The sequence below is a fragment of the Dendrobates tinctorius genome, unplaced genomic scaffold (genome assembly GCF_039654945.1).
Source record: "Dendrobates tinctorius isolate UK_male_01 unplaced genomic scaffold, ASM3965494v1 ptg000029l, whole genome shotgun sequence".
NCBI classification, from domain to species: domain Eukaryota; kingdom Metazoa; phylum Chordata; class Amphibia; order Anura; family Dendrobatidae; genus Dendrobates; species Dendrobates tinctorius.
Genome location: NW_027361697.1, coordinates 41,736,210 through 41,880,388, shown reverse-complemented (window position 1 = coordinate 41,880,388; position 144,179 = coordinate 41,736,210). Strand labels below are relative to the sequence as shown.

Genomic DNA, 144,179 nt, shown 5'->3' with positions numbered 1-144,179 from the left:
CAGTTAGAGTGATCAATGAGTGGAACAGGCTGCCACGAGAAGTGGTGAGTTCTCCTTCAATGGAAGTCTTCAAACAGAGGCTGGACAGACATCTGACTGGGATGATTTAGCGAATCCTGCTTTGAGCAGGGGGTTGGACCAGATGGCCCAGGAGGTCCCTTCCAACTCTACGATTCTATGATTCTATGATTCTATGATTCCTTTAGACCTTGAGTGACAACTGCTGATGCCTGGTTCGTCAACTGTATTCAAATCTTTATTCAAATTTCACATCTTTACTACTATTTAGTCAAAATATTCACTCCTAATCAAATACTTAGATATTACTATCAACCAATTGTTATATAAAATCTGTCCTATTGCTATCAACATTTTTATAAGGCACATTATATAATACTTCACATTAAGACATCAATAATTCTTGAAAGTGCTGGACATCGCTCCCAGCCGGGATTTCTTGCAGTGTCCTTGGGTTGGAGCTATGCTCCACATTGAGGTAGTTCTTATCTTCAAAAGACTTATGTAAAACCAAGTGAAGGCACCTTAAAAGGCGCAACTATTTACAAAACAGTTTGTGGATCACTCATTGTCCATGATCTCTGCAGTTCAGTGAGAATGCTGCCAACACAACTAGGCAAAAACTAGAATCAAAAAGAAAAACGTAATAAATGAGAAGGCACAACGTTGCTAATACCCTCCTGGGTAACAGTTAATGATTTGGGGAATGTTCTTTAGTAGTCGTCTCCTCCTGGGGTGGTGGAAGCTGGTTTCTTTTGCCGCTTCCAGGGGAGAACTTCTGATTTTCCTCTTCCTGTTGATGGTCTACAAATTGCAGATATTCTTTCTCCCAAGGAGTTAGGTTAGTGGCTGCCCGTGCAAGTGGGGTGGCAGCTGATGGAACTGCTGCCTGTGGTACAGCAGGGGTGGCAACTTGTACCATTGGATGTTGTGCCTCAGCTTCAGGTGGTATCTCTGCTGCCTTGGCTTTTGGTCTGACCGCTGGTGAAACTTTTGCCTGTGGCCGCTTGTAGGGTGAAACGCGGGGATCATGATTCTCTGGAAGGGGGAACCCATGATGCATAGTAACACCCAGCAGCTGCTCAGACTCCTCTGCTGAGATCAGAAGATGTCGAATGGGACTCGCCTGCTCCAGCCTTACTCTTTTCAGCAGGGACTTCTTCCATTTCCCCATCGCAGTCAGCTTAGTGCTTTTAAATTGAGAACACAGCTCTTCCATTTGTCCCATGCGGGGTACCGGCCCGTTGCACGCGGTGTACGGGAACTCAGAAGGCGACCCGGTTGCAGGGGCGGCGGTCATACCTGGAGCTTCCCGGTGGTGTTTGTGTCGGCTCCGGTTCTGGCATCGGGTGGCAGCCGGTGGCAGTGGTGGTGACTTGAGCTGCCTGGTCAGAGGCAGGAGATGGTGGTGGAGCGGATGGCGTCTCCAAGTCCGCAACGGCCTCGGTGGGACCTGCGCAGCCACGCTAGGTCCAGGCAGGAGTTCAGCTTCTTCCTGCTCAGCTCCCGGGCCCTCCGGTAACTCCTCCGGGAAGGCAGCGCTCAGCGGTGGTTGCAGCGAGGAGATGGTGACAGGCGCTGCTGATGGCATCGCAGCGGCTGCAGGTTCCACAGATGCTGCCCAAGGGAGAACCAGGGCATCGGCGGTGGGTACCGGTGGTGAAGGTACTGCGGGCGTAGGCCCCTCTTGGGCGCGCTGCCAGTTCAGAGTACAGAGAGCCTCCTGTCTAGGCCGTAGACGGTGTGTCAGCTGGGCAATCTCGTCCTCCATCTGCCGGCGGTTCATTGTGGAAGCAGGGTCGGAGCCTTCAGCCATTGCACCCGGGGAAGTTCAGCTCAACCTCCTCGCGCTCTTCGGGCCTCCTTCCTTCTTCCAATATGGAGTCCTGGCATTCTCTCTCCTTCCCGGGCTCCTTTCCTGCCACAGGGCTTCGCTCCTCCCTCTGGGGACGGCATCTTCTTCCTACTCCTCCATACCAGGCCAGTATACGAACCCCTCTGGGGGTGGGCCATGTTGCTGTAGCATAGAAGTTTAGGAAGGGGAGGCCCAGAACAGGTTGCGCTCTTTTCTTAGGACCACCCATGTTGTCACGCCCTTCTTTACCGCACCGGCGGCCATTTTGAGAGTCCATTTTACAGTCTATAATTTTGGTTATTTTGCACATTCTCAGCAATTAAGTCCAATAAATCTTCGGCACACAGAACCCAGTGGCACCGGGCATCGTCATCCTGTTCGTGACGCCAAAAATGGATCGCCCTTACCCAGGGCGGCGGGGTACTCGGTACCGGGCCCGTGGAGTTCAATGGGAGATGTCACGGTAGCTGTGACCCGGTCCGTGGCCCCGGGCGTCCATTGTAATAGGGGAATGTTGAGTGAGTGGATGATGATTAAAGCCTACAACTACTAATCATTTCTGGGTTTCCTATAAGATTAATTTATTTTATCCCCAATTTTTCTTTTTAAATGAGGAGAGCACACGTATGTCTTTGTAGGATCTAGAATGTTACAGAGACCCGAACATCTAACCAACATACTGATGAGGGACCAGATCCAAATTTTGCACTGGGTTCTTGGACTCTAGTTTCGCAACTGATGAGCAGTTACCTTGTTTCACCCCAACCCATGCTCTCCTAATTTTATATATATTTTTGTATTATTGGATGCAAATAATACCAATGTGAGAAGGCGGACAGGGTCCATCTTTTTACAAAGGCATGTGGCTCACAACATTTTTTGTGAGGGTACTTTGCATCATTACCCTGTGAGTCATACCAGCTTGGTAAAAACCATAACAATTAGCACTAAAATAAAAGATCATATCTCTGGAACAAAAAAAAAAAATCAGAATACCAACATGTCCTCTTTAAATTTGTTCGTCATTATATAAGGTAGTGTATTGCTAAAAGACTGAGTCACAGAGATGTGGGCAGACAAAAAAGTCTGAAGTGTAGGAGTCGCTTCATGCAACATAATTCAGCGAGCAAGGGAGGTTTTTAGATATTTTCGCTTGTTATAAATAATGTGATGGGACAGTCCCTTAGATTTTATTCTTTTAGATAGCTAATACAATTAATCTCTTCTAGCGGGATAGCCGTGAAGCACAGTCAGTGTTACTGAAACTGCTTATCGTTTCACCAAACTGATGGGTATCTACACAATTTGTAGTAATGGAGTCTGGTATGAAATTAGGAGAGATCTCTCTTTTTGAGGACTGATCAAGAACTGTATGGTTGTTACAGACACCAGAATGGGTAGGCTAAAGGGCATGTCACACTAAGAGATATCGCTAGCAATATCGCTATAACTTGTGACGTTATAGCGATATTGCTAGCGATATCGCTGTGTCTGATACTTACGTACGACCCGCTCCCCCGCTGGTTATCGCTGATCGCGTGAGAACGTCCTGGACCGTTTCTCGTCGTCAGCTTCCTGCGGCGCTTCCTGCTGTGACGACGAGCAACGTGTGGAGCCGGGCGGGAGGACGCAGGATCGCCTGGTGTGACAGGTAAGTAGCGACCCCTGTCCGGCAGCTCACTAGTGACCACTTAGCGATGTACCAGCGATCCTGACGGCGTCATATCGCTGGTCGGGATCGCTGGTACATCGCTAAGTGTGACAGTACCTTAAGTCTGTAGTCCTGCTTTTACTGACCTAACAAAGGTTAGAATGTACCATTTTACATAAAAGTTGTCCATGTCTGGAGTGTTGTCCCCAAAATGACTCACAGGTCTAAGGGCTCTACACACTGCGTTCTGTCTCCCTTTCAGTGGCTCTGACGGGACTTACATCAGAAACCCAGGCAATACGGCATTTAGGCATGTACACCATTGCCTATAAAGGTGCAGACGGACTCACCGTGTGCTCTGTCACACATCATTTACAGCCACATACATCTACTGGAGATGGACAGCTAGATGCAGTAGTCTATGTCTTGGTGTCCACCTCCAATTGACGTATAAATGATGCGCGACAGAGCATGTATTTTCTTCCTCAGGGGCGCTATGAAAGGGATATCATAGTGGTTGAGAACACTTACTGGCTCCAGTAGAGGCAAAATTAAGATGTAAATGCTGCAATACATGTTTCTTCCCCTGTCTTTAAAAGCATGGAGGTACAGCATACCGTTTAGTGATTGCATCAATGAGCCTTGAGCCAACTTACTTTGCTGAATTTTTTGAAGGAGTGTGCCAAGTTAGGTTATTTGCTCTAGGGCCCAATGATTTCTATGTACACCCCTGTGCCTAACCCACCCATGGCTACTGAAAAGTAAAGGACATTTCCATGGGATGGTATATTATTCTTTGCAAGTAGTAGAATATGGTGCCATTTAGAGGAAAATTAGGTTCACAGAAATTACACTACATTAAACATTAATTTTATTAATTGCTCAAAACAACTAAAAAAAAAGTAGTAGTGATAATATAATTGATTGATGTCCCCAAATTGATAAACGATATCTGGTAGAGTGAAAAATACTTCTTGTATGGATAGTCAGTATCAATCAACAAGAAGGGAGAGAGTGGGCACCACTGGGTATTACAAAAGGGCAGAGGCCCTGTTATCACACCATGTGTCATCCCGGCCTCACTGCACAGGTTGGCACCCTAAAAATTGCAAATGGCTCCCCTGCTCTTATCTCACAAATAATAAAATAATCAGGGAATTTCAGCTATTTCATTTTAGACTTAACTTGATGCTGTTGTTTTTAAGAACAGATAAGGCATGGCGTGCAGCATTGACCACCGGCTTATTCTATACAAGCTGTGTGGTTTCGGCTGACATATATATTTTTTTTATTATAAAACATTCTGTAATTTCCTGCCATGTGGTTTCTCAATATGCAAATTTAAAGAATCTAAAACATTCAATAAATTACTTGTTGTTTTACTATGGCATTTACTTTTTAGGAAGAAAAAATCTTGCTAAGAAGCATGTGTATCTTACAGTCCGGAGGCAACTTCCCATGATAGAGGAGAACACAGCATCCTTCACGATCACCGAGAGAACTGTTCACACTTCTCATGGCCAACACCGATCTATCTGGTTAGGTGGATTCATAACTGGTTCAGTGATCGTACTCAGAGTGGTAATAAATGGTTGCACATCCAATTGGAAGAGTGTTTCAAGTGGGACCTTAAAAAGCCATGGAAACCAATCATATGGCACATCACATGGTGATCAACGACCAATGAACAACGGCGATGTTGGCGCATGCGCAATGCGCTCACTCGGCCCCAGACGTGGAGAGCAAAAGGCATCAAGCGTCACTGCCGTTTAGGTGCTGAGCCCTCTTTGGGCCCCGTCATTGGCAGCTTTCCATCTATGACCTCTAGAAGGTCGAAAAATCTTGGTGACTTATTAGTCAGGAGTCACTATATTCCTGAGAGTGAATCCATTTGGCACCAGTGGTCATTGGTCGTTGATCACCATGTGATGTGCCATCATGTGATTAGTTTTCATGGCTTTTTATGGTCCTGTTCTGACATGTCTTTACATTCCCTTGAGAAAGAGACACATGTGGACGTGAAACGCGTGTTGCGACTTTTATCATCTGGCTGTGGGGATTGTGCAATTATTTGGTAAGCGGTCTTTTTATTTGCCTACTTTGTTTTGAGGCAATTATGTGTATATGCCACTTGGCTTTACTTAAGCTTGCCATTTTACCTTTTACTTAGCCCTTGTGTTTATCATAGTTGATCTTTGGGCTGTATTTACTGTGAATATTTCTGCACATTTCTCCCACTGTTTTGGATACTTGTCTTGTATTTAGTGTCTGGTCATTGTATTGTCTATGAAGTAATGATGTTCTAATAAACTTTATATATTTTTACTTATGTCATTCGATACTCCAATTATTCTCCTACTTACATACTCATTTATGGAGTTTGAGATATATGCCGATGGTGGGTTACTATTTTAGTAACACCAACTTTTTGCATTTAAAATGCTGCTGGGTCTTATTGTGTATGCAGTGATTTGCTCTGTGTTTTTCACAGCTCTTCCCAGTGTCCTTATGGACTTCCGTGCACGTGATCGCACATGGCGTGCACAGATTAATGATGCTTTCCAAGATGGTACTCATGGGGGTACGGATGGTCTAAATAGGGATTTGCAAGAGGCCATTTTCACTTTAAGGATTTACTTAAGAGAGGGACACGTATCTGGTGGAACTATGAGTTCCTGGATAAGTACATCCAAAAAGACCTCATTCCACGTGGTCTACGGATCCAAGTGTTTCCCTCCTTTCCTATAAATGATGATGAGTTTAAGGATAAATGGGAGTCTCTTACAAACACCTGTTCCAGGAGATTCCTGGAACTCCTTAAAACAATGAGCCAAAATTCATTAGCATCCCTTGAATCAGAAATTGAGGCCCTCCAGACTAGGTTACAGAAAGATATGACGGGTGACGCACTCAGAAAACTCAATGAGAAATTGGATATGGAACTCCAGCAATGGGCAAACGAGATTCAAGCCACAAAAAAAACAAAAAATTCAAAAGAGATGTCCAGGATGAAATATCCTCAAGAATTTATAGATGGTGTAACCCTTATTATCGCGCTTGTCAGCAACATAGGAATTTTTCACATTCCAGGTCAAGATCCCCTCAATCTGGGGGCCATCATAGTACCGATCCAGGTACAAAGCGAATTACTAGTCGGCAGTCTGTTAAGAACAAAACTTCTGATGGGAAGTCTGCCTCTGGTGGTGCCCAGGGAGGGCTTCAGGTACTTAACCTCTGCTCCCATGTCCTGTTTGATACACACATACAGGTCCTTAGTAGGGGTTTGACCTTCTCTCCAATGAATTCGTTCAATTATTTTTCAGCCCTGAAAGACCTCCATCTCTTCTCTCGTAAGCTGATATTGAGAAAACTACACAGTAAAAATGAAGCTAGTGAGCCATTGAGTGACATGGAGAGTGAGGCACTCCGCAATTTGGAGGACCTCCTTGGCGAATACTCTTCACCATCACGGGGTAAGTTTCCCACCTCCATATTGCCCAGATCGATGAGGTTCCCTCCCTTGTCACTAAGTCCAGCTATTGAAGTCTTCACTCGACTTGTAAGTGAGGACTTAAAGAAGCTATCTACAAGGCTATTAGAGAATTACAGCAGCTCCCTGGTGTACAGCTCCCTGATGTTCAACAGGTGTCTAAGGAGGGACTATGATAGAGTGAGGAGAACCCCTTGTGACAACTTGAATTATCCACGTCAGAGGTCCAATACTAGGAAAAGAGGTGGGGAGAAGATACGGTTTATTGCTACTTTCAACCATGAATGGGACCATATGAGAGAGATTTTCTCTGAACATTGGGCCATTCTAGGTGATGAGCCCTCTTTGGGCCCCGTCCTTGGTAGCTTTCCATCTATAACCTCTAGAAGGTCGAAAAATCTTGGTGACTTAGAAGTCAGGAGTCACTATATTCCTGAGAGAGTGAATCTGTTAAGCACCAGTGGTCCGGTACCAGGTTCTTTTCCATGCGGCCACGGTCTTGCCTGTCTAAATGTCCTGCGCCGTTCAATTTTCTCATCATCTGATGGTCTTAAACAATTCCAAATTAGACAACGTATATCTTGTGGGAGCTCCAATGTGGTTTATTATGCCACATGTGGGTGCTCCCTGATATACGTTGGTCTAACAATCAGAGAACTAAGTATTCGTGTACGTGAGCATGTGCGGGACATTTGTGCAGCCAAGAGAGTGGCCAACCCCTCAGACCTCAAAACTATCCCCCGTCACTTTTGGATGCATCATGTATGTGACGCTACGTCACTTAAGGTGAGAGGGATTGATATTATTCATTTGGGAATTGGGGGGGCTAACTGCAAAAGACTTTTAGCCCAACTTGAGATGAAGTGGATCGTGACCTTGGATACTATGACCCCAAAGGGTCTCAATGAGTCCCTTAGTTTTGCCTCTTTCCTATGAACTATCTTTCTGTAGAACACTATTCTCTCCCATCCAATGTGTTTCCCCTTTTTTCAGATGTTGCTTTTAATTTTTCAATTTTTATTTTTTATTGTACAGTGCCTATTTGCCTTTGGGAACCATTTATGTCTTATTCTGTGATGTCCGTCCTGCCATCAATTACAGTCTCAAGCTACGATGCACTTGCCTTGGCCAACATTGGTACAACAGGATGGATACAGCTTTTATACTCGTCAAGATAACATCACTTATGATTATTATCGTCATTTATGTATTATTTGTATTAATCTCGTCCTAGTTGTATGCTATGATGTGCATTCTATTATGGCTTAGTACTAATACGGCTGTGCGCATGCGCGGTGTGTCGCCCTTGTGTCCCACGTGAGGCCGGGCGTCTTTCCACCTCCTGCGCATGTCCGAGGACTTCATCTCCCTGGGCCTGCGCAGTGACGCTTGACGCCTTGTGCTCTCCACATCTGGGGCCGAGAGAGCGCATTGCGTATGCGCCAACAATGCCGTCATTCATTGGTCATTGATCGCCATGTGATTGATTTCCATGGCTTTTTAAGGTCCTGTTCTGACTTGTTTTAACATTCCCTTGAGAAATCGACCCGTTTGGACGCGGAACGCACGTCGGGACTTTTATCATCTGGCTGTGGGGGTTGGGCAATTATTTGGTAAGCGGTCTTTTTATTTGCCTACTTGGCTTTACTTAAGCTTGCCATTTTACCTTTTACTTAGACCTTATGTTTATTGTATCACAGTTCATCTTTGTGCTGTACTTACTGTGAATATTGTTGCACATTTCTCCCACTGTTTTGGGTACTTGTCTTGTATTTAGTGTCTGGTCATTGTATTGTCTATGAAGTGATGATGTTCTAATAAAATTTATAGATTTTTACTTATGTCATTCGATACTCCAATTGTTCTCCTACTTACATACTCATTTATAGAGTTTGAGATATATGCTGTTGGTGGGTTACTACTTTAGTAACACCAACTTTTTGCATTTAAAATGCTGCTGGATCTTTTTGTGTATGCAGGATGGTGAGCGGACCGCAAATGTATGTCCTAGGAGGAACAGTTAAAGCAGGGATGTCAAACTCAAATACACGGAGGGCCAAAATTAAAAGCTTTCAAAGTCGCAAACCAACCTTAAAAAGATGTTTTACAATTGGGGAATTTTTTTCAAAATCAGTTATAACTATTAACATTTTCATATGGAAACAAAATTAAAGTGGGTCTTCCCACAAACAAAGTGCATTTTAATGAATAGATCTTAAAAATAAAATTTTGAAATAATAAAATATATTATGTAAGAGCAGTAAAAAGCATATGGCCCAATGGCCTAATTTAAATATATAATAAAGGATAAAAGAAAACCTTGAATAATACAATAGTGACCCCACCACAATAGGATTCTCCAGCTGTAATCCCCGCACAACGCTCCATACAGATTAATAACTACAAAAAGTGCTCCATACAGTATAACGGGCACTGCATTGCCTTACATCTACGTATATACAGTCATATGAAAAAGTTTGGGCACCCCTATTAATGTTAACCTTTTTTCTTTATAACAATTTTGGTTTTTGCAACAGGTATTTCAGTTTCATATATCTAATAACTGATGGACTCAGTTATATTTCTGGATTCAAATGAGGTTTATTGTACTAACAGAAAATGTGCAATCTGCATTTAAACAAAATTTGACCGGTGCAAAAGTATGGGCACCCTTATCATTTTCTTGATTTGAACACTCCTAACCACTTTTTACTGACTTCCTGAAGCACTAAATTGGTTTTGTAACCTCATTGAGCTTTGAACTTCATAGCCAGGTGTATCAAATCATGAGAAAAGGTATTTAAGGTGGCCACTTGCAAGTAGTTCTCCTATTTGATTCTCCTATGAAGAGTGACATCATGGGCTCCTCAAAACAACTCTCAAATGATCTGAAAACAAAGATTATTCAACATAGCTTTTCAGGGGAAGGATACAAAAAGTTGTCTCAGAGATTTAACCAGTCAGTTTCCACTGTGAGGAACATAGTAAGGAAATGGAAGAACACAGGTACAGTTCTTGTTAAGCCCAGAAGTGGCAGGCCAAGAAAAATATCAGAAAGGCAGAGAAGAAGAATGGTGAGAACAGTCAAGGACAATCCACAGACCACCTCCAAAGACCTGCAGCATCATCTTGCTGCAGATGGTGTCACTGTGCATCGGTCAACAATACAGCGCACTTTGCACAAGGAGAAGCTGTATGGGAGAGTGATGCGAAAGAAGCCGTTTCTGCAAGCACGCCACAAACAGAGTCACCTGAGGTATGCAAAAGCACATTTGGACAAGCCAGTTACATTTTGGAAGAAGGTCCTGTGGACTGATGAAACAAAGATTGAGTTGTTTGGTCATACAAAAAGGCGTTATGCATGCGCTGTATTGTTGACCGAAGCACAGTGACACCATCTGCAGCAAGATGATGCTGCAGGTCTTTGGAGGTGGTCTGTGGATTGTCCTTGACTGTTCTCACCATTCTTCTTCTCTGCCTTTCTGATATTTTTCTTGGCCTGCCACTTCTGGGCTTAACAAGAGCTGTACCTGTGTTCTTCCATTTCCTTACTATGTTCCTCACAGTGGAAACTGACTGGTTAAATCTCTGAGACAACTTTTTGTATCATTCCCCTGAAAAGCTATGTTGAATAATCTTTGTTTTCAGATCATTTGAGAGTTGTTTTGAGGAGCCCATGATGCCACTCTTCATAGGAGAATCAAATAGGAGAACTACTTGCAAGTGGCCACCTTAAATACCTTTTCTCATGATTTGATACACCTGGCTATGAAGTTCAAAGCTCAATGAGGTTACAAAACCAATTTAGTGCTTCAGGAAGTCAGTAAAAAGTAGTTAGGAGTGTTCAAATCAAGAAAATGATAAGGGTGCCCATACTTTTGCACCGGTCAAATTTTGTTTAAATGCCGATTGCACATTTTCTGTTAGTACAATAAACCTCATTTGAATCCAGAAATATAACTGAGTCCATCAGTTATTAGATATATGAAACTGAAATACCTGTTGCAGAAACCAAAATTGTTATAAAGAAAAAAGGTTAACATTAATAGGGGTGCCCAAACTTTTACATATGACTGTATATAATTGCCTTAAATTGTCTGTCATCCACTTCCTTCTAGATGTCCCCGAAACACGTTCATAATCATGTAGAAACAACAATACTAATGCTTTAACTCAGGAAGAGTTCAGAAATCAATATTTTGTTTAATAACCATTATTTTTAATCACAGCTTTCATGCGTCTTGGCATGCTTGCCACCAGTCTTTCACACTGCTCCTGGTGCAAAAATATAAGCAGTTCTTTGCTGGCTTATGACTATCCGTCATCCTCGATTACATTCCAGAGGTTTTCAATGGGGTATATATATATATACACTGCTCAAAAAAAATAAAAGTTAACACTTAAGCAATGCAATGTAACTCCAAGTCAATCACACTTCTGTGCAATCAACCTGTCCAGTTCTGAAGCAACACTGATTGTGAATAAATTTCTCCTGCTGCTGTGCAAATGGAACAGACAGCAGGTAGAAATAATAGGCAATTAGCAAGACAACTGCTATAAAGAGTGGCTCTGTAGGGGTGACCCCAGACCATTTCTCTGTTCTCATCCTTCTTGACTGTTATTTTGGTCACTTTTGCATTTTATCATTGCTCTCACCTCTAGAGGTAGTTTCATGAGATGGTGTTTACAACCCACAGAAGTTGCTCAGGTAGTGCAGCACATCTAGGATGGCACATCATTGTGAGAGGTAGCAAGAAGGGTAGCTGTGTCTGTCAGCACAGTGTCCATAGAAAGGAGAAGATACCAGAAGACAGGCCACGACACTAGGAGTCGTGGAGGGGGGCCACAGGAGGGCAACAACCCAGCAGCAGGACTGCTACCTCCTCTTTTGGGCAAAGAGGAACAGGAGGAGCAGTGCCAGAGACCTGCAAAATGAAATCCAGCAGGCCACTAACATCCATGTGTCTGTTCAAACTGTCAGAAACAGACTCCATGAGGGTGATATGAGGGCCCAACATCCACAAGTTTGTGTTGTGCTTACAGCTCAACACTGTGTAGGGAGATTGGCATTTGCCAGAGAACACCAAGATTGGCAGCTTCGACATTGGCGCCCTGTGCTCTTCACGGATGAGAGCAGGTCCACACTGAGCAGATGTGACGCCGTGGAGAACGTTCTGCTGCCTACATTCTCCTGTATGACCAGTTTGGCAGTGGGTCAGTAATGGTGTGAGGAGGCATTTCTTTTGAGGGCTGCACTGCCCTGCATGTGCAAGCCAGAGGTACCCTCACTGCCATTAGGTACCGGGATGAGATCCTTAGATCCATTATGAGACCATATGCAGGTGCACTGGTCCATAGGTTCCTTCTGATACTTGACAATTCTAGGCCTCATGTGGCTGAAGTGTGTCAGCAGTTCCTGCATGATAAAGGCATTGATGCTATGGACTGACCTGCCTATTCCCCAGATCTGGTTCCAATCGACCACATCTGGGACATCATGTCCTATTCCATCCCATCCTGTTCCATCCCATCCACCAACGCCATGTTGCACCACAGACTGTCCAGGAGTTGACTGATGCTTTAATCCAGGTGTGGGAGGAGATCCCTAAGGAGAATATCCACTGCCTCCTCAGCAGCATGCACAGGAGTTGTAGGGAGGTCATACAGGCACATGAAGGCCACACACACTGCTGAGCATCATTTCCTTGACTTCTGACATTTCCACTGAAGTTGGATCAGCCTGTCATTTGATTTTCCACTTTGATCTTGAGTATCATTTGAAGTCCCTGACGAAGGGACGAAACGCACGTTGGGGCGCTTTGGGGAAACCACACACAGCAGACCACCATTAATGTAAGTGCCATTCTAGTTTTTTCTACTTTATAATAGCCCAAGTAGGCCACTGCTGGTACTGGATATAGGAGATTTCAAGTGGCTATAAAGAAGGATTTCATAATGCACTGTTTACATAGGCTGGAGGTCGGGCTTATGGTGGTTCCCTCCCCTATTGTGGTTGAGTAGTGACCTTGATTCTTTATTAGGAATAACTTTGGATTATTTGTATATGAATTACTTTGAGCAAGTTAAAATAAAGGTTGTACATTTTAATATTGGCACGTAATACTGGACTTTTTCTTTGTGTTGATACGTGTGTATATACTTTTTATTACAACTTTATTATATACATTTCTATTGCAAATTAGGTTTCTTGTCAAACTTACAAATTTTCTGCTTTTTTTTTTTTTTTTTTAAATGAACCAATCATAAAGGAACCATTTTTATAACAAGTGGTTTCTACAAATTTAACACAAAATGCTACTATTATTATTTTAAGCTTAGAATAATCCCCGCTTGAGGATAAGCATATTAGTAGAGCCCCTCTGGCTGTTATGACCTGCTAGCAAACACGATACAAAATCAGACAGCAGCTTCAGGAGGAATCTTAGACTATAGTCACATTATCAGTATTCGGTCAGTATTTTACCTCAGTATTTGGTCAGTATTTTACCTCAGTATTTGTAATCCAAAACCAGGAGTGGAACAGTCAGAGGAAAGTATAATAGAAACACGTCACCACTTCTGTATTTATCACCCACTCCTGGTTTTGACTTACCGATACTAATATCAAATACTGAACAAATACAGATAGAGTGACCATAGCCTTAGTCCATTTCTCATGGGTAATGGCTTCCATTTATTAATAGTGGCTAATGTTCACACAACACCTTTTCAGGTGGTTTCTGTTGCCTGCAAACCTGTTAAAAAAATGTTCAAAAGAATAAACATAAGCATGTCTATGGAAAATCTACATGATGTACATATGTTCATTCTTTTGTTAATTTTTAACCTCTTCATGTTTCTAAAAACACCAAGCAGTTAAAAGAAGTGACGTCCGTTCTTCTGCCGTTTTCTGCTCAGAAGGCGCTCTGTACTTTACAGTACAAGTAATGGAAAAACTGAAAGATGCCTGGAAAATGACTGCACATTTTTTGGAGCTTTTTGTTATAGTTTTTTGATTTAAAAAACTTACAGTGGTTTCTTCGCTATTCAATGGAGTGAAAAAAATGACCGGAAAACAGCAAAAAAAGAAAAAGCTGTCACAAAAACCATGAGAAAACCCTCCAGAAAAACACTGGCTGAAAAGAAAGAGTCTGAAAAATGCTTAGGAAGTGATTGAAAAAAAACAAAAAAACAAAAGGCACTTCAGAAAAAAATTCTAGAGTTTCCTGAAGAGTCTTCTGCTTAAGAACTCGTCAGGTTTGCCGGAGGTTAGGAGACGCTGTGTGCACATAGCCAGTCTCAGGTTTGCGCAGTCTTCAAATCCTGCCAAAGGGGACTTCTGAAACCAAGCCTTGGTGAACTTTGAGGTATACCTGGGACCATGGTCCAGGTGGAAGGTCCAATTACTTTTTTGCTTAAGCCAGCACAAACTATTGGTAAAAAATATATATATACACCGTAGAGTTTTTAAAAAAATGTATACAGTTATAGATGGACATATTGCATACTTTACATTTACTATGTATGTCAAAACATAGGTAGACTTAAAGGAGTTAATCAGTGAAAACAAATGATCACCTATGCACTGGCTAGGTAGTAATAACTTACTGATCGGTGGGAGTCCGACTGCTGGGACACATTTATCAGAAGAATGAGGAATTTTTATCTCTATTAAAATGGAGCACCAGTGCACACGTTTGACCGCTGCTCCATTAATTCCCCATGGGGCTGCTGGAAAATGAGCACAACGCATGGTGGCGCCAAAGGGAATGAAATGAGCCAACGGTCGGGAAGTGATTTTTGCATATGAGAAAATGACTGATTAAACAGTGATGAAAACTTGATTTAAAATACTGATAAAAAAAAAAAGTAACAGAGAAGTATTTTTTTTTTGTACAAGATCCTGACTATTGAATAACACAGTCTGACATACGTTGGCTGTTAGAAATGTTCTCATGGTGCTCAAGCTGATGTCAGATAGGTGAAGTGAGTTCATTGGCTGTAAACTCCCAGGATCTGACGGCACCACGAGCAGGAGAACTTCCTCACGCTCGTGGTGATGTCAGACAACTTATAGGAGCTCACCATGAGACACTGAGCAGCGGTAGCAGAAGCAGATTGGTGTCTCTGCAGCATGGCAGGCTGTATGGTCGCATCATGCAAACATGCAGCATGCCATCTAGATGTAGCAGAGCTAGGCACATCGCGGGAGAAATGGATTATCATCTTCTCTGCGGAAAGGTGAGGAATATTGTTGTTTGTTATTTTAATTCTCTGGCAGAGGACAATGGCGTCACTGGAATGGGCGATGACGGGAGTATGGTTCAATTAAGATTTATTAAAGGAATCTGTGTCATTCTTCCAATTAAAGGATTTTATTCTGGTTGCGATCAGGGCATGTGGGAAGAGCGATGCTAAGTGCCAGAATTGGCACATTTTATAGGTGTGCCTTTATTGGGGTGGCTGAGAGCTGAGGTTTTTAGGCTGGGGGGGCAAAATCCATGGCCCCTTCAAGGCTGCGGTTATCCTGGTTGCTTGTGTACCTTTTTCTTTCACGCTCTTCCCTTCCATTCAACTTTCCATTAATATGCTTGGATACAGCACTCTGTGAACAGCCAGCCAGCTTCTTTAGCAATGACCTTTTGTGGCTTCCCCTCCTTGCGGAGTGTGTCATTGACTGCCTTCTGGACATCTGTCAAGTCAGCAGTTTTCCCCATGATTGTGGAGCTACTGAAACAGACTAAGGGACCATTTTAAACACTTAGGAAGCCTTTGCAGGTGTTTTTTGTTAATTACTCTGTTTCACTTTTTGTATTGAAGAACTGAAGTAAACTAACTTTTTGATGATATTCTAATTTAGTGAGAAGCACTTGAATCCTTGAAAATCAGACAGCATATGGTGTGTCTTTTTTTCTAAAACCCATTGGACTTGCATTGCTGAGTCTCGTTCAATATATGTGGCCATTCACAGCATGCTGCAATTTTTTTTTCAGCCAGATTCCAGCTGAGAAAAAAAAATTGCAGATGAGCACTAAATCAGTGAATAACAATACTTAGAATGCAATCCGATTTTTTTATGGGATTGCACTCCCCCGATTTATATGGAGATGAGTATGAGCACGTACACTGACAAAGCCTTATAGACAATGCTCCTGGTATTGTGTGGCATGGTGAATACAGGGTTCCGTGGCTCAGGGCGTCAGCACCTGGGCAAGTGCTGGGGCCCTGAGCAGATGGGGGGTCCACTTGCCGTTGGGGACACCGGCACGCTATAGTGGCCCAGTGTCTGTGCCAGTGCCCACGAGTGGGCCTCCCAGCTTGCTCAGGGTTCCGCACTAGCGATACTTTCCTCTCACCACTGCGCCGTCTTCTGTGACATTTAGGTCAGAGGACGCGATATCACGTCTGTGCGTCCTCTGCCTGAACAGTCACAGTGCAGAGAGTCGGAAGACTGCGATGCTGAGAAGTCTGGAGCAGAGCAGTGGCCTACGACGAGAGGCAAGTATTTCATTTTTCTTATGTTTGGAGCATTATATATGGTGACTAGAGTTGAGCGATACCAGCCGATACTTGAAAATATCGGATCGGAATGGATCGGCCGATCTTAAAAAAAAAAGTATCGGTATCGCCGATTCCGATACCGGGAACCAATGCAAGTCAATGGGGCCAAAATATCGGAATTAAAAAAAACCCTTTCTTTCCTTGTAGGTTAATTCTACATGAAGAAAAACAACTAAGAATAATGTAGAATGTATTGTGGGAGGTGGAGGAGACATTAAAGCCATAGATGTTTAGCCCAATCAAATGGAATAGCAGGAATTAAACTTTTTTTTTAAAGACGTTAGGAGTTACAAAGATATTGACTATGTTAGCCTCATTTATATTTTGCCAGACATGTATGTCGTCTTCTTCTTCTTCTTCTTCTATTATTATTCTACATATTCAACTTCTTCATCTTCTTCCTATTCTTCTTCATCATATTCTTGTTTGTGTCAGGCATTCCTGTAGTTGTTATCTAGAAAAGTTAGAAGTTTACACCTTCCGTTCTGCCTGTCACAAAAGATTTACAACAGGATTTGTCCGCGTTCAGTTTGGCCTGCAGCAGCAGGCCTTTTCCAGGGGCACCACGAGGAGGAACGGACTCACCCCCATACACTGCTTAGTCTTCTTCTGCTTATAAATAAGATAATATCATTTGCTCAGAGTATTAGTCTTATGCTTAATGTTCTTCTGCTTTGTTTTTTTATGCTTCTTTGTCTTCTCTCTCTTGTTGTTCTGCATCTTGGTGGTTGTCTTCCTGTTCTTTGTCCTCTTGAACCAGCTGACGGTACTGGCACCCGGAGGGGCAGCAGAAGGAATAAGAGCCAATGGCACAACCGAGGACCAGCTGACGGTGCTGGAACCCGGTTACTAAGCAGGAGGTACCTGTGCTACAAAGCACTACCAAGGACCAGCAGACGTTGCCGGAACTCGGATACCGAGATGGAGGCACCTAGGCCAAAGGCTCTGACGAGAACCAGCTGACGGTGCTGGAACCCGGAGGGGTAGCATAAGCTGCAAGAGCAAATGGAAATAGCGAGGACCAGCTGACAGTGCTGGCACCCGGAGGGGCAGCAGAAGGAATAAGAGCCAATGGCACAACCGAGGACCAGCTGACGGTGCTGGAACCCGGTTACTAAGCAGGAGGTACCTGTGCTACAAAGCACTACCAAGGACCAGCAGATGTTGCCGGAACTCGGATACCGAGATGGAGGCACCTAGGCCAAAGGCTCTGACGAGAACCAGCTGACGGTGCTGGAACCCGGAGGGGCAGCTGAAGTTACCCCTGAAAAGCAAAGTTGGCATGCCGCAAGCTGGCCGCAGTTACCGAATCACACAGTCCTACAGGAGGTGCTTGTCCTACTGGCACTACGGAACAAGCCTTTCTTACCAGAACCCGCAGTCCACATAGGAAGCACCTAAACTGCTGGCACCCTAGCCTCGGCTAACCCAACCGCAACATGACATGGCAACTTGGGGTGGCAAACTGACATTGACACTTCCCGGAAACAGCAGGCAGGGCTGGAACCAAGCTGGGCAGGAGGGAGTACCCGTGCCAAAGTCAGTTATGAGCAGCAACTGGCGATGTTGGAGCCCAGGGACAAGCACTTAGCAGGCTGAGGCCTGATGTGCTGTCAATTGGGAGGCAGCAGGACAGATTGCCATCAAAACAGCAGGGGAACAGCTGACGTTACTGAACCCCACAAACACAGGAGCTAGTGTTTTACTCTGTGTAGACGGCACTTCCGAGCAACAACTGGCTGTGTTGAAGCCCAGGGACAAGCACGGAGCAGGCTGAGGCTGCATTGAAGAAATTTTAAGATCGGTTGTAGACTTCTACTAATTTTAACCAAGCTCCACTTAGGCCTGTGGCTTCACTGATATTCGTATTTCCCCTGTCCTCCAACCCCGCCAGTTACAGCTCCGAAGTGGCGTCTGCACAATCCACACTTGTTCCTGTGTTACAGGTGTTCAGTCCGGTCAGTTAATCCCCTGATGTGTGTCCGGCAATGTCGCCTGCTCTGTCCACATTCCCATAACTAGTTATGGGAATGTGGACAGAGCAGGCGACATTGCCAGACACACATCAGGGGATTAACTGACCGGACTGAACACCTGTAACACAGGAACAAGTGTGGATTGTGCAGACGCCACTTCGGAGCTGTAACTGGCAGGGTTGGAGGACAGGGGAAATATGAGAGACAGTGGAGCCACAGGCCTAATTGGAGCATGGTTAAAAATCAGTAGTAGTACGACTGTGTAGGCAGCAGGAGACTTTGCCATCCACACAGCAGGGGATCAGCTGACGTTACTGAACCCCACTGAGACACGGGAGCAAGTGTCTCTTTCCGTGTGGACGGCACTTCCGAGCTACAACTGGCTGTGTTGAAGCCCAGGAAATAGGAGGGTGTAGGCAGAGGCCTACTGTATTTGGAATGTGGTGACAGCAGGAGAGACTGCCATCCACACAGCAGGGGATCAGCTAACGTTACTGAACCCCACTGAGACACGGGAGCAAGTGTCTCTTTCCGTGTGGACGGCACTTCCGAGCTACAACTGGCTGTGTTGAAGCCCAGGAAATAGGAGGGTGTAGGCAGAGGCCTACTGTCTTTGGAATGTGGTGACAGCAGGAGAGACTGCCATCCACACAGCAGGGGATCAGCTGACGTTACTGAACCCCACTGAGACACGGGAGCAAGTGTCTCTTTCCGTGTGGACGGCACTTCCGAGCTACAACTGGCTGTGTTGAAGCCCAGGAAATAGGAGGGTGTAGGCAGAGGCCTACTGTATTTGGAATGTGGTGACAGCAGGAGAGACTGCCATCCACACAGCAGGGGATCAGCTGACGTTACTGAACCCCACTGAGACACGGGAGCAAGTGTCTCCGTGTGGACGGCACTTCCGAGCTACAACTGGCTGTGTTGAAGCCCAGGAAATAGGAGGGTGTAGGCAGAGGCCTACTGTATTTGGAATGTGGTGACAGCAGGAGAGACTGCCATCCACACAGCAGGGGATCAGCTGACGTTACTGAACCCCACTGAGACACGGGAGCAAGTGTCTCTTTCCGTGTGGACGGCACTTCCGAGCTACAACTGGCTGTGTTGAAGCCCAGGAAATAGGAGGGTGTAGGCAGAGGCCTACTGTATTTGGAATGTGGTGACAGCAGGAGAGACTGCCATCCACACAGCAGGGGATCAGCTGACGTTACTGAACCCCACTGAGACACGGGAGCAAGTGTCTCTTTCCGTGTGGACGGCACTTCCGAGCTACAACTGGCTGTGTTGAAGCCCAGGAAATAGGAGGGTGTAGGCAGAGGCCTACTGTATTAGGAATGTGGTGACAGCAGGAGAGACTGCCATCCACACAGCAGGGGATCAGCTGACGTTACTGAACCCCACTGAGACACGGGAGCAAGTGTCTCTTTCCGTGTGGACGGCACTTCCGAGCTACAACTGGCTGTGTTGAACCCCAGGAAATAGGAGGGTGTAGGCAGAGGCCTACTGTATTTGGAATGTGGTGACAGCAGGAGAGACTGCCATCCACACAGCAGGTGATCAGCTGACGTTACTGAACCCCACTGAGACACGGGAGCAAGTGTCTCTTTCCGTGTGGACGGCACTTCCGAGCTACAACTGGCTGTGTTGAAGCCCAGGAAATAGGAGGGTGTAGGCAGAGGCCTACTGTATTTGGAATGTGGTGACAGCAGGAGAGACTGCCATCCACACAGCAGGTGATCAGCTGACGTTACTGAACCCCACTGAGACACGGGAGCAAGTGTCTCTTTCCGTGTGGACGGCACTTCCGAGCTACAACTGGCTGTGTTGAAGCCCAGGAAATAGGAGGGTGTAGGCAGAGGCCTACTGTATTTGGAATGTGGTGACAGCAGGAGAGACTGCCATCCACACAGCAGGGGATCAGCTGACGTTACTGAACCCCACTGAGACACGGGAGCAAGTGTCTCTTTCCGTGTGGACGGCACTTCCGAGCTACAACTGGCTGTGTTGAAGCCCAGGAAATAGGAGGGTGTAGGCAGAGGCCTACTGTCTTTGGAATGCGGAGACAGCAGGAGAGACTGCCATCTCCACAGCAGGGGAACAGCTGTCAGTGCTGAACCCCACTAACACTTGAACGAATGTGTTTGGCTCTGTGGAGACGACACTTCTGAACTCCAACTGACGCTGTTGGAGCCCAGGATTAGGCGAGGAGCAGGCTGGGGCCTGTTGCTTTTGGCAGGTGAAGGCAGCAGGAGACTTGCCATCTCCACAGCAGGGGAACAGCTGGCAGTGCTGAACCCCACTAACACTTGAACGAATGTGTTTGGCTCTGTGGAGACGACACTTCTGAACACCAACTGACGCTGTTGGAGCCCAGGATTAGGCGAGGAGCAGGCTGGGGCCTGTTGCTTTTGGCAGGTGAAGGCAGCAGGAGACTTGCCATCTCCACAGCAGGGGAACAGCTGGCAGTGCTGAACCCCACTAACACTTGAACGAATGTGTTTGGCTCTGTGGAGACGACACTTCTGAACACCAACTGACACTGTTGGAGCCCAGGATTACGCATGCCGCATGCAGAGGCCAATGGGCAGCGGTTTTTATGGAGGTTGTTGACTACTACTGATTCTAACCATGCTCCACTTAGGCCTCTGGCTCCACTGTCTCTACTATTTACCCTGGCCTCCAACCCCGCCAGCTATATCTCTGAAGTGGCGTCAGCACAATCTACACTTGTTCCTGTGTTACTGGTGCTCTGTCCCATCAGTTGATCCCCTGATGTTTGTCCGGCAAGTTCGCCAGCTCTGTCCTCATTCCCACTACTGGTTATGGGAATGTGGACAGAGCAGGAGACCTTGCCGGACACACATCAGGGGATAAACTGATGGGACTGAGCCACAGGAACAAGTGTAGATTGTGCTGACGCCACTTCAGAGATGTAGATGGCGGGGTTGGAGGCCAGGGGAAATAGTAGAGACAGTGGAGCCAGAGACCTAAGTTGGGTACGGTTAAAAATCAGTAGTGGTTTGAATGTTGATGGAGCTGGTGACTTTGCCGTCCACACAGCAGGGGATCAGCTGGCGTTACTGAACCCCACTAACACAGGAGCTAGTGTGTTTCTCTGTGCAGACGACACATCTGAGCGACAACTGGCTGTGTTGAAGCACAGGGATTATAGTTCAGGTGGTAGAAAAATGAACACACCAGCAGACCTGGATACAGTTGACAACCACTAATTTAGTCTGTAAGAGGAATGGCAAAGTCTTTGGAGATCCAGGCCTTGTTCATTTTCAGAAAAGTCTGCCGGTCAACATTATCGGAAGATAGTCGCGTGCGACGGTCTGTTAGTACACCACCTGCGGCACTAAAGACACGTTCCGATAATACACTGGCAGCAGGGCAAGCCAGCACCTCCAATGCATACTGGCTAAGCTCTGGCCATGTATCCAGCTTAGAGACCCAAAACTTGAAGGGGGAAGAGCCATCTGGGAGTACAGTGACAGGGCAAGACATGTAGTCTGACACCATCTGACGGAAGCATTGCCTCCTGCTGACTCGAGGGGTCGCTGATGGTGTAGACAATTGTGGTGGACACACAAAACTTTGCCACATTTGGGCCATAGTGGTCTTGCCTTGTGCTGCGGCGCTGCCTCTGCTCCCTCTTTGTGCAGAGTTTCCTCCACTGCCTCGACGCACAGAGCTGCTTTGTAAAGCACTAGCAACAATGCTGTCGGGTGGAATGGAAAACATTATGGACTGCACCAGTGACTCTTCCTACTCCCGCAGTTTACGCTCCCGGTTCAACGTTGGTATGAGCCTTTGTACGCTGTCCCGGTAGCGAGGATCTAGGAGGGTGTACACCCAATAATCAGCCGAGACGAGAATGTGGGCGATGCGGCGGTCGTTTCTCAGGCACTGCAGCATGAAATCAACCATGTGCTGCAGACTCCCAACTGCCAAAGAACCGCTGTCCCCTGTTTGAGGCGTGACCTCGGCCTGCTCTGCATCACCCCACCCTCGCTGTACATACTGAGTAGAGGTTTGTGTACCTCCCTCCTCTGGAGAGATCTCTTCCTCCTCCATCGACTCCTCCTCATCCTCCTCACAAAGTGTCCCCTGCCTAGGCCTTTGTGAGGAAACACGTAGCGCAGACTGTCCAGAAGCAGATGGCATTTGGGACTCCTCATCCTCCACCTCTTCCGAAACCTCATCCCTTAGTGCTTGCAGTGTTTGTTGAAGCAGGCAGATAAGGGGGACAGTCATGCTGACTAGTGCATCATCTGCACTCGCCATCCGCGTGGATTCATCGAAGGCACGCAAAACGAGGCAGATGTCCTTCATAGAGGCCCACTCAATGGTGCTGAAGTGTGAACGGCGCACAGTGCGACTTGTTTGCGCCTGATGCAGCTGGTACGCCATGACTGCTGCCTGCTGCTCACACAACCGCTCCAACATATGTAACGTTGAATTCCACCGGGTGGGTAGGTCACATATGATGCGATGTTCTGGAAGGCCAAATCGTCGCTGCAGAGCAGCGAGGCGCGATCTTGCCGTGCTGGAACGCCGCAAGTGAGCGCACTCTATGCGGACCTTGTGCAACAGTGCATCAAGATCCGGATAGTCCCTCAGAAAGCTCTGCACGACCAAGTTAAGCACATGTGCCAGACATGGGATGTGTGTGAGGTTGCCTAGGCCAAGAGCTGCCACCAGATTTCGGCCATTGTCACACACTACCAAGCCCGGCTGGAGATTCGCTGGCCCAAACCACACATCGCTCTCCTGCTTGATAGCATTCCAGAGCTCCTGCGCTGTGTGGCTTCGATTCCCCAAAGAAATTAATTTGAGTACAGCCTGTTGACGTTTTGGCCACGGCTGTGCTCATATCGGTCGTAACAGGCTCCTGCTCTGCTGTTTCTGAGGAACTTGAGTAGGAGGAGGAGTCTATGTGTACAGACTGGAGTCCTGCAATCCGTGGAGTTGGAAGAACACATACAGCGCCACTCTCCAGATCTGTACCCGGCTCCACAACATTGACCCAGTGGGCAGTGAGGGAAAGGTATCGTCCCTGTCCATGGTTACTGGTCCACGCATCGGTGGTCAGGTGGACCTTGCTACTAACGGCGTTTAGTAGCGCATGTTTTATTTTGCCCTCAACATGTTTCTGCAGGGCAGGGACGGCTCGCCTGCTGAAAAAAAAGCGGCTGGGCACGTTGTATTGGGGGACTGCCAATGCCATTAAGTCCCGGAAGGTGTCAGTGTCCACCAGCCTGAATGACAGCATTTCAACTGCCAGAAGTTTGGCAATGCCAGCATTCAGAGACTGTGCTCGGGGATGGTTTGCCGAGTAAGGGCGCCTTTTATCCCATGCCTGTGCTACCGATGGCTGTGATGGATGGGAACGTGCTGCTATGGGTGGAATCTGACAGGGTCTCCGGACAACAGTGGCAGAGGTTCTTCCTTGGCGATCCTGTGAGGAAGCCGAACCAGCAGTGTGTGAGCTGGAGGAAGAGGCCCCAACACGAACTGAAGAGGTGGTAGGTGGTGCTGTACGTTGGCCTACGTCTTCAGGGTGTCTCTGCAACTCCAACTCGTGCTTGGTGCGCACATGTTTCCACATATTTGTGGTATTGAGGTTGCTGACATTTCTCCCTCTTTTGACTATCTGATGACACAGCTTGCATTTGACAAAGCAAATGTCATCTGCAACTGTGTCAAAAAAGGACCACGCACTGCAAGTCTTGGGAGCGCCCGTTTTGCCTTTGGAATGAGGAATGCTCCTAACGGGTGCTGAAGTGGAGGGTACAGGCAACCAAGTCTTCCCCCTCCCTGTGCCTCCTGTTTTGGCCGGTAGGGGAATCTCTTCCTCCGAGCTGCTCCCACCACCTTCCTGTTCCTCACGCCATGATGGGTCAAGGACCTCATCATCTTCCCTCCCCTCTTCAAACAGCTGCTTCTCCGGGGTTGTCTCGCCAGCACCGTACGCACCAGAAAGTGGCAACTGAGTCTCGTCATCATCTGATGCGTACTGAGGTGTGCGGACCATAGGCACTGGCCCACTCGCCTCTTCAGATTCAGAGGGACAAAGAAGTTGCGCATCACTGCATACTCCCTCTTCTTCACATTCAGGAATGCTGCTTGGCTGGCCCCCTCTTTCCAAGCCAACAGATTCCGAGAACAGAAGTAGAGACTGTGATGGCTCCTGTCCATGTCTCTCTGACTGCCTGGGCACTTTGGCAGGTGGTGAAGAGACAGATGGTTGCTCTTCGGTGCTCTGGTCCTGAGAGGCTGTGGAAGTAATTGAAGTCGATGCGTTAGCTGCCATCCATCCGACAACGGCTTCAATTTGTTCCTCCCGCAGCAGTGGGGTACGTTGAGGTCCTACAAAGCTGCGCATAAAGGACTGTTGCCTGCTAAAACTGGGGGATGCTGATCCACTGGTGCCTGCAGCAGGCCCAGAATCCCCACGTCCTCTACCTGCAGAATCCCCACGTCCTCTCCCTGCAGAATCCCCACGTCCTCTCCCTGCTGAATCTCCACGCCCACGCGCCTTACTCCCTGCCTTCTTCATCTTGCCAGACTGCTTAAGATAGGTAGAAAAGTACAAAGGGGGGCCTTAGTGTGCTTATTCCTGAACAGCTGGTTACAGGTACAAGAAACACTAATTTTATGAAGTGTGTGTGTGGACTACACTTTAATAGGAGCTGATGTGGCCTACACAAGTTCCAAATGTAGTGTTTGGTGAACTTTTTTTGTGGTTTCTTTGTTGGAAACAAACTCAAAGTATGTGAACAAAGAATTGACACTGATAGTATCACCAACTTTTTGGAGCTATTACAATGCAGGCAGGTAACCTACAATGCAAAAGATGAGGCTCCAAAAAAATTGGGTAATACTAATCTGGCTGCGCCGGCAGGGCACAAGCCAGAAAAAAAGGCTCCTCTATCTACTCCTATATAGTGTTTGCAACCAATGTTGATGGATACGGATGGATGCACACTAATAGAAGAAAAAATGAGCTGCACTCAAAGACAAATATGTGTGAGGCAGTGACGCACGTTGAGCGTCCTACAACCAGACGTAGCTGCAGGACACTCTACTCTGCGTGAGCTGCACTCACACACAGTCAGAGACCTCTCAGACAGCCGTGAACAGTGCAGCTAAGTGGGCACTGGCACTGACAGGCTGCAGAAAGGCTCCGCTGTGTACTCCTATATAGTGTTTGCAACCACCGTAGATGGAGACGGATGGATGCACACTAATAGAAGAAAAAATGAGCTGCAATAAAAGAAAAATGTGTGAGGCAGTGACACGCTGAGCGTCCTACAACCAGACGTAGCTGCAGGACACACTACTCAGCGTGAGCTGCACTCACACACAGTCAGAGACCTCTCAGACAGCCGTGAACAGTGCAGCAAAGTGGACACTAGCACTGAAAGGCTCCAGAAAGGCTCCGCTGTTTACTACTAGTGTTTGCAACAAACGTATATGGATACGGATGGAAGCACACTAGATTGAAATTATGTAAAAAATGCAGCTCAAAAATTAAAAGATGTATGAGGCAGCAGTGAGGCACGCTGGGCAGCCTACAACCTGACGTGGCTGCAGGACCCACTCCACAGCGTGAGCTGCACTCACACAGCCCTTGCAGACAGCTGTGAACACTGCTGCTAGGGCAAAGAAGGCTACAGTGGTGGTTTATGTAGCCTGGGTAAAGCACTAGATGTTTGGTGGAATCGCTATTTCTAACTGTCCCTCACAGTCTTCTACAGCAGCCTGTCCCTAACTGAATTCACAGCAGAGTGAACCAGAAATGGCGGCTGCGGTGGCTTTTATAGTGCATCATGACATCATTTCGGCAGCCAATCACAGCCATGCCAATAGTTAACATGCCTACATGCCTAACAGGATGTGCCCACACTTCGGAGGATTCCCATTGGCTTAATCAAAGCAAGCAGGCTCATAGCATGATGGGAACTTCCGATTCCGATTCCGGTATCCGATATGACAAAAGTATCGGAAGTCAGTATCGGAATTCCGATACCGCTAATATCGGCTGATACCCGATACTTGCGGTATCGGAATGCTCAACACTAATGGTGACCATCATACACTGAAGCATTATATATGGGGTCCATTATACACAGGAGCATCACACAGCTCTGGCAAAAATTAAGAGACAGTTTTACTAAAATCAGCTTCTGTACATGTCTGACAGCCATTCCATTCCAGTGTCAGTTGAATTCCAACCAGAGTACACCTCATTCTATTTAATGTGCTTCTGATTAGGTGATCAGTCCTAAACCAAATCTGGATGGCAAAACAAGTGCTAGTAATATCCCAAAAGTAATAGGAATAAAAAAAATAACTTTTTGCCATGCCAAAGGAGTTGAAAAGTCTTGAGTGAGGAAAAGAAGGGCTCAATTCTGGCTTTACTAACACAGGGATACAGTGAGCGTCATGTTGCCTCCATCCTTAACATTTCTGAGAGGACAGTCCATTACAACAAGGTCAAGCAGCAGACATTGGGAACAGCAAAGTTACAGAGCGGCAAAGGGAGAAAACAACTCTCCACTGACCGGGATAACTGTCATCTTATTCAAATGTCACTCAGCAACCGCAGGATAACATCAAGTGACCTACAAAAGGAATGGCAAATGGCAGCTGGGGTGAAGTGCACGGCAAGTTTGTAACAGGCTCCGTGAGGCAGGGTTCAAGTCATGTAAAGGTAGAAAAAAGCCTTTCATTAATGAGAAGCAAAAGGAGAGCCAGGCCGAAGTTTGCCAAAGACCATAAGGATTGGACCATAGAGGACTGGAGTAAGGTAATCTTCTCTGATGAGTCTAATTTTCAGCTTTGCCCAACACCTGGTCATCTAATAGTTAGACGGAGACCTGGAGAGGCTTACAAGCCACAGTGTTTTGCACCCACTGTCAAATTTGGTGGAGGATCAGTGATAATCTGGGGATGCTTCAGGAAGGCTGAAATTGGGCAGGTTAATCTTTGTCAATGTGTGAATGAAGGACCACTACATCAAATAACTGTCAGGGCCAGCCCAATCTCCAGATCTGAACCCCATTGAAAACCTCTGGAATGTAATCAAGAGGAAGATGGATAGTCACAAGCCATCAAACAAAGAAAAACTGCTTAAACTTTTGTACCAGGAGTGGCATAAAGTCACCCAAAAGCAGTGTGAAAGACTGGTGGAAAGCAAGCCAAGACGCATGAAAGCTGTGATTAAAAAATCATGGTAATTCCACAAAATTTTGATTTCTGAACTCTTCCTGAGTTAAAACATTAGTATTGCTGTTTCTAAACGATTATGAACTTGTTTTCTTAGCATTATTTGAGGTCAGCAAGCACTGCATTTTTTTGTTATTTTAACCATTTCTCATTTTCTGAAAATAAATACAAAATTTAGTGCTTGGAAATTCGAAGACATGTTGTCAGTAGTTTATAAAATAAAAGAGCACTTTACATTTTACTCAAAAATATATCTATAGAGAAAATCAGACAAAATGAAAATTTTGCAGGGGTCTCTTAATTTTTGCTAAAGCTGTATATACTGTATCATATGGGGACTATTTTGTATGAAGCATTATATGGGGCCCATCATATACTGTATGGAGCCTTACATGGGATTCATACTGTATGGCGCATTATATGGCACTCAATGTATGCAATATATGGGGCTCATTCTATGGGGCCCATCCTATACTGTATGGTGCATTATATGCGGCCCATCATATACTGGAGCAGTATGTGGAGTTCATCATATACTGTATGGAACATTATATGGGGCTCATTGTTCTTTATGGAGCATTATATTGGGCCCATTATATAGTACGGATCGATATGTAGGGCTCATTATACTGTATGGAATATTATATGGGGTCCATTATTTTGTATGGAGTATTATATGGGGTTCATTATTCTATATGGAGCAATATACGGTGCCCATAATACTGTATGGAGCAATATACAGTGCCTTGCAAAAGTATTCGGCCCCCTGGAACTTTTCAACCTTTTCCCACACATCATGCTTCAAACAAAGATACCAAATGTAAATTTTTGGTGAAAAATCAACAAGTGGGACACAATTGTGAAGTTGAACGAAATTTATTGGTTATTTTAAATTTTTGTGGAAATTCAAAAACTGAAAAGTGGGGCGTGCAATATTATTCGGCCCCTTTAACTTAATACTTTGTTGCGCCACCGTTTGCAGCGATTACAGCTGCAAGTCACTTGGGGTATGTCTCTATCAGTTTTGTACATCGAGAGACTGAAATTCTTGCCCATTCTTCCTTGGCAAACAGCTCAAGCTCAGTGAGGTTTGATGGAGATCGTTTGTGAACAGCAGTTTTCAGCTCTTTCCACAGATTCTCGCTTGGATTCTGGTCTGGACTTTGACTTGGCCATTCTAACACCTGGATACGTTTATTTGTGAACCATTCCATTGTAGATTTTGCTTTATGTTTGGGATCATTGTCTTGTTGGAAGACAAATCTCTGTCCCAGCCTCAGGTCTTTTGCAGACTCCAACAGGTTTTCTTCAAGAATGGTCCTGTATTTGGCTCCATCCATCTTCCCATCAATGTTAAACCATCTTCCTTGTCCTTGCTGAAGAAAAGCAGACCCAAACCATGTTGCTGCCACCACCACGTTTGACAATGGGGATGGTGTCTTCAGGGTGATGTGCTGTGTTGCCTTTACGCCAAACATATCATTTTGCATTGTTGCCAAAAAGTTTGATTTTGGTTTCATTTGACCCGAGCACCTTCTTTCACATGTTTGGTGTGTCTCCCAGGTGGCTTGTTGCAAACTTTAAACAACAGATTTTATGGATATCTTTGAGAAATGGTTTTCTTCTTGCCACTCTTCCATAAAGGCCAGATTTGTGCAGTGTACGACTGATTGTTGTCCTATGGACAGACTGTCCCACCTCAGCTGTAGATCTCTGCAGTTCATCCAGAGTGATCATGGGCCTCTTGGCTGCATCGCTGATCAGTCTTTTCCTTGTTTGAGACGAAAGTATAGAGGGACGGCCGGGTCTTGGCAGATTTGCAGTGGTATGATACTCCTTCCATTTCAATATGATCGCTTGCACAGTGCTCCTTGGGATGTTTAAAGTTTTGGAAATCATTTTGTATCCAAATCCAGCTTTAAACTTCTCCACAACAGTATCACGGATCTGCCTGTTGTGTTCCTTGGTCTTCATGATGCTCTCTGTGCTTCAAACAGAACCCTGAGACTATCGCAGAGCAGGTGCATTTATACGGAGACTTGATTACACACAGGTGGATTATATTTATCATCATTAGTCATTTGGGACAACATTGGATCAGTCAGAGATTTGCATTGAACTTCTGGAGTGAGTTTGATGCAGTGAAAGTAAAGGGGCCGAATAATATTGCACGCCACACTTTTCAATTTTTGAATTTTCACAAAAATTTAAAATAACCAATACATTTCGTTCAACTTCACAATTGTGTCCCACTTGTTGATTTTTCACCAAAAATTCCAGGTGGCCGAATACTTTCACAAGGCACTGTATGTGGCTCGTTATACTGTATGGAACATTATATGGGGTCCATTATTCTGTATAGAGCAATATATGGGGCTCATTATTCTGTATGGAGCATTATATGGGGCCATTATTCTGAACGGAGCACTATGTGGTGCCCATAATACTGTATGGAGGACTATACTGTCCGGTTTCTGACCTATTGTAGAATTTTAAAATGGATATCACATGTAATGTAAGAACTAAGTGAAATCTTTGGCATTGTACTATACCTATATTTCTCTGCTGCATCTGTGCATCATGAATCGTGGTATGTGTTAAAGGGGCCCACAGACTCCTGGAGCCGTCCCTGCAATAGCTGACAGACCTGGAGGTCATCATAATGATCATCAGCCCGCGATGACATCGCTGTGGTGCCGATTGGATGGGAGGCAGCCTCCTCCCTTTCTTAGCCCTCTAAATGCTGTGATTGCAGCATTTAGGGGGTTAAATGGCCTGGTGTGGTGCTGACACCACTCCTCGCTGTGACAGCAGGAACTCAGCTATCACTTAGGCAGAGCTCCCAGCGGAGATCATGCAAGCACTGCACCTGTCCCCGCGTAATCGCCATGACGTAAATTTACGTCATTTTGTGGGAACCCCTTTCCAATCATGGTATAATGTTACATCAAATTATGTGAAGAGGTTAAAGTGTTTGAAGCTTTCTACGCAGATTTCAGGGCGGGACTGTGGGTAGGGTCTCCCACTGCAGCCGCTCCACCTGACTCTGGTGTTTCCATGACAGATCACTGATTGATGAGGCACCTGCCTCCTGTCTGAATTTTCATACGACCGCAGTTGTGGGCGTCACGTGTTTTTTCGATTAAAATTCCATTCACCTGTGTTTATCTTCCCCATGTTCAGGCTATGTTAGTTCCTGTCTTTTCACATGTAATTTTTTGGGGGAGGTTGCTCTACCACTGCTTTTGGCACTTATCCGAGCTGTCCAGTGTCTGAAAACCACGTACAGTGGGGAAAAAAAGTATTTAGTCAGTCAGCAATAGTGCAAGTTCCACCACTTAAAAAGATGAGAGGCGTCTGTAATTTACATCATAGGTAGACCTCAACTATGGGAGACAAACTGAGAAAAAAAAATTCAGAAAATCACATTGTCTGTTTTTTTTCATTTTATTTGCATATTATGGTGGAAAATAAGTATTTGGTCAGAAACAAGCAATCAAGATTTCTGGCTCTCACAGACCTGTAACTTCTTCTTTAAGAGTCTCCTCTTTCCTCCACTCATTACCTGTAGTAATGGCACCTGTTTAAACTTGTTATCAGTATAAAAAGACACCTGTGCACACCCTCAAACAGTCTGACTCCAAACTCCACTATGGTGAAGACCAAAGACCTGTCAAAGGACACCAGAAACAAAATTGTAGCCCTGCACCAGGCTGGGAAGACTTAATCTGCCATAGCCAACCAGCTTGGAGTGAAGAAATCAACTGTGGGAGCAATAATTAGAAAATGGAAGACATACAAGACCACTGATAATCTCCCTCGATCTGGTGCTCCACGCAAAATCCCACCCCGTGGGGTCAGAATGATCACAAGAACGGTGAGCAAAAATCCCAGAACCACGCGGGGGGGGACCTAGTGAATGAACTGCAGAGAGCTGGGACCAATGTAACAAGGCCTACCATAAGTAACACACTACGCCACCATGGACTCAGATCCTGCAGTGCCAGACGTGTCCCACTGCTTAAGCCTGTACATGTCCGGGCCCGTCTGAAGTTTGCTAGAGAGCATTTGGATGATCCAGAGGAGTTTTGGGAGAATGTCCTATGGTCTGATGAAACCAAACTGGAACTGTTTGGTAGAAACACAACTTGTCGTGTTTGGAGGAAAAAGAATACGGAGTTGCATCCATCAAACACCATACCTACTGTAAAGCATGGTGGTGGAAACATCATGCTTTGGGGCTGTTTCTCTGCAAAGGGGCCAGGACGACTGATCCGGGTACATGAAAGAATGAATGGGGCCATGTATCGTGAGATTTTGAGTGCAAACCTCCTTCCATCAGCAAGGGCATTGAAGATGAAACGTGGCTGGGTCTTTCAACATGACAATGATCCAAAGCACACCGCCAGGGCAACGAAGGAGTGGCTTCGTAAGAACCATTTCAAGGTCCTGGAGTGGCCTAGCCAGTCTCCAGATCTCAACCCTATAGAAAACCTTTGGAGGGAGTTGAAAGTCCGTGTTGCCAAGTGAAAAGCCAAAAACCATCACTGCTCTAGAGGAGATCTGCATGGAGGAATGGGCCAACATACCAACAACAGTGTGTGGCAACCTTGTGAAGACTTACAGAAAACGTTTGACCTCTGTCATTGCCAACAAAGGATATATCACAAAGTATTGAGATGAAATTTTGTTTCTGACCAAATACTTATTTTCCACCATAATATGCAAATAAAATGAAAAAAAAAACAGACAATGTGATTTTCTGGATTTTTTTTTCTCAGTTTGTCTCCCATAGTTGAGGTACCTATGATGTAAATTACAGACGCCTCTCATCTTTTTAAGTGGTGGAACTTGCACTATTGCTGACTGACGAAATACTTTTTTTCCCCACTGTATAGCCCACTAGCAAAGTCAACATTTGTTTTTTTTTCTACCTTGTATCAAACATCCTGACAGGACGTAGATCCATCGTCTTGTGTTCCCAGTTTATTATCCACCTTAGACCTCCCAGAATCTATTACAATAGAGATCTGAAGCTTTAGGCTCTCCACTGATCAACCCACCATAAGAAAATTATTCAAGTATGGGATAATTATAATTTCTTCCTCACGCTATAACATTTGTAAAAATTCTTTGGACTTGACATATGCCAAATGGAAGAGATTGCTACTACATTTCTGGAACAATCTGTGCAGACAGACTCCATTTGAAATGTTTAGGTCAGGGGTCATTATATTTAGAATTGAATGAATGGAGACCTTGGACTTTTTGACTAGGAATAGATTTGAGTAAGAGGCCCCTCTGCATGAGAGACCAAAGCAAACATGCCTTTTAAGTAGACGAAGAAAACTCTCAATGCAGAGATGAGTATTTCATTTAATTTGAGCTTACGTCGGCTACTATAAATTTTCAAAAGGAAAGGAGATTAATTGGTATGAGATGGACTTATCGCTTGACTTCCATGGCCAGAGAGAGGATATGGCTGAGAGTGTCCCAAAACCGTTCCATGGCCAGAGAGTGCATCAATGCCCAGAGAGCGTCCCAAAACAGTTCAGCTTTGGAAGTCAGGACACCTCTCTGAAGAATATAAAATAAAGCTGCTGGTACGAGAGGAAATCTAAAACTGGAATAATGATTCAGATTTCATAATGAAAGTGTATTAGTAAGATCAAATAAAAAGGTATTTAAAGCTTTTGCAAATGGAATTTTTTTTCCCTGACAAACCCTTGACTTGCACAGCCCTGGACATGGTCATTCACATACTAATAGACTTCATTTAAACATTAGAAATTATTGTTATCAGTATGCAATATAAGCAAATAGAAGATCCTAAGTTCACATCGGGTGTGCCTCAATTGGAAAGAAAAACTCCACACGCTCAGATGTAAAACTTATATCCAGCAATTTATTTCATTATGAAGCCAAAGACATACAGTTGATCTCACTCCACAAACTATTGTATTGTAGAGGGCTCTGTATTGGCTTGGATCTTAGTTTTGTGATAAAATACCTAATACTTCCAGATTGATCTGTTGATGTGAGATGTTTATGGTTAGCTACCAGATACCTGCCGGCATCAGCTCTTAGGTGACCTTTAGAATGCCATGTGGTTATTTAAATGCCAATTTCCATTCTCCCACCAAGTAATGCATCAAATGTGCCTGACGCCGTTTCCTTTCCTCCTGTATAATAATGAATACGTTCTATACAGTATATGTGTGTACATGTTACCAGTGATTGGGGTGGTCATTGGGCACACTTCTATGTGAAACATTTAATCCGACAACTGGGGTCTATAAAGACTTTAAATGGTTATTTTCATTAAAATGGGTCAAAACAAGCAACTTTGAAATCTTCAAGTTATTAAACATATCCATTCTAGAGAAACAAGAGATTTTCTACTTCTATAATCTAATGCTTCTTGCCTCCGAGGTGAGGAGCCCAGCCTTCGCAAGAAGTTTGTAAGAGATGATAAAAGCATCACTGAAGATAACCGGCTGGCTAACACCAGCTCTAAGGCCTCTGCACTCCTACAATGCTGCATGGGCACAGATACCTCATATAGTGGGTACGGAAAGTATTCAGACCCCTTTAAATTTTTCACTCTGTTTCATTGCAGCCATTTGGTAAATTCAAAAAAGTTCAATTTTTTGCTCATTAAAATGTACACTCTGCACCCATCTTGACTGAAGAAAAAAAAGGGTAGAAATTTTTGCAAATTTATTACAAAAGAAAAAAAAAAAAAAAATCACATGGTCGTAAGTATTCAGACCCTTTGCTCAGTATTGAGTAGAAGCACCCTTTTGAGCTAGTACAGCCGTAAGTCTTCTTGGGAATGATGCAACAAGTTTTTCAGACCTGGATTTGGGGATCCTCTGCCATTCTTCCTTGCAGATCCTCTCCAGTTCCGTCCGGTTGGATGGTGAACGTTGGTGATCAGCCATTTTCAGGTCTCTCCAGAGATGCTCAATTGGGTTTAGGTCAGGGCCCTGGCTGGGCCAGTGAATAATGGTCAGAGTTGTTCTGAAGCCACTCCTTTGTTATTTTAGCTGTGTGCTTAGGGTCATTGTCTTGTTGGAAGGTGAACCTTCGGCCAAGTCTGTGGTCCAGAGCACTCTGGAAGAGGTTTTCATCCAGGATATCTCTGTACTTGGCCGCATTCATGTTTCCTTCAATTTCAACCAGTCGTCCAATCCCTGCAGCTGAAAAACACCCCCCATAGCATGATGCTGCCACCACCATGTTTCACTGTTGGGATTGTATTGGGCAGATGATGAGCAGTGCCTGGTTTTCCCTACTCATACCACTTAGAATTATCACCAAAAAGTTCTATCTTCGTCTCATCAGACCAGAGAATCTCATAGTCTGGGAGTCCTTCATGTGTTGTTTAGCAAACTCTATGTGTGCTTCTTTCATATGTCTTGCACTGAGGAGAGGCTTCCGTCCAGCCACTCTGCCAGAAAGGCCTGACTTGTGGAGGGCTGCAGTGATAGTTGACTTAGTGGAACTTTCTCCCATCTCCCTACTGCATCTGTGGAGTTCAGCCACAGTGATCTTGGGGTTCTTCTTTACCTCTCTCACCAAGGCTCTTCTCCCACGATTGCTCAGTTTGGCTGGACGGCCAGGTGTAGGAAGACTGCTAGTGGTCCCAAACTTCTTCCATTTAAGGATTATGGAGGCCACTGTGCTCTTAGGAATCTTGAGTACTGTAGAAATTCTTTTGTAACCTTGGCAAGATCTGTGCCTTGCCACAATTCTGTCTCTGAGCTCCTTGGCCAGTTCCTTTGACCTCCTGATTCTCATTTGGTCTGACATGCACTGTGAGCTCTTATATAGACAGGTGTGTGCCTTTACGATCACAAGGAAATGGACAGCATGTGACTTAACATGAGTGTCTGAGCAATGGGTCTGAATATTTATGGCCATGTGATATTTCAGTTTTTCCTTTTTTAACAAATTTGCAAAAATGTCTACATTTCTGTTTTTTCCCGTCAAGATGGGGTGCAGAGTGTACATTAATGAGAAAAAAATGAGCAATAACATAATTGTAGGGCAGACAGTGTGGGCCAGTGGCAGAGCCAGATCACTGGTCTAAAGGTCAAGGCGCTTGTGTTTAGATAATTATGTCAAAGTTGTCTCACCCTTTTAAGGACACAAAATCACCACTGACAGATGTCACAAATATTCAGAATTTTAGAGCAGCGTTTCTCAGCTCCAGTCCTTAAGTATCAACAACAAGTCAGGATTTATTTAGCATTGTAAAATTACTGTAGGTGCCAGATATAGGTACTGGTGTTCACTAAATGGCACGTGTGCACATCTTGCTGTCCTTGATGTCATTCTGTGCAACCGACAGCCCCAAATTTATGATTCCTCACAGTTCAGTACTCTAGAGAAGTAGATGGTTGTACTTGGCCTCCTCAACACCTCTTCTCTGAAGTACACAACAGAGGCATAAATAAGTGGAAGTTCAGATATTTCTGACATATACTAGAAAGATGGCTCAGATGGAAGCACCCCTTTAAGTTCTGATGCGTCTTTAGTCGTGATGAGCGAATGTGCTCGGATATCATCCGAGTGTTTTAAGCGTGCTCGGATATTATGTTCGGCTGCATGATTCACCTCTGTTAGACATTCGCAACACATGTGGGGATTGCCCACATTTGTTGCGGATGTCTAATAGCTGTGAGACATGCAAACGAAGGGATTTAACCCCTTCACGACATGTGGCGTGCATGTACATCACGTCATGTCCCTCCCTTTGATGTGGGCTCCATGACCGTGGGTCGGCCGATGTGTTGGCATGACAACCTGGGGTCTGCAGGAGACCCCTGTGGTTGTTACTGCTGGTTTGCTATGAGCACCGCCCAGCGGTTGGCGCTCATAGCAAGTGAGCATTTCTGCTACACACAGGGGATCCGATCATCGCCTGTGTGTAGCAGAGGTGATCGGGTTATAACAGCTTCTAGTCTCCCATGGAGACTACTGAAGCAAGTGAAAAGTAAAAATGTTTTTAAAAATATTAAAAAAATAAAATTTAAAAGTTCAAATCACCCCCCATTCGCCCCATTCAAAATAAAGTAATTAAAAAAAAAAAAAACACATTTGGTATCACCGTGTTCAGAACTGCTCGATCTATCAATATATAAAAAGAAATAATCCAATCAGTAAACAATGTAACGAAAAAAAATCAAAACTCCAAAATTACATTTTTTTGGTCGCCGCAACCTTGCATTAAAACGCAATAACGGGTGAACAAAAGATCATATCCACACCAAAATGGTATCAATAAAAACACCAGCTCAGCACACAAAAAATAAGCCTTCACTCAGCCCCAGATCACAAAAAATGGAGGTGCTGCGGGTCTTGGAAAATAATGCAATTTTTAACAAATTTTGGATTTTTTTCACCATTTAAATAAAAAACAACCTAGACATGTTTGGTATCTACAAACTCATAATGACCTGGAGAATCATAATGGCAGGTAAGGTTTAGCATTTGGTGAACATAGGAAAAGTAAATCCAAAAAACAGTTTTGCAATTGCACTTTTTTTTGCAATTTCACCACACTTAGAATTTTTTTCCCCGTTTTCGAGTACGATATGGTAAAACCAATGGTGTTGTTCAAAATAAAACTCTTCTGGCAAAAACAAGCCCTCACATGGCCATATTCACAGAAAAATAAAAAAAATTATGGCTCTGGGAAGAAAGGGAGCGAAAAACAAACGCAAAAACGAAAAAGGGCTGCGGTGTGAAGGGGTAAAACATCCGAGTATGCCCAAGATACTCGGATAATACTAGAGCATATTCCGATAACATGTTATCCGAGTACATTTGCTCATCACTATTCATTAGGAGTGGAATAATCTAAAAATGTACATTTCAGTTCTATGGGAGCCTTCTAATCATGACCAGCTGGGAATAAGGAGGACTGTCTTTTTCTTTTGTAAACACCAGTTTTAAAAGAGCTGAATATGATTGCAATTCTGCACCCTTCATTTCAACTACACGTCCTGTTCGGATCGCTGGTACTGTGCACCCATATTGCTATCACATGAAATTAGACTTCGAGCCTTCTACTTTCCTTCAGTATTTTTAGCTAAAGGAAAGAAACTCCAATAGGAAAGGTTTTACTTCCTCTACATACAATGTATTATTTAGATTAAAAAAAAAAAAAAGGGAACGTGAAAATCACATGTTCCTGTAAAGCAAGCCCTTAGTATCGACAGATCAGAACACTTTTCGAGGCAAGTTTTCAGTCTACTACGTATGGATTGCCGAGTCCTAAAATGAAAAAAGGGGAAAATATGGCACGTTCAAGACCACCATTTTTTTTTTTTTTTAACAAGTGGATCGGTGTTTTTCTCCAGCTCACAGTCAAACACAGAGCGCTGCAGCACCACTGATGATAATGGAGCTTCAACCTAGTGTAAACCATAGATTGACTACAGGTAAACGCTTATGTCTTTACTTATTAGGAAATATCCATACATCTTTAAAAATCCTTCAAAGTAAGAAAATGGTTAAAAAAAGAATAACCGTAGTGGATGAAAGCAAAATGCATTTGCACCTATGTATATTCAGGGTCCAGAACATATTCTCTAGCCCTTGTGTAATACGTATTCCTCCGTGGAGGTTGCTGGATGCTCTGGAATGAGACGAATACACTCATCCCATGTTCTGAACTTCATTGATTTTCACAATGTTTCATAAAAAGCATGTAGAAGAGTCTGTGCAAGATGAAGAGCTGGACGTGACGTACTGAACGATAGCAGCACTGGAGGTGGACGTTCAGTCATTTTGCATTATGTCGTTTTTTTCACAACCATGTTCCAAGTGAGATATGCAGGACAGTAAGTCACGGGCAAGGCGACATTAATGGCACAGGTGGAGTGGTCTCACCCCCTTGTGCTGTGGGATATTAGTTTCCCAACTTTATAGTTGGGGGAAGGCACTTGGGTAATAATTCTATCCAGTTTTCCATCTGGGAGGAGGGCAGCTATAACTAGGTCGTCCAGGTTCTCCTTCCTCGCTGGTATTATCGCTTAGTTCAGCTACTCTTAACACTGCTCACAGATTTCTACATGTAACCCAAGAAAAAGAAAAATCTTGTGTCTCATTTTGCAGAATTCAAGAGTATAGGTTGTAAAACGGAGGGGCTGCAAGTGATTACTAGGCATCTCCTGCCATGCCGTGGGCAGCAGCCTCTGAGTTTATATGAAGGACGTCCAGACTAAAATCATTCGTACCTGGACACTAGGTGTTAAATAAATGCTAACGCTGCCCTCGGGTCCACATATGGTTTCACAGTACTAGTAGATCCAGAGTCGATACACCTAAGGTGCTCGCACGTTAGATGGTACGGCGGGTGAATGATAGGACGGTACTACAATGCAAGAGAAGCCCAAAGAAGGCAACAGGGATCCTGGACAGTGACCCAACAAGATGCGAAAAGAAGGCAACGTCTGACATGCCGTCCATATTCTGTATAAAATGTAGACTTGAATTTGAAGGAATTGTGGCACAAGTGGGAGACCCATCTCCAAACATGATCATGTGGAGATGCTTGGCCCCAATGGGTGCATCCCTGCAGTGGCTTTTTATTTTTAGGTCCTAGTGCTCACGTTGGTGCTTTGGTCCGAGAGATGAGGTCAGACGAAGGTTTACATGGCCGCTGTATCTATCTGTACATACAGCTGCCTGACGCCAGCCTAAGAAAGAAAAAAATAAAGAGAAGACAAGAAAAAAAGAAAAGTATGCTTTAGATGGGGTCTCTGATAGAAAATCACATTACCTAAAATATAACAGGAAATGACAAAAAAAAGTCAGGAACTAGAAAGCCCCAAAATGTAGTGTTAATAGATACTCCAGTTATTTTAACTTTCTCTTAGGAAGGGAGTCTCAGACCACCAGGTCATAGACACACACAATGTACGTCTTTACATTTAACCACTGTTGAACCCATCTTTGATCTGTGTTTCTAAGGGGCATAACATGGGTACAGTCCCTGTGGACAACTCCGCAATTGCCAGCTATCGCCACCACTGTCCCATAATGTGGCCAAATAGTTTTCTAGAAAGTAAACTTCATGTTCTAGTCTCCCCCTTTGGAGAGAGTGCCTGGTTGGATGGTAGAATGAGAAGCGGCATTAGGCTGTGACATTTTGTCATACAGTATTAGAAGCCAAGTGCTGTGAGCCTGAGATCACAGCATATAATACACGCTGGGGAATAAGGACTGAAATTAGTGCTAACATGCAAAGATCCATGTCAAAGCCCCCATACCTGTGTGAAAATATTATGAGTCTGGCTGAGAATCCAGCGGGCGTCTGCCTCAGGTCCCACCACCAGTTTTAGGGTCCCAATGTAAACATCCGTACAGAGAGTCCAGAAATGTGGGTCGTGTAGATGATAAACGCCCTGGAGCTGCTGCACCTGGAGAAAAAGAAAAAACAAAAATGAATACATGACCATCGAAATGCATATCAAGCCTGAGTAGCAGACATAGCGACATCCAGCAAGTTGGCGAGGCTTCATGTACTATGCCCCCTCCTAATGCCACATCAGACCCAAGTAGCAGATATGGTGCTATCCGCCCCCTGTTTCTAATTCCATCTACAGTATATTATCACTTATGACTTTCCATAGACTTAAGTTTTCATGGACTGTAACAAATGGACTGTAGTGCTTTGCCGAGACAGGACACAGTTAGGGGAAGCAACAATGGGCCAAAGATGAACCCATTCTGACTGCACCTTGCTACCAGGTAATGGTAGACATTACAAATTTTACAATTCTAATGCTAGAACTATAGGTGAGATTAATTTAGGATCCTGGGGTGGGAAATTGGGCAAAGTCCTTGCTCAATGTGAGATCAGGTGGATCTATCGGCTGGGTACTTTGAGTCTAAATGGTCTGAATGAAACCTTAGGGTTTTCAGCCTTTCTTTAATGGTCATATATGGAGGCATTTTTTATGGGGTTGGGTATGTGAGGGGGGTTCTTAATAAATAAATTTTATTTATATGGTTTTATTCTGTTATATTAATTTGTGTATATTATGTTTAGAGTTGGCATTTACCGTGAACTGATGGGAGGAAGATTGGGGTATAAACCGTATTGAAGAAGAGAAAAATAACTTCAGAAAATCAAAATTAATGAATACCGATAACAATGGAAAGAAGAAGCATTAGTAAGCATTGATTCACTTTATAATGGATTTTTTTATGGTTATTTAACCATATTATTTATAGTATATAATTTTTTGGATAAATTGATAAATTATATATACTGATGAGTATATATAATAGACATTAATTTTTTCCATAAAAAAATAAATTAAATTTTGTAGGTTAAATATTTATCATATGCACTTTATAGTTATTAGTTTAAGATATGCATTTATTAACTTGTATAATGCACTTTTTTATATTCACTATGTGTATTATGGTATATTCACTATATATTGATAATATATTCTATAGGGATTTATATAGATTATGTATGTTATGGATAAAATAGTGGGAATCCATTAACGTGGCACTGGTCACTTTCATTGCCCGCTTTTAGCATTATTATTTTATCAGCACTTGTTTTTTCTTTTCATGTTCACATTAAATCATCACTGACACTTAGCATCTTTTGTTAATATTCTTTTTTTCTTTCTTTCATTCCTTTAATGCTCCTCTTCCATTGAATTAGTTTGTTTCCTGTAGCTCCACAGGATGGTGCGCACGCGTATTGTGGTCAGCTCTCCGCTTACTTCCGGCAGCGCTACCATGGTGTCCAGCATGCGTCTCATCATGCGGTCCACCGAGCGGATGCCAGAAAGTATATTTGAAGAACCCGGAAGAGCCTGACTGGCGCATGCGCCATTGAATCCCGGCGTGAGAGCCGGATAATGACCTTTCTCTAATCCTATTGGTTTCAGGTCAAATAAATACACCTCCCCAACCTCTCTTGGCACGCCCCCGGAAGAAGCAAGCGGGCGAAATGCGCGTCGGGGCGCAGGGGTTCACTTCTCCTTATCTAAGTAAGTAACTTTGCTGTGATTTTTCACATTGATTCTAGTGGGGATTTCTATATTCCTCCACTATCTGCTGGGCATTACAGGTGGCAAATAGATTGGATCATGGTTTAGGGACATTATTTATGTGGGAATATGGAGTGTATTGGAGATGTTTTTGGGCACTAATTGAACTATAAAAACTGCTCTTGCTCCCCACATTGAATCTTGGATTCCCTAAATGTGATGGTTTAACAATTTTTTCCTGTCTAATTTATACTTATATGTGCAGCTTTACTTTTTGTTCCCCACTTACTAATTAGATTGTACCAGTGGTTGGTGTCCCCTTTTGGGGTATATTTATTGTGATCATGCTGAAGTAGCATTTTATGAATTTTTTAACATTTGAATAAAAAAAATAATTTTAAGAGTTTATGGTGAGTTCTCCTTCAATGGAAGTCTTCAAACAGAGGCTGGACAGACATCTGACTGGGATGATTTAGCGAATCCTGCTTTGAGCAGGGGGTTGGACCAGATGGCCCAGGAGGTCCCTTCCAACTCTACGATTCTATGATTCTTCTTCTTAGTGATGGTTTTTACAGCTGTCCTGTGGATTTATATACCAGGTAACGGTGGACGGTGCTCTGTGGAGACTGGACACAGTCAGGGGAAGTAACAATGGGCCAAAGATGAACACAATCTGACTGCAGCTTGCTACCAAGTGAAGGTGGACGGTGCTCTGCGGAGATGGGACACAATCAGGGGGGGAGTAACAATGGGCCAAAGATCAGCAAAATCTGTCTGCACACTGCTACCGGCGACGGTGGACAGTGCTCTGCAGAGTTCACAGCCCTGTATAGCAATCGTGAAGGCCACTGTTCACAGATCTGAACCAGATCTAGTGCTCATAAAGCAGTATGATGAGAAGAGGACGGCACAATGCTTTATACACTTACACCACAAAGTAGACATGTTAGCTGGAGAAGGAGGAGTATACTAACCCGCTGGTAACATTCAGGAAGCAAATTATCCAAGGCTGGGGGAGTTCTCTGCATGAGGATCCCAATTGACTGCTTAAGTAAAGGAATAACACTGGAGGGAAAAAATATTCTCAGATTAATCAAACTTCTGAAGTGATGTAGAATCATTTGTCATATTCCTTGCACCCTCCATAAAGAACACAGTCTGCAGTAATGTATCCTATAGCAGCCACCAGCAGATGACCCCAGGAGCTTCCCCACGTATACAATACGCCTGCAGTGTGGCATGTTGGAGTCTCCCTGCAGAGGTCTACATCTGGACATACTGCAGACCTGTACCTCCAACAAAAGGCAAAAAACGATTTGTGGACAAAGGTGTACAACAGCAGTATCTGTGGCTACATCTTACTCACAATAGTAATGCTAGGTACCAGAATGCACATTGTTGTGGTTATCAAAACCCCAGGGGGATTATAAACCACTAAAAAAAATATATAATTCACTTTATCCCCACGCCATAGTTCTACAGTGAGCTTTTATCTTACAGTCAACTCTGACCTGATCCTCACATCTGTCCCACACTACACACAGAAAATTCCCAGCAAAATAAAAGGCTTCACAGCACTTCTATCAGCTCATTTATGTCTCATTTTACAACTAAAAGTAAGGAATATATAAATATATGATCACATGAGTTCAGCTAGTGGACGCACACCTCCTCAGCTTGTGTGTGGACGTCTGACTACTACCTGCAGCAACCGGTCTACAGCAGGACAGATCACTAAGGCACACCCCCTTGGCTAATGGGGCAGGACATCAGTGGATCACTGGTCAAATATGGGACTGATCAGTGGGAGTCTCTGCAGAATTTCTACCAGAAAGAGTTTTAGAATTATTCAGAGCATCACAGGAGCATCATTCTGGCACTGCACAGCATTGTTGTATGCATGGACCCGAATTTTAATAAAAAGTTTAACAAAATGATACCTACCTTCTAGTAGCATAGACAATGTTTACGACAAAAAAAACAAACGAAAAACCCCCAAAATGTCAGCTGCTGCAGAACATTTTTTAAAGAGATGGTCGCATTTTCTAAAGTGGCATTTGCCGTCATTGCGGTGTGGAGAGGAGTGTGGCGGCTGAGCTCCTGTCTACCTGGCACAGAACGGTGCTGCGGTTCCTCTGCACAGCTGGGGGGGGGGGGGGGTCACAGCTCCTCTGCGTAAGGTGAAACACTGGAGGGTTCCAGTGCCAATCCTATACTGCGCCTCTTCTTCTCCTCAGGATCCTGGGGATCACAGGCAGAACATGGACCCACATGAATCATAAGGTGATGCCATATTTTAGGGAATGGTCATCGCTTTGAGAGATGGGAAAGACCAAGAAGGAAATGTGTCCACCATTGATGGATATGAAGTACCCCAATAAGGTTCAAGGAATAGTTCTGCAGCATCTGAGGAGTGTTGCAGGAGCAAGGACACACTGATCGTTACAAAGAATACCACAGGACGCCGCAGGAGAAGAAAATTACGCTCATCAGTCGGATTATTCCGATTCCGGGTTGTGGTGCCTTCACCATTTTCCCCTGGGCAGAGGCTCCCGGATATTCAGGACCTGCAGCCGGTCAGATTCACCAAACTGAACCAGAGTTTCTGTTCTCCTATGGATCGATTGGTGAAGGGCTGCAGTGACTGAAGGGGCATGCTCGACCCTAAGACCCTATCACTTGTGCAATCAATTACTGCAGGTACAGAGGGACTAGGCAGGAGACATTACACATGGAAGCTTAGTTCTAATTCAAGGTGGATCTGCCTTCCCTTGGCACAGAGAAGACATGCAAGTGTTGGTAAAACTCTCCCCAGTCGTGCAGAATGGGGGATTAGAAAGTACATTACATCCAAAGAAGAAGGAACTGAGAGCAACAAAACTGTGACTGTACGTCGACTGGCAGCACTTTCTGTTTGTCAAGAAGCCACATGATCCAATCCTGCCAATTCCATATATTATACATACATTATACATGCCACATATGTCAGGTTACTTATCTACAGATTGCAAGATCCCTTTAATGCATAAATGAGAACAAATAGGTGTTGTTTGACTAAAAATCAAATTACAAGTATTAAACTTGAATTTAAAATCCCGATCCCTGATTTTTCAGGCAGGCAGGGATAGAAGAGCGAGCACAGATATCCCGACTTTCTGGATTATCCCATGTATCTGTCTTGCTAGATTAGCAGTTTGATAACATGTCTGTAGCAGTGGGCGGTGTAAAGACCGTGCTATAGCCTCTGACAATAGCTAGAGAGACACTCACCTGACGAAGATGAGCAAAGCGATAAGCATGGAGCATATAGGGTCCGCAATCATCCATCCATACCGCTGCATCAGGATAGTGGAGATGATCACACCGACACTCCCCAGCGTGTCCGCCACAATGTGCAAAAATACTCCTTTAAGAAAAGAATGAATGGGGGTCCTTCACAACGTAAACCAGAGGGTCTTGACCTATATTCTTACAAATATCTACAATGTGAATACTCCATGTGTCTAAGAGAGGCATTTTCAGGGACCGGATTAATGAAGAGGATAATGTAGGATGGACACGGCAGGTCAGCATTTGTAGACCACCTTGTTCCATCTTGTAGCTCTCCAGCCCCAAATGTCTACACGTGGCCCCATTCCTGAAGATGCCAAAAGTTGCGCCGAAATTTTGTAATCTCGTCAAAACTTTTACAACAGAATTCAGGAGTGAAAGCTTCGATGAATCGGACCCATAGCGGGAACAGGGTCAGATGTGACAAAGTTGGGATAAATACCATAAATAATAAAAAAAAAACCACTAAATATTATGAGCATTTACGTAAACATTTACAAAAAAATACAAAGCTGCAGGCGTTCATGTGTCAGGGCTGAGAATCCCTACTTTTTTAGCAAAATTCAACAGAGAAGCCAAAGTAGCTTGTACACTAGTGCTCTGCTGCCCTCTGCTGGACATCTGAGGTTACACAATACATTTTTCATTCCCAACTCACATGACTGCTTTCCTTATTCAACAGAAATTGTCAAAAAATTCTCTCATAGTAGCTTTTTTACTGCTAGTAACATTATAGGACGAAATTGGAGTTATTTGAGCTAAATGTATGAAATGGTGCATGACGACTCATAAATTCGGTCCATTTTGATCTCTACTAGTGATGAGCAAACGTGGTCGGATAAGTTGTGTCCCCGTGGCTGCAGGTCTCGCTGTTCTTACATGTGTTGTGTCTGTCGAACAGAGACATGTAGCAGCTGACATGTGCCGCTAACAGCCAATGGTGGAATTGCGATCCACCCACGGCTGTTAACCCGTTAAATGTCGCAGTCAAACTGACAGCGGCATTTAACCCGCACTTCCGGTAAGCGCGCCGGAAATCCCGCCCAACGGTGACCGCGTCACGTGATCGCGGGTCACTGATGGGTTAGCATGACAACCAGAGGTCTCCCAGTAGTCCTCTATGGTGGTCACTGCCGGATTGCTATGAGCACCACATGGTGGTCGGCGCACATAACAAGTCAGCCATTCTGCTACATACAGGCAATCTGATCATCACCTCTATATAGCAGAGCCGATCGGGTTATGGCAGCTTCTAGTCTCCCATGGAGACTATTGAAGAATGCCAAAAGTAAAAAAAAAAAAAAGGTTTTTAAAAATAATGAAAAAATATATAAAAGTTCAAATCACCCCCCTTTCGCCCAATTCAAAATAAAACAATAGAAAAAAAAAAAAAATCAAAACACACACATATTTGGTATTGCCGCATTCAGAATCGCCCGAACTATCAATATAAAATAAGAATTAACCCAATTGCTAAATGACGTAACAAGAAAAAAAGTCGACTTAAAACACCAGAATTACGTTTTTTTTTGTGGTCACTGCAACATTAAAATGGAATAATGGGCGATCAAAAGATCGCATATACACCAAAATGGTATCATTAAAAACGTCAGCTCGGCGCGCAAAAAATAAGCCCTCACCCAACCAGAGATCACGAAAAATGGAGACGCTACAGGTATCACAAAATGTTGCAATTTTTTTTTTTTTTTTTTTTTTACTAACTTTGGAATTTTTTTTTGACCACTTAAAATAAAAAAAGAACCTAGACATGTTTAGTATCTATGAACTTGTAATGACCTGGAGAATCATAATGACTGGTCAGTTTTAGCATTTAGTGAACCTAGCAAAAAAAGCCAAACAAAAAACAAGTGTGGGATTGCACTTTTTTACAATTTCACTGCACTTGGAATTTTATTCCCGTTTTCCATTATATGACATGGTAAAATCAATGGTGTCGTTCAAAAGTACAACTCGACCCGCAAAAAACAAGCCCTCACATGGCGATTTTGACCAAAAAAATAAAAAAAAGTTATGGCTCTGGGAAGAAGGAGAGCAAAAAAACAAAACTGTAAAACCAAAAATACCTCTGGTCATTAAGAGGTTAAAAGGGTCTTCCCACAAAGTACATTATAATCAATCGAACGTCTGTGGAGAAAATCCAATCTACCCGAAGATTTCATCCATTATAAGTTTATGCTTAAAACATATAACACTGCCCTTCATCTCTCAAAACAAACCTATTTCAGCACCCTCATCACCTCACTGTCCAATAACCCGAAACGTCTCTTTGACACTTTTCATTCCCTACTTAACCCAAGGATACAGGCCCCAACCACGGATCTCCATGCTGACGATCTGGCTAATTATTTCAAAGAAAAAATTGACCATATCCCACTGGAAATTATCTCCCAATCCCCTCATAGCATGCACTGTCCTCCCTTCCCCACTGCATGTAGCTCACTCTCTGATTTTGAACCAGTCACAGAAGTAATCAGGCTCCTTGCATCTTCGCGCCCTACCACTTGCACCAGTGACCCCATTCCATCACATCTCCTCCAGTCCCTTTCCACTGCTGTCACCACTCACCTACCTAAAATATTTAACCTCTCTCTCTCTCTTCCAACATCTTTCCTTCCTCAATTATGCATGCCATCATGCATCCACTACTTAAAAAACCATCCCTCGACCGAAACTGTGCTGCTAACTATAGACCAGCCTCTAATCTTCCCTTCATCTCTAAACTCCTGGAACGCCTGGTCCACACCAGTCTTATCCGCTATCTCTCCGATAACTCTCTCCTCGACCCTCTACAATCCGGTTTCTGCTCTCTACACTCTACTGAAACTGCCCTCACTAAAGTCTCAAATGATCTTCTAACAGCTAAATCTAATGGTCACTACTCCATGCTAATTCTCTTTGATCTCTGCACAGCATTCGACACTGTGGATCATCAGCTCCTCCCTCACTATGCTACACTTTATCGGCCTCAAGGACACCGTTCTCTCTTGGTTCTCCTCTTCTCTCTCTGACCGCTCCTTTACTGTATCTTTTTCTGGCTCCTCCTCCTCTCATCTTCCCATTACTGTTGGGGTTCCTCAAGGATCTATTCTAGGCCCCCTCCTCTTCTCTTTGTATACTGCCCCTATTGGTCAAACAATCAGTAGATTTGGTTTCCAGTACCATTTCTATGCTGATGACACTCAATTATACTTCTCCTGACATCACGCCTGCCTTTCTGGAAAACACCAGTGATCGTCTTACCTCTATCGGAAACTGAACCTGTCAAAAACTGAACTCCTCGTGTTTCCTCCCTCTACCAACCTACCTATGCCCGACATTGCCATTTCCGTGTGTGGTTCCATCATTACTCCCCAGCAACATGCCCGCTGTCTTGGGGTCATAGTTGATTCCGAGCTTTCATTCACTCCCCACATCCGATCACTGGCTCACTCTTGTTATCTGCACCTCAAAAACATTTCTAGAATTCGACTCTTTCTTACTTTCGACTCTGCAAAAACTCTTACCATTTCTCTTATTCATTCTTGTCTGGACTATTGTAACTCTCTACTAATCAGTCTCCCTCTTACCAAACTCTCGCCTCTCCAATCCGTCCTGAATGCTGCAGCCAGGATCACATTCCTCACCAATCGCTATACCGATGCCTCTGCTTTGTGCCAGTCCTTACACTGGCTACCCATCCACTCCAGAATTCAGTAAAAACTTGTTACCCTCACCCACAAAGCACTCCATGGCTACATCTCCTCACTAATCTCAGCCTACCACCCTACCCGTGCCATCCGTTCTGCTAATGACCTGAGGTTAACATCCTCAATAATCAGAACCTCCTACTCCCGTCTCCAAGATTTTTCATGTGCCGCGCCGATTTTTTGGAATGTACTACCCAGGCTAGTACGATTAATCCCCACAGTTTTAAGTGTTCCTTAAAAACGCAATTGTTCAGACTGGCCTATCACCTCAACGCACTAAACTAAATATTCCTGTGTGACTCAATTCAAGTTTTTTTTACCATATCCCGGTTCCTCGCATCATGTTTTCACATGCCTTTTGCATTTAATAGCCCTCTGTGTCTGTACTATTACATATTTAGACTGTTAACTGGTTCAATGCAGCAACAGGAACACCAGATTCTTACACTAGGGATGGTCCAAACAATAAAAGCAATTATTACCATCCACCTTTCATGTCTCCCCTTTTCCCTTATAGATTGTAAGCTTGCAAGCAGGGCCCTCATTCCTATTGGTATCTGTTTAGATCTATGTGCTTATTGCTATGCTATAATGTCTACTGTCTGTATAAGTCCCCTCTATAATGTAAAAGCGCTGTGGAATATGTTGGTGCTATAGAAATAAAATTATTATTATTATTATCTTGGAATAATAAGTTCCACAATTGGATGTGTTTAAATAAAATGTTCCTGTGCTGAGATAATGTTGTAAATGTGCCCCCGCTGTGTACTGTGTAATGGCTGTGTCTGACCGTACAGGGACATGGTCTGATCATACCACAGCTCCTGGGCAGGGGAGGAAAGAAAGGAAAGGAGAGTATACAGACAGGACAGCATGGGATCGCAGCTGATTCTTTTTATGTGGTAAAAACAAGCAGGGAAATATTTTACCTCACAGAAAGAATCAGCTGTGATCCCACAGGGTCCTGTAATTTATTTTACTTCTCTCTTTAGTCCCCCCAGAGAATTTATGCACGTACACACACATCCCATACTGGTGACTATAGTCATGCGTCAATAAGTCATTAATCACAGGAACTTAACCGTGACTGATGGGCCCCTGTGGATCATCACACTGCAGCGGTGGGGATGTAACCCATCTATGACAGGGCCGATTTTCTTTTTAGCACTGTATTTGGTAGGAATACCAAACATGTATACACAAATACATGGATTTTTGTGATAACTCACCGTAAAATCCTTTTCTCCGAGACGCTTATTGGGGGACACAGGTACTGTGGGTGTATGCTACTGCCGCCTGGAGGCTGACACTAAGTGAAAAAAAAAAAAAAGAGGTTAGCTCCTCCTCCGCCGTATACACCCTCGTCCCGACTACGGGCGGAAACCAGTTTGGTACAAAAGCAGTAGGAGATCAAACAAAAATTAGACAACATCAACCTCAATGCAGGTAACAACCTGTCTAGAAAATAATCACTCTAATCTCATGCAGAGAGCATATTAATTAAATAAACAGAAGCCAACTTGGCTATCAGGGTGGGTGCTGTGTCCCCCAATGAGCGTCTTGGAGTAAAGGATTTTATGGTGAGTTATCACAAAAATCCATGTTTCTCCTTCGCCTCATTGGGGGACACAGGTACTGTGGGACATCCTAAAGCAGTCCCTGGGTGGAAAGCTGACTCACCGATCCAAGCTACTGTACATGCACCTCCTGTCTAAAGGTGCGCCACCGTTGCTTGGAGAATCCTTCTAGCCAGGCTCGCATCCGCCGAAGCCTGAGTATGGATATTGTAATGTTCAGTAAACGCGTGCAGGCTGGACCAGGTTGCTGCCTTGCAAACCTGTTCCGACGTCGCCTGGTGCCGAAGTGCCCAAGAGGCGCCCACTGCTCGAGTAGAGTGTGCTCTGATCCCTGCTGGAATCGGCGCGCTTCTTCTGCAGTAGGACTCCTGAATAGCCAAACGAATCCATCTGGCTATGGTCGATTTTGAGGCAGCGAGTCCCTTCCTGCGACCTTCAGGGAGCACGAACAGCGCGTCTGACTGACGAAAGGGTGCCGTCCGCGACACGTATCTCCTGAGTGCTCTCACCAGGTCTAACGTATGCAGGTCCTTTTCCACACGGTGTCCCGGTGCTGGACAAAAAGAGGGCAAGACAATATGTGAAACGAGGAAACGACTTTTGGCAAAAAAAAAAAAATAAAAAAAAAAAAAAGAAGAAGGAGGAGCAGGTCTAAGAACCACCTTGTCCTTGCGAAAGGTCAGAAACGGGGCTCGACAAGCTAGTGCTGCCAGCTCAGAGACCCGCCTGATTGCTGTTATAGCTCCCAGGAACACCACCTTCCAGGAAAGGTATGACAAAGACATCCTGAAGCGGCTCAAATGGAGCTTCCTGCAGAAAACTTAGGACCAGGTTAAGGGCACTAGGCGTCCATAGGTGCCTTATAGCGAGGTACCAAGTGGGAGACCCCCTGGATGAAAGTCTTATCTGCAGGTTGGTAGCAATCCTGCGCTGAAAAAGGACAGATAAAGCCGATAACTGTCTCTTGAGAGAACTGGGGGCCAAGCCCGAGTCTGGACCAGACTGGCGAAAAACTAAGATGTTAGGGACAGAGAATCTCAGTGGAGAATAACCGCGGCGTCGGCACCATGCAAAGAAAAAAAACTTTCCAGGCGTGGTGGTAACTTCATGCCGAGGCATGCTTCCGGGCGCTAACCATTGTAGCAACCACTTTGCACCCAAACCCCGCCTGAGTCCGAATCTAAGATTCAACAGCCACGTCAATCCCAGGGCCCCTAAGTTCGGGCAGATTGGCCCCTGAGAAAGTAGATCTGGGCGCTCTGGCAGTCACCATGGCACGTTGACGAGCAGCTGCACTAGATCTGTGTACCACGCCCAACAAGGCCAGTCTAGGAGCAGCAGAATCACTGGCACCCCTTCTGCCTTGATCTTCTTGATAACCCTCGGAAGTAGTGGCAGCGGGGGAAATAGGTATGGGAGGCGAAACTGATTCCATAGCAGAACCAGCGCATACACGGCGATTGCCTGAGGGTCCCGGGACCGAGTGACAAATACGGACACCTTGGCGTTCACCCTGGAGGCAATCAGATCCACATCCGGTGTTCCCCACCGTTGGCAAATCTGCTGAAAAACCTCCGGGTGTAGCGACCATTCCCCGGAAGCAAGCCCCTGCCGGCTGAGGAAGACTGCCGCCCCGTTCTCTACCCCGGGATGAGGACTGCCGATATCACCGAGCGGTTCCTCTCGCCTAGCAAAGCACGTGCCATACCTCGTACATGGTTACCCTGCTGCGGGTGCCCCCTTGGTGATTTATGTAAGCCACCGCTGTGGCGTCATCAGAGTGAATCCGGACAGGGCGGCCTGCTAGAATGGTGATGAAACCATTGCAGAGTCAGCCGGATCGCCCGTATCTCCAACGATTTGATCGGGAGACGTACCTTCTGTGGTGACCACCGCCCCTGGGTCGTGTGGTGGCGAAAAACAGCTCCCCCAGCAAAGGAGGCTGGCGTCTGTTGTGACCACCAGCCACTGATCTGGGGGAAAGGGTTTCCCCTGAAGGGAGGAACTGATCGTCCACCACTCTAGTGACTGTCTAACCTGAGAGGACAACCGGCACCGATGATCGAGCGTGAACGGGTTCTTGTCCCAGGGTGACAGGAGGGCATGCTGCAGGGGGCGAAGATGGAACTGGGCGAACGGGATCGCTTCCATCGACGCCACCAATTTTTCTAGAATTCTTATGCAGAAACGGATGATGTGAGGGACTGGTGGACACAGGTGGACCCACCGTTGGGGATTCCGTCCACTTTTTACGGAGATCCGGGGCAAAAGGATACTTCGCCTCGAGTGCCTTCTGGCCCGAGAACCGCCTGTCCGTCCTTTGCGTCATTGCACTGTCCTCAAATTCAGGGCGAGTGCAAAATACTCTATGGGGACGCTTGACTCGCTTAAATGACACCTTATGGCCCAAAGCCAGAGTGGAATCATCCTCAATCCCCAGAGTGTTGTTGACAGCTTCTATGAGACCGTCAACCGTTTCCTGACCATCCAGCGTATCTGGGTCAAGGGGCCCGTCCGAGTCGTAGTCTGAGCCTTGCTCGCTATCAACTGCGGGTGACGGGAAGCGAGAAGCAGAGCTCACGGATGCCGAGGCACCGGATGGACCGGGAAACACCGTATGGGTTAGTTTCCCCTCGGGTCTGCCTGGAGTGAGAGCGGCCCCTGCAGGCCGGAGGCTCCTGTGAGGTACAGAACCCCTCTAAGACAGACGAGCCACTGTCCCTGCCCCTATCTGGGGCCCGAAGGGACTAAAAACCTCTCGTAAGTGACGCCATAGGTTGCGACAGTGACAACGCCCATTCCGGGGCTCGGTTGCAGGGGAGGGCTCCTGAGGGCGTTCGGACTCGCAGACTTCGCTCTGCGCCCGCGGAAAAAACGAACCGACAGGAGATGCATGCAGCGTATAACATATGCGTCTTAGTTTTTTTCCTGACATGCTGTACCTGTCAGGCATCCGTCGGGGGAAAGCACTCGTTGCTTCGGTTAGCCTCTCTGTGGGGCTAGGGGGAAGCACTTACCCCAGTCCTGTCCTGTGTCTTCAGCGTGCGAGGCGTCGCTTTATCTGCGTGCCAGCACTGCGGGCAGGCCCCCGGACGGTACCTCCTTTTGCTGCCTAGCTTCGGCCTGAAGCCAGGGCCTAAATTTTTTCGGTGCCCGCGCAGGCTAGGACTTCCGGCCGCGGCCTAGCGCCAGCTGAAGCCACGGCCTCAATTTTTACTACCCGCCCGGGGGGGAAGGGGGTTGCGGGCGTAACTGCCAAACTCCAGAATCAAAGCTGGGACCGGACGCCCGTCTCTGCCGCTGCCCGGGAGAGGCCAAGGGCTCCAGCCCTGTTCTGCTGCAGGAGCCCTCCCTGGCCATCCACCTCCGTCCAGCTCAGGTAGAGGGGAGGGGGGGGGGGGGCCATATGAAACAAGGACGGTGCAGGCACCCTAGCTCCATCTAAACCCTTCAAGGGGTGAGGAGCGGGACCGTCCGCCGCCTTGCCCCACCGCAGTCTTAGCATTGGTGGGGCAGTGGGGGCCGCACGGACTATGCTTGTGCCTCTATGCAGCCTGGAGTTGCAATACCCTCAAGTGGACAGGGCTAAGTCCGGCATCATGTCCCACGGTGCGGGAAAGGATACGTGGAGGGACACTCGCACGTGCTCGCCCGTTGTTGGTTTGGGGAGATCGGACCCTTTCAATAGGTTCCGCTGCCCTTATCTCATCTTCACGCGAAAAAAGGGAACATACGGAATAAAATCCCCGTTGTGGGAGAGGATACGTGGAGGGACACTCGCACGTGCTCGCCCGTTGTTGGTTTGGGGAGATCAGACCCTTTCAATAGGGTCAGTCTCCCCTGTGTTATCTTCATGGGGAAAAAGAAAAAAGAAAAAAAAAAAAAAAAAAAAGATCAGTCTTGAGACAGACCGACGTGTACCTCCAACAGACACTAAGCAAAAACTGGTTTCAGCCCGCAGTCGGGGCGAGGGTGTACACGGCGAAGGAGGAACTAACCTCTTTTTTTTCACTTAGTGTCAGCCTCCAGGCGGCAGTAGCATACACCCACAGTACCTGTGTCCCCCAATGAGGCGAAGGAGAAAAATAGATTCAGAATATTGGTATTTTTTTAGTTTTCTTTTTAGCTTCCCCAGGAAGCTTAGGTCCGCTCAGATGGAATACTGTATATAAAGAAGAATTTGTGTGTTGCCATCAGAGCGATGACACTGCTGACTTCGGTCGTGACCTTTTTTCATTTACTTTTGCACTTTAAACTACTGAATCGTGGGGTTAACACTTCTTGTTCTCAGCGCACTGCACCCTGATTATTACTGACTATTCTATGGATTCTTTCCTTCTATACCATCATGGCTCCATATATTGTGTACTCTGGGAAGCTTTCTGGATCACCCATAGCTCCATCTTTGTGTCTTTACTGTGGGTTGTACGTATCCCTTTTCATTTTACCATTTGCATTTCCTCCTCCTGCACATTTTCCTCACTGGCTTTGTTGTTTTTGTGCATTGGGGTGCTCTACTCCATGGAGGGGCATTTTTAGAGGTTTCTCCAGTATTTAACATGAGCTGCTTCTCAGGAATCTCTTCTGGTGTAACATGCCCACCTACCTTCTAAAATCTGTTTGCTGGATCCTCTATGCTCCTCCGGTGGTTCATCTACAAGTAGAACAGATGTCAGTATTATATGTAATGACCTAATGGGAATTTAGATCAACAGTGATTATAGCGTCCAGTTATATAATATGAATGATCAGGTGAACTGAGGAGAACACCAATTTTGTTTAACATGAAGATTCCACTGATAGTCATGGTAATTTTCTATCTTGTAAGATGCTTTAAGGTAAAGATAAAGATAAAAAACCCAAAAATGGAATCTTATAGAACCCAAAGATTTAAAGGGGTATTCCCAATCTCCAAGATCCTATCCCAATATGTAGTAGGTGTAATAATAATATTAGCAAATACATCTAATTTGACATGAAGTATAGTTCTTCTGATTTGTTATGTCGCTTAGCCCATATGCAGGGCATTGCAGTAGCTTAGGTAGCCATGGTTACAACCACTACCAACTGTAACCAAGGCTACCTAAGCTACTGCAATGCCCTGCACATGGGGTATGCAACGTAGCAAATCAGAACTATACCACATTTCTAGATATTTGCAAATAATATTATTTTTACACCTTCTACATATTGGGATAGGATCTTGGGAGATTGGAGTGCCCCTTTAAACATTGCATACAGTATATTCGTAAAAGTCTAAAGCACAATACAGCAAAATGTGTTGCAGATGATTTAAAGGAATTTGGCTTTTCAGGAGTTTTTCTCATGGTGCTAGCGGGGATCTCACAGAGGTCACAGCAGTTCAGCCAGGCTGGGATCGCAGCCTTAGTGACTGGAGGTAACCTCGATGACGTCACCGCCAGTCACTGACGCTGCGCTTGAAGCAGCTCATTCACCAGTGGTTCTCAGCCTGGACAGTTTAATCTTGGCACCATTCAGGTTGAAACCGGTTTATTCCCCAGACATGGATTACGGTGTGGTACAGAGCGATGTATAGGTGAGGGATATTGTTTTTTATTTTATTTTTGTTTTCTTACAGGAGATCGAGTGCTTCAGTGGAATAGGCGTTAGGTGAGTATAACGGTTTGTTATTTTTAAATAAAAAAGTAAAAAACTGTGTTTTGTTTTATTTGTAATAAAGGACTTTATGCTGGCTGTGTCTTTATTTACCATACAACTATAGGATTACTAATGGATAGGTGTCTTATACACGCCTCTCCATTACTAAGTCTTGGGCTTGATGTCACCTGACAATACAAAGCTGGGCAAAGCACCATAATTGGTGCATCTAATAGATGTGCCTTTTCTGGGCAGCTGCGGCTGCTATTTTTAAGCTGGGGGGCAATATCCATGGCCCCTTACCAGCCTGAGAATACCAGCACTCAGCTGTCTGCTTTAGCAAGGCTGGTTGTCAAAAATGGGGGGGGACCCCACGCCATTTTTTAAATGATTAATTAATACAGGGAAACACGCCATTCTTTTTTAAATTTATTTACAGCACAGGAGCCAGCTAATGAATACTCCCATCAGCTGCGCCTACTCTCGCTGTGATTAGCCTCAGCAGGCGTTGGATGATGGAAGCATTAGTCCCATATGCTGACACCAGTGGCCGGAGGTAAACTTTATACCGCCGATCACAAATGAGCGCTCACGCTGTCTTTTGACTGCATGGGAACCGTGGCTCTCTGACCGGTGGGGATGATTTCACCACCGATCAGAAGATGTGGTGTTTGCCATGCTGTCATGCACATGACTGCATGGCAAACAGTGGATGTTCGGGCCCCCCATTCAAGTGAATGGGGTCCAGGTTCGGGGCCAAAAGGTGCACAAACTTTTTGTAACTGTTCGGCCGAACTCGAACATCCAGGTGTCCGCCCATCTCTACTGACAGACCAGTTTGGGCCAGCAGCTGGCCTGAACAGCACGATCTCTGCTTGCAGGTCCAAGTCACGAGAACAAACGCGAACAGTGACCGCTCACCACATCTGCATCAATAACACCCTGGGTGCATGTCAGCTTGAGTAGGCAAGGGAATATATCCAAACAGAAGAAAGTCGGCGCTCCATTCTCCCCGGTTCAACACTTTATTGGAAATCCATGTGCAGAAATGACAGTAAAATCATAACACAATCTGACACATTTCAGAATACAATCCCTCAGTCAGATATTGAATCGAGGAGACTGGCGTGCTAACTTTCACCAGAGGGTTCAGTGCTTTGTGCACGCTGCATCTTTTCCCCTTCACATTCTCTCCCTGCCAATCTCCATAGACTTCTATAGGTGGCCACTGTAATTTGATCCCTCAGTGAAGACAGAACTAAGGGCAGATTTAACCAGTGTGTGTGTGTGTGTGTGTGGGGGGGGGGGGGGGGGGGGGGAAGAGTATTAATGACTGATAAGTGAGGAGACATTTTTCTCTAATAAACTTAAAGATGGGTGATATGAAAAAAAAAAAAAAAACCTATAGGGACAATTTCATTACGAAACGTACAATGTTTACTGCAATTATATAATTCTGCATTAGTAGAGAGGTGACTTCTTCATTGTTAATCCCAGTATACCATCACTTACTATGGTAGAAAACCCCCTTTGACCCAGGAGAACAGCAAAATATAAAAGACCAAACAATACATTATACAAATGTATCGTACCTGGACAAGAGGACCCATAACCATGTCCATGTTTATGGCTATGATCCCCTCCATGACTGTGGCCATGATTCCCTCCGTGACTGTGGTCATGATCTCCTCCGTGATTGTGGCCATGCCCACCCGCATGGCTGTGCCCGTGACCTCCACTATGGCTATGCCCTTGACTCAAGGAACCATTAAATAAAGAATGACTGTGCCCATGACCTAAAAAAGAAGAATGTTGCACACATTTAAAAATATTTTGACAGCCGGGACTGAAGATTCATCAATTTTACATGTGCTGGCATTTATATTATTTTACTCTCTTATGTCGGCAGCGCTTTACAGACATTGGTGTCCCTGATGGGGCTCACAATCTAGATTCCCTATAAGCAGGGGCGCACCTATCATGAGGCAACTTGAGTCAGTTGCCTCAGTCGGTGCCACCTGATGATAAAAAGGGGGGCGGCATCTGCGGGGGGCCATTCATTCAGATGCCGTCTTGTGCCTGCATTTGGCGGCTCTTCTCTCCCTGACGTCCTGCTTTCTCCTGCTGTGCCACTGTCCGCGTCATACTGTGGGAATATGCACTTATGATTACTGATGTGCGGCAGCTTTCACCCTCCGGGTTCAGCAGCTCAGAGAGGGGAGGTGTCCTGCAGGAGAAGAACACTGGCCAATGAACGCTCTCATATCACTGACAGAAGAGCTGATTGGCCAGTGCTCCTGTCCTCCTGCATGGCGCGTCTTTGAAGGGAAGAAGTGAGAGCCAGGAAATAAGATCAGAGGAGCCACCTGTGTTGGAAGATATGGAGGAGAAGCAGCTCCAATCCACAAGGTGACAAATCTCCCGCTGGGCAGTACCGGCAGAGGGTGGGTGTGGGGCTCAGCTGCTGTGAGCAGGGAAAGCTGCACATGTACACCAGCTCCCACCCCTGTAGCACAGAGGAGTGTGTGTCTCCATGTGTCTGTGTGGGTTGTGTCCCTGTGGGTTGTGTGTGTGTGTGTGTGTGTCTGTGTGGGTAGTGTGTCTGTGTAGGGGTTGAGTCTGTGTGTGTGGGTTGGGTCTCCTTTCCTTTTGTGTGTGTGGGTTGTGTCTCTGTGGGTTGTGTCTGTGGTGTGTCTTTGTGCTCTCTATGTGGTGTGTGCGTTGTCTGTCGGTGTGGATTGTGTGTGTCTGTGTGGGGGTTGTGTCTGCGTGGGTTGTGTCTCTGTGTGGGTTGAGTCTCTGTCTAGGTTGTATCTCTGTGGTGTGTCTGCTTGTGTGTGGGTTGTCTCTGTGTGAGTTGTGTCTGCATGTGTGGGTTGTGTCTCTCTGTGTTTGGTGTGTGGGTTGTGTCTGTGTTGTGTGGTGTATGGGTTGTGCTCTCTATGTGGTGTGTGCATTGTCTGTTGTGTATCGGTGTTGGTTGAGTGAGGGAGTTGTGTGTCTGTCTGTGTGGGGGTTGTGTCTCTTGTTGTGTCTCTCTGAGTTGGTTGTGTCTCTGTGTGGGTTGGGTCTGTGTGTGTGTGGGCTGGGTCTCTGTATCTGTGTGTAGGTTGTATCTGTGTGTTGTGTGTCTGTGTGGCGTGGGTTGTGTCCGTGGTGTGTCTGCTTCTGTGTGAGTTGTGTCTGCGTGTGTGGGTTTGGTGTGTGGGTTGTGTCTGTGCTGTGTGTCTTTGTGGTGTGTGGGTTGCATCTGTGGTGTGTCTGCGTGTGTTGCGTCTCTGTGTTGTGTGGTGTATGGGTTGTGTCTGTGTGGTGTGTGGGTTGTCTGTTGTGTGTTGGTGTGGGCTTGTGTGGGGGTTGTGTCTTTGCATGCGTCTGTGTGTGAGTGGGTTGTGTGTGTGTGTGTGTGTGTGTGTGTGGTGTGTGTGGGTTGTGTCTTTGCATGCGTCTGCGTGTGAGGGGGTTGTGTGTGTGGGTGGGGGGGGGTTGTGTCTGTGTGTTTAGATATTTTTTGAGTATACTGAAGTGTGTGTATATACACTTGTCCTGCATGCATGTTCTGTGTATATGATGTATATATGATGGGTACCTGCTGTGCATCTGATATATAGCATGTGTGTACGAAGGACATGTATGATGTGTGTGTCAGTATGGAGGGCTATATGGGGCTCACAGTTGGGGATCATACTGTGGCGGGATAGTTGAGGGGGTACAGTAAGGTCATCATACTGTGCGTGTGGAGGAATCACTGTGGGGGTCATATTGTTTGTGGGGCACCTTTGTTGGCATCATACTTTATGGCGACAATGAAAGAGGAATCTGGGGGCTTCAATAGGAGGAAAATTACAACAGCAGCAAAGTTGTGAGATTTTTACCTATGTGACCCAGACAGTTTTTTTTTTTGGAGGCAGGGAGCCATGAGAACTTCTGCTTTGGGGCCCCATGATCTCGTTGTACACCCTGGTGCAGGATGCCTTGTCCCTTGCACATATATGTCTCTGCTGCAGGACTGACTGCCCATAACTTACACGCCACGTCCAATGCAGACCCTCGGTACATACAGACATTCAGCCATGTTTCTCCTGAGCGTCGGTTGCGCTCGTCTCCCTTCCCGCTCTCACATCCCTTACCCAATAGGAAGGCCCCTGCTATTAGCTCCGGACAGCCCTGTGTGCGGCGCTTGGGATTGGCTAAGCGTTTTGGGAGAAGGCGGCGTGGTCTGTTGGGGAAGACGCGCCATTTTACCAGCTTAGTGCAGTGGCTGCTTGTTGATGCTCCGAGTCCAGGTTGTTGCATGTGGTGTGTGGACGGTGCTGCATGGTGGACATGTCTTGAATGGTCAGTGCCAGGCAGCAGCCACATTGGAGCGGTCCAGAGTTTTGTAGGCGTTTGCCAGAGATAATAGGTTGTCAATCAGTGCTGCCTCCTGTGTTAGAAGCAGGGCTGTGGAGTCGGAGTCGTGGAGTCGGAGTTAGTTTTGGTTGGAGTCGGAGTCGGTAGAAATGTACCGACTCCAGCTTTAAAAAAAATGTATTAATATTTCAGAATTGAACTTTCATATGAATTTTATAAATGTTACTCAAATATATATGTTCTATCAAACTATGAACAACAGTGATAAGCAGTTCTGCTGGATATAGAGACATTTCTTACTTCTTGTGTGTCACTGTTCTCCACTGCCCTTATCTAATCTTATACTTGGTTAACCTCATGCTGCCCCAACCCCCCCTACTTACAATGTATGAAACAAAGTGAAAATGTGTTGCAAATTCTTAGTAGTAAAGCACCTCCTCTAGACTAGATCATACTAGGTGTGCGTCTTCCAAGCATCTCACAGCTGCCTGCTACTCAGAAGAGGAAGACTGTAAGAAGTATTATCCTTTCAACAAACTTTGCATCAGTTAACTGTGAGTACATGAGGAATAATAACAGTATTACTGACCACTATATCAGTTGTACGACCTGGCAATAATTTTTTACAATTGTTTTTAGGAAAAACAATTGTCATTTGGATTGTGAATGCAGAATTAAAAACCTGAGAATGTCAAAGAAGCATCACATTAAATCAGCTGTATTTGAACATTTCACCATCACTCAAGATAGAAAACATTATGTCTGTCAGTGTATGACAAATGATCCAGACGAAAACAAATGCTGTGAAGCCAAGATGAGTGCATATTCAGGCAAAGATAAAAATGCTCCTACCAGAGCTTCTAATCTAAAGAGACACTTACAGCGCTTTCATCCAGAAGTACTGATAGCAGTGGATGAGAAAGACTGCATCCAAACCAATGAACCAGTGCCCAGCTCTTCCAGCCAAACAAAGGAGCAGAGAACTTTGCAGCCATCAGTTGCAAGATATTTTGTCAGTGACAAAGTTACTGTGACAATGACAGTAGATACATTTAACCCCTTCATGACCCAGCCTATTTTGACCTTAACGACCTGGCCATTTTTTGCAATTCTGACCAATGTCCCTTTATGAGGTAATAACTCAGGAACGCTTCAACGCATCCTAGCGATTCCGAGACTGTTTTTTCGTGACATATGGGGCTTCATGTTAGTGGTAAATTTAGGTCGATAATTTTTGCGTTTATTTGTGAAAAAAATGGAAATTTGGTGAAAATTTTGCAATTTTCAAATTTTGAATTTTTATTCTGTTAAACCAGAGAGTTATGTGACACAAAATAGTTACTAAATAACATTTCCCACATGTTTACTTTACATCAGCACAATTTTGGAAACAACATTTTTTTTCGTTAGGAAGTTATAAGGGTAAAAAGTTGACCAGCAATTTCTCATTTTTACAACAAAATTTACAAAACCATTTTTTTTTAGGGACCACCTCACATTTGAAGTCACTTTGAGGGGTCTATATAGCAGAAAATACCCAAAAGTGACACCATTCTAAAAACTGCACCCATCAAGCTACTGAAAACTACATTCAAGAAGATTATTAACCCTTCAGGTGCTTCACAGGAACTAAAGCAACATGGAATGAAAAAATGGACATTTTAATTTTTCCAACCAAAATTTTCTTTTAGCATCAGTTTTTTCATTTTCACATGGGTAACAGGATAAAATGTATCCTAAAATTTGTTGGGCAATTTCTTATGAGTACACCAATACCTCATATGTGGTCATAAACCACTGTTTGGGCGCACGGCAGAGCTCAGAAGGCGAGGAGCGCCATTTTACTTTTTGAATGGAAAGTCTTAGTTACTCACCGGTTAACGGTATTTTTCGGAGTCCATGACAGCACCACCTGAGAGAGGGATCCGCCCTTCCTAGGAACAGGAAAACCTACAGATACAAAAAGGGCGGCACCTCTCCCACGCATCAGTTGGATTACAGAGCATAAAAGAGGACCTCCAAGGTTAATGCATGATTATATGTACAACAATATTAATACTTAAATTTTTATCACCCGTGGATATGTACAAAGGGAAGACGTGCACACCCAAATTAACTAAGGGAAGGGAATCTATGGGTGCTGTCATGGACTCCGAAAAATACCGTTAACCGGTGAGTAACTAAGACTTTATTTGGTCGTCCATGACAGCACCACGTGAGAGAATTACAGAGAGTAATCACTACTTTAGGGGGGGGACTACAGCCTGAAGAACCCTGATACCGAAGGAGAGGTCTGCAGAAGCACCCAAGTCTAGCCTATAATGACTATAAAAAGTGCTCGGAGAGGACCAAGTGGCCGCCTTACAAATCTGGTCGATGGAGACTTCCGATCTCTCGGCCCACGAGGTCGCCACGGCTCTGGTGGAATGCGCCTTCAATTTCTCCGGAGCTACTCTACCTTTTGAGGCATAAGCTAACGAGATTGCTTCTCTAATCCATCTGGCTAGTGTACTTTTGGACACCCTAAGACCTTTCCTAGGGCCTTGGTAGGAGACAAAGAGGGCATTGTCTTTCTTCCAGGGATCAGTAGCCGCTAGATACCCCAAGAGGCATCTCCTAACATCTAAAGTGTGTAGCTTCTCCTCTTTCTCATTAGTTGGTTTAGGGAGGAAGGATGGAAGGACTATTTCCAGCGACCTATGAAAGCTGGAGGCTACTTTTGGTAAATACGCTGGGTCAGGTCTAAGTATTACCCTATCCTCTTTTACCTGAAGAAAAGGTGGGCGCCTAGACAATGCCTGAATGTCGCTTACCCTACGGGCTGACGTTATGGCTATTAGGAAAGCTATCTTGAGGGATAGGTTCCTAATAGAGGCTGACGAGATGGGTTCAAATGGCGCTTCTGTCATAGCTGTGAGGACTAGGTTCAAATCCCATGGCGTGAGTCTATTCTTTACTATTGGTCTGGATCTACTCGCTGCTTTGATAAACCTATTGACCCAGTAATTAGCCGCGATGTTGCAGCTAAAGAGGGCCCCTAAGGCGGATACCTGTACTTTAAGGGTACTGGTGGAGAGACCCAAGTCCAGCCCTTTTTGTAAAAATTCCAAGATCTGGCCTATAGGGACGGAATCATCAGTATTTATATTTGAGCTTTGGAGGAATCTTTTCCAAATTCTGACGTAAATCTTAGTTGTCACCACTTTCCTACTTTTTAGTAGAGTGTCAATTAGGTCTGGGGAGAAGCCTTTACTTTTTAGCAGTGACCGCTCAAATTCCACGCCGTGAGATGTAGGCCAGCCACCTGAGGGTGGAAGACCGGGCCCTGGGACAGAAGGTCCGGGATGTCTGGGAGAACCCAAGGATCGTCTACCGACATGATCCTGAGGTTCGAGAACCATGCTCTTCTGGGCCAGAACGGGGCGATGACTATGACCCTTGCCCTGTCCTTCCTGATCTTCCTCAACACTAGAGGAAGTAGAGATAGGGGAGGAAAGGCGTAGGCTAGCCTGAAGTCCCATTTTATCAGTAGCGCATCTACTGCCAGAGGAGTCTCCCTGGGATTTAGGGAGCAAAACTTTGTCGTTTTCGAGTTCTCCTTGGTGGCGAATAGATCCACCTCTGGTTGACCCCATCTCTGCACAATCTGAACGAAAATGGAGGTGTTTAAGGCCCACTCTCCTTGTTTTAACAGATTGCGGCTTAGGAAATCTGCCGCGACGTTCTCTTTTCCTCTTATGTGAAGAGCAGTGAGAGATAAAAAAATGCCGCTCTGCTAGCTGGAACAACTGTCCTGCCACGTTCATCAGAGTTTTGGATCGAGTTCCGCCTTGGTGGTTGATATAGGCCACGGCCACTCGATTGTCCGAGAGAACTCGTACGTGATGGCCCTGTAGATACATAAGGAGCTCTTTAGCTGCGTGTACTACCGCTGTCAATTCTTTCAAATTAGAAGACATTTGTATCTGATCCCGTTCCCATAGGCCCTGGACCAGAATTTCCTACGTATGCGCCCCCCAACCGGAAGGACTTGCATCCGTGGTGACCACGCGGGTAATGTTATACTCCCAAGGGACCCCTCTAGACAAGTTATTTCTTTCTAGCCACCACTCCAGGGACTCTATTGTGTTTCTGGATAAGGTCAGTCGACCTTCTAAGTTACCCCCCAGAATCCTCTGATACCATAAAACTTCGCCCTGTAGAGTTCTCGTATGAACTTGGGCCCACTGGACCGCGGGAATGCAGGATGAGAGGGAACCCAACAGGGACATGGATTTCCTGAGGGACATGGAGGGGTTGTTGGAAGCGTTCAGGACCCGGCCATGCAGGTGCAGCAGCTTCTCTGGGGGCAGACGGCATTCCTGCTTTTTAGAATCTAGGGTTAGGCCTAGAAATTGTTGAATTTTTAATGGCTGCAAACGGGATTTTTTGATATTAAGTAGCCATCCCAACCGCTCTAGAGCCGCCGTTGTTTTCTGTAATTGTTCTAAACACTGCTCGGCTGAACTGCCTATTATAAGGAGGTCATCTAGATAGGGAACGACTAGAATGTTTAGCTCGCGCAGATGGGCCATCACCTCTGCCATCACTTTGGTGAATACTCGGGGCGCAACTGCCACCCCGAAGGGTAAGGCCGCGTACTGGAAGTGCTGGATTGACCCCTCCAACTGAACCGCCAGTCTAAGGAAAGGTTGGTGTGCTAGACATATGGGTATATGGTAGTAAGCGTCTTTCAGATCTAGGACCACCATGAAGCAGTTTTGAAACAGCATTTTTATTGCGGTGTTAATTGTTTCCATTTTAAATGGACGTACGACCAGGAATTTATTGAGGGCTTTGAGGTTAAATATAGCCCTAAATGAGTCGTCCGGTTTACGGACCAAGAACAGGGGGGGAATAGAAGCCTTTCCCCCTCTCTTCCTCTGGAACTCTCGTCAGGACTTTTTTGTCCAGTAGCTCGAGGACCTCGGTCTCCAGGGCAGCCTGTTCTAGCGGGGAAGATTTGAGCGGAGTTACCTTGAACCGATCTTGGGGAACGCGGGAGAACTCTAGGTGCAGTCCTGTAGCTATCACCCCCAGTATCCAGCTGCTATTTGAGATTCTGGCCCAGGCCGGGTAGAAGGCAGATAATCTTCCTCCTACCGGAGCCACTAGTCATTGGGGCGGCTTCTTATTATCCCGTGATGGACCTTCTTGGCGCCCCCCTCCTCCGAACATGAAGCCCGTACCTCTGGTTTTCTTGTTGTCCCATCTGTTCTGATCTCTGGCCTGCCTCCTGCGGGAATACCCTTTCCTAGAAAAGGGACGTCTCCAGGATGTATTCGGCAGACTCGGAAATTTCTTTTTCTCATCCCCGGCTTTCTCTAACAGTTCGTCTAGGACGGGGCCGAACAAGTATTCACCCTCACAGGGGATAGAACAGAGACGGGACCTGGCTTGGATATCTCCAGGCCAGCATTTTAACCAGAGGGCTCTTCGGGCCGAATTAGACAAACTTGCAGACCTGGCCGCCATTCTTACTGAGTCTGCCGAGGCATCTGCCAGAAAGGCAGCAGCATTCTGGATAATTGGAAGAGACTTACGGATGGAAGCTCGCGAGGTTCCATCCTTTAGCTGGGAGTCCAATTGATCCAGCCAAACCATCATGGATCTGGCTGTGCACGAGGCTGCTATTGCTGGCCTTAGGGCGCCTGCTGACATCTCCCATGTGCCCTTTAAAAAGGAATCTGCCTTTTTATCTAGGGGGTCTTTAAAGGGAGGCCATATCGTCGAAGGGTATAGATGACTTTTTGGAGGCCTTAGCTACCGCTGCATCCAGCTTGGGGGCCTTATCCCATCGACTTACTATTGGGTCCTCAAAGGGGTATCTTCGCTTGAAAGCAGGCGGCATAGAACCCCTTTTTTCCGTTTTTTTCCACTCCCTGTCTATCAGGCTCTGGACTCTTTCGTTTAATGGAAAAGTCCTTTGCTTTCTGGGGTCTAGACCCCCGAACATAATGTCCTGAGCAGACAGTTCTGTCTTTTTTTTCTTCTACCCCCATGGTTGACCTTATGGTTTTAATTAATTTATCCATTTGGTCCAAGGGAAAACAGAACCGGCTGGAATTCTCTTCGGAAGAAGAAGAGGAGGCCGAGAACTCTGAGGAGATATCTTCCCTCCTAGGGCCGACTGAAGATTCTGAGCCTGAAACACTAGCCCGTGTTCTTTTAGAAGAATCTTCTTTTGATAGGGCTTTTATTTCAGTCCTGATTAATTGCCTCAGGTCTGTAGCGAAGCTTGGAGCTTCTTCCGCTACCGTCTGTCTCACGCAAGACTGACACAATCTCTTAGGGTGGCCATCTGGTAAGGGGCAACTACAGAGGGCACATTCCTTGTGCTTCTGTTTCCCTGTGGCCTTCTTCCCCTGAGAATCAAAAAACATAAGGGGACACTGCATCAGGGTACATTCTCGCAGATCTCTTACCCTTGCAGATGAGGACAGGTACCGGATCATGGGGGGCTGCAGGAGGATCCTTTGGCCTAGAGGAACTGCTGTGGCTCTGTCCACTCGAACGTCCCTCCTTCCGCCTCTTAGGCTGGTCACTGGGGTGCTTTGCCACGGGCTGCACCTCTTGTGGGTCCATGGGGGCTTCTGTTGTGTCCATCGCTGGGCCTCCTGAAGCACCTCAGCAGCAATGCCTTCTGTCTTAAGAAGGCTTCCCCTCCGGATCAGCAGGAACTCCGTCCGGTGTTCGGGCCCCCCATTGGACCGCTCCTCGCGATCCTCCCCCTCAGGTGCCCGGCCGCCTCAGGCGGCGGGCGCGCATCGGCGCGCGTCCACAACAACCGGAAGCCGACCGGCATCCGACTTCCGGTTTCGGCGCTAGGCCCCGCCCCCTTCGCCGCGTCACTTCCGCCGCGCGACAGAGGCCGCGGGGACGCGCGGCAAGGGGCTAGCACTGCGCCGCCGGCTCGGAACCGCCGCTCCCTTTGTGGGACACCGCCGGCGGCGCCCGCCCGAACGGACCGCACCCCCGGGGGAAGGAGACACAGGGGGAGCCGCTTACCTCACCGGCCCCATGGAGAAGGCGACCGCCGGACCATGTCTCCGCCTGCTCTTACCACTGCCGTGGAAATCCTACCCGGACCCACCGTGGCGCATCCAGGGCCCCCAGCGAGACCGAGGTAGGAGAACCCCCCGCTACCTGAGTCGGTCCGCTGGCCTGGGAATTCAGTTATCCATGACGGACGATCTGTAGGGAGTTCTGTCCTTATTAGGAACAGGAAACCAACTGATGCGTGGGAGAGGTGCCGCCCTTTTTGTATCTGTAGGTTTTCCTGTTCCTAGGAAGGGCGGATCCCTCTCTCAGGTGGTGCTGTCATGGACGACCGAATAAAATATGCTTGAATATTTAGCGGTTGCCATGTCGCGTTTGGAGAGCCCCTGTGTGCCTAAACATTGGAGCTCCCCCACAAGTGACCCCATTTTGGAAACTAGACCCTCCAAGGAACTTTTCAAGATGCATAGTGAGCACTTTGAACCCACAGGTGCTTCACAAATTGATCCGTAAAAAAAAAAAAAGTACTTTTTTTTTTTTTTTTTCACAAAAATTTTATTTAGCCTCAGTTTTTTCATTTTCACATGGGCAACAGGATAAAATGGATCCTAAAATTTGTTGGGCAATTTCTGCTGAGTACATTGATACCTCATATGTGGTCATAAACCACTGTTTGGGCGCACGGCAGGGCCCGGAAGGGAAGGAGCGCCATGTGACTTTTTGATTGGAAAATTAGCTCCAATCGTTAGCGGACACCATGTCGCATTTGGAGAGCCCCTGTGTGCCTAAACATTGGAGCTCCCCCACAAGTGACCCCATTTTGGAAACTAGACCCTCGAAGGAACTTATCTAGATGTGTGGTGAGCACTTTGAACCCCCAAGTGCTTCACAGAAGTTTATAACGCAGAGCAGTGAAAATTAAAAATAATTTTTTTTTGCTCAAAAATGATTTTTTAGCCCGCTATTTTTTATTTTCACAAGGCTAACAGGAGAAATTGAACCACAAAAGTTGTTGTGCAATTTGTCCTGAGTACACCGATACCCCATATGTGGGGGGGAACCACTGTTTGGGAGCACGGGAGAGCTCAGAAGGGAAGGAGCGCCATTTTGGAATGCAGACTTTGATGGAATGTTCTGCGGGCGTCATGTTGCGTTTGCAGAGCCCCTGTGTGCCTCAACAGTAGAAACTCACACAAGTGACCCCATTTTGGAAACTAGAACCCCCCCAAGGAGCTTATCTAGATGTGTAGTGAGCACTCTGAATCCCCAAGTGCTTCACAGAAGTTTATAACGCAGAGCAGTGAAAATTAAAAATAATTTTTTTTTCCCTCAAAAATGATTTTTTAGCCCGCTATTTTTTATTTTCCCAAGGGTAACAGCATAAATTGGACCCCAAAAGTTGTTGTCCAGTTTGTCCTGAGTACACTGGTACCCCATATGTGGGGAGAAACCACTGTTTGAGCGCACGGCATGGCTCAGAAGGGAAGGAGCGTCATTTGACTTTTTGAATGGAAAATTAGCTCCAATTGTTAGCGGACACCATGTCGTGTTTGCAGAGCCCCTGTGTGCGTAAACTTTGGAGCTCCCCCACAAATGACCCCATTTTGGAAACTAGACCCCCTAAGGAACTTATCTAGATGCATAGTGAGCATTTTGAACCCCCAGGTGCTTCACAGAAGTTTATAACGCAGAGGCTTGAAAATAAAAAATATTTTTTTTTCCTCAAAAAATGATTTTTAGTCCACTATTTTTTTATTTTCACAAGGGTAACAGGATATTTTGGACCCCAGAAGTTGTTGTCCAGTGTGTCCTGAGTACGCTGGTACCCCATAACTGGGGGGGACCACTGTTTGGGCACACGTTGGGCCTCGGAAGGGAAGTAGTGACGCTTTGAAATGAAGACTTGATGGAATGGTCTGTGGGCGTCATGTTACGTTTGCAGAGCCCCTGATGTACATAAACAGTGCAAACCCCCCACAAATGACCCCATTTTGGAAACTAGATCACCCAAGGAACTAATCTAGATGTGAGGTGTGCACTTTGAACCCCCAAGTGCTTCACAGAAGTTTATAACGCAGAGCTGTGAAAATAAAAAATTATTTTTTTTTCCCTCAAAAAATTATTTTTAGCCCACTATTTTTTATTTTCACAAGGGTAACAGGATAAATTGGACCCCAAAAGTTGTTGTCCAGTTTGTCCTGAGTACACTGGTACCCCATATGTGGGGGGGGGGGCACTGTTCAGGGACACGTTGGGGCTCGGAATGGAAGTAGTGACGTTTTGAAATGCCGACTTGATGGAATGGTCTGTGGGCGTCATGTTACATTTGCAGAGCCCCTGATGTACCTAAACAGTGGAAACCCCCCACAAGTGACCCCATTTTGAAAACTAGACCCCCCAAGGAACTTATCTAGATGTGTGGTGAGCACGTTGAACCCCCAAGTGCCTCACAGAAGTTTATAGCGCAGAACCGTGAAAATAAAAAATCATTTTTTTCCACAAAAATAATTATTTTAGCCCCCATGGGCAACAGGAGAAATTAGACCCCCAAAGTTGTTGTGCAATTTTTCCTGAGTACCCTGATACCCCATAAGTGGGGGTACACCACTGTATGGGCACATGTCGGGGCTCGAAATGGAGGGAGCACCGTTTGACTTTTTGAACGCAAAATTGGCTGGAATAAATGGTGGCTCCATGTTGCGTTTGGAGACCCCGTGATGTGCCTAAACAGTGGAAACCCCTCAATTCTATCTCCAACCCCAACACACCCCTAACCCTAATCCCAACCCTAATCCCAACACACCCCTAACCCTAATCCCAACCCTAATCCCAACACACCCCTAACCCTAATCCCAACCCTAATCCCAACACACCCCTAACGAAATCCCAACTCTAACCCTAACCACAAGCGTAACCGTAATCCCAACCCCAACCCAACCCTAACCCTTAGTCCAACCCTAACCCTTAGTCCAACCCTAACCCTTAGTCCAACCCTAACCCTTAGTCCAACCCTAACCCTTAGTCCAACCCTAACCCTTAGTCCAACCCTAACCCTTAGTCCAACCCTAACCCTTAGTCCAACCCTAACCCTTAGTCCAACCCTAACCCTTAGTCCAACCCTAACCCTTAGTCCAACCCTAACCCTTAGTCCAACCCTAACCCTTAGTCCAACCCTAACCCTTAGTCCAACCCTAGCCCTAACCCTAGCCCTAACCCTAGCCCTAATGGAAAAATAAAAAAAAATATTTTGTTTTTTTTATTATTTGTCCCTACCTATAGGGGTGATAAGGGGGGCGGTGATTTACTTTTTTTTTTATTTTGATCACTATGAAAGTTTATTATAGTGATCAAAATAAATGAATGAATCTGCAGCATTGCAGATTCGATTCGGCGCACTGCGCATGCGCCCGCCATCTTCTAAGATGGCGGCGCCCATGACGCTGGACGGCGGGACACCGGGACGGATAGCGGGAGATCGGAGGCACAAAGGAGGGTGAGGGGGTGATCGGAGAGTGAGAGGGGATGATCGGAGGGCTGGGAAGGCGGGGGGGGGCAGATTATGACGGCGGCTGCCGATCGGTGCCGTCAGACGGTGGCGGCAGCCGATCGGTGCCGTCAGTCGGTGTGGGGGGGGGGGGGGGGTCGGGTCTCGGTGTCCAGCCATGTCCGATGCTATTTCAGCATCGGCCATGGCTGGATTGTAATATTTCACCAATTTTCATTGGTGAAATATTACAATCGCTCTGATTGGCAGTTTCACTTTTATCAGCCAATCAGAGCGATCGTAGGCACGTGGGGGCTAAGCCACACCCCCAGGTGTTGACTCTGAAGGGTCCTTTGTGTGCGGGTCGGGTGACCTTTTAGTGACCCCGGTCACCCGACCCGCAGGGGGGCAATCAATTCATGACGCCACATAGGCGTCATGGGTCGTATTGTCACGACTTTTCATGACGCCTACGTGGCGTCAAAGGTCGTGAAGGGGTTAAAAAACAGATCATAGAGCTTGTTGTAAAGGATAGTGTGCCTATTTCATTATTTTCACGACCAGCTTTTATGTGTCTGAATGGGGAAATGGCCCGCAAGCTTGGTGTTTCTCTGGAGAGAGAGAGTATTAGAAAATTAGTAATCGAAGAAGCTTTTAAACAAAAGGAAGAACTTAAAAAAACTCTCAAGGGACGCTTTCTGTTTGTTAAAATGGATGCCTGCACACGTCACAGAGTGAACTATTTTGCCATCAATGTCCGATTTGTTTGTGACAAAAATGAAATAGTTACCAAGACATTGGCAGTAAAAGACACCAAAGCTCATCACACCAGTGAGTTTCTCCAGGTCTTGGTGGAAAAGGTTCTGCAAGACTATGAACTTAAAAAAGAGCAAGTTCTTTCTGTCGTAACTGACAATGCTTCAAATATGATAAGTACTATTAAGCTAATGAATGAGAGTAATGATGGTGACCAGCAGCTAGAAGAACATTCTGGGTCCACAGACACAGAAATGTTTGAAATAGAGGAACACAGTATTGTAACTGAGGAGCAAACTGAAGTTGCTTCAGATGAACAGCAACAAGATAGTTTAGATGATCTTGTTGAAACTGTGTCAATATGTTCTTTCATTCATCACATGCGCTGTGTTGTGCATACGCTACAGCTGGCTATAAGAGACAGTCTGCAAGGACATGCTGCTGCACTGATTGGCAAGGTGAGAAAATTGGCTACTGTTGCCAGAACCCCTAAAGTTGACTCAATTTTGAAGAGACGTGCTGGAAAAGGGGCAATTATTGATCAAGCCACACGATGGGGCAGTACTTACTTAATGATTCAGCGCTTGGTTGAACTGAAAACCTTTCTTGTAGACATGGCTAACCCTCAACTGACGCTAAATGAAAGTCAGTGGAATCAGGTGACTGAGCTGGAAAAATTGCTAGAGCACCCATTTACAGTGACTAAAAAATTACAAGCAGAGGACTTAACTCCAGGTATTTTCTTAAAGGAGTGGAAGAACATGATGTTTCGCCTGTCCCAAAGAGGAGGGTTAATTGCAAGTGGCATTGCTACATCAATGAAACGGAGAGAGGAGCTACTATTACAAAATAACATTCTTTTGGCAGCTGTTTATGTAGACCCAATGCATCGGATTCTTCCAGATGATCAACAGCTAAGTAAAGGAAAAGAAGCTCTGTTTGAAATAGCAGTAAGGATGAAAGGGTTGCAGAACAGTCAGGAGAAACAAGAAGAATTTGGTCGTCCTGCCACATCTTCACCCTCATCATCAACTGATGAAGAATTTAATTTCGAAAAATATTTGGATCACAAGGACCGTGCAAAGCGTTCCCGCATAGAAGAGTCATCCCCATCAAGGAACACAGCCAGTACATTTCAGCAGAATTTTTCATGTGCACTAAAAGAAATTGAGAAATTTGACCGTTCATCAAAAATAACAGTGCAACAAGCGATTCCTCTGTATCCTGACATTGTCAGAGATGTTGCCCGAGTGGTTACTGCTTTGCCACCAACACAAGTTAGTGTAGAGAGGTTGCTCTCTGCTCTCAAAATAATTAGATCAGATTTGAGGGCATCCATAAAGGAGGATCTGACAGAGGCAATACTTTTTCTGAGGACAAATTTACAGATTTCTTCTTATTAACTGCATAAAAGTGTTTATTGCATATTTACTTACAGTTTAGAAAAGTTTATAAAAGTTATTTGCTATATTCTAATTGTATTCTAATAAATGTAGTTTTTGCTCTAAGTGGTCTGATTACTTATATGATGGTGAGAAACTGAATAAGCACGATGTTTAATATTTTACAACAGTAAATTTGTTGTTATGAATTGGCCATTTATGAAGGAGTCGGAGCCTGATAAAATCCAGGAGTCGGAGTCGCAACTGTGGCTTACCGACTCCACAGCCCTGGTTAGAAGGATGCAGGACTGTGCCTGCCTACATGGCCACTGCTCTGCAGCCATCATTGTGTCTGTATGCTTGTGCCAGGCCTGTAATTGCCATTAATGATCCTTGTTCTGGATTCCTCTGTGAGGTTCTTGTATGTGTGTGTGATCATGTGACATCCTTGCATTAGGACATCTTTTATTTTGCCATTTCTCTAAATTAAAACGGCCACCATTGTCCTCATTTTTACAGGATATGAACCAGATTAATTTCTATCGATGATTTTAAAAATTTACTATGGGGGGGCGACATTCTGCAATTCGCCTCAGGCAGCACAGAGGCTAGATTCACCCCTGCCTATCAGTATGTCTTTGGAATGTGGGAGGAAGCTGGAGAACCCGGAAGAAGAACAATCAAACACGGGGAGAACATACAAACTCCTTGCAGATGTTGTCCTTGGTGGGATTTGACCCCAGCGCGGTAAGGCGGCAGAACTACATAGCAGAATATTAGGACAGGATGTTAGACTTGTGCTGCTGCCCCACTGAGCATAAGCAAATCTCTATCCGCAACAGAAATGGTATCAGCACAGAACTCTCCTATGAAGAACGGGATTATAAATTACATAAAATGAACGCCGACACTTTCAGGTAAAGTTAGAAAAACCAAAAATGGAATAACATACCGCCATCATGTGAGTGCCCATGACTCCCGCCATGCTGGAACACAAATATTCCAATAAGGTTTACAAGAAAACCAAGGACAGAGACTGGTAGTAACCGTTCATGATGGACCTCAGGAGTATCCAGTGCTCGCTTAAAAAAAACAACAAAATAATACACGTTAGACCTACTAGACTGGAAAGATGCGGCAAAAGTCGTCTATTACTGCACATTAGCTTTTCTGTGATAAACCGTAAAAGAAACGTAAGCTAATCGATAAATCTGATGCGTATTCCTGAGCTGCCGGCTCCTCATCCTCCTGCTGCTGACTGACAGCTTCACACCTAGGCACAGTAGTAAGGGAAGTCGGGGGCTGGAGGAAGGGTTATGGGGGCAGCTCAGGAAAACACTGCTCTCTGTAGCATCAGACATTCAATAGGCAGTGTACTTTCAGAAAACATCTGTCCTACGGCTTATGGTTTTTTTTTTTTTTTTAAAATCACCCTCCCCAGGTCCTGTGCAGCATTTCTGCTGCTTCTTCCAGCCTTTGTTATTGTCTGCAGTGCTGAATTTATGCTGACAGCACTGCAGCCAGTCAACTCGGTCAATACTAATGGCAACTTTTCTATAGAGAGAACAAAGGATTGGGCATGTTCAGATCCAACATGCCTGATCCTTCCCTTCCCCTGACATCTTCTGCGAGGAAAATATCTGGGCACTCGTAGATTGCTGGCAGCTCCTGCCGAAATCAGAGCATTCAGAAAATGGATAATATTCTTGGGCACTCACAAGGACCTGTCACCACATCAAAGAGGCCAGATTTATGGTCTTATTTTCTTCTCTCTCCTTTCCCAAGTATTCAGATTTTATGTTTTTTTAACGTCCGGATTACAGTTGTAGACATGTGGGTTTATTTGGTATCATTTATCTGCTCGCTACAAAAGGGGGCGTGTCCTTAGGCGGCTCTGCGTAATTATCCTGTGAGCCACGCCCCCTTAGTAAAGGGGATTAAAATTACCGCTAAAAAGAAAAAGGGCCGGATCTCCCAAACCGTAGGGAGGTATACTAAAAAAAAAAAAAAAAAAAAAAAAGCAGATCAGGGAAACTGCATGAATAAAAGAGCAGCAAAACCTGGACAATGATGATTTGGTGACAGCTCCTCTAAATTGTATAGGTAATCTTCCTCCGAATCGATTACCCCTGGTAAATCGTCGCCTAAACTGTAACAAGATTATCCATCAGTCACTGTGTGAAATTTGCTATAATGAGATTATCCAGGAGGCTACGTATGGGCATATCAGAGCAGCGGGCAGATCACTAGTGCCAGACAAACAGGTCCGCCGTGTCCGCTCCCGCACATCCTAGTTGAACAGGATATTTCCATTTCTTCCGCTACAATAACAAACACCAAGATAAAAGTGAAGGCAGCATTCACAGAAACCCTTATAGGCTGAAATACATCATACAGCTTGTGCTCCTTTCTCAAAGCTTCCGAGACAACGAGGACAATGAGACTTCAAGGCCCCAGAAAACACTATAGAAATTGCTGTGGATAATGGAGTATAAACACGGTGACATAGCTGATCTAATTTATCACAGGGAACAATTCACACAGGACTGAGGGTAAAAGCACCTTACAGGGAGTCTGTCAGTAGGATCACCCCTCCTACGACGTCTATATGGGCATGTAGGTCATAGGAAGCGGAATAAGATGAAACCTGGATATCTGATCTTTTATTCCACAGAAATCCACGTTTTTCTTAATATGTAAATGAGATGTTAAGATCTATAGACTGGACATGGATCTCCCCGAGAATCTGCCTCCAGGGATTATTAATATAAATGAAAGATCGGTAGAGCAGACTGTCAGTCATTACATGTCTCACACTGGTATCAACCCCATTCATTTATAATTAGGTCTTGTAATGATAATGTAAAGTATCACACCTGCCGAAACATTCCAGAATCTTCCATTCACATACTGAACTCTGGTATGCCAGTTGTGAGGGCTTGACCCCCCCCGTTCTTTTCTCTTTTCCCTTGCCTGTCATGCCTGCAAATTTCTGCTCACTCACGGCATGTGACACTGTCCACCCCCGCTTCCCCCCCTCAGCCTCCACATACACTCCTTGTAACCTGAAATACAAGTGAATGATTTCCCTCATCCCAGCAGGGAGCCCCTTTGTCTTTCACATGTGCTCTGACTGCTCATAGACTACAATTGGAATCTAATCATTTGGTCATGAAGCGACGCAAATTTACGATAGAAATGCGAAAACTACAGTACAGACCAAAAGTTTGGACACACCTCATTCAAAGAGTTTTCTTTATTTTCATGACTATGAAAATTGTAGATTCACTTTGAAGGCATCAAAACTATGAATTAACACATGTGAAATTATATAATTAACAAAAAAGTGTGAAACAACTGAAATATGCCTTATATTCTAGGTTCTTCAAAGTAGCCACCTTTCGCTTTGATGACTGCTTTGCACACTCTTGGCATTCTCTTGATGAGCTTCAAGAGGTAGTCACCGGAAATGGTCTTCCAACAGTCTTGAAGGTGTTCCCAGAGATGCTTAGCACTTGTTGGCCTTTTTGCCTTCACTCTGCGTTCCAGCTCACCCCAAACCATCTCGATTGGGTTCAGGTCTGGTGACTGTGGAGGCCAGGTCATCTGGCGTAGCACCCCATCATTCTCCTTCTTGGTCAAATATCCCTTACACAGCCTGGAAGAGTGTTTGGCGTCATTGTCCTGTTGAAAAATAAATGATGGTCCAACTAAATGCAAACCGGATGGAATAGCATGCCGCTGCAAGATGATGTGGTAGCCATGCTGGTTCAGTATGCCTTCAATTTTGAATAAATCCCCAACAGTGTCCTCCGCCATGCTTAACGGTGGGAACCAGGCATGTAGAGTCCATCCGTCGCACAAAGACACGGTGGTTGGAACCAAAGATGTCAAATTTGGACTCATCAGACTAAAGCACAGATTTCCACTGGTCTAATGTCCATTCCTTGTGTTCTTTAGCCCAAACAAGTCTCTTCTGCTTGTTGCCTGTCCTTAGCAGTGGTTTCCTAGCAGCTATTTTACCATGAAGGCCTGCTGCACAAAGTCTCCTCTTAACTGTTGTTGTAGAGATGTGTCTGCTGCTAGAACTCTGTGGCATTGACCTGGTCTCTAATCTGAGCTGCTGTTAACCTGCGATTTCTGAGGCTGGTGACTCGGATGAACTTATCCTCTGCAGCAGAGGTGACTCTTGGTCTTCCTTTCCTGGGGCGATCCTCATGTGAGCCAGTTTCTTTGTAGCGCTTGATGGTTTTTGCCACTGCACTTGGGGACACTTTCAAAGTTTCCCCAATTTTTCGGACTGACTGACCTTCATTTCTTAAAGTAATGATGGCCACTTGTTTTTCTTTACTTAGCTGCTTTTTTCTTGCCATAATACAAATTCCTACAGTCTATTCAGTAGGACTATCAGCTGTGTATCCACCAGACATCTGCACAACACAACTGATGGACTGATGGTCCCAGCCCCATTTAGAAGGCAAGAAATCCCACTTATTAAACCTGACAGGGAACACCTGTGAAGTGAAAACCATTTCCAGTGACTACCTCTTGAAGCTCATCAAGAGAATGCCAAAAATGTGCAAAGCAGTAATCAAAGCAAAGGTGGCTACTTTGAAGAACCTAGAATATAAGACAAATTTTCAGTTGGTTCACACTTTTTTGTTAATTATATAATTCCACATGTGTTAATTCATAGTTTTGATAACTTCAGAGTGAATCAACAATTTTCATAGTCATGAAAATAAAGAAAACTCTTTGAATGAGGTGTGTCCAAACGTTTGGTCTGTACTGTACACATCCGGGACGTCCTTCGACGGGACTATTTAGCCTGTGTTTTTCCAAATACTAGCTTCAGCGGAATCAGAGAAGTGGATTCCTGCGCAGCTGGGGCAGCCCGATGCTTCGTGTTTGGTTTTGAATGAACGCCAACGACAAGCTGGATAAGATGATACTATGTGCGTTTCTATACGAGGTATCCTCTGCGAGATATGATTATTATAGTTTTCTTAGCCAGATTGTAACTCTGAACGCAGTGGGAGGACTGAAACAAACTAGCCCCTTTAGTGATGTCACAAGCCTAGAGGTATAAGGTACTTTCCCTGAGTCTGCAGCCACTTCGTGCCTGGGAAACTGCTGCAACCAGACCCCTCAATGCATTGTGACGTCTAGCTCCTCCTACCAGCATGGTTTTGCCTAAGATGATCTGAGCAATACGTGAGTTTATTTCTTCTCTTAATCCCCTATTATTTGTATTTGCTTGTACATATTTTAATTATCTCATATTGTAAAATCTTTTTATGCCTTCTGTAAACACTGCCTACCTTTTGGAGTAAAATATAAAACTACTAGTCCGTCTCCATGCTCTATACCAAACTTTTACGTGCCTGAAGTGATTACGCTACTAATTTGGGTTGGCTTCGTACCCCTATATTAATTTAAATATTGATAGAGAAATCGGAAGCTGGTGGCAGTGAAGTGTGCTCTGGGCTAGGTGGGTTAGCTGGCAGTGACGGAAGGGGTTTTATAAGCTGATTGTCTGGCTGCGGCCAGAGCCTTTATAATTACCTCGCTGCGGTATGCCTAATAGCCAGTGCACAACAAGTGGCCCGACCGGCGACTAATTATTCTAGGTGCAGTTCCCTGACTCACCTGAGGGCAAAGGGGTCGCCGAAAAGCTGCAAGTTCCAAAGCGGAATCAAAAGTGGGATATTCATAAATCCCGGCAGTTTGTAACACATTGTTGGCAGCGGTGTGATAACTAAAATAAGCCCCCATGCAGTAAATTGATAGGTCAAGACTAGCTTGCTGTTTTTCATCACACTGTGGCAGTGGTGGGATAACTAAGATAAGCCCCCTGCACATGTGATAGCCGTGTGCGGCCAAAGGTCTCAACAACCCCTGATCCTGACAGGTCTGGAGGCAGATTCTTTGGGAGATCTATTGTCCAGCCCATAGATCTTAACAGTTCATTTGCATATTAAGAAAAAAACATTGATTTCTCTGGAATAAAACAAAAGATCGCAGATATCAAGGTATTATCTTATGCAGCTTCACATGACCTGCATGCCCATATAGAGGAGGGCTGATCCTATTGAAAGATTTTTTTTAACTCTGGGAAGTCAAGAGTTATTCTAATAATGCAGCACCAATATCAAACACAGCTCTGCTACATATGAAATGGTATAATCAGTAAATAGAGGAAGATATAAATGTATTAGTAAACTCAGCATTTACATCTATGCACAGACATAGGGAGATAAGTGGCGCTGATTAAGTCCCATGGACACATTCCTACCAGGAGGTATCCTAATGGACAGGACAGGCCCCAATACCTGCAGGCCATACACGTGTGATGGGACGTCATCAGTGCCACTCATCTACCCATATGAAAGTGAGCGGGGACGGAGCATCTTGTGCATATTCCAGAATCCTTACCTCCACTCCCTCTGAGAAGATGAAAAATGCTGTGAAGATCAGGAAGAGGCCATTCACAAAACCTGCCAGGACTTCTGCCCGTACGAACCTGGAGATGGACAGAACAAGAAGATCAATGATCACAGAAACACACTACAGACCAGGCACATTTACTACCAGTCCTACTTTGTCAGCTTTTTAATGGCACCCCCAAGTTATGACCCCACTGCCCTATCACATTATGTACGGTCCTATCCTCATGGACACCTTTACAGGAGTGAGCCGGTGATGGGCAATATACAGTGTAAGGACTACAATTGTCCCATCCATCCCACGTCATCACAGTACAAACAAGATGAAGACAAAAGTGGAGAGGTTTTTTCATACAAGACTTGAGGGGATAATAGAGCCTATACACAAATAATAGAGCCTAACCATACTGTGTATATATGTCCACAACTGGTTTCCATCTCCAAGCAAACATATGTAAGGATGAAGAGCGGCATGTACCCACCCACTGTGCTAGATAACAAATGTGTCTGTACAAACATCTCACAAAACGTCATTTTTATTTTTCATCACCCAATCAGATTGACTGGGGTTTTTTGCCCATCAATTTCACTGTTCAGATATAGAGTTAATCTGCAGTTAAATAGCGTTTAAAGGGACTGTCAGCACAGAATGGCTGATGGGACCAAGTACAGACGCTCGGTGCATCACGGCAGGGCCAATCATTTATACACACCTTCCAGTTTTCCATTTCCACCCCGCCACTCTTCTTTGATTGTTGTAGAGCCAAAAAAGGCTGGAGGCAGAGGGAAAACAAGCAGGCAGGCAGGTGTGTATAAGTGATTGGCCCCGTCGTGTTGCACCGAGCGCCTGTACTTGGTTTCAACAGTCATTTTGTGCTGACAGAGTGCCTTTAAATCTTGGGGAGCATAGCTATAGGAAAAAAGTGACCTTCTCACTGCACCCGCTGGCTTACAGGAAAGCAACAGTCACCGCTCACCATCACTGCACACATGCGTACGGGAGTGATTACAGCATATGCATTGTATAGTAAGTGATGACTTACAGCCCCCCCCTGCACCCCCACAATGACTGGAAGCGAGCAGTTGCAGGGAGAACAGAACTTCATTTTCTCCCAGTAGATGCTGTTTCCTGAAGTAATCACCATTTACCTGTATATTACCACTATATCTGCAGTACATAGCATTATTGTAGGTAAGTGATTCCCTTTTATTTCCTACCGGCAGAGATTTTTGCCATCAAGTCCCAGTGATCTCCGCTACAATCTCATGTCAATGGTCCAGTCTGATGACTCTCACGAAGAACGTGGTCAGGGGGAAGGAAGTGGCCATGTGGGATTTAAACTCTGCTGCTTGGCAGATCAGTAGTACCGGAGTAGACTGGCAGCCGCCTTAGGACTGTTCACATACGGTTTACGGTGTCATTTCAGCATATGTGGCCAATATGATCCGTAGAACACAACACCATTATGTGTTATATGAGCTGGACATTCAATGTATCTATAGAATTTAGCTGAAAAACCAGCTCTGAACAGAGAATAACGTACACATGTGCGGCTAATACGACTTACACTATCCGGTGTTTGTTCTGCAAACTGATCGGTCTCACGATTAAACGATAATTTACAAATTAAAGTAAATAAAGAATTGTGAGCAAACATTTATACAACTGTGGAAATGAGAACTAATACTGTACTATGTAAAGAAGGAAAAGCTGCAACAGGTACAGAATTTACAACGCAAACAGCTGCAGGATTCATGTGGTGACCGCAGCTCTGCTCACATCTGTATTGGAGGCACTGTTAGTGCTGATTCACCCTACCCTGGTCCAGCGTTCACTTGTGTACTCTGTAGCAACCGGACCAGGGCAAGGTGAACTTCCTAGGATGGCACTTGATTGCTGGCATCCTGGGTGCCTCTTGCAACTACTAGATCCCCCTGTGGCGTCATGTCTTAACACACACCGAGACATCTCGCGAATCCTAATCCCGAGAGGTCTAGTAATGGTAACAGGCGCCCAGGATGCCGGCAATCAAGTGCCGGCCCAGGAAAACCGCACTGCCACGGTGTACCGAAGCGTGTGCCGGACCAGGGTAGAGTGAACCTTCATGCTCATCTTTCGTTACTGGCCATTGACGCAGATTCAGCTGTTTTTTTTTTTATGGAATGACGGACAGCTCGCAGCACCCGCACATATGGGTTATATTATGTCAGCGCTATGCATTAGGCTGGTTTCACATTAGCGCTTTTTAAGCGCACGCACGGCCGGGGGTAGCTCCGCCCCCGAGACGGCTCTCTGCCCGGCGTGCCCGCCCCTTGCTTGTAGCGCCGCCTCCTAGCGCACAGTGCGCCTGCGATCGGCGCACCCTATCTTTAGCATAGGGTGTGCAGATCGTGCGCAGGCCGTGCGCTAGTTGCGCTTTGACCTGCGCTGCGCACTTTTGACGGTGCGCCGTGCGCGCCAAAATCCGAAAAGTTTGATTTTGGCGCGCACGGCGCACCGTCAAATGTGCGCAGCGCAGGTCAAAGCGCAACTAGCGCACGGCCTGCGCACGATCTGCGCACCCTATGCTAAAGATAGGGTGCGCCGATCGCAGGCGCCGCTGTGCGCTAGGAGGCGGCGCTACAAGCAAGGGGCGGGCACGCCGGGCAGAGAGCCGGCTCGGGGGCGGAGCTACCCCCGGCCGTGCGTGCGCTTAAAAAGCGCTAATGTGAAACCAGCCTTACAGAAATATGACATTGTAGGAATGTATCTTGGTAGCAATGTACAGCCGCGTGCCTACACCTTACCCGTATGAGAATGCTTCATTCGTTTTCCACCGGGAAATCACAGAAGCTGCCAGGCCGGCTAACAACGCTGTGCAATCGAAAAACATGTGGAAGGAATCGGAGATCAAGCCCAAGCTATAAGAAAAGATGGGAAAACTAGTAAGATTTCTTTCTAGTGAGGCGGTATGAAAAACAAAGAAAAAAAAAGAAAAAAAAAAAAAACACCTTCTACTGCATCTGATATTCCAATCAGATCTGGCTGCGCAATTACATGGAGACAATGGAGATATAAAGCCATACATCCTGTAAATGGCAGCCAGGGCGCATGGCTGGATTGTGAGTTTCTTGGTATTTCTTTATTATTTTTGTTACGGTTTTGGCTGGGGCTTTACGGTAAAATTAAAGCTTAATGTCAAACTCGTCCGCTGAATAAAAGATGTTATATGAAAGGTCACCAATCAGCAATAATCTGCCTGGCAGCCTCGGTAGGGGACGGCCAGACAAAGCAGGCGCCAAGTCCAGGGGAGGGAGGGGGGAGATATTTTGCTACCATATAATTTTAACATACTGTAATCAAAAGGGTTGTACGACCTTAAAGGGAATCTATCACCCTTCTTTTGGCCTATGAGCTGCCAGAATTGACATGAGGGGCTTCTCTACAGCATTCTGTAATGCTGTAGATAAGCCCCCGATGTAACCTGAACGATAAGAAAAACATGTTAGATTATACTCACCGGAGGGGGCGGTCCGGTCCGACGCTTCCCATCTTCATACGATGCCATCCTCTTCTTCCCTTCCAGTCATGGCTCCAGCGCACTGCTCTTCCCTGTTGAGGGCAGAGCAGAATACTACAGTGCGCAGGCGCCAGAGCCACTACAGGAAGGGAAGAAGAGGACGGCATCGAAGGACGCTCGTTCCAAAACGTGCGTCGGGGAGTGCCTGGCACCACCACATGGGGACTGTCTTTATACCAACAACAGGTAATACCTTAATATCAATTACAGCACGGTTGTTTTTTCATCACATTTCTCAGCAGTGCTATATACTTATACACAGTTATGTTATATTTTTCTGCACATTGGCTTATTTTTAGTGATATATACACTGATTGGCACTTATAGTTGCACTTTCTTTATATATATTATTTTTTCTTTATATAGATTTGATTAGCATCATGACTTTATATTATATTGGGTCATGGAATGTATTTTTGTGATCAATTTTGGTATTTATACCATTGTGCTGCTTACAATAATCAGTTTTTTCTAATGGTATATAATTTTTACTATAGATATATGCATATCATTTTTTATTTTTAAATACCGTGGTTTTTGGTATAATAAGATATATTGGTGTATATATATATTATATTTCATTATTTATGTGAATAAATTTACAGTCCCCATGCATATTTGCAGTTGATTTTAATAAGCGGTGTGCCATATTGGCACTTTCTTTTTACATTGCACATTATCTGTTTGTTTGCCAATTGATTAAATAAAGGCTTTTTTTATCATGCCATCCCTGTTTTTTTGATTTCTATAATTAAGGTCCATTACAGTGGTTTGTTTAATATTGTCATCCGAATGGTCTGCCATTCAACCATGGAGACACATTTGTGTTATATTTAAGATTATATTTGATGTATAATTAATTATACCTTATTATATGCATAAATGTTGCATATTTTAATATATTTTTTACGGTATGTCCCACTGTTACTAACTGACTGTATGTATGAGTATATATACACATATATATATATATATATATATATATATATATATATATATATATATATATATATATATATATATATATATATATATACACACACATACATATACACACACACACACATATATTGTGGTGTAGTAACCACTGTGTCCGCTAGGGGGCGCTGTGTGGATGTCCCAGGAGAAAGGATGAATGGCAGAATACTGAATGGCCATTATGTATCTCAAAGTGGGTGGCTTTGAGATGTTGAGATGGAGACTTATGTGTTGATCAGCAGTGATACTGCTGAGGTGCTGCTTTAATGTGACAGGGAGAAGTCTCCAGGTAACTAGGGAGATGGGCGGGCCAGTTACCTACAAACCCACCCATTGGTGTGTTTAAGAGTGTCATAATAAAGTATATGTGTATGAGTGCTTGAAGGACCTGTGATGAGGTCATAGCCATGTGACCTGGTGGGCGTGGCTACAGACCATATAAGGTAACCAGAGTAGGTCACATGAGAGAGAGCGCGCATGGATCTGATTGGGCCATGTGGAAGGTCCCGGTAGGCCTAAGTGGAGGAAGGTGTGCTACCTTACTGAAGGCCACGTGCTGAGGTTGCTGACCCGATGAGGCCTATGTATATTGGCTGTATGTGAAGAGGGATAAGCCTCCTGTGTTTGCTGAGGCTCCAGGACTGAGCCTGAAACAATGGACACTTATACTTACTTTCGCCTGAGCTAAAGGCTATTCCTTATGTTATGTGCTGGTTTATGGAGCAATAAACTCTCTGAACTTTTAAAGGAACGTGCCTCCTGATTGTCTCCCGTCGCACCTAAGCGAGTTGAATCACTACTAAATATATTATATATACACATACACACACAGTGCCTTGTGAAAGTATTCGGTCCCCTGGAACTTTTCAACCTTTTCCCACATATCATGCTTCAAACATTTTGGTGAAGAATCAACAACAAGTGGGACACAATTGTGAAGTTGAACAAAATTTGTTGGTTATTTTAAATTTTTGTGGAAATTCAAAAACTGAAAAGTGGGGCGTGCAATATTATTCAGCCCCTTTACTTTCAGTGCAGCAAACTCACTCCAGAAGTTCATTGTGGATCTCTGGATGATCCAATGTTGTCCTATATGACTAATGATGATAAATATAATCCACCTGTTTGTAATCAAGTCTCCGTATAAATGCACCTGCTCTGTGATAGTATCAGGGTTCGGTTTGATGCACAGAGAGCATCATGAAGACTAAGAAACACAACAGGCAGATCCATAATACTGTTGTGGAGAAGTTTAAAGCCGTATTTGGATACAAAATGATTTCCAAAACTTTAAACATCCCAAGGAGCACTGTGCAAGCGATCATATTGAAATGGAAGGAGCACCACTGCAGATCTACCAAGACCCGGCCGTCGCTCTAAACTTACATCTCAAACAAAAAGACTGATCAGAGATGCAGCCAAGAGGCCCATGATCACTCTGGATGAACTGTAGAGATCTACAGCTGAGGTGGTACAATCTGTCCATAGGACAACAATCAGTCGTACACTGCACAAATCTGACCTTTATGGAAGAGTGGCAAGAAGAAAGCCATTTCTCAAAGATATCCATAAAAAATGTCGTTTAAAGTTTGCAACAAGCCACCTGGGAGACACACCAAACATGTGGAAGAAGGTGTTCTGGTCAAATGAAACCAAAATTGAACTTTTTGGCAACAATGCAAAACGATATGTTTGACGTAAAGGCAACACAGCTCATCAACCTGAACACACCATCCCCACTGTCAAACATGGTGGTGGCAGCATCATGGTTTGGGCCTGCTTTTCTTCAGCTGGGACAAGGAAGATGGTTAAAATTGATGGGAAGATGGATGGAGCCAAATACAGGACCATTCTTGAAGAAAACCTGTTGGAGTCTGCAAAAGATCTGAGACTGGGACAGAGATTTGTCTTCCAACAAGACAATGATCCCAAACATAAAGCAAAATCTACAATGGAATGGTTCACAGATAAACTTATCCAGGTGTTAGAATGGCCAAGTCAAAGTCCAGACCTGAATCCAATCGAGAATCTGTGGAAAGAGCTGAAAACTGCTGTTCACAAACGATCTCCATCAAACCTCACTGAGCTCGAGCTGTTTACCAAGGAAGAATGGGCAAGAATTTCAGTCTCTCGATGTACAAAACTGATAGAGACATACCCCAAGCGACTTGCAGCTGTAATCACAGCAAAAGGTGGCGCAACAAAGTATTAAGATAAAGGGGCCGAATAATATTGCACGCCTCACTTTTCAGTTTTTGAATTTCCACAAAAATTAAAAAAAAACAAAGAAAAAAAAAACAATAAATTTAGTTCAGCTTCACAATTGTGTTCCACTTGTTGTTGATTCACCACCAAAAATTTACATTTGGTATCTTTATGTTTGAAGCAAGATATATGGGAAAAGGTAGAAAAGTTCCAGGGGGCCGAATACTTTCGCAAGGCACTAATATATTATAATATATATATATATATATATATATATATATATATATATATATATATATATATATATTATAGTGAGGTAGCGCTGTCATTCAAGTAGGGAATACTCGCTCAGCAGCCACAAAATCAGATTCGGCACAGGTTTCCATAAAGCATAACAAGTCCATGCGGTTTATTCCTCCTTCATATACCCATAGAAGCAACAAAAACAGCATTACAGCATAGCATCCATTATAGCTTCACTCTGGTTAAGCCTGTGGTCACACAGGTTACTTAATGTCCATACTCTTCAGCCTCATTATCTCACCCACGTCAGGGTTCTCTCATGGCTGCTTCTCAATACTGCAGACATTCATTCCCTCCAGAGAACTCTCAGACGCTGGCAGCCATGACACACAGCCACTCCACAGGCTGATAGCCAGGAGATGCTTCTCCTAGCGGGACCTTCCACACTGGACCAACCGGGTCCCAGCATTCAGCTCATGTGACCTACCCTGGCCACCTTATATGGTCCGTAGCCACGCCCACCGGATCACATGGCTATGACCTCATCACAGGTCCTTCACACACACACACACACACTTTACAACAGCGTTAATAAACGCACCCCCTGGGTGGGTTTGGAGGTAACTAGTTCATGACACATTGAACCAGCACCTTAGCAGTATCACTGCTGATTAACACACACATAAATCTTCATCTCAAGGCCACCCACCCTGAGATACACAACGGTCATTCCGTATTTTGCCATTCATCCACTCTCCTGGGACACCTATACAGCGCCCCCTAGCGGACACAGTGGTCACTACACCACTATAATATATATATATATATATATATATATATATACACACACACACACACATACACACACACTGTGTTCCAAATTATTATGCAAATTGGATTTAAGTGTCATAAAGATGTAATTTTTTGTTTATCAAATAAACTCATAGATGGTATTGTGTATCAGGGCTCTTTGGATCACTGAAATCAATCTCGAATGCCTGTGATAATTAGTTTACCCGGTGAGTTCAATTAAAGGAAAGCTACTTAAGAATGATGTTCCACATTATTAAGCAGGGCACAGGTTTCAAGGAATTTAGGAAATAAAAAGGATCTCTCTGCTGCTGAAAAGCATCAAATAGTGCAATGCCTTGGTCAAGAGATGAAAATATTAGACATTTCCCAAAAACTTAAACGTGATCATCGTACTGTTAAGAGATTTGTGGTTGATTATGAGCACAGACATGTTTGTGCTGATAAAGGCAGAATGAGGGAAGGTTTCTGCGAGGCAAGTTCATTGGATTAAGAGAGTGGCTGCTAAAAAGCCATTACAAACCAGCAAACAGATATTTAAAGCTGCTGGTGCCTCTTGAGTCCCTCGAACCTCAAGGTGTAGGATCCTTCAAAGGCTTGCTGTGGTGCATAAATCTACTATTCGGCCACCCCTAAACAGTGTTCACAAGCAGAAATGGTTGCAGTGGCCCCAGACATACATGAAGACTAATTTTCCCTTCGGTATGGGGGTTTCAATACTATATGCTTCGACATGCTTGGAGGGCACAGTGTAGATTGGGAGCCATGACGGTTCAGGGCGACATTGTACTAGACTTTGTGTGTATGAAGGGAGGGACGAGGGGAGTTATATCGAGCATATATCATGATCTACTACACTCCTATCTGGGGGACAATCATCTCACTGCAAAGAGTAAATGGGAAAGGGAGGTAGGTGCCCTCACAACAGAACAATAGGAGGCTATTCTTGAATATGTCCCGAAGATCTCTCTAAGCGAGCAGGCACGGCTCTCCCAATTATATGTAATACATAGAACATACAAAACACCGCTGGTCCTATTCAAGGCGGGCTTGAGGGGAGACTCTAGCTGCCCTAGATGTGGCACAGACCAGGCCAGACTGTTACATATGTTATGGTCGTGTCCGCGGCTGGTGGCATACTGGCTGGTCGTTAACAAAATTGAGAGAGCTTATGCATGTACGCTCGACAGGAATCCAGTGCTGTGTGTTTTGGGGGAGGTGGATGGGATACCTGTCTCAGAACATTACAAAGTGGCAATAGCGAGGTTGCTGTATGTGGCACGCAAACTAATAGCATGAAAATGGAAGGATTCGGAACCCCCCACTAGGAGGGAATTTATTGCTCAGACACGTACGGTAATGCATTTAGAGGAAAGCATTTACAGGCGAAGGCATGGTGAAAGAACTTTTGAAAAAATATGGTCCGCCTGGATGGCGGTGATATGATTGCTAAGACTCTCAAGTATACCCGGCATAAGGAGTATTGGGGGGGGGGGATGGCTTTGATTGTATTATTACAAGATATGTGAATTGTTACATGTATATTGATATCCACTGTTTATTGTTTAAAATCTTTTGAAACCTAAATAAAAATAACTGGTTTAAAAAAAAAAAAAGAAGACTAATTTTCAAACAGTCTTGTTTAATGATGAGTGTCGAGCAACCCTGGATGGTCCAGATGGATGGAGTAGTGGATGGTTGGTGGATGGCCACTATGTCCCAACAAGGCTGCGACGTCAGCAAGGAGGTGGAGGAGTCATGTTTTGGGCCAGAATCATGGGGAAACAGCTGGTAGGGCCCTTTAAGGTTCCTGAAGGTGTGAAAATGACCTCTGCAAAGTATATCGAGTTTCTGACTGACAGCTGTCTTCCATGGTATAAAAAGCAGAAACGTGCCTTCAGGAGCAAAATCATCTTCATGCATGACAATGCACCATCTCATGCTGCAAAGAATACCTCTGAGTCATTGACTGCTATGGGCATAAAAGGAGATAAACTCAGTGTGGCCACCATCTTCCCCTGACCTCAACCCTATAGAGAACCTTTGGAGTATCATCAAGCAAAAGATCTATGAGGGTGGGAGGCAGTTCACATCAAAACAGCAGCTCTGGGGGCTATTCTGACTTCATGCAAAGAAATACAAGCAGTAACTCTCCAAAAATTCACAATTTCAATGGATGCAAGAATTGTGAAGGTGATATCAAAGAAGGGTTCCAATGATAGCATGTAACTTGGCCTGTTAAGTTATTTAACTCAAAAATATCCTTTTTGTTCAGTGAATGTGACCTCCTAATGCTGCAAATTCCACAAATGAACATTTTTAGTTCTTTAAAACATATCAAATGTTTAGAAATTCTACTGTGCCTAATAATTTGGAACAGTGCAATTTGAGTTTTTATTCATTTTGGAGATTATACTGTTATCATTGGGAGGTTTCTTCAATAAAATTTGATGTATACTCTAACCGGTGATGACTTTTATTAGACTGACTGTCATTTGTACCGACTATTTAGGAAAATCAGAGAAAAATATCATTTGCACAATAATTTGGAACACAGTGTATATATATATTACAATCATGGTGTCGGGAAGTGAAAACAGAGCACTGTGTAGTCAATGCTGACCACAACCCTCTGCGCTGTTCCAATGACAGGAAGCGGGCATCTGCAGGGAAGATATAACAATTTTCTCCTTGTAGCCTCTGCTTCAGTAAAATGCCATTTACCTGCAGATTTTAATTATATCTCCATTTCTGGAGGTGACAGGTTTCCTTTAAATATTTATGTCATACCCCTAGGATGTGATCCTAAAAAATGAAGGGACTGTTGCTAGTTGCGAGCGAGTATACTCGTTGCTCGGGTGGTCGAGTATTTCGGCGTGCTCGGAGATTTAGTTTTTGTCGCCTTAGCTGCATGATTTGCGGCTGCTGGACAGCCTGAATACATGAAGGGTTTTCCTAACAAACAGGCAATCCCCACATGTATTCAGGCTGTCTAGCAGCCACAAACCACGCAGCTGAGGCGACGAAAACTAAATCTCCGAGCACGCCGAAATACCCGGAGACCACCCGAGCAACGAGTATACTTGATCATCACTAGCCTTCACACATCGCTGTTTTTTTTCCTGTATAGCAGCCCCTGACCACCCGCCTACTCAGGGATCTGCGCAGTGGTCCTACTAGAGTGAAGGGGGCTGGCAGCAGCACTCTTAACCCCTTTCCTACATTAGACGCACTATTCCGTCCATGTGACCTGGGACCTAAGTTCCAAGGACGGAATAGTGCGTCTAGTGGTCTAGTGCAATCAGCTGCGCTCACGGGGGGGGGGGGGGGGGTAGCGCAGTTGATCGCGGCCGGGTGTCAGCTGATTATCACAGCTAACACCCGGCACTATGCAGTGTATCGGGGGTTTAGGGAGGCATCTGGAGGGAGGCGGCTCCCTCCGTGCTTCCTCAGACCCCCGCAGCAGCAAGATGTGCAGCGCTGCTGCAGGGGCCTCCTTCCCTGCAGGTCCCCGAATCCAAAATGGCGGCGGGGACCTTCGGGGGCCTGCAGGGAGGCGGCTTCCTCATGTCTGCAAAGCGCCGGCATGAGGAAGCCTGCAGCACTGCCTGTGACAGATCACTGATCTGTCACAGCGATCTGTCACAGGACAGTGATGTCCCACCTGGGACTATGTAATAAAGTCATTTCTTTTTCTCGTCTGCTCTGTAATATTATGATGTCACCACAGGTCTGCCCTGCTCAGCTCCGCCCCTCCAGGTCACATGGTGCTGACGTCATCACAGGCCCTTCTGCGCCACTGCTATGCTGAGCTCCGCCCTCCTGGCCACATGGTGCTGACGTAATCACAGGTCCTGCTGCACCACTACTCAGCGCAGGAGCGAGAAAAAGAAATGAACGCTGAGGAGGGGGCGCCAAATTCAAAAGCAGGACATGACTGACGTATGTGAGACGTCTGTGTCTGGGGGGGGGGGAAAGATCTGCCCCCCTGACAAACTTCAGGGATGTCTGACCAATTTTAAAAACGATTATTTCTGCGGTGGGAGGGACGCTAAATAAAAGAGCCACCTTGACAGAATTATTGCTAAAGGAATACATAAGGGGGGGGTCCCATGGCCATACGGGCCGTAAGAATATTTATTTATGGTTTTGATTTTAATTTAAAAAAAGGGTTAAAAGTAGGCTGGGCGCCCTCAGTATGGTTTGTGGAGAAGGGCATATCTGGTTTCTGACTGGTTTCCTTGGCGACGTTTTAACGGGCCAGGATTGGCTGGAGAAATTTGGCGGTTTTTCTGTGTTTATAAAAAGCCGTGCACTGGCAGTTTTTACCTCAGACAACATTTTCCTGAGGAAAGAAGATTCCCTCTCCCTCCCTAATTTTCAGATTATCTGTCGTGATGTTTTATTGTGGGAAAATCGGACGTTAAGGGGCACATTGTTTCTCTGGTATGGTAATATTGGATAATTTTATGGATTTAACGGTTTGGTTATTTATTATTAAGCCAAAATAAACTCACGGCCACTTTTCTTCCATTATTAAAGTGTGTGGTGTCATTTATTTACGGATATCGGTCCTGTAGGGCCATGACTTGGTGACTTCATCATTATAAGTATGCTGGGCCATAGTAAAGTCTTTCCCTATGACTTTCTGAAGCGCGTCATGGTACAGGGCCGGGATTCTGCTCTTCGTGGTCATTTGCACATCCTGGAACCATGACATCTGCATCATGCAAATGTAAAGCATTACAGACGTGACACATTACATTAAATACCGGAAACAAAACAGCAATAAATGGAGAATAAGTAACCGTGATGTCCTGTATTACCTGTTGCTCCATATCCCATAGAAAAGCTCCACAAATGCAAAAGAGAGGTTCAGGCAGAGAAAGCAGAACAGGTTCCTAGACGTAGAGTCTGAGAAGATTGACCTGATGGAGAAAGCAGAAAAGAGCATATAAACGACCCTAATAAACCAGCCAACCTCACAGACATTAGATCTAATCGCTGTACACAGCCCAGGGGCCACAGGAGTTGTAACAATGGGATCACGGGTTACACAAAAAAATGAAGGTTTCCAGGTGACGGCGCAGCATGCACCGTGGGATCACCACGGGTGTATCATGTGCAGTAACACAATGTAATTGTAATTAGGCTGAAAAAATGATCGTGTGACTTCAGTATTGGTGGTATCGAATCAGCATTCTCCACGAAAGGGATTATTTGCAATTCGCTCCATGAAAATTCAGCACAAGGGTTAGAAGGTTAAACGATAAAGAAAACAAATAATCCCCTCACCGATCACCTTCTGGCCATCTCCACCACACGCTCTCCCCCGTATGGTTCTCACCATCACCGTGTGCTGAATCCCAGGTGCTCGCCGCGCTGTGCTGGGAGCTCCTGCAGGACCAGGCCTGGGATGTCTATGTGATGTCAGGATATGTACCACCACCTTACGGGGGGCGCTCTGACTTCCGCCACGATTAGGCATGAGCAGGGACATCCTGGGTCTAGTCGTGGCGATGCCCTCAGATTTAGTACATGGAGAAAAAACAAGGTGCCGAAAACAGTACAGCAGCGGAGAGTGGTGAGGTGCGTATTCGTTATATGCTCTGGGGTCACTCTGGACATTCAATTGGCAAACAATCAAATTCCTGGGTCAGATCTGCTCATTCCTATTGTATACCAGATATAACTGTGTGCAAAAATGCAGGAACCCGTCTGCTGCAAGCGCTGCAGTCAGTGCACTGGGAAGCCGCGCTCGGTCCGTGCTCGTCCTGCCTGACTGCAGCGCTTCTAAACGTGGACCTGGGGGGGTGAACACCACCTTCAGCCTCCTCAATTAAAAGACCCCGTCCATCTAATATACATAGCTGAGAGTCCGCGTTCTCCGCACTGTACACAGCTCATGGCAGGGATAACCGCCTGTTACAATGGTCGCCTTGTTGTAAAGAACAGCACACACAGTAGTTTCCAGCGTTGCACAACTGACGGGGCAGCAGAAAAATCACATATAACGTGGCCAGCACATAGAGGTTGTGCAATAATCTGGTATATACAGCACTAACGGGCTGAGTGAGACACATATATATGTATGAGCGGTGACGTGATATCACAGGAGAGGATCCATGTAACATGGTGACACAGCAGGGGGTGTACATATACAGTAATGGCCAAAAGTATTGACACCCCTGCAATTCTGTCAGATAATACTCAGTTTCTTCCTGAAAATGATTGCAAACACAAATTCTTTGGTATTATTATCTTCATTTAATTTGTCTTAAATGAAAAAACACAAAAAGAATTGTCCTAAAGCCAAATTGGATATAATTCCACACCAAACATAACAAAGAGGGTGGACAAAAGTATTGGCACTGTTTGAAAAATCATGTGATGCTTCTCTAATTTATGTAATTAACAGCACCTGTAACTTACCTGTGGCACCTAACAGGTGTTGGCAATAACTAAATCACACTTGCAGCCAGTTAACAGGGATTAAAGTTGACTCAACCTCTATCCTGTGTCCTTGTGTGTACCACATTGAGCATGGAGAAAAGAAAGAAGACCAAAGAACTGTCTGAGGACTTGAGAAACCAAATTGTGAGGAAGCATGAGCAATCTCAAGGCTACAAGTCCATCTCCAAAGACCTGAATGTTCCTGTGTCTACCGGGCACAGTGTCATCAAGAAGTTTAAAGCCCATGGCACTGTGGCTAACCTCCCTAGATGTGGCCGGAAAAGAAAAATTGACAAGAGATTTCAACGCAAGATTGTGCGGATGTTGGATAAAGAACCTCCACTAACATCCAAACAAGTTCAAGCTGCCCTGCAGTCCGAGGGTACAACGGTGTCAACCCGTACAATCCATCGGCATCTGAATGAAAAGGGACTGTATGGTAGGAGACCCAGGAAGACTCCACTTCTTACCCCGAGACATAAAAAAGCCAGGCTGGAGTTTGCCAAAACTTACCTGAAAAAGCCTAAAACATTTTGGAAGAATGTTCTCTGGTCAGATGAGACAAAAGTAGAGCTTTTAGGGCAAAAGCATCAACATAGAGTTTACAGGAGAAAAAATAGGCATTCAAAGAAAAGTACACGGTCCCTACAGTCAAACATGGCGGAGGTTCCCTGATGTTTTGGGGTTGCTTTGCTGCCTCTGGCACTGGACTGCTTGACCGTGTGCATGGCATTATGAAGTCTGAAGACTACCAACAAATTTTGCAGCATAATGTAGGGCCCAGTGTGAGAAAGCTGGGTCTCCCTCAGAGGTCATGGGTCTTCCAGCAGGACAATGACCCAAAACACACTTCAAAAAGCACTAGAAAATGGTTTGAGAGAAAGCACTGGAGACATCTAAGGTGGCCAGCAATGAGTCCAGACCTGAATCCCATAGAACACCTGTGGAGAGATCTAAAAATGGCAGTTTGGAGAAGGCACCCTTCAAATATCAGGGACCTGGAGCAGTTTGCCAAAGAAGAATGGACTAAAATTCCAGCAGAGCATTGTAAGAATCTCATTGATGGTTACCGGAAGCGGTTGGTCGCAGTTATTTTGGCTAAAGGTTGTGCAACCAAGTATTAGGCTGAGGGTGCCAATAATTTTGTCCGGCCCATTTTTGGAGTTTTGTGTGAAATGATCAATGTTTTGCTTTTTGCTTCATTCTCTTTTGTGTTTTTTCATTTAAGACAAATTAAATGAAGATAATAATACCAAAGAATTTGTGTTGGCAATCATTTTCAGGAAGAAACTGAATATTATCTGACAGAATTGCAGGGGTGTCAATACTTTTGGCCATGACTGTATACAAGGACGATATAACACCATAAAATACATATACAGTCCTATATACATCTATGGTGAACGGGAACTGATCAGCCAGAACAAGACAACTGAATAACATCGCACGGTAATGGTGTCTGTCAAGGGAGGGAAATATTTGTAGTTTTCTATTTCATAAATACGATAACTAGTACACATGAAGATAAACTTATCACAGAAGTCTGCTTCTTTCTCCAGTTACTGAGATAGGAGATGACATTTGGTGCAATTAAAATTCTATGAAGAGATGAGCTAGAAGCCGACAGACATTCCGCTGCACGTTCTCCACAAACCAGTACAGATGTCCATAGAACATAATGAGCACAAACTGTCACCTACGTCAGTAAGGGGAAATTTGTATTCACTGATGATTCATTTGCAAAATTCTGAACTTGGTGGTAAAATCTGTCATCAGTCCTGGAGGAGAAAGAAGCAGATTTCTTTAATAAGACATATTACAAATCCGCAAATTTCCATGACTGCCATAGATTTATGTAAAAAAAATAAATAACCGAAGACTACTCCTTATAGTTTATACAGCTCCGTACTCTGGTATCATGCACATATACACACACACACCGGCTCAGGCTCTGTACCTCTATATACATATGATGGACAGCTCCGTACTCCGGTATCATGCACATATACACACACACGGGCTCAGGCTCTGTACCAGTATATACATATGATGGACAGCTCCGTACTCCGGTATCATGCACATATACACACACCGGCTCAGGCTCTGTACCTCTATATACATATGATGGACAGCTCTGTACTCCAGTATCATGCACATATACACACACCGGCTCAGGCTCTGTACCAGTATATACATATGATGGACAGCTCCGTACTCCAGTATCATGCACATATACACACACACCGGCTCAGGCTCTGTACCAGTATATACATATGATGGACAGCTCCGTACTCCGGTATCATGCACATATACACACACACCGGCTCAGGCTCTGTACCTCTATATACATATGATGGACAGCTCCGTACTCCAGTATCATGCACATATACACACACCGGCTCAGGCTCTGTACCTCTATATACATATGATGGACAGCTCCATACTCCGGTATCATGCACATATACACACACACCGGCTCAGGCTCTGTACCAGTATATACATATGATGGACAGCTCCGAACTCCGGTATCATGCACATATACACACACTGGCTCAGGCTCTGTACCTCTATATAAATATGATGGACAGCTCCGTACTCCGGTATCATGCACATATACACACACACCGGCTCAGGCTCTGTACCTCTATATACATATGATGGACAGCTCCGTACTCCAGTATCATGCACATATACACACACACCGGCTCAGGCTCTGTACCAGTATATACATATGATGGACAGCCCCGTACTCCGGTATCATGCACATATACACACACTGGCTCAGGCTCTGTACCTCTATATAAATATGATGGACAGCTCCGTACTCCGGTATCATGCACATATACACACACACCGGCTCAGGCTCTGTACCTCTATATACATATGATGGACAGCTCCGTACTCCAGTATCATGCACATATACACACACACCGGCTCAGGCTCTGTACCAGTATATACATATGATGGACAGCTCCGTACTCCGGTATCATGCACATATACACACACACCGGCTCAGGCTCTGTACCTCTATATACATATGATGGACAGCTCCGTACTCCAGTATCATGCACATATACACACACCGGCTCAGGCTCTGTACCTCTATATACATATGATGGACAGCTCCATACTCCGGTATCATGCACATATACACACACCGGCTCAGGCTCTGTACCAGTATATACATATGATGGACAGCTCCGTACTCCGGTATCATGCACATATACACACACTGGCTCAGGCTCTGTACCTCTATATAAATATGATGGACAGCTCCGTACTCCGGTATCATGCACATATACACACACACCGGCTCAGGCTCTGTACCTCTATATACATATGATGGACAGCTCCGTACTCCAGTATCATGCACATATACACACACACCGGCTCAGGCTCTGTACCAGTATATACATATGATGGACAGCTCCGTACTCCGGTATCATGCACATATACACACACTGGCTCAGGCTCTGTACCTCTATATACATATGATGGACAGCTCCGTACTCCGGTATCATGCACATATACACACACCGGCTCAGGCTCTGTACCTCTATATACATATGATGGACAGCTCCGTACTCCAGTATCATGCACATATACACACACCGGCTCAGGCTCTGTACCAGTATATACATATGATGGACAGCTCCGTACTCCGGTATCATGCACATATACACACACTGGCTCAGGCTCTGTACCTCTATATACATATGATGGACAGCTCCCTACTCCGGTATCATGTGCATATACACACACCGGCTCAGGCTCTGTACCGATATATATATATATATGATGGACAGCTCCGTACTCCGGTATCATGCACATAAACACACACCGGCTCAGGCTCTGTACCTCTATATATATATATATGATGGACAGCTCCGTACTCCGGTATCATGCACATATACACACACCGGCTCAGGCTCTGTACCTCTATATACATATGATGGAAAGCTCCGTACTCCGGTATCATGCACATACACACACACACCGGCTCAGGCTCTGTACCTCTATATACATATGATGGACAGCTCCGTACTCCGGTATCATGCACATACACACACACCGGCTCAGGCTCTGTACCTCTATATACATATGATGGACAGCTCCGTACTCTGGTATCATGCACATAGATACACACCGGCTCAGGCTCTGTACCTCTATATACATATGATGGACAGCTCCGTACTCCGGTATCATGCACATACACACACACACACCGGCTCAGGCTCTGTACCAGTATATACATATGATGGAAAGCTCCGTACTCCGGTATCATGCACATACACACACACCGGCTCAGGCTCTGTACCTCTATATACATATGATGGACAGCTCCGTACTCCGGTATCATGCACATACACACACACCGGCTCAGGCTCTGTACCTCTATATACATATGATGGACAGCTCCGTACTCCAGTATCATGCACATACACCGGCTCAGGCTCTGTACCTCTATATACATATGATGGACAGCTCTGTACTCTGGTATCATGCACATACACACACACCGGCTCAGGCTCTGTACCTCTATATACATATGATGGACAGCTCCGTACTCCAGTATCATGCACATACACACACACCGGCTCAGGCTCTGTACCTCTATATACATATGATGGACAGCTCTGTACTCTGGTATCATGCACATACACACACCGGCTCAGGCTCTGTACCTCTATATACATATGATGGACAGCTCCGTACTCTGGTATCATGCACATATACACACACACCGGCTCAGGCTCTGTACCAGTATATACATATGATGGAAAGCTCCGTACTCCGGTATCATGCACATATACACACACCGGCTCAGGCTCTGTACCTCTATATACATATGATGGACAGCTCCGTACTCCGGTATCATGCACATATACACACACCGGCTCAGGCTCTGTACCTCTATATACATATGATGGACATCTCCGTACTCCGGTATCATGCACATACACACACACCGGCTCAGGCTCTGTACCTCTATATACATATGATGGACAGCTCCGTACTCTGGTATCATGCACATATACACACACACCGGCTCAGGCTCTGTACCAGTATATACATATGATGGAAAGCTCCGTACTCCGGTATCATGCACATATACACACACACCGGCTCAGGCTCTGTACCAGTATATACATATGATGGAAAGCTCCGTACTCTGGTATCATGCACATATACACACACCGGCTCAGGCTCTGTACCTCTATATACATATGATGGACAGCTCCGTACTCCAGATCATGCACATACACACACACCGGCTCAGGCTCTGTACCTCTATATACATATGATGGACAGCTCCGTACTCTGGTATCATGCACATATACACACACCGGCTCAGGCTCTGTACCTCTATATACATATGATGGACAGCTCCGTACTCCAGATCATGCACATACACACACACCGGCTCAGGCTCTGTACCTCTATATACATATGATGGACAGCTCCGTACTCTGGTATCATGCACATAGATACACACCGGCTCAGGCTCTGTACCTCTATATACATATGATGGACAGCTCCGTACTCCGGTATCATGCACATACACACACACACACACCGGCTCAGGCTCTGTACCAGTATATACATATGATGGAAAGCTCCGTACTCCGGTATCATACACATATACACACACTGGCTCAGGCTCTGTACCAGTATATACATATGATGGAAAGCTCCGTACTCCGGTATCATGCACATACACACACCGGCTCAGGCTCTGTACCTCTATATACATATGATGGACAGCTCCGTACTCCAGTATCATGCACATACACACACACCGGCTCAGGCTCTGTACCTCTATATACATATGATGGACAGCTCTGTACTCTGGTATCATGCACATATACACACACACCGGCTCAGGCTCTGTACCAGTATATACATATGATGGAAAGCTCCGTACTCCGGTATCATACACATATACACACACTGGCTCAGGCTCTGTACCAGTATATACATATGATGGAAAGCTCCGTACTCCGGTATCATGCACATACACACACCGGCTCAGGCTCTGTACCTCTATATACATATGATGGACAGCTCCGTACTCCGGTATCATGCACATACACACACACCGGCTCAGGCTCTGTACCTCTATATACATATGATGGACAGCTCCGTACTCTGGTATCATGCACATATACACACACCGGCTCAGGCTCTGTACCTCTATATACATATGATGGACAGCTCCGTACTCCGGTATCATGCACATACACACACACACCGGCTCAGGCTCTGTACCTCTATATACATATGATGGACAGCTCCGTACTCTGGTATCATGCACATATACACACACACCGGCTCAGGCTCTGTACCTCTATATACATATGATGGACAGCTCCGTTCTCCGGTATCATGCACATACACACACACCGGCTCAGGCTCTGTACCTCTATATACATATGATGGACAGCTCCGTACTCCGGTATCATGCACATATACACACACACCGGCTCAGGCTCTGTACCTCTATATACATATGATGGACAGCTCCGTTCTCCGGTATCATGCACATACACACACACCGGCTCAGGCTCTGTACCTCTATATACATATGATGGACAGCTCCGTACTCCGGTATCATGCACATATACACACACCGGCTCAGGCTCTGTACCTCTATATACATATGATGGACAGCTCCGTACTCCGGTATCATGTACATACACACACACCGGCTCAGGCTCTGTACCTCTATATACATATGATGGACAGCTCCGTTCTCCGGTATCATGCACATACACACACACCGGCTCAGGCTCTGTACCTCTATATACATATGATGGACAGCTCCGTACTCCGGTATCATGCACATACACCGGCTCAGGCTCTGTACCTCTATATACATATGATGGACAGCTCCGTACTCCGGTATCATGCACATATACACACACCGGCTCAGGCTCTGTACCTCTATATACATATGATGGACAGCTCCGTACTCCGGTATCATGCACATACACCGGCTCAGGCTCTGTACCTCTATATACATATGATGGACAGCTCCGTACTCCGGTATCATGCACATATACACACACCGGCTCAGGCTCTGTACCTCTATATACATATGATGGACAGCTCCGTTCTCCGGTATCATGCACATACACACACACCGGCTTAGGCTCTGTACCTCTATATACATATGATGGACAGCTCCGTACTCCGGTATCATGCACATATACACACACACCGGCTCAGGCTCTGTACCTCTATATACATATGATGGACAGCTCCGTACTCCGGTATCATGTACATACACACACACCGGCTCAGGCTCTGTACCTCTATATACATATGATGGACAGCTCCGTTCTCCGGTATCATGCACATACACACACACCGGCTCAGGCTCTGTACCTCTATATACATATGATGGACAGCTCCGTACTCCGGTATCATGTACATACACACACACCGGCTCAGGCTCTGTACCTCTATATACATATGATGGACAGCTCCGTACTCCGGTATCATGCACATATACACACACCGGCTCAGGCTCTGTACCTCTATATACATATGATGGACAGCTCCGTACTCCGGTATCATGCACATACACCGGCTCAGGCTCTGTACCTCTATATACATATGATGGACAGCTCCGTACTCCGGTATCATGCACATATACACACACCGGCTCAGGCTCTGTACCTCTATATACATATGATGGACAGCTCCGTACTCCGGTATCATGCACATATACACACACCGGCTCAGGCTCTGTACCTCTATATACATATAATGGACAGCTCCGTTCTCTGGTATCATGCACATATACACACACCGGCTCAGGCTCTGTACCTCTATATACATATGATGGACAGCTCCGTACTCCGGTATCATGCACATACACACACACCGGCTTAGGCTCTGTACCTCTATATACATATGATGGACAGCTCCGTACTCCGGTATCATGCACATATACACACACACCGGCTCAGGCTCTGTACCTCTATATACATATGATGGACAGCTCCGTACTCCGGTATCATGTACATACACACACACCGGCTCAGGCTCTGTACCTCTATATACATATGATGGACAGCTCCGTTCTCCGGTATCATGCACATACACACACACCGGCTCAGGCTCTGTACCTCTATATACATATGATGGACAGCTCCGTACTCCGGTATCATGTACATACACACACACCGGCTCAGGCTCTGTACCTCTATATACATATGATGGACAGCTCCGTACTCCGGTATCATGCACATATACACACACCGGCTCAGGCTCTGTACCTCTATATACATATGATGGACAGCTCCGTACTCCGGTATCATGCACATACACCGGCTCAGGCTCTGTACCTCTATATACATATGATGGACAGCTCCGTACTCCGGTATCATGCACATATACACACACCGGCTCAGGCTCTGTACCTCTATATACATATGATGGACAGCTCCGTACTCCGGTATCATGCACATATACACACACCGGCTCAGGCTCTGTACCTCTATATACATATAATGGACAGCTCCGTTCTCTGGTATCATGCACATATACACACACCGGCTCAGGCTCTGTACCTCTATATACATATGATGGACAGCTCCGTACTCCAGTATCATGCACATACACACACACACCGGCTCAGGCTCTGTACCTCTATATACATATGATGGACAGCTCCGTTCTCTGGTATCATGCACATATACACACACCGGCTCAGGCTCTGTACCTCTATATACATATGATGGACAGCTCCGTACTCCAGTATCATGCACATACACACACACCGGCTCAGGCTCTGTACCTCTATATACATATGATGGACAGCTCCGTACTCCGGTATCATGCACATACACCGGCTCAGGCTCTGTACCTCTATATACATATGATGGACAGCTCCGTACTCCGGTATCATGCACATATACACATATATTATATATATACACACACACACACACACACAACATATAAGGCATAGATATAGACACACATTTGCCGGTTCCGGTGCACTCCCGTACCTGATCCATCCGGACACTTTCCGCGCCAGGTTGTATTTGGGCGGCTTGTACTCATCGTCCTTAATAGATAACGGCAGCATCCTGACAGCGGGACCCGACACCTCGGCTCACACCGGCGGTAACGTCCCGGCTTCTCCTATATCGGGATACTGCCAGCTATGTGCTCCCTCCTCGGCCGTGCGAGCTCCGGGAGCCGCTTCCTTCTTCCGGGGGAGTTGCCGGCGGCTGACACACAGGCACTCGGCCGCCAATCACATGAATGAGCGGAGCGCAGACTTCCTGGTGGGAGCATCACAGAGAGCAGCGCTGACGGAGCATTAGTGGAGGCCGGGGCGCCAGGCACAAAGATGGCGGCGTTGTTACCGGACGTGCTGACGTTACGGCGTAAGAGCTGTGCGCCGCTTACATTGCGCCGGTGTCTCCAGTGCACAGTGCGGTGCTGGCGAGTTCTTGCGAAGACTGTCCTGCAATGCACCCGTGAACCCACCCGCCTCAGGTCCCTCTGGGCCTCTACCTCATCCGCAGTGGTTACTGCTCTGTTAGTTTAGCCGTCACATGACTGCTGAAGCCTGTGATTGGCTTAGGCAATCAGGTGACCAGAACAGCACATCCTCTTGTTTCTCTAATGACGTAATCTAGTCACCTGACTGTTGCATCCAATCAAAGACTTCAACAATCATGTGACACCCTGATCGCCTGCAGGAGCTGTGAGGCTGGGTCTACGCAGGGGCGACGGAAGCGGAGCATGCTGCTATTTGCTCATTTTTAGAATGTTCATTGCCTGTGCAGACCACCCTTCTAGGTCACAGAAATTTCCGCAATACCAAACTTGTATTATTTGTTTTTTTTTAGAATTTAACAAAATTGAGACTTTTGTGAAAAGAAAAAATGTTTTTTGTCTCCGCTCACTGAGAGGCGTAACGTTTCTGTAACAACTGGCGGCATCACTGCATGGCCTCCCATCCCTCACCCCCAACTTACTCACTGCTCCAGGCCATACTGTGATTTCTGTCTGCTGCTGGCTCCATGCTGTGTGCCTCTTCCTGCCTGCTCTCTGCATGCTTCCTGGCTGTGTGTATAGGGGGGCGGCGCAAGAACTCTCTGGTTCTTATGAAATCAGGGTGCACCTGTCTCATGTGTCCCTGGCAAATTACCAAGAGACCTCTGGCATTTAGGGCAGCTCCACCCAGTGAACCCTGCCTGTGCAATGTGTTAACTCAGCTAGTGTCTTGCTACTGAGTCGCCAGGTCCTGTCCCGTGTTTCGCCTTCTCTGAAGGCTTGATTCCTACCTTTGCCTTGTACCTGTCTGCCCTCTAGGAGGCAGAATATCCTAGTCTTTGTTTCTACCTTGCCTTGTACCTCTCCGTCCGTCCTCCAGGAGGCCAAATATCCTGGTCCCTGTGCTATTACTCCTGACCTTGTCTCATACCTGTACTTGCCGCCCTCCAGGAGGCAGAATATCTGGTCCCTGTGTCTTTGTTCCTGAACTCAGTCCTACTTCTGTCTCTTGGTCTCCTCGCCTGTGGCTACATTCCCTGCTGTGTCTATCCTTGTGCCCTCTCCGTCTGCCTGTGCTCCGTACTCTAACGGCTCTGCTTATGCTCCGCAATCTTACAGCTCTGCCTGCTCAGTACCCTTGTGACTCTGCCTGTGCTCCGTACTCTTGCAGCTCTGCTTATGCTCCGCACTCTTGCGGCTCTGCCTGCTCAGTACTCCTGTGACTCTGCCTGTGCTCCGTACTCTTGCAGCTCTGCTTATGCTCTGCACTCTTGCGGCTCTGCCTGCTCAGTACTCCTGTGACTCTGCCTGTGCTCCGTACTCTTGCAGCTCTGCTTATGCTCTGCACTCTTGCGGCTCTGCCTGCTCAGTACTCCTGTGACTCTGCCTGTGCTCCGTACTCTTGCAGCTCTGCTTATGCTCTGCACTCTTGCGGCTCTGCCTGCTCCGTACTCTTGTGACAGCCTGTGCTCCATACTCTTGCGGTTCTGCTTATGCTCCCCACTCTTGCGGCTCTGCCTGCTCAGTACTCGTGACTCTGCCTGTGCGCCGCACTTTTGCTGCTCTTCCTGCTCCGTACTCCTACGGTTCTGCCTGTTCCCCGCTCCCGCTGCTGCGGAACCTCTTGCTGCAAACTGCAGCTCCTCTCCGCAGTCTTGCGGTTCTCCACCTCCTGTGTGAACAGGTCTCTACCTGTTCCTTCATACACCGTTCCTTCCTGCCAGTACTAGCACCTTCTGTGTGAACAGGACTCTACCTATTCCATACACCACTCCTGCCTGCCCTGTGTCTCAGCCGTGCCAGCCTGCCCTGTGTCTCAGCCGTGCCTGCCTGCCTACTCGTCCTAGTATCAGCCGTGCTCTTCTGCCAGTCGTGCCTGTCGCCCGCACCCGTCCTAATGTTTCTGTTCCCCAGTGGGATCAGCAGCCACAGCCATACACCACCCTGGATTGGCACCTGACAGCTGCCTGCCGCACAAGCCTGACCTCACCATCAGAGGCTCCAGCAAAGACCGAGGTAGCTGTCTTAGTCACGCCCCTTCCAGGGTTGTCTGGTTTGTGGCACAGTGGGGCCACAACCCCCTGGCTGACGCCCACCAGTCAGGGTGCGAGCGTGACAGTTTCTACTTCTGCATGACTGATGGAGCCGTGTGGGGGCTTGTTGTTTTTTTAGTATGTTTTTGGGGGGCTGCATACTGCGGTTTCATCATTTTTCATTGCATTTTCTGGACAAGATGTTTTGACTTTGCCTTTTTCCTCTTTCTGGCACTTACTGTATGGGGGAACTACATTTATATCTTCATAAATCTGGTTCCTAACCAAACAAATATTACATTTTTTTATTTATTTATTTTTGAATGGGTAAAAGTGGCTATTTAAACTTAGATTGTTCTTGGAAAATATTTTAAATATTTTCTATTCCTCCTGGGGCCTTGAGCCTGTGGTCATTCCATCTCTTCTACTATATACTGCTGTGCTGTGGTATTGAAGCATATAGTAATAAGGACGATCTATGGTGATTAAATAAGACTGACCGTCACCTCCAAACAGAAAACCGGTGTGTACAAGACAGGTGCACACTAAGAGCAGCCATCGACATCCATAACTACCAAATAAAGTGGCGTTCTGTAGCGCTATAGCATGCAAACATGAAATGTGAACTGCATTACTGCTCTAGAAAATAGGAAAAAAATTAAGATACTTAGTGGCCAATCCATGCGCGCCCAGCAGCCAACAACAAGGCGATCTTCTTTTGCTGGGAACCAATTTGTTGGTTGTATATGGAGATGGCTACTCTTAGTTTTCACCTGAACACACCTGATTTCTGTTTGGATGTGTCAGTCAGTCTTTTATTATTTGTATACTAAGGGCCCCGTTACACGCTTCAGTGTCCCAGCGATCCCACCAATGATCCGGCGTGGATGGGATCGCTGGGACATAGCTGATCGCTGGGGAGCTGTCACATAGGCAGACTCACCAGCGATCAGAACTAGTGAGCACGCTGGTATCCAGGGCGCTTAGTTACCCGCTGTTTACCCTGGATACCCGATCAGGACCAGCGAGCACACTGGTATCCAGGGCAAACAGCGAGTAACTAAGCGCCATGCGGCACTTAGTTACCCGCTGTTTACCCTGGATACCATCTCCCAGCGCCTGCTGTATGGCGCTGGGAGCTCGCTGATCGTTGGTCTCTCGCTGTTACACGCAGCGATGTGTGCTGCCCAGTGGGAGACCAATGGTAGATTTATGGCCCAGACCATTAGGCAACGATTAACGTTCAGCCAACTGATCGTTGATCGTTCCTACGTGTCACAAGCAACGATGTCGTTTCGACATCGCTGCAACGTCACCAAACTGATGACGTTGCAACGATATCGTTCACAATATCGTTGCGTGTAACGGGGCCTTTGGGCTCTCTGAGCACTCCACTCCTCAGCCTCTGGCAGTTTTAATTACAGCAGGATCCTACCTTCCCATATAAATGCAGACTTCAGCCTAAAGTGAGGATTCACATTAGGCCAGGATCACACATGCGAGAAACACGGACGCTCCGATCTGAGTGCCGGCGGCAGTGCCGGGTATTAACATGCGTGACTCGGCCGTGTTTCTCGCATGTGCGATCCCGGCCTTAGGCAGGTTCCCAGCAAAAAAGATCACCTTATTGTTGGCTGCTGGGTTTTTATGAATTGGCCAATTTATGCGCTAAGTATCTTAATTTTTTCCTATTTTTCTAGACCAGTTATGCAGTTCATATTTCATATATTTCACATTTACGTGCTATAGCGCTACAGAGTTCAATCATATTTATTAGATCTATGAAGATTGTCATTTTAGTTTTGTTTTTATTGTGCCGTTAACATGTTTTTGCATTTTTATTGGGGTATGTTCACATTAAAAAAAGCGGAATGTGAATTTTTCTTTCTAGGAAATTCTTCCACATAGCCCTAAGGTGTTTTCTGTGTCTTTTTCAGACTGTTTTTCTTTATCTTTTTCCCTGCTTCTAGTTTATTTTGTAGTACATATCTGCTCATTTTTTTCATGCAGAATCACCTCATGTTCTTTTGTTTCCTATAATAAAAAAGACATGGCAACTAAAGGTATTTATCCCCATTGAAATCAATAGTCAAAGTTTTTGAAGCATTTTTTGATGTTAGTGAACGTATCTGTCATGAGTGGAGTTATACAGATGAAAGGCTGGGGCATTGGATCACTGCCTGCGCCCCTGCCCCGCTGTGAACAGGTAATGTATGCTGGATGTCTGATGGAAAGCAGACATTGAGTGTGTACACAGAGTATTTAACATGTAGCTGTCAATGTTGGACAACCATGTGGGCCAGCAAATGTGTCTCTGTAGGCCTCTTCTGGCACAGACATAAAACAATATTTTACGTTTTTTTTTTTTTTGTATTCCACTTCTAGTTTTACAGAATCCATGGATATATCCATGATCGGGGAATATATTCACATCTGTGGGTAAAATTGCAAAAAAGCTTTCACAGATTAAATTTGTAAGATTAATCTGTGTTTTATCTTTTCTTATTTTATACTTTTTTTTATCCATGTCTTTGTAATCTTTTTAAGCACTGTACTTCTGTAACGCCAATGTTGTTGTACCTGCATATTCCCACTCCCTCTTCCTGACAGGGTCGCCCACCTATTCACCGCCCATGAATAGTCTGCACATGTTGTGCAAGTCTCCCAGCGACGTACTTAGTGCGCATGATCTGAAAATGCCCCCAGCCAATAGCTGGGAGGCATCAGGTATTTAAGGCAAGCTCCCCTATAACACTTCACCTTTGGTTAGTTAGTGTTGGTACATCTAGTCTGTTGCCAGTTCCCTTTCCTTGTTCTCCTTTATAGTGTTGTTTAACCAAGAACCTGCTCCCGATACGCGTGTTATCTGAACCTGAAACCACTCTGGCAGTACCTGAACCTGAAACCAGTTTCCATCCTGTCTTGTGTTCCAGAATCCGCACTGTCTCAACCAGTACCAGTGTCTGTCCGGTGTAGGACTCTGAATCTATATCCATGTCTGCGTTCCTGACCCTGGGGTCAACTGCCGCAGTACATGGGACTGCCCTTGCAGTGGTATCTGCAGCTCAAGCTTAACTCCACCATCAGGAGCTCTAGCTGCTTAGTTACGCCCCTTCAGGGTAAGTCTGGCTGTGACGCAGTGGGTCCACAATCTGTGTGTCTGACAACTTCTTTTTGGTTATTAAGTCTAAAATGTAAAAAGCTTGTTCTTTGTTGCTGTAATGTACCCATTATCTCGAGGAGAGTAAATAATTTGGTTTTGTTACCTTGTAGCCAGAGTACAAGTAGGGAACCGTTCAGGGTCTTAGGAGAGCTTGGTGGGGGATGTACTAGTGTATTGCAGAGTGCCGGTGTCTAGGCCTGGTATAAAAGCAAGTGGTGGTAGCGGAATGTGTGACATGGATGTGGGGACAAACAAATAATATAAAGGAGCAGCATCCAATCCGGGTGAAAAAATACTTACAAAAGTTTATTCTGCCATTAAAAAAACATACAACGTTTCGACCACAAAATGGTCTTTTTCAAGTATAACAAACAGCAAATATGGTGGCTTTATATAGAGAGGATAAACCAATCAATAGCAAAGAACCGCCCTCATACAATGATCACAAAAAAATACACAAATATGCATATAAATGTCAATCACAAAATCATATATAAAAAAATTACATTTCATAAAACATATATAGAAACAAACATTTGCAATACAAATAGACTTATGTAAACAACAATATACAAAGTCACACATGTACATGTACCAATCATATGATGGCATCAGGATCCCCATGGTGATCTTTCAACCAATTACCAGCGTTCTAACATATGTTAAGATCAGATAATCCAGATGACCATTGCATACACGTTGTGAAACTAGCGCCAAAACCAGCAGCCTATCTAAATTGACCATACTATTGTTGCTCACCTGGAAGCGCTAGCCCGTGCACCAAAATCTCTCTCCCCCAATCTTAACAGCGGCAGCACACATCCCCAGAGTAAATAACATCACGGGGCGAGATCCAGCGATAACTTACAAAATCTCGACCCACGCACATGCGCAGTGGTACCATACTAAACACCTATTCATCAAAGCCCCCACTGACAGCACACTATAAGCGCACGCGCAATGACCATATAGTGGGCAAAATAATCACTATCAAGCAAGTAGCAGTCACATGACACAATCATGTGACCGCAACATGCCACCAGTGTAGATCGCAATTTTAAATATCCCACGATAACCTATACACCCAACAGTAGCGCATACGCAATAATTCCACAGTGATGACCTATCTAATAGATCTCCCATAAAGCACGCGATGAAAACACACGCGCAATAACTGCAAAATGGGAAAAACTGATCACTAACTTAAAGAAAGCAATCACATGACAAAGTCATGTGACCGCAGCATATCATAACATTTACTACCTGAAAAAAGTATATAGTGGCCGACACATGGCAATATAAAAGCCAATTTAAAATAGAGCATATGGCCAGAATCAGATTGTAAAAGTTATGACACTAAATCTTCTACAAAAATGCAAAAGGTCATCACTATGGCAACAGGTCAGTCCATCCAAATAGAACACCTACTCCACAATCTTTATTATATATCATCTAATAACAACAATTAGTGAAATTTTAAGCCGAGATAGAAAAACTTTAATCAAAACATTCAAAAATATACAGGGCATAAAAAGGCAAGAGGGCATGGGGATCGATAGACAAAATAATCAATAACATATGATGAAGTATACATAAACTTCAGTGCTATTCAGTCCCCATGTCCTTAGGCCACTTCAAACCCCAATCCTAAAAAAACAACTTATGCTAACATCTATATGGCGGTATTCGAGGAGCAACATGTGTACAAATCTATCCACTGGTGCCATGTCAGGGCCTGGTGGCGCTACATCGATGACATTTTCTGTATATGGGATGGCAATGTTGAGGATTTGCATAGTTTCCAGTCTGAATTGAAGTGTTTTTCCGTAACTGAAATTTACCTTGACCCAATCGTTGACTTAGGTACAATTTTTGGATACTATGGTTTATAACGAGGGCGGTTCATTATGCATGGATCTTTTTATTAAGGAAACCAATAGGAACAGTTTGTTGGTCTATAACAGCAATCATCCAAGGAGGATGGTGGATTCTCTCCCGTGGAGTCAAATGTTGAGCGTGCGGAGAATTGTTAGGGATGAGAGCAAATTGGACATTAGACTTAATGATATGTGTCAGAAATTTGTCAAGAGGGGTTACCCGGTTTGTAATGTCAAACGATTCAAGGATAAAGTCATGGATTTGACTCCAGATGTAATATGTCAGAATCGGGATAAAATTATTTACAGACGGGTACCTTTTATGTCAACATTTTACCCGATCAGCAATAGAATTGGCTGTGTTTTGAATAAACATTGGAACCTTCTACACAAAGGTCTGCCAGATGTCCCTGAGTTTGCTAAAAGACCAAAATTGTCCTATAGACGTGGGCGTAATTTAAGGCATAAACTTGTCAGGGCCGATGTGGGTCCTGGCAAGATTTCCCGACAGTTGACACTTGGTCCACTTAAGTCTGGCAATTTTCCTTGCTTAGGTTGCGCGTGTTGCAGTAATATGATCAAAGGAGACAGTTTTAACCATCCACAGACTGGCATGAAATTTACTATTAATGAAAGGTATACGTGCTCATCGAGTTTCGTCATTTATGTAATCACATGCCCTTGTGGGTTAATGTATGTGGGTGAGACCACTATGGAAATTCGGGCACGGATCAGTAAAAACAAAAGTACTATTAGGACTAAACTCTTGGAGTTACCAATACCAAAACATTTTGTTGAATGTAGACATTCCATCAATCAGTTGAGGTTCAGGGTGATAGATGGTGTCCCTTTGTCAAGACGTGGTGGTGATAGGATCAAGTTGCTGAAAAAAAAGGAACTTACGTGGATTTCTACTTTGGATACGTTACAGCCGAAAGGCCTTAATCTTGAATACAATTTACAAATCTGTATGAAATGACCCACCATGTTTTTGACGGTATTTTCTTTAGTTTTTTGCATATATTTGTCTTTTAATTGTGTTTTGTTTTTTCTCTTTTTTTAGGATTGGTGTTTGAAGCAGCCTGAGGACATGGGGACTGAATAGTCCTGAAGTTTATGTATACTTCATCATATGTTATTGATTATTTTGTCTATCGATCCCCATGCCCTCTTGTCTTTTTATTTCCTGTATATTTTTGAATGTTTTGATTAAAGTTTTTCTATCTCGGCTTAAAATTTCACTAATTGTTGTTATTAGATGATATATAATAAAGATTGTGGAGTAGGTGTTCTATTTGGATGGACTGACCTGTTGCCATAGTGATGACCTTTTGCATTTTTGTAGAAGATTTAGTGTCATAACTTTTACAATCTGATTCTGGCCATATGCTCTATTTTAAATTGGCTTTTGTATTTCCATGTGTCGGCCACTAAATACTTTTTTCAGGTAGTAAATGTTATGATATGCTGCGGTCGCTTTCTTTAAGGTAGTGATCATTTTTTCCCATTTTGCAGTTATTGCGCGTGTGTTTTCATCGCGTGCTTTATGGGAGATCTATTAGATAGGTCATCACTGTGGAATTATTGCGTATGCGCTACTGTTGGGTGTATAGGTTATCGCGGATATTTAAAATTGCGATCTACACTGGTGGCATGTTGCGGTCACATGATTGTGTCATGTGACTGCTACTTGCTTGATAGTGATTATTTTGCCCACTATATGGTCATTGCGCGTGCGCTTATAGTGTGCTGTCAGTGGGGGCTTTGATGAATAGGTGTTTAGTATGGTACCACTGCGCATGTGCGTGGGTCGAGATTTTGTAAGTTATCGCGGGATTTCGCCCCGTGATGTTATTTACTCTGGGGATGTGTGCTGCCGCTGTTAAGATTGGGGGAGAGAGATTTTGGTGCACGGGCTAGCGCTTCCAGGTGAGCAACAATAGTATGGTCAATTTAGATAGGCTGCTGGTTTTGGCGCTAGTTTCACAACGTGTATGCAATGGTCATCTGGATTATTTGATCTTAACATATGTTAGAACGCTGGTAATTGGTTGAAAGATCACCATGGGGATCCTGATGCCATCATATGATTGGTACATGTACATGTGTGACTTTGTATATTGTTGTTTACATAAGTCTATTTGTATTGCAAATGTTTGTTTCTATATATGTTTCATTATGAAATGTAATTTTTTTATATATGATTTTGTGATTGATATTTATATGCATATTTGTGTATTTTTTTGTGATCTTTGTATTAGGGCGGTTCTTTGCTATTGAATGGTTTATCCTCTCTATATAAAGCCACCATATTTGCTGTTTGTTATACTTGAAAAAGACCATTTTGTGTTCGAAACGTTGTATGTTTTTTAATGGCAGAATAAACTTTTGTAAGTATTTTTTCACCCAGATTGGATGCTGCTCCTTTATATTATTTGTTTGGAACTTTTATGTCCATTTGGGTCTCTGGACTGGAAGTGTGCATCTCCTTCATGATCCTGTAAGTGCTGTCGGCTGTTTCTTCATTTTATTTATGGATGTGGGGACACTCTGTGGGGTGCGCTTAGATATTGAACTACTGCGATAGATGAGTGGACGAGTGAGTGGGAAACGGAATTCCCCCCTTTACAACCGCATCTGAGGCACGTGTGTTGTCAGCAAGGGGTGTTCGTGACAATATCCCTATATGTGGTAAATAAATAATGAGTTCTTACTTCAAATTGCCTAATTTTTGCTTTATGTTTCACCCTTAAAAACCATCTGTACTTTTATTATGGACTTAACAGGATTTTGCTAAGTAACCTACAGGCATTGTCAGGTTGGTGTTGTTGTACTGATTAAAATGATACCTGAGGTACAAAACCCCCTTTACACATTAGACTGGTATAAGGAAATATATTATTATTAATATTTATTTATATAGCGCCATTGATTCCATGGTGCTGTACATGAGGGGGGGTTACATGCAAATTACAGGTATCACTTACAGTAAACAAACTAACAATTACAGACTGATACAGAGGGGAGAGGACCCTGCCCTTGCGGGCTTACATTCTACAGGATGGTGGGGAAGGAGACAGTAGGTTGGGGGGTTGCAGCAGCTCCAGTGATTGTGAGGCAGTAGCTCCTGTAGTGGTGGGGAGGCAGCTGGGATCATTGCAGGCTGTAAGCTTTCTTGAAGAGGTGGGTTTGAAGAGGTCTGAAGGATCCAAATGTGGTTGATAGCCGGACGTGTTGGGGCAAAGAATTCCAGAGGATGGGGGCTATTCCGGAGAAGTCTTGGAGGCGGTGGGGTGAAGAGCGAATAAGTGTGAAGGAGAGAAGAAGGTCTTGGGAGGATCGGAGATTACGTGAGGGAAGATATCGGGAGATTAGTTCAGAGATATATGGAGGAGACAGGTTATAGATGGCCTTGTAGGTCTGTATTAGTAATTTGAATTGAATACGCTAAGGGAGTAGGAGCCATTGAAGAGATTTGCAGAGGGGAGAAGCGGAGGAGTAGCGAGGAAAGAGATGAATTTGTTGGGCAGCAGAGCAGGGAGGCTACAGAAAAGGATGTTGCAGTAGTCGAGACGGGAGATGATGAGGGCATGCACAAGTATTTTAGTAGAGTGAGGGTTGAGGAAGGGACGGATTCTGGAAATATTTTTGAGCTGGAGGTGGCAGAAGGTGGAGAGAGCTTGGATGTGCAGTTTGAAGGACAGGGCAGAGTCAAGGGTTACTCCGAGGCAGCGGACCTCCCGTACGAGGAAAAGCGTGATGTCGTCAATTGTTATAGATAGGTCAGGTAAGGAAGATCTGTGAGATGGGGGAAAGGAAATGGTCAATCTGTGTAGAATGGAGGAGCTGTCTGCAGTAGAACAAATTTAGAAGGGTTTAGAGTGGATGGATTTTATTTCAGGACTCACCTGACTTCCATAATTTGTTCTGCTGACGTTTACAGTTACATAAGAATTTGCGCATTAATATATACATGATTTTAAGGACCCCTTCATTTACTACCCCTTCTTGTTCCCCTTTTTCTTTTATTAATTCATTTTTTCCCTTGTCTTGTTTCCCTCTTCTTATCCTTTGTCTTTCTTCTACATCATATAAAGCAGGGGTCCCCAACCGCCGGTCCGCGGCCCAGCATCGGGCCGCTGCAGTGCCCTTGCCGGTCCGCGGACACAAGGGGAGCCAGGGGCGGTCAGTGGCGTAGCGAGGGCTGGGACAGCGCGCAGCAATTCTTAGACTGCCCTCATGTAGCGGCGGCCAGGGAGCGAACATAGCAGCTCCGCTGCCTGCAAGAGGGAATAGCAGGAGCGGAGCGCAAGGACCCGTCCAGCTTCCTGCCCGCCGCCCGCGCTTCTTGTCTCTGACTGACACAGAGAGGAGCGAGCCGCTGCTGTGTCAGAGCGAGGACGCGCGGGCGATGCTGCGGACAGGTGAGAGGAGAGAGGTGGTGTGTGCATGTATGTCTGTGTGTGTTTGTCTGTGTTTGTGTAGGTGGAGCCTGGCCCTGGAGGAGATGGGGACATGAGGAGAAGACCGTGATGGGGAGAGAAGGCCATGATGCCTGGGGTGATGGGAGAAGGCCATGATGGGGGTGATGGAGAGAAGGCATTGATGGGAGTGATGGAGAGACGGCAGTGATGGGGTGAAGGCAATGATGGAGAGAAGGCAGTGATGGGGTGAAGGCAATGATGGGGAGAAGGGAGTGATGGGGTGAAGGCAGTGATGGAGAGACGGCAGTGATGGGGTGAAGGCAATGATGGAGAGACGGCAGTGATGGGGTGAAGGCAATGATGGAGAGACGGCAGTGATGGGGTGAAGCCAATGATGGGGAGAAGGGAGTGATGGGGTGAAGGCAATGATGGGGAGAAGGGAGTGATGGGGTGAAGGCAATGATGGAGAGACGGCAGTGATGGGGTGAAGGCAATGATGGGGAGAAGGGAGTGATGGGGTGAAGGCAATGATGGAGAGACGGCAGTGATGGGGTGAAGGCAATGATGGGGAGAAGGGAGTGATGGGGTGAAGGGAGTGATGGGGTGAAGGCAATGATGGGGTGAAGGCAATGATGGAGAGACGGCAGTGATGGGGTGAAGGGAGTGATGGGGTGAAGGCAATGATGGAGAGAAGGTAATGATGGGGAGAAGGGAGTGATGGGGTGAAGGCAATGATGGGGAGAAGGGAGTGATGGGGTGAAGGCAATGATGGGGTGATGGAGCAGGCAAGGATGGGGGTGATGGAGCACTCATTCAAAACCTATGGTGAGTTGAGTCACATTATAAATGTTATTTAATTATAAGTATGCACTGCTACACTACAACCGCGTCCATAGCCCCGCCCCCCTATGACCAAAGCCCCGCCCCTGCCACACCTCCATCCCCGCCCTGCCGGGCCATGGAAGAATGGTCTTGCTTGAAACCGGTCCCTGGTGCAAAAAAGGTTGGGGACCACTGATATAAAGGATACTTTCTTTCTTGAATACCTTGTTAGTGTTCGCCATATGTTTACTGTTATTGTCTACCATGGTATGTTTGACTTACTGTTAAATGTGGTATGCTCATTTTGAATACTACATATTTTCTATGATTCTATATATTATCATTTTTCATATATTTCTTTTTTGTAAAATATTTATTAAAACAGATTGAACATAAAATTATATCTGGGGTGAAGAAATCCGTCTTGTGGTTCTTGTGTAATCAGTGTTTTCAGTTAATGATATACTCGTGCTCTGGGGCAGGACTGTAGGCAGAGCCTCATCTTCCTGCTCTAATCCAGAGAAACCAAGGAAAGTCCTGCCCACATGCCGCCCCAATGCACAGTCTGTCTCTTTTTCTGTCTCTATGATGAGGAACATGTTTGTGCTTCGGAGCGATCTGTTGGCAGGTCTCTCCTTCGATTCTCTGGTCTAGAGCAGGAAGATACGACTCTGCCTACAGTCCTGCCCCGAGCATGGGCATATCATTAACTGAAAACTTCGAACACTGATTACACAAGAACCACAAGACGGATTTCAGTAATGTTCAGTTTGTCGGCAGGGCTCTTGTGAGCAGGTTGCGGGATGCAGTGGCAGACAGGAGTCAGAGCAAGGGTTAACAATTTTTAATAAATGGGAATACTCCACGCAGGGAGGTTCACAGTTAAGAGGAGGTTAAACAGTACAAATTGCAAAGGATATTCTGAGTTGAAGAACAAAGTATCAGGTAACGGCAGTTCCGGTGAATAAGGCTAGCAAGTCAGTAGTCCTCAGACTATGAAGTCAATAGCACCGGCAACAGCTGGCGCGGTGTCTTTTACAATGAGGTCCTGTGGGCATCAATGCCTTGTCTTCTGGCGGCAGCGGTCGGTCTCCAGTACCTTCCGCTGAGCCCCTAGTCCATATGCTGCAGTGGCTGACAAGGGTGTGGGCCACAGTCCTGTATGAGCCCAATGTGGCTCGACAAATATACACTAGTAAAGTCAAGGAGCAAGCGTCTGTCCCGTACCTGGTCACTTACGTGGCATGTGCCCTGTACTCAGGACATGGAGCGTACGGTGCCTTGCTCTCTGGCAGTCACCGGGCACAGACTGCACGTCTCCCTCTATATGGTCCCCGCTGTTGGCGGCGAGAGGTAACGGATGCTGGCTTGCGTGATGCTGGTGCTCTCAGGACCGGGCATGCCTGTCTTTGGACTGCTGCAGAACGCTCGGCTCTTCTGGCAGCGGTCCCTCTGAAGACTGTGGGGCTGTTCGCAGCGTTGGTACTCGATGGGGAGCGGAGCACGCCATTCACCTGACTGCGAGCTGCCCTGGGTTGGCGCCAAACTGTGCTGCTGCGCGCGCTTTTTCTTTATATTCCCTCCCCCCCACCCCGGTCAGGAGGAAGGTCCAGCTTGCTAATGCTGCCCCCATACAACAGGGGATCCAGCCTCGACAGTTCCGGCCCCGGCATGCAGGTGCCCACGTTCCGGTCATCTCCCTTACACTCTCAATAACATAACAATGTGAGCTGCAGAAACGCAAGTGCTGACACCGCTGGAACAGCACCTGCATCAGATGTGCGTAAGTAATTAAAACAGTCTTTTTCAGCTCACCTGTCCACTTTGTGCATGGCTGCCATCACAGGAAAATCTAATCGGCAGTAAAAAAATTGAGAAAGGGTTGTCCGAGTAGTGGATAACCCCTTTAAGTGGTGTCCGCCTGATAGTGAATTAGGTACATCTCTTTTCAGTGGTCCCGTTCTTTAAAGGGATTGTCCTTTTATTGGATGAAAGTTGTGGTTACTCTAAGTGACTATGGGACGCCCTCACACCCAGGGCTGTGGGGTACTCGGTACCAGGACCGATGAGCCTTAATGGGAAATGTCACGGCAGCTGGGACCCGGCCCGTGGCCCTGGGCGCCCATTGTAAAAGGAGAATGTTCAGTGTGCTTAGGATAAGTGATTCGTGACGCCACCTGTGGTGTTCGGCAATAGAGATGTAAGTCGACGCTGCAGACAGATCCTCAGGGACATATGGTGTGGTGCAGCAGTGATGTTATAGCCGTCCACAGGCAGGACTGTAGTCCCAGGGCAGTGTAGGTGAGGTGACACTTAGATGGTGTAGTGTCAGGCGCGAGGGATGTAGCAGTGCTGGGCAGGTTGGCGCAGGAATAAGTGGAGGACACCAGGGCATGTAGTTCCAAAGCTTTACTCACAGTCTGTTGTACAAACAGGTGCCTGCTTCTGTGCCGTGTCCTCCGGGTCAGGGACTCAGTCAACCCCCAGGCCAGATGGAATACTCCCTTCCAACACTCCGCCAACATGTGCCTTTCTGAACGTCTCCTCTTATAGCGCTTTTAAATGAAGTACTCCTAGTACTTAGTTACACTGGAGTTCCTCCTGTCCGATGTTCTTATGAACTCTACTTGTACGGCAGACAGCTGTAGCCTGCTTCTGGGACTCCTTGCTACTAAGTCCCGGCTCACTATCCAGTTGCTGTTGTGCCCCCAAGTCTTGTGTGGGAATAAAGCGGTCACTACTTCTATTCCTCCGGTGTCTGCTGCAGGACCATTAGTATCCATACAACCTCGGAGACCGGGCCCCGGCCTTGCGCTTAGAACTTCTAGGAAGGGTTCTCTTCTAACCCAAGTCCTCTGTTCTCTTTTACGCCTCACGTTCCGTACTAATCTTTCTTTCTATAGAAAATCAGGCTTTCAGGCTATGTCGCTCTCTCTCTCTTCCTTTCCTGTGCCAGCAGACCCAGGTCACTGGGATCTGTTGCAGCACTTCCATCCATCTATCCCTCTCTCTGGGGATCTTCTTCTCTCTCCCACTCAACAACAACTCTGACTCTTTACCTAAACTCTTCCCGCTCTCTTTAATGTAACTAAGCTCCACCCACCACCCAGCACGTTTCGTGTTCCAAGCAGGGAGCCACCAAGGGGTGCTTTGCTACACTCCAAGCAGGGAGCCGTTGAAGGTGCTTTGCTACACTACTTTGTGGTGTGGGGTGCAGGTGTTGGAGTGTGGTCAGGAGCCTCCACCTTACCTGGATGGTGAGGCACCACACCTCTGGAGGAGGTGTAGTACCTCTGTGGCGACTGAGCCTCAGGGGCGCCACAACTACAGTCTTCTTGAATGGTGACATGTAGAGGAGGCTGAGCATGCACACCCCAGCTCCATGCAGGATGGGGCTGTAGAGCTCCGATCTCAGGATAACGGGGATTTCGAAGCAATCTTGCAAGTTATCCCCTTTCCTAGAAATAGGGGATAACATGATTTTTGGGGAAAAATATTTAAAGGATCAAGATGGAACTAAAAAGATGTAAAATGAAAATAAGGTATTAAAAGACAACACCAAAATGTGAAATAAAATATTGTATTATTACATAAGCCTTATTACATTAAGAAACACTTGTATAAGTGATCAAAAATGTTCCAAAATCAACTTTCATTATTGTCCTGCAAAAACAGATTGTGTTAGTAAGGTTACAAAGATAAGAAACCAATGTCTCTATATACACAGTTTCATACACAAAGTGATTGCAGAGTTAGTACAAAGCAACTGCAACACCTTCAGCCCCCTCTGTGGAGTTAAACCAAATCTCCCAGCATTCCCTGATAGCCACCTTCTGTCAGTCAACTGCCAGGGCATGATGGGAGTTGTAGTTTCCTCACAGCTGGGGTGCCAGAGTCTCTTAGATTCTTTGTGCAGGCAGTATTGGAGAAGTGATGTAACCTGAGCCCTGTCCTAGCAAGGAAAGAAGAGCCAGCAGAGCATTGTGGGAATGAACAGGAAATCAGTGCAGCCTGTGCAGAAACCTGGGCTGAGAGCTGAGGATTCATGTGGTTTGCAAACAAGAAGCATTTTGCTGTGCTGCCTTTTCACACTCTTCTTATAAGAACTTTTGCACTGGGTAAGAAGATTAGATGTGTACATTTTTAATTAAATATCTATTTTTCCTACAGGGTTCATATGATAATGCTATACTGATGCATGTTGCCTTGCACAAATGCTGAAAAATGACTGATTCCTGGCAGGAGGGTTACTTGGTAAATGTTTATCAGACACATGAAATGTTTCTTGATACAAATGAGAATTTCATAAATAATAGACACTCTGAATCAATAAGTAATACTACAAGACATGTGCAGATGGGGTTTATATAACATCCCTCTCCAAAGCTGGAGAAAACAAGGATGTGCGGCAAAAAAGTATTTGATGTGGATATCCCCCACTGAATCTTGAATCTGCGTTTTGTATAATTTTTCTTATAAACCACAGCATCTTACAGTACCAGCAGCGTGGATAGGATGTGTAGAAATCTCGTGCCGGCTGTGCCTCTTTTTGCTCCAGTGTAAACTGTTCTGCTGTTGCATTTTTTTTTAAATCTGCCACAAGTCAGTTTCTCTTGAGTTCTATATGGAATTTCCTCATAAAATTGCATAAGAGGCGGAAAATACGCAGGTAAAAAAAACGCTTATGTGTTTTTAGTGCCTGTTCCCTGTACACGACACATGACTTTATCAATAGAATTATATCAAAGCCAAATACCAGAAGTAGCACAGCTAAAGTAGCTCTATTAGCCCCTTAACGACTGCTGATACGCATAAAAACGGCAGTGGTTATGGGGTCTTATTCCAATTGCGAATAAGAGAATAGCAATGCCCCACAGCCAAAATTCCCACGGGTGACAGCTGTGCATGACAGCTGTCACCCTGTGGTATCGGACCAGGTTTTGAAGCCGATCAAGGCTAATTAGCCCCTTGAATATCAATGGAAATCGCGACAGCAGTATCTAAGTTGCTAAAAGGGGGTTAAAAGACCCCGTATGATCGATTACATATGATCGTAATCACGGATCCCAATCGTTGCCATGATACCATGAGGTCATCTGATGACCCCAGGGTACAATAGCCTGTGAAATCCAGTTGAGTTTCACAGGTTAAGTCAGTGACTCACTGACTGGTCTCATGCACTGCTGGACACGAGTATTGCAGTGTACGACACCAGTGACCAGAGTAAAAAATATACATGTCCCACAATGCGACTTAGTGAAAAAAAAAGTAAAATAAAATGTGTAAAAAAAAAAGCACACAAAAATCACGAAAAGCCGATTTGCCAGTAAAAACGCAGAGTTTGTGATAAAACAAAGATAAACAATAAAAGTACCCATAATTGGTATCACAGCATCCGGAATTACCTGATCTATAAAACTGGCAAGTTACGGTATTTATTCTGTATAATATGCCCCATCCTGGCATATTATGCTTCATTCTGATATGATGTGCTGTTAAATAATAAAAAACAAACCAAAAATGTCATTTTTTCATCATACTGACACCCAAAATCTATAATTGCTGTAATCGCACCAACACGAACAATAAAGTCACCTTATCATTTATACCGCATGGTGAACTGTGCAAAAACAAAATAAGAACTGTTCTTGTACTGTTGTCTATATGTTCATTCTGCCTCCCAAAAATCGGAATAAGGCTCGGCTCACATTTAGGACTCACTCACAGTGGCGTATAATACGAAGAAGTGCAATGCAAGAATCTGACTAATGTTATTCAGTAAAGCAGGCCTCATCTCTGTATTTTTTCTCAGGTCTAATCAGCATCAGGAAAAAAATCACAGCATGTTTTGAGTGACTGCGTATATCGGACGAGACTCTCCAATGCAAGTCAATGTGTGTGAGACATAAATTGGACGGCACAAAGGACCATTACATGTGCTGTTCACATTTAACGCACACATCTCAAAAGGAACCATGAAATTTCATCAGCCAAGCACTCGAAATTCACAGCTAAACCCTCACAGTAGATAGATATAGTAGATGGAATAGACAGATGTTCTGTAGATATATGTCACGAGCCCCCTACATATAATAAACTTGCACCTTTTAGTGCCTTTCATGTGACACTAAATGGTGTTAAACCTGGTTTAACCTAATAAATAATAAATTAATAATAATAAAAACAACCTGGGGTGCCCCCTATTTTTGATAACCAGCAACAGTAAAGCAGACAGCTGGGGGCTTTTATTATCAGGCAGGAAGGTTCCTGGTTATTTGGACCTTCCCAGCTTAAAAATACCAACCCGCAGCTGCCCCAGAAGGGGGGCGCTTTTCCCGAATGCTCTGGTGTGGTGGAAATCTGAGTAATGGGGCTTGGGGCTGATGTCAGGTTTGATGTGTCAAAAATCACAGCTGGCATCAAGCCCTGGGGTTAGTAATGGAGAGTTGTCTATCAGACACCCCCATTACTAACCCAGTAATCAAAAATAAAAAGACACACACACAAAAAAATACTTTACTTGAAAAAACACTCCCCAACACTTTCCCTAGTTCACCAATTTATAGAAAAAAAGCCTTGCAGGTCTGCCGTAGTCCACTGAATCTGATGTAGTCTACAAATGGATACCTAAAAAACATAAAAAAGAGAAAAAAAATACACTGTCCCTTGTTCACCATTTTATTAGAAAAAACGTTCCCACGCAGCTCCGACGTAATCCAGCATTCCCTGAATCCGTCCATATTCACAGATGCCGAGTACTGATGTCACTGCTCATGAGAGTTGTGGCTCTCACTGCTCTCTCTTGATTGGCTAGCATTAGAAAACTTATCACAACGATTAACATTAGGGCATGCCACGCAGTGACCACACGGAAAGCATCCACACCTTGCAGCTATGGAATTCAGAAAACATAGTGGCTGCGGAGTAAACAATCCCCAAGATTACGAGTCCTAAGTGCCATGATGGCAGCCCTCTCAGGCAAGAACCTAGAAATAATAAGATCAGCTTTTAGGATAGGCCATGATTTGACTAATGCTTTCCTCAACAGCGAAAACTAAGAATAGTAATTGGTATTAAAACCTGCTCGTTCTTGTGAATCTTTGGTAATAGATGTAAAGTAGAGATAGTGGGTTCAACAACTATCAAAGCAGTAGCCAATTCTTTGGTGATAGCACCATTCTCTTTGGCTCTGTTAATGATGTTCTCCAACTGGGTAGTATAGGCGGACAAGGGGTTGAAGGTAAGCTTCTTGTATCGTATCTTGTCATTTAACTGGCAAAAGTCCTCATTCTCATAACTAGCCTTTGGCCAAATGACAATTTTACCTCCTTTGTTCGCCTGTTTGAAAACAACATCAGGTAGATTCTCAAGAATGCGCATGCGCCCCCTCTCTATTGTGAGATTATCATGATATATATGATGCGGATTAACAATCTGGACGAACAAGTCGATATTAGAACAAGAGGACAGGGGAGCGAATTTCTTAGAATGAGGTCTAATACAGGGAGGAATCATACCTCCTTCTGTACTATTGTTCTCGATGGCTAGCTCCTCTAAAGTGCATAGTGCCATTTGTTTCTCCTCTGTGGGAAATAATTGAAGAAGATTGGTGGAAAAAAAAATTTTTTCTTAAACGATATTGGCCATGCAAACAAATGAAGATCTTTAATAGTAGAAAACACGCCAAATGCAGCAGCCGGTGAAAAAGACAAGCCCTTACCCCAGAGAGAGAGGTCAGCAGACGAAAATTTATGCTGACTTAAATTAATTACCTTATTATCACGTCTTTTAAGGGGTCGAAAGGTTTATTCTCATGTGGTGATAGGCATTGGTCATTTGCTGCGGTTTTACATTGCTGTTTTCAGTGTATAGTAACTGGTCTTGTGGATCACTACTGGTGGGACTTGGTGGGGGGATGTGAGATCTGTCACTTTAACATGGCAGGAACTACAATTCAAAAGCAGTAGTAAAACCAAGAGAGAAAAATGCAAAATATTACTATTTAAGGCTGGTTTTATATCTGCGTCTGTGTGCGCAGCGTTTGATCCGCATAGATCTGCATGCGTCATGCATACATATATTTAACATGTTGTACGCAGGGACATGTGTTTGCATGCGTTCGCATGCTTTTGCGTACGCATACGTCATTTCGCGGTGTGCGACAGTGCGCGGCAAACGCAACATGTTGTATTTTTTGAGGCGTCAAAAATCCGTCAAATATGCACAGGCATGCGCATGCAGATGAGTGCGTAAAAAAACCCTGCATTACTGTCTATGGGAACGCATTGGTACGCAAGGACATGCGTACGCATGCATTCGATACGCATGCGCTCTTCAAAATGTAAATAGAAATCCCATGAGACACACCCATTTTTGTCTGATGTCATGTTGAACGCATGCGCATAAACAATGCAAACGCATGCAAAATCGCAACGTTTTTTTCCGTCATGCGTAAGATGATGCGCATAAAAACGCTGCATAAACATGCGTTTTTGGATGTGGATGATACGCTGCGGACTCAACGCTAATGTGAACTGAGCCTAAGTGTCATTTAATTTCCATGGAAATATCTCAGCAGATCACTGTAAAGGATGGCTTTTTTCTGCACCAGCTCCATATGCTCTGGGTGCCGGTTGTGCAAAACGCCAGTCACTGCTGTACAAAGCCCTAGACTGTGCAGTCAGTGGGGCCAGTCAGGATGTGATGAGATGCCATATTCACCATTCAACTTATTGCAATGTAATGTTCCACTGATCGCAGATTCAAGTATCTTAAAAGGAAGGGGGCTATTAAAAAATAAAAAAAATAAACGGTTTAAAAATATTTTAAATTATTTTAGATATAAAAGTTTACATTACCAGTCCTATTGCCATAAAAAAAAATATAAGAACTTTACAAATATGTAATTTAATATCCTGCATTGTGAATGGCGTAAAAAAAAAGCCAAAATCATCGTTTTTCTTTTACCTCGCCGCCCCAAAGGCTGTGTGCACACGCTGCGGATTTTGCTGCGGTTCCGCAGCGGTTTTGGCCGCTGCGGACCCGCAGCAGTTTCTGCTGCGGTGTACAGTACAATGATTCCCTATGGGAATCAAAAACCGCAGTGCAGACGGTGCGGAATTTTCCGCGCGGATTATCTGCGGTTTTCAATCCGCAGAAAGAATTGACATGTCAATTCTTTCTGCGGATTCTCCTGCGGTTTGCCATCTCCTCCATTGAGGAGATGAAAAACCGCAGGGCAAAACCGCAGAGCAATCCGCAGGTAAAACTGCAGGTCTTTTGACCTGCGGTTTCACCTGCGGATTGTACAAAATCCGCGCGGATGAATCCGCACCTTTTCCGCAGCGTGTGCACACAGCCAAACACTGTAAGCAGCACATTATATAGCAAAAAGCTAGATTCCATTGGAATTGCTGTAATTCTATTGACCTGAATTTATTTTTTCCTTTATTTTTAATGTATTAAGTAAAAGTTGCAATTCACAATTACGACTCGTCCTGCAAATAACAACTGTCATATGACCATGTTGGTGGAAAAAGAAAAAAATGATAGAAAATATCAGCCAAAAATAGAGATGGGGCTGTGATTGTGCAGGTGTACCAATTGAAATGCGTGACTTTTAGCAGTCTTATTTTTGTACGCGATTGTGAATAACGGACGTATATATTCCTAATCTGACCACATGAGGGCAGTGTACTTATACTATCTCTGATATGGACTGCACAGGAGGCACATTTTTTGTCAGTACAATGTTGTAGATTCCTGCAGCTATTTACCTGCCAATATACAGTATATACTTAACATTGTGTAACCAAAGTTTAAAACTCAGCGTAGAGCTAATCTGAAAACTTTAGATATTTGTGTAACTTTTTTTTTTAAGAATTAAGTACATTTATTATAGGAATATTATTAGTATAATATAATATTAAACCTAATTTAATGGGATTTTCCAATCTTTATAAATCGATATTATCAGATAATACTTGTAAATAGAAGCAATTTTTCAGTTAAATTCTTATAAAAATGTTCAGCCGTTCTTGAAAAATTAGCACGCTTCTTTTGTTTACAGCCGTTTGGCACAGAGCGCGACCACCGTGTTTACAAGCTCTTTTCTGTTCTGCTTGTAAGCACTGTCTTGAAGCTGACTAGGATCACTGGAGCACATCATTATCTCCTAGTCCAGAGCTTACATGCTAGACAGCAGCGGTGGTCGGTCTCCCAGACAACAAGATAAATAAAAGAAAGAAAAATGTTAATATCCCAAGAATGGCAGCAAATTTTAATTAGTGATAAATTGCAAAAGTTTTGTTTTTAGAAGCCCTATCCGACAGTATTCAATTATGAAGACGTAAATATCCCTATAATGGATTTTTACATTATACATTTGTATTTTTAGCAATTTCTATTTGTCATTTCTAGTAAGGACTCCATGAGATCTTCGACAGGAGGAGGAACTCTTTCGAGGACATGAGGTACTATTGTGAGGCATTTCTCCCTCTCTATTACTGCGTTATGTACCGTATGTTATCGGCCTCTCTATGCTTTAATTCCTTGTTTTGCTGTATGTTTGATGTTACACGTGGATGGCGGTATATGACCTGAACCCGTGGCTTGTGCTGGGTGACCAAATAGGGCCTATTTCATTAAAGAGGGGTTCACATCTCTTCCATTCATGGCATATACAAGGGTTTTGCAATAAATATTTGGTAGATGTGGTTCCCAACGTCTATCTCGAGAACTAGGTCTTGGGACTCACTGTTGTTGTTAGAGATGTGATCGAATTTCCAGTCATTTGTATGAGAATTGAAAGAACCTGAGATAGTTAGTGGTCCCATTGGTGTGACCCACATGTACTATACATATATACTGTCGCTGTAACTCTTGGTGAAAATACCAAGGGTGGGTATGACGAGGTTGAACATTGGGAGGTGATGGATGCACTTTAACAGCGGCATTAACAGTGCGTGGGCATGGGGCGCTTTTTTCTGTGCGCCAATCGACGTCTCCCCAACACAATCACGAGGGCACTTATGGGTTTTTATGACAGATGGTCGGCAATGAAAGACCTCCATGCCTGTCATCTTGGAGCTCCTTTGAAACACAGCTTGTGGTCGGGTTTTAAAAGAGACTGTGATTTTTACTACATACAGCATTATTGTGGTATCGCTGTATATAGAACAAGTGATCAGACAATCACAGGTTCAAGTGCCCTAAGGGGACTAACAAGAACAGTGAAAAGTACATGGAAGAGGATATGGGTGACATAATTGTGTTCTTTGGATGCGTCTAGCCTGGGTGGTGAAAATGAAAGACAGTCCAAAAGGTTGGACTGTGTATAAAAGAGCTGTGGTCACAAGATTGTGGCGTGGGACTGGAGCGGTGCCGGAAAGAACAGAAGATGGCGGCTGTATACTACAGGCAGGGATCAGACATTGGTCATACTACTCCACGGGGATAAAAAAAGATTGGTTCTTTACATTTGCTATCTCTTTATGAGCTGAAACAAAGAGTCACACCTCCTTTTGAAAGATTAGGGAATGGCAGTGCTGAGCATTGAACTTTGATTGCAAAAGAGACACAGAGCGGGGTCCTTGTCTTCAATGCCTTCCTCAGCACCAGCAATACTGCCAGACAATGCCTTACAGTCTAAATATTTCTCAGTCCACTTTGGAAAACACCTCAAACAGGTCTACCATTCTCTGTGGTTTGAAGAACATAGGTGTCATGGCTCAGGACGGGATTTCCTTCTCTGTCCTGGATTTGTTAGGGTTAACTCTGCATGGCCTCCCTTTGGTTTGGGGAGGCTATTTGTACTCGCTCTGGTGCTGGGCTCTTTGTCAGTGATACTTCCATTCTCGGATGAGCAGCTGACCTAGTGACTCTGGTGTATACTGTTTGTTCCTCTGTGTGCTTGTTCTGTGTCTGATTCGGCTTGTCCCACGTTCTGTGTCTGCTTGGTGATTCTGTACTGCTGTTACTTCTCCGGTTCTGACCCTTGGCTAAGTTCTCTGACTTCCCTCCTGTCTACGCCCTTGGTTATTGTGTTCCTGTCTGGTTTCTGACTTCAGCTTGTATTGCACCATCCTTCTGTCTCATATCTAGGCTCCTGCGTTACCCTCTGGTTACTGATCTCGGCTTGTCTGACCTTGACTCCGGCTCCGCCGGCTTCCGCTTTCATTCTCTCTTCTGTACGGGAGTTAGCTCCACCTGCAGCCACTCCCCCGGTGATCACGTATCTCAGGTCCTGCTCTCATGCGGCTCGCACTTAGCGTGCAGCCGCGCACTCTGACTCTAGACTACTGCTCCTTCCTTGCTCCCCCAGGTGTTCGCCACAAGAGGGTAAACAAGTTCCCAGTGGTGTAACTAGAGTCTGATGGGCCCCGGTGCAAGATGTGTCCCCTTGCTGATCCCATCCTGATATATATATATATATATAACTCCTTCATCCTGGTATATATGTCCTTTATCCTGGTATATATGTCTTTTATCCTGGGCCCCATCCTGGTATATACATCCCCATGCTAGTGTATAGTTCCCTTATCCTGGGCCCCATCCTGGTTTATATATCCACCATCCTGGTACATATGTCCCTTATTTTGCTATGTATGTGCCTTATCCTGGGCCACATTCTGGTATGTATATATATAAATATATATATATCCCCATCCTGGTATATATGTGACCCATTGTGCCGCTGTTCTTTAATACATAGAAAAAAAGAAACAATTCTACTCACCTTCCCTCCACTCCCCCACCACGTTGTGTCCTCTTTTGAAGCCGGTAGCTGACTTCAGTGTGTAAGTAATGGGAGCACATGACGCCATGCACTCCTATTGTTTGCACTGCAGGCCAGTCATGTGCATTCTGACGTCAGCTGCTGGTCTCCGATTGCCGCTCATGAACCCGACTGATCTCTGCGTCACAATACACTTTAACTGAATGTGCGTCTGAGGATAACACATTGAGTTGAAGTTTGTGTTGGCGTCTGCCAGCCTCTCACCTGCACGGGCTCCCACCCACGCAGATCTGCCCGTGAACTGCGGTCGTTATTCCCCTGATTATTTCTATATACTAGGCATAGCTTAAAGAGTGCATTTCGTTCTCTCGAACTCTGCATTGTTATTCCTCATGGAAGTGTAGAGACACATAGACATCTCATCCATTTATTCTCCAGCATGATTATCAGACCGAGCAAAATGCAGTTCTAAGAAAAAGTTGGACCAGAAATGTTTTTTTTCAGTGGGGATTACCATACAGATATTTACTAAAATAGATCTTTCTGAGGGGTCCTGTTTAAAATGGTTGCTCTGGCCTGGTTACTCCACCATCCATCCATCCATCCCACTATCACATCATCCATTCATCTGTCCATTCATCCATCTACCCATCCATACATTCAGCCATCCATCCACCCATCCATCCATCCCACTTTACAACAATATACGTATGTATTACTACAAAAGCAGTGTTATTTTTCACAGTGAGCTACCACTGATTAGGGAGCGCATCATTATGGCGACCACTTTGCATGCTATTTCACGAGACCTTTTGACCTCTTACATTTTCGCAGTTCAGTATTCAGGACATTTGTGTGGTTCCTAAGCATGTTGACTCTACTTGGCTCTGTTCACAATGTCTTCGCAGTATATGTCAAAGGTATAAATTTAAAAAAAAAATGTTTTTAGAGTTTGTTTAATTAACTAAAAATATGAAAAACATGGCAATCTGTAGCTGAAACTCTGATTTTTCCTGCAGATTGACATGCAAATGTGCATATTGATCAGCTTTAGGCTATGTGCACACGTATGCAGAAAATTTCTGCATGAAAACAGGATTCCTTCCCAGAAAACGCGTGTTTTTTTTCCGCGCGTCCCCAGACACATAGAAAATAGCAAAAAATGCGGAATTTTCCGCGAAATTAATGAGCATGCTGCGTTTTTTCCACGATGCGTTTTTTTCGCAGAAAAAAAACGCATCAATATACACAGAAAGTGCGGAATTCATTAAAATGAATGGGGAGCTTCTTTTAAGCGTTTTATTTGGTAAAAACGCGAAAAAAACGCAACGTGTGAACACAGCCTTAAAGGGAGTCTGTCAGCAAGTTTTTGTTATCTTATCTAAAAGCAGCATAATGTAGGGACAGAGACACTGATTCCGGCGATGTGTTACTTAATTTACTGGGTGCAGCAGTTGTGATAGTCACAGTTTTTTTCTGCTGCAGATCTAGCAGAGCTCTGAATGCTGAGACCTGTATGATCCTGTCCACAATGCTGGCTGCTTTCTATGTACACTGTCTTTTGACAGAAAGTTGCTAATCAGTGGTAGGGACATGGTTAGACCAGGAGGCATGAGACTCCTAGTCCTGCAGTGAATATCTCCTGCTAATAAAACATTAATTTAATTGAAATGGCAAAACATTGTCCAGTAAGTGATACATCACTGGAATCTGTCTCTGTCCTTACATCATCTGCTTTTGGATTACATAACATTATCAAAGGGAATCTGTCAGCAGATTTTTCCTGAGTGAAGTTGATTCATGTCTCGTTCCCAGTGATTTCTTCCAGATCGTGCAAATAAGCTTTAAAGTATGAGTTTTGCATGCCTTGATGATGGATTATTAGCAGAATTTATTAGTATTTGGGTGTGGAGTTCACAACGAATGAACACTGCGATCCATACTATTGGTAGTATATGAAATGTAATATAATATTATATGAAATGATATTTCAGGATATTTTCACATTCAAAACCAAATGAATTGTACTTGTAATTATATTGTCCTCTGTTTCCTCTAAGCAGATTTTTGGGAAGAGTGTTGAGGATGAAGATGCTCCGTGTCACCTGCGCTTTAGTCCTTATTCTTCTCTTTCTCCTCGGTGCACTTGCTGCTTTGCTTCCCTCTGCAAATGAGGATCTAGTACGCGGCATCCAACGTGGAATATCTGGCTACAGTTCCTCTCCTCAAGACTCTTTCACGCTCATAATGCAAACCTATAACAGGACTGATCTGTTGCTTAAAATGCTAAACCATTACCAGGCCATGCCGCAGCTCCACCGCGTGGTTGTGGTATGGAATAATGTGGGGCAGGACCCTCCTCAGGAATTATGGGAGAGCTTAGGACCCCATCCCGTACCTGTCATCTTCAAGAAACAGTCAGTCAATCTCATGAGGAACAGACTGCAAAACTTTCCAGAAGTAAAGACCAAGGGTGAGTTGTGTATGACCATTGGGTAAGAAGCTCTGCCATCCCGGTAATTCACTTCTATGGGTAAAAGTCCTCTTGTGCACAGTGCTCATGCTGAGATATGAGCCCCCAGTTGTACCTTTAATAACTATACAGTCATGTACTAAAAGCTTGCCTTACATTCTCTTCCGCAGCGGTACTGATGATGGATGACGACACACTTATTAGCGCACATGACATCTCCTTTGCATTCTCCGTCTGGCAGGTAATTATGACAACTCCAATAACTTTGCACTTTCTACGTTTTACAGCTTGTAATTAGACAGTAACCAGTGAGCAGACTGACTCCGACCATTTATTCGATTGACTTTTGCTTAGATTGTTGTCATAGTTTCAGCTGTAGAAGTTTATGAGTAGCATGTTTCATCTTCAGGAGCACACCTGTCACGCACAGTGTAGGAAAGACTAAGTGCAGCATGAAGAGATACGGTGAAGGGAGCCCAACACTAGGGAATGGGGGAGTGGAGACCCATAGGCAGATCTAAAGTCACCCTGTCTGCCCTCAACGTCCCTATATAGGTTCTGCACCTATCGCCGAGCAGGAACCTAATCTCTACCTGACCCTGGCGATAAGGTGAGCACTAGTTGATCACCACTACCACTAAAGACAGCTGGGATAGACGAACAAGGGGAACACTTATCTTCAGTAGACTCAGAGATGAAACAGAGACGTCCCTCAGCAACACCAAAGAGGGAGATAGCCGATTGCTATAGCTCCAAGCCTCAACAGGGGGAAATAGAAATATCAATGGCAACTCCCAGCAGCAGGTTGGGAGTCCATAAACACCCAGGTCCAGGTGTGTCAATTAGAACTGGAGAAGGTTGCCACTGGGTCAAACAGTCATAAGGGCTAAGAAGGCGTCTGCAATGGCAAAACCCAGAGACCTTCTGCAGCTAGATGCAGTGTGTCTGTCTGCAGTTTCTGACATACCCGTGACAACACCACTCCCCAGCCTCTCTGCTGTCTGATTCCAGATGATTGACAGTTTAGGCCAGCGGCATAGCTGAGATTCTGGCCCGAACTGTGCAGTCTCCCAGGCAAGCAGAAGCAGCTTTGCTTTTTCAGCATTGAAAAGTGCAGGGTGACTGAAACCTGAAAGGTCCAGCAATCTGGCTTGCTCCAGAGCAGTGCACCGCTTGCAATCTCTATAGCAAAAAGCTTGTAAGTGCTGCACTCCTTGCCTAGGAGAAGGACAACCACCAATAGACTAGACACCAAGTAGTAAACTATATAATTAAAAATCCCTCCATTCATGAGAATAAGTGGTAGATTGCAAAGTTGGTTGAAGAATACATTCAGCTTTCTTTGATGGGTATTGGGATAATATTAATTTCCAAGATTTATATTAATCTGTTAATTGAATGACAAATAGTTTGTCAATAATTTTCATGTGATTTTTATTCTGTAGCTATTTCCAAGTCAGATTGTGGGGTTTGTACCCAGAAAGCATGTTACCTCCTCGTCAGGAATATTCAGCTACGGCAGCTTTGAATTACAGGCACCCGACACCGGACGTGGTGACAAGTATTCAATGATACTCATTGGGGCAGCATTTTTTCATAAAGATTATCTGAGACTTTTCCAGGAATTGCCTCGCTCAATCCATGAGATAATAGACCAGACACAGAATTGTGATGACATTGCAATGAACTTCTTGGTGGCGAATCTCACAGGTATGTCTTCTGGTGTGCTGGTAAAGCCTATAGATATGAGAAATCTGGAGAAAGACGCCGAGAGTGGGTACACCGGGATGTGGCACCGCGCAGAACATCTGTTGCAAAGATCCTATTGTCTTAACAAGTTATCTGGCATTTATGGAAAGATGCCGCTGGTGTATTCCAGTGTAATGATCTCGCAGTTTGGGTTTCCAAACTATGCCAATCACAAATCCAAAATATAGACTATAATTATAAGGTCTGGCAGGAAATGGAACGGGAAAAATGGCTTGGTGTGTTTAATTTTGTGTCTATGGTTTATGGATTGAAATTGTGCTTGAAACTCTTGTTTTAGACATAACTAATAATTACATTTGATACATTTTCCTAAAATTGTAAAAATAACTTAATAATGTACATTTTTTTTTAATATAAAATAATATTGATACATCTCGTTGTTCTATTTTGTGACCTTATTTGTGAATATGTCAAGTGAATCTGTTAGCTTAAAGGGATTGTCCGGGACTGTACCGTTGATGGCCTAGGATGTGGATCTGCAGTACTCTTCCGCTCCAACTATACAGTTGACAGAGCCATAACTGAGTGGTTCCGGCAACCACTGACACCTGGAACAGCTGATCGGCGGGACTGCCGTGTATTGCACCTCCACTAATTGGACTTTTGTGACCTATCCTAAGAGTAGGCTATCAGTGTTAAAGTTCTGGACTGTGCCTTTAATACATTGCCATATGTAAGGGCCACATGCTACACTCATAGGTTTGTATCCTTAGTAGCCAAAACAGCCTAAAAATGCTCTTCTTAGTCTGGGATCCACATAGTGATCAATGCGCTAGCAAAAGCCAGTCAGAATTGTGGCTGCGGTGCTTTAACTGTATAATTAAAAATTCATTACAAATTGCTTGCCTTTTGTTAAATGGTTTCTGTGGTCACATGATGTCAGATTAGCTGTTATTAGCGCTGGCCAGATGTAAATATTGAACGGAGCTGCTTTGCCGGGTACTTTAGGTTACCTCCTATGTGGAGGCGGCAGATCAATTCCTTTTTGGCGGGTGACAGGATGCCTTCCATATAGGGGTGTCAGATCAGCTCCTGTTTTGGGAGCAGCAGATCAGCTCCTGTTTTGGGGGCAGAAGATCATCTCCTGTTTTGGGGGCAGAAGATCAGCTCCTTCTTGGGGGTGGCAGATCGCTTCCCATATGGAGGTGGCAGTTTAGCTCCTTTTTGGTGGCGGCAGATTGCCTTCCATATGGGGGCAGCAGATCAGCTCTTGTTTTGGGGCAGCAGATCACCTCCTGTGTGGGGGTGGCAGATCAGCTCCTGGTTTGTGTGCGGCGAATCAGCTTCTGTTTGAGGGCAGCAGATCACCTGCCACATGCGGGCGGCAGATCAGCTCCTGTTTTGGGGGCAGCAGATCTTTTCCTGTTTGGGGGCGGCAGATTGCCTCCCATATGGGCGTGGCAGATCAGCTCCTTTTTGGGGGCGGCTGATCAGCTCCTGTTGGGGGTGACAGATTACCTCCCGTGCAGAGCTGGCAGATCAGCTCCTGTGTGGGGGCGGCAGATGACTTCCCGTGCGGAGGCGGAAAATCAGCTTCTGTTCTGGAGAACAGCAACTGATCTGTATTCCCTGACTGCAGCCATTAGACATTGACTGGAGGTGTGCCGTGCAGCCATTTCGGTGTGTACATGTAGTTGCCGCCAGGGCTAGTAATAGCAGATTGGTAGGGATACCTACATTGCACCCCTTTTGACCAGCACAATATTTATGAGCTATCCCAGGAGTAAGATATCAGGATCTTGTGATCAGAGAATTCTGGTAATACCTGTGTGGTTTCTGCAAAACAGTCCTTTTTATTAAATAACTAGGAATATGATTTGATTGTGGTTGTACCATCCAGTATTTATTCCCCTACTAGTGAAGGTCATGTACAGGATTTTCTACTCAATGAAAATAATAATGAATCCTTAATTCCCAGCACCGGACATTGTTGGAAAGTTTTCAAATATCTTAATCTCTTGTTTGCCAAGTGAAAATAATGACTACCGCGTTGTACTCGGGGTTATTAATAGTGCAGGCATCCAAAGGGATTTTCAGAATCCAGAATTGTGCGAGTGTTTGGTAATTGGTTTATAGTAGCTGAACGCTGCTTGCTTTCAATAGGATTGTGGAAGCTGCGTCGGGGGAGCAGGACAGCACCCGCTGTTCCACCTTTCATGTCTGTGTAATAGCTGCCTTACCTAACATGACATGTCACGCCAGTGACACCTTAAAGGGGACCTGTCAGGTCCCCTGTTCCCCCCAACCTAGCAGCATTCACTTATTTATCAGTGAATTCCCAGCCTAACCAACCCTGTATAACATTTTTCTGTGCAAATGAAGTTTAAAAAAAGCCTTTATAATGTGTTCGTTTGCTATGGTAATGAGGGCTATGACTAGTTGTTAACATAATTTTCACATGTGCAATCTCACGTGCGCCGCTCAATTCACCAGCATCACTGCGTCTCTGAAGCCAGGCATATGCTTCCCAGCTTCAAAGGCGCAATGCACATGACTGGAATCCATCTTCTATACTTCCTGACGCCACCCTGTTGAAAACTTTGTGGCCTGAGAAAAGGCTTGGTTCTGTGGCATAATTGTGGCTGGTACTATTGAAGACGTAGACCGGCAACTCAATGGCTTGATACTATCAAGATAACGGTGGAGAAGACCCTGGTGGACCTATCCAGGTTTGGACAAGATCCATCTTCCTACAGTTCATTCTTCCATCAAGTCACCATTTCTCGAGATCGAGCTGAAGGCTGTTACATAATAAAATAATAACTATTGCTTGTGGACTATGTCTAGGGAAAATATGCAAAACACAAGCCGCGGAGACACCATCATATTTTTCTCAACGCAAGCAATGACTAGCCAGGTCTTTCCCCGGGAAGGAACAACCACGGGAAGGGCAGTCTCCAATGAAGGAAACCACCTATGCCAAAACATGGTATCCATCCACAGACAGCTGTTTCGGGGTATTGCCCCTCATCAGTGTGGAGTAGGAAACTGGCCAGTAGGAGCAATGCCTAGTAGAAGACTGTGAAAAATGAGGATGAATGAACTCATGGAGATCAACATCCAACACTGCGGAGACACCATCACGTTTCTCAACGCAGTGATTCTAGAGCACTGCCCCCATCCCTTATGGGAAATATGTAAAATATGCAAAACACAAGCCGCGGAGACACCATCACATGTTTCTCAACGCAAGCAATGACTAGCCAGGTCTTTCCCCGGGAAGGAACAACCATGGGAAGGGCACAGACAGCCTACTCCAGGGGAAAGACCTGGCTAGTCATTGCTTGCGTTGAGAAACATGTGATGGTGTCTCCGCGGCTTGTGTTTTGCATATTTTACATATTTCCCATAAGGGATGGGGGCATTGCTCTAGAATCACTGCGTTGAGAAACGTGATGGTGTCTCCGCAGTGTTGGATGTTGATCTCCATGAGTTCATTCATCCTCATTTCTCACATGTCTAGGGAAAGTGATGAGTTTTGAGCAGTTGGGGTGTGCCCATTTCTGTTGGCAGCTTCCTGCTATAATGTATATTAAAGGGGATTTTCACAACTTTGAAAGGTCATCAAAATCACCCCAAAACCCCACAAATGTGCTGTTTGCAGCACTGACAGAGAAATTATGTAAGCCGTGCATGGATCCACACACCTCAGCTGCTTAGTGGCCGTTAATGGGTCCTGTAGGCTCAAATAATAGGAGAAGTAACCAGTAGCGGCCATTAAACAGTGTGGTGGGGAAGAGGTGTGTCGGCTCCATGATAATGCTGTGAACAGCTGATTGGTGGGGGAGATCCAAAGGAAAGGTCAGCAATATAAAAGTGGTAGAAAACCCCTTTAAGTATCAAAAACCTAAAATACATGTTTATTTGTTCATATTTTAAAACAAATGTTAGTCCTTATTTTATCAGTTTTCTATGTCCAACGTTTTTCAACCACAACCTCCAAGGAATCAGGGCTTTTAGAAGGTCCTATGCCCATGACACTGGGATCCTCGGTCATCATAAGGTGGTGTTGTCTGTAAAATGAATTAGTTGCGTCTATGAAGTGTTTGACACCTTGCATGGCACATCACAAACAGAGTAGAGACAGCGCTTCACAGGTTGGTGGATTTGACATCTCCGTTATTCTGCCTTCTGTGGCAACGTTTCGATCACACAAGATCTTTTTCAATCTCGTGTGTTCGAAACGTCGCCACAGAAGGCAGAATAAAGGAGATGTCAAATCCACCATCCTGTGAAGTGCTGTCTCTACTCTGTGATGTCTGAACGTATTCCAAGAGGGACTCCTTGGACCTGACGTGCGCTCTTATTGTGAGTAAAGTTAACCCTATGATGCTATGAGGTGCTGTGGACTTATTTTACTTTTTGCTTGAAACATTGCATGGCACAGTCAGAAGATTGCCAGATGCCCATCCTTGGCAAGTATGGTATTACCGCATGGTGCCGTGACTCAACTCTGAGGTGGACAGGGAAAGAAGAGTGCGGCACCTTCATACATGTCAAACACTTCTAGTTTCATGTAGGAAAACCCGCTGCATATTTGTTGTTCCTTTTATGTACATACAAATAACAGATATGTAGAAAATGTGTTGCTATTAATTAGGGCAGTGTGTCATAAGTGGGAGATCTACGTTAGAATTAGGCTATGTGCCCATGTTGCGGAATTGTCCGCAACATTTCCGCAACTCCCCGCCGCGGGTAAAACGCATCTCTGTAAAATTTCTTACATTTTTTATGAATAAACACAAACCATATCGACCTAAATTTACCATTATCATAAATTATAATGTGCCATGAAAGAAACAATCAGCGGGATCCGTTGAAGCGTTCCAGAGTTATTACCACATAAAGTGGCACTGGTCAGATTTCAAAAAATTTGGCCCGATCACTAAGGGGTTAAGATCTGCATAAAAAGAGTATAATAAAAAAAATGTTGCAAATTTCGTCCCAAGTAATTTGCAACTCTTGCAATTTTATACTGCTCTTGCCCATAATGAATTGTGGGACTGGTTGCCTACTACAGTATGTATTATCACTGTCTAAAAAGTAGGAAAAAATGCAATTCTTTATTCAAAAAGGGAATGTTGGTGTAAAAAGTGGGGGAAAAACAATTCTAGATAGAAGTTTTCTATTTAAACAGATCCCAAATTTATCAGACAACGTGCGACACATTGATACATATGGCATATACTGTATAATGGCGGTGCATCCGCCAACATATCCGACTTCAAAAATTCCCCACATGATAAATCCCACCATAGTTTTTTTTTAAATCTATTTTTTATGTTTTTGGGACAGATATGCCAATGGGGCAGCCGCACAGGGGCTTAAGAGATAAAGGGGATCGTTTCTACCTCCAGAGCAGGTGAATATTGGACTGCAGAGGACTCATACACCGCTCTTGCACAGGGGCCTTCTCCTGTCTGTGTCCGATACTGGGCTTAGTAATGTGTATATACCGGCTCTAAAGTTATTTTGCAATGCCGGCCAAAGTTTTCTTTTGAAAGAAATTTTGTTGATGACTCAGCATTTTGCTTCGAATAAGCAGCCACCACATTGCAAGCACGTCAGTCACCGTATGCACTGTAGGGAGACACCGATGTAGCAGAGCTGAATTGTTGCGGCATCGTTAGACTCATGAGTTGATGGGTGCGGCGTTCTGATAGATCTCATGGTATCTTCATAGTTTATGCTCAATTACAAACCCTTCTCCGCTGTGTTTGAAAAGCTGATTTGTAACCTATGCTGAAATATTGGCCAATAGGGGGCACTGTTGTATTAGTATAGCCGTCTTGATCAAACTATTCAAGTTGTCTGTTGTGAAATAAATATCTTATCCCTTCGCACAACCCTGTTTATTTCCAAACCCTTTCAAAATAAACGTACAGTTATTCTGCCGTTAAACCACACCGCTATCGTAGCCTGCATTACCACCCATGAAACAAGGTGTCCGGAAACTTTTATCTGCTCCTTGCCCGGAGCCATGTTAAGTCAGTTTAGTCCCTAGGAGACACTTGGAGGAAACGGAACCCTTTGCTTTCAATGACTGCAGAACATTCCACACAGCGGCAGAGATCTTTCCATTTTTTGCAGCCACACAAGTCGATTTTGTGGCTGCTGAACTATTGTCACCAGAGTTTCTGCTCAGCAGTTATGGGGTCACCCTGATCCTATGGAGGAAACGGGAATTTCATGGAGGATATTAGCCTAGACTCCCATCACACTCTGTGTCCTAAAGCTACATTCAGATGAAGGTCCTGAGATACAATTGTCAGTCCAGCACATCCATAAAATGTGAGAGTACAGAGACCCATGGCACTTGGATAGTTTGAGTGATAGGTCAGCATATAATATTCAGGTTATTCCACCCATCAAGAAGTGTTGTTTTGGTCTATCAGCACCTTCGTCACAGCCCGGTCCTATGTGGAGTAGTGAGCAGTACGATGATTGACAGCCTTCATATTGCACCAGGCTGTGATGAAGGTCTGGATACACTGAAACATTTCACTGGACAATGTCTTATTATGTGGAAAATCTTGAATTTCATAGGATGACTTATCAGTAGAACCATTCTCTTCTTTGCAACATACAAGTGCACCACCAAGTGTCAAGAAGTGACAACCATGTTTTTCCTATCCATGACACTCATGACCTGATTCATCATTTACAGGTTTTTTTTTAAAGTCACTTTTTTGGGGAGGATTTCCCAACCTTCTCTACACCATACAAGCAGAAAGCATTAGTGTGATTGATATTGGCTGGCATAATGTTTTGCCACTCCTGATACAATTTTTGACCTTTTACTATGTTTTCAAGATGTTCTGCTATGCACACCTTCAGTTTTCTAATAGTGCATCTGATATAAAGCTTTTCACTTACTGTGCACCAAATGACATAGGCAGGGACGGACACTGACCAAGTTCAGCCCATATGCAAACTGTGTGTCTAGGACCCTCTGCTTTTAGGCGACAAAGCTACAAATTATACAGTTGTGGCCAAAAGTATTGACACCTCTGCAATTCTGTCAGATAATACTCAGTTTCTTCCTGAAAATGATTGCAAACACAAATTCTTTGGTATTATTATCTTCATTTAATTTGTCTTAAATGAAAAAACACAAAAAGAATTGTCCTCAAGCCAAATTGTATATAATTCCACACCAAACATAAAAAGAGAGGGTGGACAAAAGTATTGGCACTTCGAAAAATTGTGTCATGCTTCTCTAATTTGTGTAATTAACAGCACCTGTAACTTACCTGTGGCACCTACCAGGTGTTGAGAATAACTAAATCACACTTGCAGCCAGTTGACATGGATTAAAGTTGACTCAACCTCTGTCCTGTGTCCTTGTGTGTACCACATTGAGCATGGAGAAAAGAAAGAAGACCAAAGAACTGTCTGAGGACTTGAGAAACCAAATTGTGAGGAAGCATGAGCAATCTCAAGGCTACAAGTCTTTCTCCAAAGACCTGAATATTCCTGTGTCTACCGTGCGCAGTGTCATCAAGAAGTTTAAAGCCCATGGCACTGTGGCTAACCTCCCTAGATGTGGACGGAAAAGAAAAATTGACAAGAGATTTCAATGCAAGATTGTGCAGATGTTGGATAAAGAACCTCGACTAACATCCAAACAAGTTCAAGCTGCCCTGCAGTCCAATGGTACAACAGTGTCAACCCGTACTATCCGTCGGCGTCTGAATGAAAAGGGACTGTATGGTAGGAGACCCAGGAAGACCCCACTTCTTACCCCAAGACATAAAAAAGCCAGGCTGGAGTTTGCCAAAACTTACCTGAAAAAGCCTAAAACGTTTTGGAAGAATGTTCTCTGGTCAGATGAGACAAAAGTAGAGCTTTTTGGGCAAAGGCATCAACATAGAGTTTACAGGAGAAAAAAAGGCATTCAAAGAAAAGAACACGGTCCCTACAGTCAAACATGGCGGAGGTTCCCTGATGTTTTGGGGTTGCTTTGCTGCCTCTGGCACTGGACTGCTTGACCGTGTGCATGGCATTATGAACTCTGAAGACTACCAACAAATTTTGCAGCATAATTTAGGGCCTTGTGTGAGAAAGCTGGGTCTCCCTCAGAGGTCATGGGTCTTCCAGCAGGACAATGACCCAAAACACACTTCAAAAAACACTAGAAAATGGTTTGAGAGAAAGCACTGGAGACTTCTAAGGTGGCCAGCAATGAGTCCACACCTGAATCCCATAGAATACCTGTGGAGAGATCTAAAAATGGCAGTTTGGAGAAGGCACCCTTCAAATATCAGGGACCTGGAGCAGTTTGTCAAAGAAGAATGGTCTAAATTCCAGCAGAGCATTGTAAGAAACTCCTTGATGGTTACCGGAAGCGGTTGGTCCCAGTTATTTTGGCTAAAGGTTGTGCAACCAAGTATTAGGCTGAGGGTGCCAATACTTTTACTGGCGCATTTTTGGAGTTTTGTGTGAAATGATCAATATTTTGCTTTTTGCTTCATTCTCTTTTGTGTTTTTTCATTTAAGACAAATTAAATGAAGATAATAATACCAAAGAATTTGTGTTTGCAATCATTTTCAGGAAGAAACTGAGTATTATCTGACAGAATTGCAGGGGTGTCAATACTTTTGGCCACAACTGTATATATTGTGATAAAACACTCCGGGATCGCCTTTGCTGGGGTCAAAGGTCACGTGCGTTCAGCATGAAACTCAGGCGCAGAGCTGGGATTCGAGTGTAACTGACCCTGGGTCAGGTTTATTAATGGTGAAAGCAATGCAAAAGGAAATAAAACATAAAACAAATCCTTGCCTGTCCGGCACTAACTAAACAATGGACAACCTAACTACCAACTGGCGGGCTTCTCCCGTCCAGCCAAACCACAGTTGCAGTGGGCACTGCTTCCACTCACGTGTGTCTCTCACACAGACAGGCTCTCTGTGTTCCCAGGCTGAGACACTCACACAACCACCTTGCATCCTTTTATATCCACCTCCCATTATTCATTAGCAAGCAGGTGCGATACTGACCAGACTAGGCCACATAGGAAAGGAATCTGGGCGAGATATACCTGCCCTCATCCACTATTCCCACCTGATTCTCACATATCCCCCCCTCTGCTCAGACCACTCTGGTCGAGCAATGACACCCGCCAAACAGTGCACTCGGGACAGGGCATCTGCATTCCCCATCTGTACCCCTGGGCGGTGCTCCACCGTAAAAGTGTAGGCCTGCAGGGCAAGGAACCACCAGGTCACCCGGCTATTCCGTTCCTTGTTCAAGTGCATCCACTTGAGAGGGGCATGGTCAGTGATCAGCCTGAACTTTCGGCCCACCAGGTAATATTTGAGGGCCTCTAGAGCCCACTTAATGGCGAGGCACTCTTTTTCTACGACTGCATACCTTTGCTCGTGTTTATTCAGCTTCCTGCTGAGATAGAGGACTGGGTGTTCCACTCCGTCCCTCACTTGTGAGAGTACGGCCCCGATACCGGTATCAGAGGCATCCGTTTGTACCACAAACTCGCTGCGGAAGTCCGGAGTCACCAGTACGGGCTGAGAGCAAAGTGCTCGTTTTAGGCTATGGAAGGCTTCTTCAGCCGCTAAACTCCATTTAATCATGACGGAGTCTTTCGCTTTTGTAAGATCCGTCAGGGGGGTAGCGATGGCTGCAAAATTGGGTATGAACCGGCGATAATAGCCGGCGATCCCCAGGAAGGCTTGCACCTGCTTCTTGTTGACAGGTTGTGGCCAGTCCTGAACCGCCTGAATCTTATCAACCTGGGGTTTAACAACACCCCTCCCAATTACATACCCCAAATACCGGGCTTCTTCTAGCCCGATGTGACATTTCTTGGGGTTTGCGGTTAGACCTGCCTCCCACAGGTCGTCAATCACAGCTTGTACTTTCTGGAGATGAGTCTCCCAGTCCAAGCTGTAAATGACAATGTCATCCAAATAGGCCGAAGCGTACCGCCTATGTGGCCTCAAGACTCGATCCATCAGTCTCTGGAAGGTCGCCGGTGCCCCGTGCAGTCCAAACGGCATATACACATACTGAAATAAACCTTCCGGCGTAGCAAATGCCGTCTTTTCTCTGGCAGCCTCAGCCAGAGGGATCTGCCAATACCCCTTTGTTAGATCTAGGGTCGTAATATACCGGGCTTTTCCTAACCGATCTATTAACTCGTCGACCCGGGGCATAGGATAGGCATCAAATTTTGAGACCGCATTCAGTTTCCTGAAGTCATTGCAGAACCGGATGGTGCCGTCCGGTTTAGGAATTAGCACAATCAGGCTGGACCACGCACTGTGCGATTCCTCAATGACTCCTAACTCTAACATTGCCTTCACTTCTCGGGAAACGGCTTCACGGCACGCTTCCGGGATTCGGTAGGGCTTTACGTGAACTGTGACACCAGGTTCCGTTACGATGTCATGTTTCATTAGCATAGTCTGCCCGGGTTTTTCTGAGAAAAACTTTTGGTTGTGAAGTAGAAACTGCCTGACCTCAGTTTTTTGCCGCTCCGAGAGAGTCTCTGCAACCCGTACCTCCGGTACGGTATGCGAGCAGACAGGACGGGCCAGCTCCGCTGACAAGGCAGACCGATCCTTCCAGGGCTTTATCAGATTTACATGATAAATCTGTTCAGGTTTCCGTTTACCTGCCTGGTATACTTTGTAGTTTACTTCACCAACTCTTTCCTTGATCTCAAAGGGGCCCTGCCACTTTGCCAGGAACTTACTGTCCACCGTGGGGACCAGGATCAACACCCTATCTCCGGGTGTAAACGTACGGATCTTGGCGCCCCTATCATAGATTCTTTTTTGGGCTCCTTGAGCCTGTATCATGTGTTCTTAGACGATAGGCATAACAGCCGCAATACGGTCCTGCATTTGTGTGACGTGATCTATCACTGTTTTAAATGGAGTGACCTGACCCTCCCAGGTTTCTTTTGCAACGTCTAACAGTCCGCGAGGACGTCGGGCGTACAATAACTCGAAAGGCGAGAATCCCGTGGAAGACTGGGGTACTTCCCTGATGGCAAAAAGCAAATACGGAAGTAAATAGTCCCAGTTCTTCCCATCCTTGTCTATCACCTTTCTCAGCATCTGCTTCAGAGTTTTATTGAACCGTTCGACCAACCCGTCTGTTTGAGGGTGATACACGGATGTGCGTAACGGTTCGATTTGTAACAATCGGCAGAGCTCCTTCATTATCCTGGACATAAAGGGGGTCCCCTGGTCGGTGAGTATCTGTTTTGGTATACCGACCCGACTAAACACATGCACCAGTTCCTTGGCAATCGTCTTGGTGGCCGTGTTAAGCAAAGGGATGGCCTCCGGGTAACGAGTGGCATAATCCAAGATGACCAGGATATGTTGGTGTCCACGTGCAGACCGTGGAAGGGGCCCAACTAAATCCATCCCAATCCTCTCAAACGGGACTTCAATAATAGGTAGGGGTACCAAAGGGCTACAGAACCGGGGCTTAGGTGCAGAGGCTTGGCAGTCAGGACAAGACTCACAATATACACGAATATCGTGATGCATGCCTGGCCAAACAAAACAGTGTAATATCCTTTCGGTGGTTTTCTGGACTCCCAGGTGACCTCCCATCACATGTCCGTGGG

The 144,179-nt window shown here is 45.1% G+C and overlaps 2 protein-coding genes across 6 annotated transcripts; one reads left to right on the top strand and one right to left on the bottom strand.

The window, feature by feature from the left end:
* Positions 1-33,670: 33,670 nt before the first annotated feature.
* Positions 33,671-103,789, bottom strand: SLC30A7 (solute carrier family 30 member 7). Of its 2 annotated transcripts, none has more exons than XM_073571658.1 (11): positions 103,758-103,789; positions 92,130-92,231; positions 82,295-82,408; positions 79,497-79,584; positions 74,014-74,143; positions 57,641-57,844; positions 55,036-55,083; positions 45,086-45,221; positions 42,790-42,880; positions 40,070-40,219; positions 33,671-39,496 (listed from the first exon to the last, which is right to left on the bottom strand). In XM_073571658.1, the coding sequence occupies exons 1-11, from the start codon at positions 103,772-103,774 to the stop codon at positions 39,449-39,451; spliced, it is 1,128 nt and encodes a 375-aa protein (XP_073427759.1). In that variant the 5' UTR covers positions 103,775-103,789; the 3' UTR covers positions 33,671-39,448. The 2 variants fall into 2 exon arrangements, with proteins under 2 accessions (XP_073427759.1, XP_073427758.1); XM_073571657.1 differs by lacking the exon at positions 103,758-103,789 and adding an exon at positions 102,777-103,301.
* EXTL2 (exostosin like glycosyltransferase 2) lies at positions 103,422-132,948 on the top strand. Of its 4 annotated transcripts, none has more exons than XM_073571663.1 (6): positions 103,422-103,578; positions 108,242-108,427; positions 126,014-126,066; positions 130,394-130,803; positions 130,974-131,044; positions 132,249-132,948. In XM_073571663.1, the coding sequence occupies exons 3-6, from the start codon at positions 126,062-126,064 to the stop codon at positions 132,738-132,740; spliced, it is 978 nt and encodes a 325-aa protein (XP_073427764.1). In that variant the 5' UTR covers positions 103,422-103,578; positions 108,242-108,427; positions 126,014-126,061; the 3' UTR covers positions 132,741-132,948. The 4 variants fall into 4 exon arrangements, with proteins under 4 accessions (XP_073427764.1, XP_073427761.1, XP_073427760.1 ...); XM_073571660.1 differs by having other exon boundaries at positions 130,391-130,803; XM_073571659.1 differs by lacking the exons at positions 103,422-103,578; positions 108,242-108,427 and adding an exon at positions 119,478-119,712 and having other exon boundaries at positions 130,391-130,803.
* Positions 132,949-144,179: the final 11,231 nt, after the last annotated feature.

Coding starts and splice junctions, on each gene's coding strand:
- SLC30A7 (XM_073571657.1), bottom strand. CDS start 102,856: ATGCTGCCGTTATCTATTAAGGACGATGAGTACAAGCCGCCCAAATAC. Junction 42,881..45,085: donor GCTTTGCTCATCTTCGTCAG/GTGAGTGTCTCT, acceptor TTTTCCCTCCAG/TGTTATTCCTTTACTTAAGC. Junction 39,497..40,069: donor CTCATAATATTTTCACACAG/GTATGGGGGCTT, acceptor TTTCTTTCTTAG/GCTGGCGTCAGGCAGCTGTA.
- EXTL2 (XM_073571660.1), top strand. Junction 130,804..130,973: donor TCCAGAAGTAAAGACCAAGG/GTGAGTTGTGTA, acceptor TCTCTTCCGCAG/CGGTACTGATGATGGATGAC. Junction 131,045..132,248: donor TTGCATTCTCCGTCTGGCAG/GTAATTATGACA, acceptor TTTATTCTGTAG/CTATTTCCAAGTCAGATTGT.